The sequence below is a fragment of the Crocodylus siamensis genome, chromosome 1 (genome assembly GCF_052110815.1).
Source record: "Crocodylus siamensis isolate JL-2025a chromosome 1, ASM5211081v1, whole genome shotgun sequence".
NCBI classification, from domain to species: Eukaryota; Metazoa; Chordata; order Crocodylia; family Crocodylidae; genus Crocodylus; species Crocodylus siamensis.
In genome coordinates, this window is record NC_143395.1 from 184422686 (window position 1) to 184566864 (window position 144179).

The window sequence follows — 144179 nt, forward strand, 5'->3', positions numbered from 1 at the left end:
TGAAAGGTTTGTCAATCATCTACCCTGATTGATCACCTAGGGTTACTACTGCAAAATATTTGCAAGCACCACATTTCAGGAGTGAATCACATTTCAGGGATAAAATCAGGGGTGGATCGGAGTGGGGGATGGGGAGGGGAGGTACACTGGTGCATCTGCATGCCTGACTCCTTTGATTCCTGCTTCACCCAAACTTTAAAACCAACTTCATGGGTGCCAAAACAGTATTTCTGTTCAGACAATACTGAGAGGGTCAATTGATTTCATGGCTCATTACCATTTCCTGGATTCCTGCTAATCTCTCTCTAGTACAAAGGTATTAATAACTTGTCTGTTCACTGAACAATCTTGTTGTTCCACCATTCAAACTATCCTTTCCTCTGCAATTTTGCTGTCTCTTCCTGGTAAGATCTCCCCACTATTTCACAGCCCTACAAACTGATTTTAGCTAAAAACCTTAACTCAGGTGTAAAAATGTTTTTTGGTAAAGTATTTAAGACACTTTCAAAACTTGAAGGAAGGTTAGATTTTGTTTTATGAATCTGAACAATACATTTAACTATGATGACTAAATGACTAATAAAAGAATTTCCTTTGACTTTTTGCCTATTTTTGCCTAGTTTGTTGTGCTTTTTAAATCTTTATATATAAAATCTAGCAAATTAATACACATTACACTAGTTACATTTGGTTTTACTTTGATCTTAAACTGAATAATATAGTGCTAACCTCCTACCATATTAGCAAAGCTTCAAGTTTCTTTCACTGGAGAAAAATGTGTTGTTATTTATGTCATTATGTGCCACATTATCAATACCTCCCTTTTCAAAATCCTAAATCCACCCATGGATAAAATGGATCATATCCTAGTGTTTCAGTCTACAAGGTTCCCCAAAAAGGTCAGATCAAAGAGGACAAGAACCAATACTTGCAGATTCTAACACTGGGGATGTCACCAGTTTATGCCCTGAGGGACTTCTGATTCAAGCAAAACTTTGATACAGAGGGTTAAGATTACAGGGCAGGCATTCCCCTCTGCCACAACACCCCTGAGTGGACAAGACAAGGACGACAAGGATCAAGGTCTTTAACAGTATAAGGTCTACTGATATTAAGCAGCCCATGGATCTGTAACTCAGGGTACCCAGAACAATGCTTTTCTAAAAAAGGTATTAACAAACAGCATTATGTTTGTACAGTCTAGTCCTAAATAAGCAGTATTTGCAAGCATGCATTTTTGCTTGGAAGGACTGTAAACAGTTCAAAGATAATACTTTGAATGAACCAGCATCTGTATGCTTAATTTTCTTTCCTCTTGCTTGGCAGCTCTTTTGGAATATATGTAGTTATGGTGATGGAAGGTCAAGTGGGAGAAATGGTGAGGAAAGGGAATCTGATTGTAGCAAAAGTATCCCATATGATTTTCCCATTAGCAAAGTAAAGTTCTTTCTCATAAATCCAACTGAATTTAAAAGGAATGCAATCTAATAGGGTTTACTCCAAAATCCTATTCAGAATAAGGAATGATATCCATCAGAGGTATGCTTGGACACTTCTGCATCCTGCATGGTGGTGGTGGTGGTATATAGGACATCACTCATGGCTGGGCTGGTGGTGGTGGTGGCAGTGACTGGGCCAGCCAGCAGTGCATTGGCTGCTATTTTTATGCTTCTCCCTTCCAATTCAGCAACAGGAGCTGATGTACCTGTTGCCCCTTCTTATCTTTTGCCCCCTCCCCTTAGATACACTACTGACAGCTCTTCTTCAGATTGTTTTATGAGAGACAAGAATTTTATGTGGTATCTTTTACTGGATCAACTGTGTAGCTGAGAGAAATGTTGGACAAACTTTCAGGCATAAAGTGACTTTTCTCAGATTACTTTAAGGATTCTCTAGAAAGTTATTGTTTCTGTATGAAATTCTACATGATTTTGGAATAAATCATCTGATTTTATTTCTGTAGATTTTTCTTGCATGTATTCTTATGATATTCTATACAGGTTTCCTAGGAAACTCATCCTTTCAACACCATCACAAAAAACCACCTATGAGCTTCTCTGAATATGCTTGACCTATACTATACTATACTGAATATGCAAACTGACATATACTATTCTAAGAGCCTTATCAAATGGTGCTGATCTCATGGATAATATAGATGCTCAAAGAACTACCTAAAAGTCAAGTTTGATCAGTTTCTGCTGTACTTGAAAGCCAATTAGTTCAATGCAGTGCCAGATTTAGGCTTAAGCTACTTAAGCTATAGCTTAGGGCCTCACAATATGAGGGGCCTCTAAATAAGAAAAAAAACCTGGACATTTTCATTCTAATATGACCAAAATATACATTTATATGGCTTTACAGTTATTATTCATACCGAGTTCATAAATTTGTGCAGAAATAACAATAATTCATCTTAGAATTTCATGAAAATCCATTTTTGTGGATTTCGTGGATTATTTTTATTGTATGGGGCCTCTTAAAATGGACATAGTTTAGGGCCTCAACATGTCATAATCTGGCACTGGTTCAATGTTAATCAGACAAATACAGATTTACTAGAGCTTGTTGGAGTATGGAAGAAATCAATTTGAGAAAGCATCACAAACATTTTCCTTCCTATTTTTGTCAATATCTAAGAGTCAGAAAGTAATGCCTCCTAATTTTTCTCTCCTAAATTAAGCCATGGGTGTGGCTATGAGTATCCTCCACTACAGAAAGGGTGGGTATCCCCCACGACTGTATGGGTATGGGTACCCCCACTACAGAAAGGATGTAGACAAATTGGAGTGAGTCCAGTGGAAGGCAATGAAAATGGTTAGAAACATGACTAGGACACACGACTGGGGCACATGACTTCTGAGGAGAGGCTGAGGGAACTGGGCTTATTTAGTCTGCAGTAGAGAAGACGGGGGGGAGGGAGGATTTAATAGGGGCCTTCAACTATCTGAAGGGGAGGTTCCAGAGAGGATGCCCTTCCTTGTTTGCTGGTGGAAAAAGACCATTGATGAAAAAGGAGTCTATGGCTGCATACATCCATTCAGGTAATCTGGGAGAATTATCCCAGGTTTGTTCTCCTGCTAGAGAAACTTACCCAGGCATTCAAATGCTGAGGCCCTGAAGAGTGGAGAATTTGCAGTGCTGACACTGTGCAGCTGGAGGGGCCCCTAGACACATTTCAGGGTACTCTGAGGGGTCCCTCAGTCTGCCTGGTGATAGATGGCATCAGTGCAAAGGGCATCCCTGACTGGCTGACCCAGCCTACTCATGGTCAGCCTGTTGTTTCCTGCAGCACAATGTGGGGATTGTGAAGGGGATATTTTTTGCTTCCTGCTGGAGCAGCAGAGTCTACTGAGTAACCCACTGTCTCCTTTGGAGAATGCTGAAGAACTTCTTCTGAGAGAAGCCATGGCATGTACAGATGTTTAGTCTCCCAAAAGAAACTCTCCTGGGTGTTCCCAAGCCATTTTTGTTCTGTAAAAACCATTTTTACCCTGTATGAAAAAGCTTGAACATATGTACACTTGTGGTTTCTTTTGGGAGAGCAGTGAGGAGAATCTGAAAGTCTGTACAAGGCCTATGCCAAAAAATAGTTGTACGTTTAGTGATGATATACACATTTTCTGTGCAAGTTTAATATTTTTTCAATAATAGTTGGTTGAGAAACAAAAATAGGAAGCATTATTTTGTGACTAACTCTTGTATGAATCAAAATTTCAGCAGCAACTTCTAAAATTACCAGTAAAAATAAGTATGTGGGCAAAATATATTGTAGTATTTTCAGTCTCCTACAAGGCCTGCTAAATAACAGGAAGAAACTGAAAGATGTCACCCTGTTAAAAATAATTGATGGCTTTTCTTTGCCATGGGTTTAAAGCCAAATGTCCTTCTGGATTCAAAGTTCTGAAAATGCAGGATGATGTAAGAAAATGTCATTTCTCTGCCAGGAGGACTTGTCAAATGCTAAACAAGAGTGTGCTCCTTGAGTTGAGGCAGATTAAGAAATACAACCTCTCTTGAACTTTGTGGTTCAATGCTCTAACGTGGTGTTACAACATGAAAATAAAAGGCAACATTTAAAAGGGATTCTAATTGTTCTGAGTAGTGGTGAGAAGGGTTCTGTGATGCATTTTAGGCGAGGGTACATAGTTCTGGATCTTCTGCCACTTAGAATGGAAAAAAGAAAGCAAATCTGTTTGATCAGGCCTCTCCCACTCCATATGTATATTGGATTCTACATTAAAGCTTTTAACAGTTACACACACATCAGAGTTGAAGCTATTGTTAGACCATATGATGGATTAAGATCAAGAATGTTAATGTTATCCAAAGGAACACTTTTTAATGTATATTGCAATTGTATAAACAGGGTCACCAGAGCTAAATGGGATGTCAATGACCTATGAAGATCATAAAGTAAACAAAAGATCTTAAAATAAGCATGTAACCTGAACACCTCTGGGATTGTAGCATATCAAAGACATTTGCTTATATAAAGTAAGGGAAAATTACTCACTGGTAATGTTTGCCATAAGTCTACCTCTTTCCTAGTCTGTAAAGAAAATCCATCCTAAGGGACAGTGGTATGTCTCCCCTGCCAGGAAGCAAGGAGACTGAGACCTTGATTCCCAAAGCACTTATATACATGCTTAACTAGTCCCAGTGGCCTGAAAGCGGAAAATCAAAAGACTTACCATTCACAATCAGTAGAAAAGACACCAATGTACACTGATTCCCTAGTCAGAAAGGCATAAAAGTCATGAAGGGACTCGGGCGTCGCAACACCTAACTCTCAAAAACCCCGGCAGCAGGGGAATTCATAACCCCAAATTAGGTAGCCAAGCACGCTGTACTACAAATTGGCAGATAAAACACCGGACAACAGGATTCACAGATACCAATAAGCAAAATAAGGAGCTGTGGAAGCTGTTTGTAAAAAAAAAAAAAAAATGTTCAGGTGAAGAACAGCATGTAAGCACTACTTTTCAAAGGTAGGTATTGAATAAAAGGCCACATAGAGATTTGAAGCTGACTTCACCACCACTGAGGTAAGCCTTCTAACCACAAAAGCTCTGACATTTTTCTCTTTCTCTAGTTCAGTGAATATTAAGTATTTATTCAAAGGAGACTGGCTCCAACAAGAGACACTGAGAGAAACCCACCACAGAAAACTCTGTGCTCCATCAGCTGAGGAGAATTACCGCTAGGTGGACAGAAATCTGGTTGCACAAGGAAACAATAACACATGAACTGATGTCAGGCTGAGTGGACTCCACAAAAAACTGGCCTGGGTCCAGTGTCGTCTACCATTTTTATTAATGATTCTGATGCAGGAATAAAGAATATACTGGTCAAATATGCAGATGAACAAGAAATGGGATGAGCTACAAACACTTTGGTGGCTAGAGTTAAAATGGAAAGATGTACTGGGGCCTATAGGAAATGGTTAACAAGACAACTGGGTGCTGCCCAATCAGGACACAAGCCCTGTCAGTGTTAAAGATAAAAACAAAAGAGATCCAGATAAACCACCAGTGCTGTTTTGTTAGAAGTTAGCCAAATGGAGGCTGGCTAGTAGAAGGGCAAGGCGGACCAAAGGCTGGGAAGGCCATACAGCACTGAAGAGGAGGTTTGCTGCAAGACCCTGCTGCAGTTTGAGGATGGCTCCAGGGAGAGAATGGCTGTAGGCATGATAAGGTCCTTCACAGTTAATAAATTAACCCCAAACAGAGGGGGAATCAGGCTGTGAGGAGACATGAGAGAGGAATGGGAAGTGTCAGAAGGGATCTTGATGTATGGGAGATCTGGGCTATGGACGACAGCACAGAATTCAGCAATGACAAATGTGCAATCAAAAAACCCCTCAAAACTCAAGTGCATGATTACGGAATGGCAACAAATGGCTTAGTAGCAGCACTGCTGAGAAGGATCTGGAGATTATAAAGGGTCATGAATTCAATCTCCATCAGTAGTGTCACACTGTTGTAAAAAAAGGTAAAATGCAACTTGGCATTGCATTAATAAAAACATTGTACGTGAGATGGGAATACCACTCTACCTAGTGCTGTTCTTGATGAAGTCTCAGTTGGAGAATTGTATCCTAGTTTGGACACTGCGTTTTAAGAAAGATATGGAGAAACGGAAGAGGCTCAGCAATGAAGATGTTAAAGGGGTTGGATTGCAAGTGATATATATTGAAGGAACAAGGTAACTTAGGTTGGAGAGAAGTAGGCTCGGTGGGGGGACAAGGCAGCAGTTTTCAAATATTTGGAAGGCTGCCATAAGGGTAATGGAGAGAAAAAGATTGTTCTTCCTTTGCCTGGACATGAGGCAATGCGTTTAAACTGCAGGAAAGTAGATTTAGATTATCTTCTCTCTCTCTCTCTCTTTATCTATCTATCTATCTATCTATCTATCTATCACTAGAAGTCATGAAGGGACTTAGGCATCACAATACCTAACTCTTAAAAAACTTGGCATCAAGGGAATTCATAACCCCAAATTAGATATAGATAGATAGATATATATAGATATATTGATATATAGATCTACAGATCTAGATATATAGCTAGATCTATATATCACTATTGCTATTGATATAGATAGTTCTGGAGGGTAAGACAGTGGAACAAGCTTCCTGGAGCAGTTTTGGACTTTTTTCTTGGAGGGGGCTGGCTTAGGAGAAGCAAAATCTGTGCAGGAGGGTTGATCTAGATGATCTTTGAGGTCACTTTCCAATTCTATGGTTCAAATCCCTGCTCTAAACTGGACAGACTTGGGATTTGAAAAGAAGTTCACTTGCCTCCTAGCTGAATGCCACGACCACAGGGCATTTATATATAATGGCACAGAGCTCTCCCAACATTGTCATCCTCAGTTGCTTGTTGAATGGTTTAATTGTAGTCTGAAAGCACTGACCAGATGCAACTTCAGGCAAGGTATACAAGATAATCTCTTCTGGGACTTAAATATGAGCTATGGGTCTGAGCAGTGTAATAGCTGGACAGTGGGACAAGGGGTGGGTTGTATGGTCATTAACTGATGCTTAAGCCAGTGGGACTTTCAGGCTCCTGCATGTGTGTGTGTGTGTGTGTGCCTGCTTCTGTTTGTGCGTCTGCGTGAATTTGTTTGTGTGTTTGTGTGTCTGTGTGCATCTGCATCTGTGTCTCTGTGCATGCATCTGTGTGTCTGTGTGCAGGTCTATGCAGCTGTATGCATCTGTTTCTCTGTGTGTGCATCTGTGTGCCTGTGTGTGTGTGCCTGTGTGTGTGTACATGTATCTGTTTATTGCAGGGAGAGGGTGTTTGTGTCTGTGTCCATGTGTGAGTGAGGGTACAGTGCATGCCTGTCTGTGTGCAGACCTGTGTGCATGTGTATGTTTGGCCATAGTGGGGAGCAGGGAGAACAGAGGGGCATGTGCCCCCCCCATCCCCAGCCCAGCAGGGTCCACCCACCCTCCCCTTGCCAGCACCAGCAGGGGAAGGGGGCCCTCCCCCACCAAAGCCAATCTTCCATGGGGGGAGGGGGCCTCCAATTTTGTGTTTGCCTGGGGCCCCAGTACACTTTAATCCAACTTTGGGTACCAAGCTGCTACCTTGAAGATCCTTGATGAGATCATGCATGTTCTAGGATGCCAACAGCTCATGCTGGACCAGGTAGCTGCTTTCTGGTCTTCATTCATAGAATATGGACACATGTAACAGTTGAACCATTCCCAAATGCCAGCAGTTAGGAGCTGGTTCATAATTGTCATGGGTCAGAGGTATCCCCAAGCACAGTACCTTAGCGTTCCACATAGAACAGCCACCTTTTAGGTGTTGAAGCGTTGTGGCTTTGACACCATGGGGTGGGAGTTATCTGCCTCATAGTGGACTAGGGTGGAGTGCTTACATTGAACTGAGTTCAATATAAAGTTCAGCAGCCTGCACTTGACCAAACTCTGTAGTGTGTTTGCTGGACTTAGGGTGCCTGGGAAGGGTAGAGGGCTTGGACCAAGGCTCCCTCTGAGGCAGGGATAGGGGCTGGGGCTCGGGGGCTGGTGCTGGGGAACTGCTCTGCTCCCAGCCCCAATGCCATGTGCCTTCTTGCTCCCCAAAGCAAGGCAGAGGTGGATGCTGGGGCTGGGGGCTGGCATGGGCTCCGCCTGCAGCCTGCAGCAGTGGTGGCTGCCCTGCCCATAAGCTGTGCACACTGACTGGGGCCAGGGTCCTCCCACGGGTGAGTGTGGCAGTGTATCTTGCTGTCCCAGGGGGAATGGGTTGGGCTCAGCCCCAGGTGGAGCATAGCAGGGGCAGGTGCAGGGCAGACCAGATGCAATTAATTCAGCCCTTTCCTGTGGGCTGGATTAATTTTCCTGGATTTGTTGGATTTGGCCTGTGGACCGTATTTTGCCCACCCCTGAGATAGGACTTGGGGTTCCCTTCTTTCTTTGTGTGCAGATTCCTATTGACTTCTGTAACAGCTCTTGAAATAATTTTACATGACTGATAGCTTGTCAGTGTGAAATAACTGCAGTTCCCCATAAACACATTACTCTGTAATAGCTTAGCTAACTCTAATTATTATTCTTGCAGCCTGGAGTTCTAGGATATTTTGAGTTCAATGCTTCACCTCCCAATGTGCTCCCCTCGGGTCCCTGGCCAGGAAAGGTTCCTCTCCATCCATCCTAGTCTCCTGGGGTCCATAACCCCAGACAAGGCTGCTCAGGGCAGTCCCAGGGTTTCTGACCCTTACAGGGCTCTATGCAGGGTGCTCCTCAGGCACCTGTCATTTCTAAAGCAGTGCGCGCTGAAAGGGGGAGGCGGTACTGAAGCGGTGTGTTCATGGACCAAAGCAGTGCGCTCACAGAATGCTACACCTTAGAGGGAACATTGGCTTGGACTCATACTTTTGGGAGCCCAGGGGCTGGGGCAGTGTGGGCATCTTAAGGGAACATGGTCAAATAGGGATGCGGACACAGCTGGTTGTTAGAAAGTTAGCTTTATTTAAACAAACAGTATAAGGAAGCTCAATGATAAAAAGTGCCTATAAAAGGGAGGTTGGGGTGGAGAGTGGTAGAGTTATGGCTATATACCAAAGTAGCCAGTTACAGCGGTGGGGGGTGGGGAGGAACAATGTACTGTGGGATGCCTGGTAGACAGACCAGGCATATATCATGAAACACTTTGTTGTCCACATGCAACACTGACACAATTCACACACTTTACAATTTTAACCAGTTTAACCGACTTGTATATCTGCCCATTTTGGCTAGGTACAGATAGTCAAAAAGCCTGAGGCTGAATGGATTCATTCTTTGCAGGTCAGTCTAAGCTGCACAGATTAAATTGAAACAGAAGTGAACAGACATTTACCTTTGATTCAGGGAATGCAGCCACATGCCTGCACTAGCTCAGACCAGAAGCTGGGGGGGGAGGGGCACTAAAGCATGGCTCTCTTCCTGCTGCCCTTGAGATCTCTGGATTTTCAGTCCAGAATTACAGCAGCAGGACTCTTCAGGGTTGTTCGTTACTTCCGCTTCCTGCTTCCAGGTGCCTCTGGGATTTGTAGTTCACAGTCACAGCCAGCAGTAAGTTTGAGTGGGGGAAGGGGTGTTTAACCCCGGGCCCTGGCTCCAGTCCCCAGTCCCCAGTCCCCAGGTGGAATTTGTTGGTGGGGGGGGGCAGTCCCCCTCACAGACTGGGCTGCTTCCCCAGCTGGGCTTGTTCTCCCTCCCTTGTCAGCCAGCCCTCACTGCTCTAGCTAGGGAGCTGAGGGGCAGGGCCAGCCCTACTCTGAAGCAGACAGCACAGCACAGTCTGAGCTCAGCTCAGCTCAGGGCTGGGGGACTGTGATTTAACTTGAACCAAGAAGGGGTCTGGGACAGAAATTTCATAAACTGGTTTGATGCAAATTAGTTAAGTCTGACACTACATTCAACCACATTTATCTTAAACCAGCCATTTTGAAACTGTGCACTGAGCTTTATGTACACTGAGCTTTTCTACTGTTACAGGTTTAAACCAGTTTCTGATCACTTAAATTGGTTTATGTGTAATTTCTGTCTCTAGCCTTCAGGTTTAAACTGCATTTAAAGTCTTGTGGTGTCCATATCCATATATTGTTCAATTTTCAGTGCCCACATATGATGCATACAGGCATTTACAAGACTGAAGGACACTTAGGCAGCTAGGCACTGATCTATCTGCTTATAAGGCCTGTGCGAAGCAGCTAGTATTCACTTCAGATTCGGCTGATTCAGGGGACAGTGATTTGATTCAGTGATTCGAATCACTGTCCCGATTCAATTTGGCTGAATCTTATTCAGAGATTCGGCTGCTGCCGAATCTCAGAATCTCCAAATCAGCCAGGCCCATCCCCAGCCTCTCTCCCAGCCTGGCAATGGCTGCCCCGCCTGCCCCAGCTCCCAGCACTTAAAAAAGAAGCCCTGGTGCTCACCAGGTGCTGCTGGGTGGGGGGCGATCCCTGCTGCCCCCACTGCCCCATGCAGCGTGGGGCAATGTGGGGCAGCAGGTATTGCTCCCCCTGCCCAGCAGCACCCAGTGAGCCCTGGGGTTTGTTTTTTTAAAGTACTGAGCTGGAACTCTTCCAGAGTCTTGGAAAAAATTTGGAGAGCTTTGAATTGATTCGGACATTTACCTTGGTCCCCTGATTCAATTTGGATATGGAGATTCAGCCACTGAATCAGGCCGAATCTCCTCCGAATCAAATCAGCAACCGAAGCTTCGCACAGCCCTACAGCTTATAATGGTTTTGGGGCATCGCTATCTCTGTGTTGGCTTTGAAAGCAGACACTGTTTTTGTTTCTTGAAATCCTTGGTACAATGTCAGCAGAACTCAAATGCAGGCTTAGGGCCTACCTCATCAGTGCTCTGCACCTTGTGTAATCATCACCATTAGAGCAAAGTGGGTGTAAAATGCTACTTTTCTCATTTTTTTTCAGAGTTCATTTTGCAGTGATGAAAAGGCCTACATAAAATATAGAACAATTAAGAATCCTTCATCTCCTGTAACTGTAAACATCCTCCAGACTTTTGGGAGAGCAATGAGTATCAATAACCTCAAGGAAAGTGGCCTTTGTTCTCAGGCTGTCATTACTTCACATGATGGACTAAAGTAAGTAGAGATCCTGATTGTTGCCATATTACCTACATTTTTTTTTCCAGGAGAAAGTTCGCTATTATTTACCCCTGGGAATTTCCATTAAGTTAATGCAAATTGTAATAATTGTTTGCTTGGAAAAGTCCCATAGAGAAATATGGACCTGGAGTTTGGTTAATGAATCAGGAAAGGATCTAAATAGTTACATTGATAGGCCTTTTCTGCCACACTTCTTGTCCGGTGCAAAAAAAAGCTACTTACCATTTTTCTTTGTAAGATGTGATAAGCAATGATGTACAGCAAATAAATTAAAATCACTAGTATGCACAATTATCCCTGCTATTTCAGCAAGCTCTGTGTAACATGCAAACACTCAGATGTTCTCAATTACAGATATTATGATAGTAATCAGCAATTTTAAATCCTTTCAATAGTTGTTAGGAAAATACCTGCCCATAAGATTTTTTTCTGGCAGTGAATAATAGTTATTATTGACTTTGAATTATATTCAGTCTTCATTTTTCATCTATGTTCAACACTTTTGAGGTATCTTTTTGCTATGATTTCATTGCTAAACCTTAGAGTAATTCTAAAGTGGGTATATAGTAAATGACCCATTCATTTTTAATATGAATGTCTTTAGTTTTCCTGGGAAACAAAAATGCATTAAAATACATCTCCTAGTTGTTAAAGCATAATCCCAATATACTTTAAGACATTTTAAATATGGACAACCATATAAGGCCATGATTTACTATGATGCAGTAACCTCATTAGTATGAATAAGAATTAGAATTTAACCCTTTGCATGGCATTCATAGCAGAAGGACCAGACTGCCTACCAGAGTAGTTCCATTGACTTCAGTAACTCTAGTCATAGGAACAAAGAGTGCATGGTCAAGCTGGAAGGGGAAGACTTGCCACATTAGTTTCATGTGTAAAATTGCGGGGATGCACCTGGTGGCTTTACAGAAGTGCCAAAGGGAGAGTTCCACAAAGAGCTAAATATCTACATGTCTTGGGCATCTAAATATAGTCATGCACCTGACTGCTCTTAATTTTTAATGGGTTTAGAGTTCCTAACTCAAGTAGGAATAGGAATTCCTATAAATCTACCAGGTGGCTGTCTTCATTTATAGAGGCCTAAATACCTTTGTAAATCTGGCCCTAGGTGTTTTGTGACCTTTTCTTATAGTTCATTCTGATAAAGCTATCCTATAGGAGGGATAAACCAGCTTAAAAGTAGGGGTATATCTCTGGAGGTGTTCCAAGGGTTAGGAAGTCTTTCAGGAGAGGCAGTAGATTATCCCATACCTTTAGGGCAGGTCTTGGAAAATATCAGATGTTGACCCCTGTCAGACACAGGTCTGATCTTGTGTGTTTAAATAGCCATTGGGGAAAAGTGGATATTTTGTCCCCTGCAGCTGATACATTAGGTAGCTAGGAGGTGTCAAAAGAACCAGCTATGAAAGGAGCTTTCCTGTTATAGACAAATGAGTTCTTTCCCGTCATGAACCCATTCTCTCAGTTACCTGATTTCTTTATGACATCCTTGCAGGCACTTTGACTATGTGACAGACAGTGAAGTCAGAACACTGCAGGAAAAACAAAGCCACCCAAACCAAGTAAAGCACTTGAGAAGAGAGTGATGCATTTTTGTTGCTGTTCAGGAATTGTGCTTCCTTAAAGTGTTATATAAAGTGGTGGAAGGGTAAATCAGTTGGTCTTTATAATAGCCACAGTGGGCTTCTTCAATGGTTACTGCCTTGGCATGTGAAAAAGGTAGAAGGGCAGGGTGCGAGTTATGAAAAGGGAATGCATCCATTAAAAGTCTGTTCATTTATTTTTGTTGTTGTTCTTTTGAGGTGGTGATGGAAAGTACTAAACTTTCTTTTGTAGATGCATAGGAAAGTAGGGCTGGAAAGGGCCTCATTATCAGGTCATCTAGTCCAGCCCCTTGCTCCAGATAAAATTATTTCTGACTAAATCATCCCAGCCAAGTGTCTGTGCAACCTGCTCTTGAAAACTTCCAAGGATGAAGATTCCACAACTTCTCCAGGTAGCCTGTCCCAATACTTGGCCACCCACATAGAAAGTTCCTCCTAATCTCTAGCCAAATTTTTATTTGCTGCAGTTTGAGGCCATTGTACCTAGTCCTGTTCCCTATGGCCACAAAGACCATCTCCATCCTTTCTATAATTTTCCTTTAGGTATTTGAAGACTATTTACAAACCACCCCTCATTCTTCTCTTATCCAAACTAACTCATTCTTTCAGCCGTTCCTCAGGTGCCTAATCATTTTACCTTTCTGTGCTGAACTCTTTCTAATCTGTTCACATCCTTTTTATAGTGTAGAATCCAAAACTGGACTCCAGGTGAGGCCTCACCAATGCCAAATAGAGCAAAAGAATCACTTCTCTTGATTTGCAAGTGACACTCCTGCTAATATAACCAAGTGTGCTGTTGACCCATGTTCAGTTTATGGTCTACTGTAACCCCCAGGTCCATTTTTGTTGTACTGCAACCTACTCATTCCCCAGCCTGTGTTTGTGCATGCAATTATTCTGTGCCAAGTTCAGGACTTAGCACTTGTGGCATCTCATCTGATTGATTGTGAACCATTTTTCCAGTCTATCCACATCATTTAAGGACAATAAGGACAGATTAAGGACAATAAGGACAGATTAAGGACAATAAGAAGTCCGTTTTTAAATACGTAGGGGGTAAAAAGAAGGTCCCGGGTAATGTGGGGCCCTTGCAGGACGCCATGGGAAACTTGTTCATCACACCAGATGGCAAAGCTAACATGTTTAACGATTTCTTTGCTTCTGTCTTCCTAAGTAGGGACCAGAACAGCCACCTCCCTGCTGGACCCCGCTCGGGCCCCGGGGGAGGCACACCTGGGCCACGGGTTAGTGAGGATTTAGTTAGGGAGCTTCTGGAGGAGTTGGACATATTCAAGTCAGCCGGCACGGACGATCTCCACCCTCGAGTTCTAAAGGAACTGGCCGAGGTCATTGCAAGTCCCCTGGCACGGCTTTACGAGCACTCGTGGTGCTCTGGTGAGGTACCGGAGGACTGGAAGAGGGCCAACGTGTCCCCATCTTCAAAAAAGGCAGGAAGAAGGACCCGGGAAACTATAGGCCGGTTAGTCTTACCTCGATCCTAGGCAAGCTGTTTGAGAAAATTATGCTGACACACATCCAGGAGGGGCCAGCTGGGGACTGCATGCTTAGGGGCAACCAACATGGGTTCATCAGTGGCAGGTCCTGTCAGACCAACCTGGTGGCCTTTTATTTCATAGATTTCATAGATTTCATAGACATTAGGGCTGGAAGGGACCTCAGAAGATCATCGAGTCCAGCCCCCTGCCCAAAGGGCAGGAAGTCAGCTGGGGTCATAGGATCCCAGCAAGATAAGCATCCAATTTACTTTTGAAGGTGTTCAGTGTAGGTGCTTGAACCACCTCCGCTGGCAGACTGTTCCAGACCTTGGGGGTTCGGACAGTAAAGAAATTCTTCCTTATGTCCAGCCTGAAACGGTCTTGCAGGAGTTTGTGACCGTTCGATGTAGTCATTCCTTGGGGCGCTCTGGTGAACAAATGTTCCCCCAGATCCTGGTGGTCACCCTTGATAAATTTATAGGTGGCCATCAGATCACCCCTGAGCCTACGCTTTTCCAGGCTAAAGAGTCCCATGTCTCTCAGCCTATCATCGTAAGATCTGTTTTCCTGACCTCTGATCATGCGTGTGGCTCTTCTCTGGAAGACCATGAGGTCCTCGTCTGCCCATTTGCTGAGCTTGTCCAGGTCAGCCTGGATCACCCGCCTGTCCTCTGGCGTGGATGCTTTGCCCCAAAGTTTGGTGTCATTGGCGAACTTGGCCAGTCCACTCCTGACTCCAATGTCCACATCGTTAATGAAGATGTTGAACAGTATGGGTCTCAGGACAGAGCCTTGAGGGACCCCACTGGTCACAGGGCACCACAATGAGTGACTGCCATCAATCACAACCCTCTGGGTCTGACCACGGAGCCAATTTCCCAGCCAGCGGATCGTGGTGGAGCCAAGGCCACAACTGGCCAGTTTGGCCAAGAGGTGATCATGGGATACCAGATCAAAAGCTTTTTTGAAGTCAAAAAGAAGTTATATGACATCAACCTCTTCTCCCTTGTCCAGGTGATAGGTCACCTGGTCACAGAAGGAAATGAGATTGGTCAAACAAGACCTACCTGCAACAAACCCGTGCTGGCTATCCCTTAGAATGTTAGCCTGGGCCAGTCCCTCAAGGATGGCCTCCTTAATAAACTTTTCTAGGATCTTCCCCAGGATAGAAGTCAGGCTAATGGGCCTGTAGTTAGCCGGATCCACTCTCCTCCCTTTTTTGAAGATCGGTACCACATTGGCCTTCTTCCAGTCTTCAGGCACTACACCAGAGTGCCAGGAGTTTTCAAAGATCCATGCCAGATCATTAGATGCAGGGGTAGCAGTGGATATAATCTTCCTAGACTTCCAGAAGGCTTTTGACACTGTCTCTCACCCTGTTCTCATTAAGAAACTGGGGGGCTGTGGTGTAGACACCCACACAGTCAAATGGGTCGCCAACTGGCTGGTGGGCCGCACCCAGAGGGTGGTAGTGGATGGGTCCTTCTCAACCTGGAAGGACGTGGGCAGTGGGGCTCCGCAGGGCTCGGTCCTCGGGCCTGCACTGTTCAACATCTTCATCAGCGATTTGGATGAGGGGGTAAAAAGCACCCTGTTCAAATTTGCTGATGACACTAAGATGTGGGGGGACGTGGGCACACTGGAAGGATGCAACAGGCTACAATCAGACCTAGACAGGTTACAAGGATGGGTGGATGAGAATAGGATGGGTTTCAACACAGACAAGTGCAAGGTGATGCACCTCGGGAGGAACAACCGGCACCATACCTACAGGTTAGGGAACTCCCCTCTTGTTAGCACGGAGGCGGAAAGGGATCTGGGGGTCATCATTGACTCCAAGATGAACATGGGCCGGCAATGTGGGGATGCAGTCAGGAAGGCCAACCGCACCTTGTCATGCATCCACAGATGCATCTCGAGCAGGTCCAAAGAGGTGATCCTCCCCCTCTATGCAGCACTGGTCAGGCCGCAGCTGGAGTATTGCGTCCAGTTCTGGGTGCCACACTTCAAGAGGGATGTTGACAGCATGGAGAGGGTCCAGAGGAGGGCCACTTGTATGATCAGAAGACAACAGGGCAGGCCCTATGAGGAGAAGCTACGGGACCTGAACCTTTTCAGCCTCCAAAAGAGAAGGGTGAGCGGGGGATCTTGTGGCCTGTTATAAACTAGTCAGGGGGGATCAGCAGGCATTGGGGGAGTCACTGTTCCCCTAAGTACTGCCAGGAGTGACCAGGAATAACGGTCACAAGCTGGCAGAGGGTAGGTTTAGGTTAGATATCAAGAGGCGCTACTTCACAGTCAGGGCGGCTAGGGTCTGGAACCAGCTTCCAAGAGAAGTGGTGCAGGCTCCTACCCTGGGGGTGTTTAAGAGGAGGTTAGATGAACATCTTGCTGGGGTCATTTGACCCCAGTACTCTTTCCTGCCATGGCAGGGGGTTGGACTAGATGATCTGCTCAGGTCCCTTCCGACCCTAGAAACTATGAAACTATGAAACTATTCTGGATTCTAGCCCTACATTCCAGGGCATCTGCAACTCCACCCAACTTGGTGTTATCTGCAAATTTGCTGAGCATGCACTCAATCCCATCATCTAAATCATTCATTAAGATGTTGAACAGCACTGGACCTTTGACAGAGCCCTGGCAAACCCCACCTGATATCTCCTCCCAACTAGTCATTGAGTCAGTGATGACTACTCATTGAGCACAATAATACAAGCAGTTATGTGTCCTCCTAACAGTACTTTCATCTAGTATATATGTCATCTAGTATATATTTCCTTAGCTTGTTAGTGAGATGTCGTAGTAGCCAGTATGAAACGCCGTGCTTAAAGTCAAGGTATATCACATTCCCGGCTTTCCTGCCATCTGCAGACCCTGTTACCTTATCATAGAAAGAAATCAGGTTGGTCAGGCATGACTTGCTCTTGGTGAATCTATTCTGGTTGTTCTTGATTACCTTGTTCTCCTATAGGTGCTTCACAATGGATTCCCTGAGAATCTGTTTCATCTCTAAAGAATCAACAATGAAACTCAGACTCTGCCTCGAGATTCCACCATGTGCATCAAAGTGAAGGTCTTCAGGGAGCTGGCTCTTGATTTGAAGGGCAAATTTGTGCCAACTGGAGTGGGTTAGAGTAGCTCCTAGGATGGTCATCCTAAAAGGATAATATGTCACTTCACTGGAGTGCTTTGTGTCCATCCCATCCACCAAGGCTGGGTGTGGGGAGAAGGGCAGGAGTCAGGTACTCTAGTCCTATGTGCTAGCTAAGGGTTCTCCTATGCAGAAGGTGTTCCTAACTGGGCATAACCAGCTGTTTCCTGTCCCCAGTACTCTAATTCTGCAAATGGATCTTCTTGTGCACACTAATGCAACAAGCTGGACTCTTTCCACTACCCACCATAAGCTTATTGGCATTCAGGGAGTCCCTCCCATGAAGCTACACTACTACTTCTAGTTCAGGAACTGGCGTAAGGAACAGGCGTGGTATTTCTTAGCACAGTGCTGCACTAGGTAGGCACATCCATGGACTCTTAAGTCACACAGAGTGCTTTTGAACTTTCTTTCCTGTTGTTTAACAAAAATGAAAATGTAATTAATATCTTCACTGATGTTACTGAAGGGACAGTCAGTTTAGTTAGCATAAAACTGAAAGTGGCTTTCTGAAGGGGAAAGGGTGGTAAGTTTCTCTAGCTGCTTCTCTTGGATCTAACAAGCCCTGTAACAATGTCAGCTTAGGCATTCCCCATCTGCATTGACTGAGCACACCAAAACTATAGTTTTTGAATTGTACCATACTCTACCATTACCACTATGTTTCCGCATGCTGTCATCTACTATAAAAGAAAGGCTGTCAGGGCTAGTCAGTTTTTTTTCCCTTGGCCTATTTTTGAAGCTGAAAGTGCTAGTAGTGTGAATTTTCTCACATAGGTCAAAAGCTGTGACCTATTGGAGGTAAGGCAGCGAGAAAGTGTGCTTGCATGTGGGTATGTTGCATTTTTGTGACTTAGTAGGGTCCTAACCTCTCAATACTTTGCTTTGCTATTTATTTCAGTAGACTTAGGACTGTATCCCAGGTTTGAAATTTGCAGACTACCTAGAACAAGAAACTTAAACCTGAGGAGAATTAGTTCCTCATTCTTCCAAAGTAGATGCTTTGTAATAGGCCCTCAGTATGGCTTTATTGAAGAGAATGGAGCTCTACTAATTCACCTGTTGCATAATACTTTAAAAACAGAGGTCCTGCTTGTTCTGTACAGATAGAAGAATGGGGATGTTTTCTAGCATTCTTGACCAAAAATGTTCCCTGCTGCAACTTTAAGCACAGCATAGTTTGTGCCAGTTGTCTGCTCTGTTCCTCTCAGGGCTTTGTCACATGGGACTCTTAGTATGGGTTCAATTTGTCATAAGTTGTAGCATCTCCACCTGCTTAATGAGGGTCTCTTCTAAACTATCCCCATCTTGTGTATCCTAAGTCTTGGTCTAAATCAGGGTCAGGGTCTGGATGGGGAACAAGTCCATTGAGAAGGCCCATCGTAGTCCTCCCTGGTTGTTTTGGTAGAAGGTAGCGGAGTGGGGACATCATTTTTGTTACTAAACTCGGGTCTCTCTTTAAGTGAGGGTTGCGTTCCAAAAAAAACCTCGCATAAAGCAAATTTGCGTAAAGTGAATCCATTATTACATATAATTAATAGGGATCTGTACCAGCCTCACTCTACTGCCTCCCCAAACCATGACAAATTCAAACAATAATCACACAATACAATAACTGCTGTGCGGAGAGGCTGCAAGCTCTGTGCTGCAAGCAGTGGCATGTGCAAGGGGTGTATTGCCAGGGCAGTGCGGGGCAGGCTAGAGAGGCACCTGGGGGAAGGAATCAGGGCAGCGGGAAATGCTGGCTGCTTGCTGCTCCTGGCTCTGCCCTGTTTCACTTCCCTGGGTGTCTCCGCAGCCTGGCAGGCATGACCCAGTGCAGCAGGGAGCTCGTAGCCTCTCTGCACAGCCCTGCCGTTCCCAGGCGCACTGGGCTGTGCCTGCTGGGCTGGATAAGCACCCGGGGCAGGGAAGCAGGGTGTCAGGGAATGGCGGCTGCCCTGGGGACGTGTCTCCTGTGCCTGCCACTCTTTGAGGGGCACAGCCCTGTGCCACAGGAGATGTGTGGTAAGGGCAGTGGGGTGTGGGGCACCGGGACCAGGCAGGGAGAAGAGCTAAGCTGGGCCCAGGATCAGGGCCAGGGCCCACTGTGCCCATGCATCTGCCCCTTCCCCTTGGAAGTGTGCACAGCAACAGGGAGCCAGCCCTTCTCCAGTGAGCCATCAGAGGCTCCGTCCTGCTCCCTGCTGGGGCCCTGCAGCTGCACACTGCGGCCCCCGGCCTTAAGCACCTCAAGCTGGACAGCAGCTCCAGCCCTGCCCAGCTCCCTCCCTACAGGCACTTCAGTCCCCTTTTTACCCCCAACTTACCTGCCAGAGCTGCCCTCAAGGCTACTTGAGGCCACGTGCATGTACTATACATGCATGTGGTGCCCCCTGTCTCACAGTCTTCCTTCTGCTTCCTCCCAGCTCCCTGAAGGCTGGAACTCTGCCAGCCTGCAGGGAGCTCGTTGACAGCCGACTTTGCATAAGATCAGGTTTTTTTCATACAAAGGGAATTTCTGGTTTAAATAAGGTTGTTGCATATAAGCGAATTCGCACAAAAAGATTTGCATAGAGAGAGACCTGAGTGTACACTGCTTGGAGCCCTCAGGTCTGCCATGCATAATGTGGCAGGGAGTGACAGGACGATCCTCCTTAAGGATCCTGGATAGCTTCTTCCCATAGGAAACCATGGTCCTCATGATGCCTGACATCTTGTTGGCATCCCTGCCTCAAACCTAGTGGGACTTCATGCACTTGATTTTAATATGGATCTGCTGCCAGTCCTTCTGAAAACCCCCAGTCACTATTTGGGATGCAATGTGCTCATAGATTGCCTGGTTCTGTTGGCCGCCCTTTGCAACCTTGGCAGTGGTAACAATAGTTGGCTCTTCAGCTCAGATTACAATGAGGTGTAGGACCTTGTCACAAGTTCAATTCATAGACTTCCTGTAGTGGTTTGAGTAGGAGGGTCTCTGGTTTTGGTATGGTTCACAGAACTAGGTGATTGCTGTTCACACTGGAGTATTCAAGAAAAGGTGAGAGGGCTTGGCAAACCTTGAGGCTTTCAGTGGGTGCTCAAAGTGATGCCATCTGAGGCCTCTGGGACTGATAGGGGTGCTACCTTGGGGTCAGTACCACTCCATGGGTAGTAGAGTTCAGGTGGATGGCCAGAATGGCCTTGGAGCAGGCTTGTGGGAGCTAGGAGCAGTACATCATGGGATGCTGGAGGACTGCAATTGTTCATATTATCTCGGTGGAGCAGGCTGATGGTAGTTCAATATGTTACTTAATGCAATCTGCAGATAGTCCTCTCTCAATAAGTTATAAGCTTGCTATGATACAAGTGCACTTAGTACATGTTTTACTGCTTGAACTTGCAGACATTCACATTTTAAGTGCATTCTGAAATGTACTAAGTGTCCTGTGTGACATGGCCTTCAGACGTGGATGTAGTTCTGCCCAAAGGTTGTAGTAGTTAGGTGTCAAGCTCCATTTTGAAATCTATGGGAGTTAAACACCTAAATACCTTGATGTTCTGGGCCTCACAGCCTATCCAGAGTAGTCCTGTCTTGCTGTTACTGAACAAAAGCATAAAAAAAGCTTATAAATATACATGGAGAACTATTATTAAAAGAAATAACAGGATGAGACCCGTTAAAGTTTCAAGTTAAGTGAAAGTTCATTTTCCACAATTTCCCTTTTCCCTTTAGCTGTGCAGTGTCTTTTTAAAAGGGAAAATCCCTTGCTTGTCATTCTTTCAGACGGTATTAAATGTTCTTGCTGTGAAAAAGAGAGAGTCAGTTTTAGGTGACAGCTCTTGGGCTTTGTAGTTAAAGTCCGATCCTATTTCTTCTTAAGGCAAAGAAAAAAAACCCTGCACACAAAGGAGAAAAGAGAAAAGAAGAGCAAAAGATAAGAAAATGCAGCTTCTGTCTCTGATGCTTACAGCATGGTGGCTTGGAAATCACTGTATAAAACTTATTTCAGTCACTGAATGCTTCAAAGGCTAGAGACCAGATACTTAGCTCACGGAAATCAGCCTTCCTTACTTATACAAATGTATACCCAGGCCATTGTCTTTAGCTTGCTTCGTTGGTCAAAGCAAAGTTGGGTATGGGGTAGGTTTTTCTTTGCTGGGCAGGTGAGACCCTTATTAGACTACTGAGAAGAGCAAGAAAAGATTGGGAGGAGGAGGAGGAAATGAAAGAAATGTGACACGAGGGAGAAAACATTAGCTGGACCCTTAGATTTTTCTTCCCAGTTGTTGTTCAGGGTCCATCTGACACTCTGGAGATGATGAACCATATCCTCTGTTGAGGCAAATCGAAAGAACTCCCTTGACCATAAAATCATCTGTTTTCCTCCCCTCACCCTGTCTGATAAGCATGTCTCTTGGGACAAAATGTGCTCTATGGCAAAAACGTGCTGGTAAATCGCTAGGTCCCAACAGGTAGTGGCACCTAAGGGACCTTCACCCTCCCTGGACACTCCATTGCTGACCTCAGGTTTGCTGTTCTCATGCAGAAAAAGCATAAAAAAACTGTTTAAACAGGAACCCGGGGAACAAGGAATCATCCACAAACTAGACTGTGTTGAGTATGGTTTAAACAGGGACAGCTCTCTCATTACCTGAATTAACTTTTGTGACCTGCTTTGTTCCTATAGGTTTACCACTCATTGGCTTTTCTCTTCTAGCACTATCCTCCTCCTCGCCATCTCTCCCTCTCTCTCTCTCTCTCTCTCTCTCTCCTCTCCCTAGTCTTTTGTATTCTAATTGTTCTCCCCTTCTTATATTCTGCTTTTTGCCCATCCTTTCACAGCATCTAATGTAGTAAAATCAGGTTCATGAAAGCCTGTGCTCTGGGTGTGTCTACATGAGACACTTTACTGCACAGTAGACTAGTCTGCTGCACAGTAAAGTATTGCTGTTTACATGTATGCACCATTTACTGTGCATTAAAATAGTCTACTGCACAGTTAGATACTACCTGCAAGTAAAGGTAGTAGTAACCTAACTGTGCAGTAGATACAGTGTGTAGTCACTGACCAGGAGCAAATTCAAATTTGCTCCTGGTCAGCCCCAACATTGGGGTCACAGGTGCTGCTCAGCATTGCTCAGTTTGCTGGGGGGAGCTGGAAGCTAAGCAGCCCTGGGACTTGGATCTTTCTGCTTATTCATGCAGCCAGGGGGTGGCCAGGAGATGTCCCACTTCTCGGGCAGGTCCCAGCAGCCTGGGGCTGGCTGGGAGCTATATCCTACTTCTGGTTGTCCTCACTGCCATCTGCCCCACCAGTGGGATAGCTCCAGGTCAGCCTGTGGCTGGGGGGGTTTCCTCACTCAGCTGGGGGCTTGCTGCCAGCTGCCCCAATGGCTGATCAGGCCAGGGGGCTGGGAAACAGCTGCCCTGGTGGTAGGACAGCCTCCTACTGCTCCCTAGGGCCCAGGTCTGACCCGGTGCCCCCTGCCAGCCCAGGCCTGGCACTCAAGGGAGCCTAGACCTCCTCTGGCTGACATATGGGAGCAGAACATGGTAGGAGTATTCCTGCCCTGAAGTACTCCTGTTGGGAGAAAATTTGCTCCCAATGGGCACACATGTAGATGCACACACTCTGCTATACAGTAAGCTTTCTGCACTTTAATTGAATGTGTAGATGTGCCCTCTATATATCTATTTTAGCTAGGCTATAAAGGTGCATCTTTACCCTACCATCTGACTGACTTCAAACCAGCATGGCTAACTCTCTCTTTCAGCTAAGTGACCACCACAGTGGTAATGGTACTCATCACCCTTTGTACTCGGAAAGCTTCAAAATGTTCCCAGCAAAACAGCATCAAAAACAGCACAATATACAGACTGCTAATCAATGAAAATGCCTATCTGATACTTTTCTGTAGGGCTACTCCCTCTCACTTCCTAAACACACCATATTGATGCTGCTAAGAAAGTTCTGGGACCTCACAGGTCACTACCTTCCCTTGTTACTTTTCTACCACTTCAAACATGTCTAGGTTGCATTACCTGAAGATTCTGGATAGCTCCTTGCAGTAGGGGACCATGGTCCTTGTGGTGCCTGAGATCTTGTTCATCGCATTGCATTGCATACTGTGACTTTATGCACTTGACTTTAGTATGGATTTGCTGCCAGTCCTGCTGGTACTCCCAAGTACCATCTGGGCAGCAATGTGCTTGTAGTCCGCCTGGCTTTGTTGGCTGCCCTTTGCGCCCTTGGCAGCAGTGATGATGGTTCTCTCCTCAGCCCACATCACGATGAGGTCGAGCACCTTGTCATAAGTCTAATTTACAGCCTTCCTGCAGGGGTCTATGTAGGACATTCTCTGGTTCAGTTTGGTTCACGGGGCTAGGTGATTGCTATTCACACCAGAGCACTCAAGCAAAGGTGACAGGTCTTGAGGCTTTCAATGGGTGCTCAGGGTGATGCCATATGGGGCTGGTTGCATTCGGGGTATTACAATAACTCTGATTTGTGCTTATTTTTGCAAGCAGGTCTTACATCATGCGCTTATGTATTGAGATGACTTTTTGCCACCTTTGACCCAACTTGGATAGTTAAAGATGTGGATGTGCAGTTTTACAAACAGCTTTACAAACAGTGCTTCCTCTATTGAAGCTGTTTGTAAGGCTCAGGAGAGTCCTTTGGGATTGCTGGTGCTGTGTTTGGTACATGCAAGGTGTTATTTAATATAAATAAATAATACATAATGCTAATAAAGAGCTTGCAGCCAGCATCACATAAGGCACTAAGCATTCATTTGTAGCCACCTATGGAAGTCTAATCCCAGCCAAAATAATCTCCTAATCAGTTATAAAAAGTGTAGAAAATCTGTCAGGGGCACAGTGTGGGGTGATGGAGTTGAGAGTTGTGGTTTCTGCCTGAAATACTAAATCTGTTATACATGGAAGCAGGCCAGCACCATGAGGTTCCAATCTGGACCTGACCTTTCTCCAAGCTTTCTCCAGCCTAGGGGGGATTTGGACTTGGAATGCCAATCCAGCCTTATCTCTGCTTGTAAAGAAGGGTTTGTGTGTCAGCGGGTAGTTGTTTTTTTTTTCTTTCTAGGCAACAGCACTTTCCAAAATAACTCTCCTCTCCTGTGGGCCAGAAAGCTACAGCTGCCTTTGTGTCACTGCTAACTTGTCTTCTGGAACTTGTACCATGTTGCACACGGGACACTTCAGACAGGTTTAACTTGGAGGCTCTCTAAAGGAAGTCTCTCGTCTTTAGTTTAAGGAAGGAAGGGAAATTCCAGAGAAAAAAGAACATATTCAAAAGGACTGTCTAGTGAAAATTTATCTTCTTCACAGAAGCTCATAATGCCTATCACCTTATGTTTGCAAAATTGGATATAAAAAAGGCACTTCTTTCCTCCCCTGCTCTGATCAACACCGTATCCTTGGGGGCTACATGCAAAGATGGAACAGAACCATGCTTGATACAGCCAGGATTGAAGTCTTTTAAAGAATCCTTCAGGTTATTATGTTTCCTCATTAAATATTTCATTTTTAATACATTTAAATAACAAAACTTTAGTTGGTTAGAAACATAATGAATGTATTCTTATTGAAGAGGGAAGGTTTAAAAGGTATATTTTGGTTGCCTTAGCTAGAACTCAAATTACTGGCATTTCAGAAAGCATGCAATTCTTGGAGTGAATTATGAAACTGAAGAGGGAATTTTGCTAACATCCCTCTACTTAGCTTGTTATGATGATTGATTGACAAACATTGTTCTTCTCTCAGAGTTGTTCATTGTATGATAGATAGTAATAGAGAATCAGATTTGTACTGCATGTCTATGTCAGCTTTATTTGCTCAAGGGAATACAGACACTATGGGCACGTCTATATATGCATTAATGCACTTTTCCTAATGTACATTAAATTTAGTACCTCCAACATGAGGAGCTAAATTAATGCTCATTAGGCTGCCCTAATGCACAGAAGCACAAGCACATGCTTTCTAGGTGATGCTTAATGCGCAGTAGCCTATTCTACTGAGTATTAGCATACTTTTTATGTGCTGCTTTAATGCACAATAGAATAGACTACTGCACATTAAACCAGATGTATAGACACACTCTGTGTACCATAGTTCATTTTAGTCTTGATCCCCTCTCTACAACGGGGGGCAGTACTTCAGAGTGAAGTGAATCTTCCTAATCTATAGCTCTTCCTTCTGGGTTTTTATACATGGTTGTCTCTATGAACACCTCACAGGCATGGGTACAAGAAGTCAGACATCATGGATTGTTAAAAGGTGAGCACCTAGAATTCAGGCTCTTAGCAGCTGTTTTTTCCCAGGAGGTGCAGATTCAAGCAAAGGGATCAGACTCTTGTCTACCTGAAAAAAAAATTGCCTTCCATCCCAGCAGCATCCTTCCATGTTATTTTTCTTCTCAACGTTCATATGCAAATCGTATGTGCAATGATCTTGCAGAACAAGAGTGGGGAAATGCTTGAAAACTTAAGACAGATTCTTCAAATGGTATTAAGGATTCACCTGTTGTTGTGGTTAGGTGGTAGAATCCTTGTCTGCTTTGAGGGAGACCAGGGTTCAATTTTGAGATGTGCATATAACTACAACAATTAAGGCTCTGGACTTGGTCTGGCCTTTGGATTCTGTTTCAATGGTCTAAAGTGGGGGTGAAAATCCTGGGCAGCCTCCATACTCTTGCCTAGGCATTCCTGCTGATGGTCCTGGTGACCTCTCATGCATACAGAGATAAGGAACAGTGGTTGGCTTCTTATTAAAGGTTTACTGTATATGTCTATCATATACAGTGGTGAAAAACACTGTGGTATGTCTGCGTAGCGCAATACCTTCCAGCATGCTACAGGAACAACTGGAGACAGACTTACAGCATCAGAATCAGTAACAGAAGCTGTTTGGTTTACATAGTCATGGTTTGTGAAAATTGGTTGTAAAGTCATGTGATCATTGGGTTAAGGCTGATACCACAGTACCACTTAAAGCCTCCAAACAACCACATTTTATAAGATGACAGCAAAGATTGCTACTGATGTTTTCAGGATCCTATTCTAGATAAACTTTTGAAAGTGTGTGTTTGGGATGTGGCAGGAGGGAGATCAAAATTATGGGACACTTTACATGATTCTAGGAGGCATCCAGTGTATGTAAAATACTCTCAGTGCTGGGTTGGGCATCACCTAGTAGAGCAATATCAGATACTCTAGTGCCACTTGCTTCCACTGCCTCAAACCATATCAGCCTGAAGCATATAATTTACATAGATAATAGTACAAAAATTTTCCGACTTAGTGCAATTTTTTCCCATGCAGTAGCCTTAGTTGGCTGCTTGTTAGAGCAGTATATCTTAGACTTTTGTAACTATTAAATCACTGTGTTTACTGTCTTTTGGTTTGAAAGTAATGGTCAGAAAATGTAGGGAAGGTGTAATGCTTATTTGACTAAGAAGAAAAGCATACAGCATGTACATAGACCTTCACACAAAATAGAAAGCACAAGGCTTGAAGTGTCTTTATCCTGGGCCAATGTGGTACGTTTGCAGACATCCAGGTTGGAGGTTCTGTTAACTACAGCACCCAAATTTTAGTTCTTGTACCCTAGCAGTTAATTGTTTTGTGGGCAACTTCATGTTTTTAATGCTGCATAAATGTAACCTAATGTCTGTGCTATTTTGCATGATCTGTGTAACAAAGCATGTAGTTGGTATTCCAGAAGGATGGGCTCTTGCAATGTGTCTTTTTGGTTTTCCCTTTCCACTTTCAGCTTTCTGGGTTTTAAACTGACTTCTCAGTAAAAGAGTGGGCTTGTTTTAGAGCGGTACATTTAAACCAGTTTGACTAATTGGTTTAAGCAAGAGATTGGGAATATGGAAATCACGGTTCTCCTCACTGAGGGAAATAGTCTCATTTCTGCTGAAGGCAGATATGCTTACTGAAGCAGTGAACATGACCTACTTGGGGCAAGTCAGTTGTCTGTGTCCATATTTGTACATTTAAATGAAGATTGTAAAACTTTTCAACCAAACAGGGCTGTTTGGCAATTAATTGGTTAGTATTGCAAGATGCTATTAAGTATTTTTCTACCTTTGAAATGGTGACAGATGGTATAGGGATTTGAGAAGAGGTTTTATGTGAATTATATTGACAATTCTACCTTTTCTTCCTCATTTGCAAAGTGATTAGACATGCACAAACATTTGTTTTACCTCAATATGGGGAATGTCCAAATTCTCTAATATTCAGATGTCATCCTGCAAGTGACAGCATATAAGAAGAGAACTACACTAGTGCAGTTTGCTTTTGCTCTACAGCAGGGTGTCAAACATCTGGCCCACATGCAAGATCCAGCTCATGTAGCCTTTTTGCATGGCTCACAGGGATACTGGAGAGGGTTGGACATTTGGGGACGGGCAAGCAGGAGTGGCACCCACTGCTGTATTTTGGGATATGGAGTCATACTGGGGACATGTTTTGTATTAACTGATGTGACAACTGCATCAGTTACTGAACCTCCTTGAGCTTACATAGCGATGTGCGCCCTACAGCTGCTGCTGCTGCTTCCACAATGTCTCACTGCTTCCCCTGCCACTAGAGGTAGGTCTAGATCTGGCCGAGGGCACCAGGCAAGTTTCACACACCTGCTCTATATGGGCCTTTAGTTTGAATTGGGTTTAAATTTCAAGCTGTTGCCAGATAATTTATTACTGTGGGAATAAAGTAATTTTAAGATTTTTTAATTTTACTGAAATGATCTTAGTTATAAGAGTTTATTTGCCTCCAAAATGACTAAATTGAATTTCAGGACTCTAATTTGTAACACAGAGCACACAACAAACGGATCTGGGAAATGTCCCCACACTTGTGAAAATAGAACAAATATAGGTCATTTTCCAAAGGAGATGAAAGAAGCCTATTGTTTTGTGCTGAGAGTCATAGTAGGTTTTTGGAGATTGACCATCAAACTACAAAGGTGAAGAGGAGAAGGAGGATGGAAGTGATGAAAGTTGTCATACCTTAGGAAGAAGAGAGAATGCAGACAGTACAGGGGCTTCCTAAGAAATCTGAATGAGGAGCATCCAAGGTCCTTTCTTCTAGCCACTTCAGTTCCAGGTTTACAAAGTCTTTTGGAAAGCTTTCCTCTTCTCTTTTAGAAAACCTTGCTTTCCTTGACTGTCATGATGATCTCCTCCAGGGGTTAAGTAGACCCAGAAGACGGATAGCAGAGGAAACCCCACGCTACTACTTGACTTCTTTCCCTCATCTAAAGATAAAATACACAGAAGATCTATTTTAAAATAGACCAATCTTATTTACTTTTTTAATCCTCAGAAAGAAGTTAATCCACTGTGCAAACAGCTGGAATAAATCTGAAGGAAGAATTTACAGCCTGATGCTCCACTTATTTTATGCTGATGTAATTCCTTTGACTTCAGTGGAGCTATTCCCGATTTACACTACTGTGAGCAAAGAAACAGGTCTGTATTGTCCAGGTCTAATTCTATCCACTTATTGTATTCTTACGGTATAAATCAATGTTGTGGCCACCTAGCAGCCTTCATCAACATTGCAGAATGGATCTAATTCTATGCTCACAGAGGTGTAAATCAGAAATAATTCCATTAGAATCAACAGATTTACTTTCATATAAAGCTACTGCGAGAAGAGAATTATGCCTTGAGTTTACAGTGGAGGTACAAGTGGATAGTTTCTTACCAATTTATTTTTCTTGTAGTTAATATTCCATCTATACAGTTAATAACAGGACTACTTCCCAGCAGGACAGAATTTATCCAGTGTCTGTCCTGACTTAACCCTAGAAGTCCCCTATCTCTGGGGTAGGCCAGAGCAAAATTTGCCTTGGTGACTGTGAAGTGGTCCCAAGATTCTTCCTTACGATATCCTTTCTCAAGCATACAAGATACCAAATTTTCACTCCAGCACTATTAAGAAGGACTTGTATGACAGCCTGATTGATATTCTGCATGTTTGGTATCTCTACTTTGCGAGTTCTGAATTCAATGCGCTATAAAATAAACTGCCTTATTTGGGGTGTCAGTGGACCACTGCTGTTCCTTAAAAGTTCAACAGTTCTTGACAGTAAAATTGTGAGCCCCAGCAAAGAAAAAAAGCCTTGTATTTGTCATCCTTACAACTTATAAAAATGAAACCCAGATTTTTGGGTTATTTTAGGGCAAGGGGTGATGATGACTGTTTCAATGCACTTAGTGATACATTTAAATCAGTGATTTATGCAGCCTGACATTGACTTTAATTTAGCTCATGTTACAACTAAAGTAATTCAGTCCTTAATGAAGTGTACTCCATATGACATATTGAACATGTGATCTGACAATCATTGCTTTAAAACAGGCCTAGGTTACATTTTCTTTTGTCATTGAAAGTGGGCTGTCAGTTCATAAACTTAAAACAAGGCATGCTGACCTATCATTCTGCTTGAAGTACGGCACTGAAGTCTGTGAGAGACGCACATTAAAATAAACTATTGTAATGGCTTGAAGGGGAAAGGAGGAAAAAAATTATGCCTAGGCTGTATTATATATAAGATACTTCCAGCTTGTTTATATATTCTTAAAGACTATGTGAGTGTCTAAAATGAAGAGGATATTAAAATTTGCAGCTACTCAGCTTAAACTGAGCCTTACGTTTTAAGGGAAGGAATTTATGGCTAGAGTAAACTGGGCCAGATTCTCAGCTAGTAAAAGGCTAGCTAGTTTGGGACCTGGCCTCATGTGAGTTGGTTGAAGGCACAGTTACACTGGCTTCCACGGTAACTTACAGGTTTTTGTTTCAAAGGCACTAGTAGAGTGGTTGGGGAAAATATGCTATTCTTTGTAATGTTTGGGTCAAAAGCTGATCCATAGTGTTTGCCTGCAAAGAAGCTGAAGTTTCAAGGAATTCTGTTGAAACAGCATTATTCAGGAGGGACAAAAATGTCAAAGCTAGATCATCAGACAGGGTTAAGCCAGTCAGATTTGTGCTGGTCCAGTGGTGTGAAAAGGGACAGGGTGAGTGGGAATTCCTCTGGCTACAGAAATCCTCCTGGCATAGCTTTCTTCACATTATCTACTTTCCTTTCTTTATGTAGCTGCCAGTCAAGCAGGAATGTGCTGGCTGTTGGCGAACTTGGGCAAGCATAATGGTAACTAGGCTTTGGTCTTCTATGAGTTATACCATGAAGTTTAACTGGCACCCCCAGTCAGCTCCACAACTGGGGAATATTTAAGGGGTTCAATCTGAACTGCAGTTTCAAAGTCACTTAAGAAGGCAAGCCATTTTAAAGGCTAAAATGTAATAAACAATAAGATTGTTTTTAAAAAGCAATTATTTTTTTCACAATGGATCTCTCCTAGAATGCTTTATATAAATTCAGCTAGAAAAGGAATAGGAGAAAGAAATTAAAAGATACAGTGAAGAGAGAGAGGAAAAAGACACTTTGTTAGATGAAGATGTTATAAAAAATAAAAACGTGTTCTTAAAATAGCTGTGAAGACATAGCAGCTTGGGATTTAGTTTAGACTAGGAACTTGAATTAATCTCTGGGCTCTTCTGTAGGGTTGAACTTGATCTGAGTTTAGACTCTAACAACCTATCTTCACTACTCTTCTAACCCAAGTGAACCACATAGCTTTTTTTTTGCAGTGTTGACATATGTAGCCTCAAATATAAAAAGCATGGTGAGCTCCCCAAACAGAGAGCAACCAGGTTGTTCTGAATGGAAAGGATGAAGAAAATGGCAGCTGCACCACCAACAGGTCTCTTATGATAAGGATACCACAGCAAGACAGTCTGAATTCCAAAAAAAGTTCATGTCTTCCACAGAGAGCATGGTAGGCTCATTCTTTTGCAGGATCTGAGGCAACATCAAATCAAAGATCTATTTGTTGTGAAACTGGAAGGACCTCAGTTCATGTTTAATGTGTGACAGGAATGCATAGCACTAGCAGAGATACCCGTAACTCAGTAGCCTGATCATCTGAGTTGCTGAGCTGCCTCAACACTTGTGGACTTCAGTAGGAATTGAGTTTTAAGGAAACAATTGAAAAATCATCAGGAAACGTGTAAGATGAATTCTTTGGCTGCAACAGAGGACAAAAGAGTCTTCTAAATTGGTTGGATATAAAGAAAATAAAGGGGGGGGCTTGTATAGAAATTCATGTTTATGGGCAATAATGCTGATATCCATTTTATCTTTCTCTTTTTGTATGAACTTAGTAGTTTATATGTGATATCATGCTGTTTTCATTAACAATGCTGAAGAAACTGAGCAGAGTGGGGGGAACCTTTGCTTTGACCTTTTATTCCAACATTATGAGTGACACTGATTTTACTTTCTTTTACAGGAAGCAAAATAATGCATTTTGTATTGCTGCTAAATAGCAGAGGAGTTCAATCACGATGACCGGAAATGTTTGTCCACTTTTAACCAAACAGCTGATTGGTCAAGGGAGGGATGCTTGACTTTAAGGTAACAACATGGTAATTAACTAGAAGCAAAATGCTTTCCAAAAAAATAAAACAGTCCCAGGAATAGACCACATAATAGCTGGTTTTAACTGAGACTGACACTGTACACTTTTGTATTTAATATATTGCACATACAGTCAGTCTGGGAGTTTCAAAGTGTCTGTGGGAGTTAGATGCTTCAATCCCATTGAACTACTCAAAGGCTTCTTTTGAGAATCTTAGCCATATTCTATTTATTATATTTCTAGTAATCAATGGGATATTTTGGGGCAGTCCAAGAAATATTAAACAGGCTGAGTTTGCTCTTTAGCCTGATGTTTATTCAACAGTTCATTTTTCATTGAACACACAGTATTAAAATTACATTTTTTTGTTATAGAGTTGTCAGAATGAAATCTATTTCCAAAAATACACATTTACATCTTCTATGATAATTTCTTTCACTGTATTTAAGGTTATGTCAACATGGCCAAAGTAAAACCCTCGTTCTGAAGATTAGTAATTGTGGCAAACTCTGTTTGGGCTCAAACATGTTGTAAAAAAAAAAAAAAAAAATCTCAGCCCAGAAGAACATTTTTCTAATAAATTGTTTTCAGTTCATTTAGATTTTGTGTTCAAATGAAGTGTATAGAAAATAATGATGTGATTAGCAAATGATATTCAACCAGGGTGCATGGCACCCTGAGGTGCCTTGAGATCCTTTCAAGGTTTATGTGGGATTCCATTCACTTCGTGAGGTGTGCAAACGTGATTCATAAGCTAAACCCAGAGATTTCAAATAGGAATCTATAATGTTAGAATCATTTTGACTTTGGGCCTTTCTGAGTTCTTTGCAAGAAAAGGATTACTTTACTAGTTTGCTGTAGTCAAAGTAAGAATAAAAACTAGGAGCTTCAGGGTTATTGGTTGTAGCCATGTTGGTCTAAGGACATAAGCAGACAAGGTTGTTTGGGTAAATGTGATATCTTTTATTAGACCAACTAAATAATTGGAAAAATTATTCTTTGCAAGCTTCGGGCATAGGACGAGTGTGCTGGTGTTTTGTGTGCTCTTCTGAGTGGAATAGAAGCAAAAATGCAAAATGAAGGTCTATGAAAATGCAAATGCATGGCAGTGAGGATCAGAAGTGATGGGAGACAATATGTGTGGGACAGGTAGGTGGGCAGGGGGGAAAGGAGAGAATATTGACCTGGTGGTAGAATGTAACCTGTAAAATGCAGACAGTTTACCTGGGGTTATTGGATGGCAGGCAGGTTGTAATGTGCCATAAATTCAATGTCTATATTTAGTCCATGATTTTTTGTATCCAGTAGATTTATGAAGTGAACTTTTTAGGTTCATCTACAAAAGGTGTTTCATAAATTCCCTCTGAGGATTAGAACTGAGACACTGGAGAGAGAGTGGTTGTCTTGTGAGAAGTGTGCACCCACAGGGAACTGGATATTTTTGTCTTTGATAGATTTTTGGTGAAGTGGCCAGTGGAAAGAACTTTATTGTAGGAAGTGATATGCAGAATGAACCTGATGGAGAACCTCTGCTGAGTTTCTCTCTGAGGCAAGAGATATGTAAATGTATGTGTGTGTGTGTAATGTGATTATTTCTAATGCATTTGAAAATGGGGATGTGAAGGATAACAAGAATGTCAGCAACAAGAGGATGATCGGGAATTTAACTAAATAGGGCAACCTAGTGACAGAGGATGCAAAAACCTTTATTACCTCAATCTTCACAGGAAAGGTCAGCTTCCAGACTACTGCACCTGGCAGCACAGTTTGGGAAGGAGGTGAGCAGCTAGCAGTGGCAAAAGAACAGCTGAGGGACAATTTAGAAAAGCTGGAAGTGTACAAGCCCATGGACAGGATGCAGCTGAGGGTGCTGAGGGAGTTGGCTAATGTGATCAAAGCTGCTAGTCATCATCTTTGAAAACTCCTGGCAATTGGGAGAGGTCCTGGAAAACTGGAAAAGGGCAAATATAGTGCCCATCTTTAAGAAATGGAAGAAGGAGGATTCAGGGAACTACAGACCGGTCAGCCTCACCTGAGTCCCAGGAAAAATCATGGAGCAGGTCCTCAAGGAATTCATTTCTAAGCACCAGGAGGAGAAGATCATGATTAGGAACAGTCAGCATGGATTCACCATGGATGCCTGACCAACATGATTGCCTTCAGTGATGAGATGACTGGCTCTGTGGATGCAGGGAGACCAGTGGACGTGATATATCTTGACTTTAGCAAGGCTTTTGATATGGTCTCCCATGACATTCTCACTAACAAGCTAAGAAAGTAAGGGTTGGATGAATGGACCCTAAAGTGGATAGAAAGCTGGCTGGATCCTTGGGCTCAGAGGGTAGTAGTCAATGGCTTGATGTCTAGCTGGCAGCTGGTATCAGATGGAGTGCTCCAGGGGTTGGTCCTCGGGCCAGTTCTGTTTAATATCTTCATTAATGATCTGGAAGATGGGTTGGAGTGCACTCGCAACATGTTCATTTATGACAGTAAGCTGGGGGGAGTATTAGATATGCTGGAGTGTAGGGCTAGGATCTCAAAAAATCGGAAGATTGAACCAAAAGGAATATCATGAGTTTCCATAAGGGCAAGTACAAAGTCCTGCACTTAGGATGGAACAATCCTGTGCATTGCTACAGGCTTGGGTGGGACCAACTGGCTAAGCAGCAGCTTTTCAGAAAAGGACCTGGGGTTACAGTGAACAGTAAGCTGAATATGAGTGAACAGTGTACCCTTATTGCAAAGAAGGCTAAGAGCACCCTGGGCTGCATTAGTAGGAGCATTGCCAACAGACCAAGAAAAGTGATTCCTCCCCTCTGCTTGGCACTGGTGAGGCCACATCTGGAGTACTATGTCCAGTTTTGTACCCCCCCATTATAGAAAGGATGTGGACAAATTGGAGAGAGTCCAGAGGAGGACAGTGAAAATGGTTCGGGGGCTGGAGCCCAAGACTTCTGAGGAGGGGCTGAGGGAACTGGGCTTATTTAGTTTGGAGAAGAGAAGACTGAGAGGGGATTTAATTGCAGCCTTCAACTACCTGAAAAGTGGTTTCAGAAAGGATGGATCTTGACTGTTGCAAGTGGTGGCAGGTGAGAGAACAAGGAGCAATGGTCTCAAGTCGTATCAAGGAAAGTTTAGGTTAGATATTAGGAAAAACTTTCTCACTAGGAGAATAGTAAGACACTGGAACAGGTTACCTGGAGAGGTTGTGCAGTCTCCATCCTTGGAGGTTTTCAAGACTGTGGTAGATAAAACCTTGGTTGGGATGATCTAGTTGCTTTGGGCAGGGGGTTGGACTAGATGACCTCCTGAGGTCCCTTCCAAACATAATTTTCTATGATTCTATGAATTTTAACTGTGTCTGTCCTCACAAAAACAGTCCTGCCAGGTGAGCCTCAAACTGAAGGGATAAAAGGATGAAAGAATATTCTTACATAACAGGGACTGAATCTAGAAAGCCAGTAATAGCAATTCTAAAGGCATGATCCTATTCCTGGTAAAACTCCCCACGATGTCAAGTAGAGAGAGAGAAGCCTTTATATTTGTGGTTTGCATAGAAAAAAGACTTTAAAACAATCTAGGGGTTTATGTAGGTGCAGCTGGCCTAACAAAGAAGAAAGTCACTATTCTAATGTAAGAAAATGTTGACCTTTTAAAAGGAGAGAGATCAGTCAAACATAGCCTTAGAGGAGGACTAAGGGGTATAATTTTAAATAATCACTCTTTCCTTGTCTTCCCTTCTAAAGCTAATGGAAATTAAGTCATTGGGCTCTGGAATAGGCAAGTCATCCATAGATACATACTGGTTGCATCTACATAAGATGCTTACTGCGCAGTAGCTCGTTACTACTGGGCAGTAGCATTGGGTAGCACTAACTGTGATGCAATGCTACTTCACAGTAATGACGAGCTATTGTCAGCATCACCAGGAAACCGTGCAGGGAGGCTAATGTGCATTGGCACTGGTTACTGTGCAGTCATTTAGTACTTGGGTATGCAAGTACTAAATGACTGCACAGTAACAACGTGGCCACTGCGAGTCTCATTACAATTACTTCAGACAGACATTCTGAGTCAAGGATTTAGACTAGACCTAATAGTTAATCATCATATACATTTTAATAGGAGTGGAGCCTACATGTAGTGGGAGTGGCACTGGGAAAAGAGGGGTCAGATTCCAAGATGGAGTTGGCCTGGTTTGACACCAGGGGCTCAGGAATCCAAGTTTTTCAAATGAATCTAGGCCCTTGGCAAGTGTAAACAGACATCAACCCTTCCTATCTTTCAGGAGATGATAGAAGCAAAAAAAAAAAAAGTATCCAAGGCTGTTGCTCAATCTACCAGTTACACTGGGTCAGAGGATGTGCATCCATCAACAACACCCTGACACATAACTGAATACTCTTTATGTACATCCATGTGGCAGCAGTATACAACACTCATGAGCACACGCATCCACATACGATCAAAAAACTGGAGCAAATAAGCACATGACTCCAGAAGCTGGAGCTTTATAGAAAACACCACATAGTGTGAGGCCCCAAATTATAATCTTGAGAACTGGCAGCAGTGAACATAAATAAATGATAAAAGAAGGGAAATTAGTTTTCATTAGACTGTTTAAACTCATTTTTCTATTTCATAGCTCAGGAAATTGGGGAAGGAGGAGGAGTTCAAGCAGCAGGCTGTATCTTCTGCCAAAGCCACCTCTGTTCTGCTGAGACTTGCCAGCAGGGAGTCAAATAATATTAATTGGGTTTTGTGATGTAGACTTGCCACATACAGGAACTGGACTGAGGCCACAAACTCATTTCAGTTGCTCCCAAAATATTCACATTGGCCTTTAATTTTGTTTTTAAATAGAGGAGATCATCACTAGACATTCTGAACTGATGCATGTCTAGTGTTTTGAACACTGCACCCAGAGTCTGTGTGATTTAGCATGACAACAGGATTACATTTATACAATTAATTAATGTTTGCTTGACCACTTTTATCCAATTTCTTTCTCTAGCACATAAAAGAGAACCTGACATAAATTTCTCTTTCAAAACAATTGACTTAGCAACTGCTGACCTTCTGTTCTGTCATTCTAAGGATTGATTGGATATTGTTGAATTGTTTCATTCTACAGTAATTAAACATAAAATTAATTATGCTAGTAACCTATTATTTCTTTGAACCAAGGACTAAGTCATTTGTTTTTGCTTGGTTACTCTGAGGGCTCTGACATCAGACAGCAAAACCCTTACCGTTGCAAACAAAGTAAATAGTATAAAGGGAGCAATTTAATAATCAAAATATCTTATAAAGACTTCTAATTTCCGTATGCCCAGCCTATTGCATTAGGTTAGTATAATTTGATCTATAAATCTTTTAAACCTTGTGATTTTGTAATTTAAGCATTTCCTGGATGGCTAATCACGCAAGGAAAGGCAGAAGCAGGATGAACCTCCTCCCCCCCCAAACTAAAAATATACTTTAAAAAATGGGGTATAAAAGAGTGCATTTGTAAAAGACTCAGTGAGCCTAGTATGGACAACTAATTCCAGAGCATGCATGCCACTTAAATAAGCTCATCTGTGTTCAGGCCGGTGCCTACATAGTATTTTCTTTGTTATGGTGAAAGGACTGTTTGCTACAGTTATATTGCTAGTACATGGTACAAAGAGGAACAGCAGAACAACAAGCTGATATAATCAAAATGTATGTGCCGGTGGACTCCAAAACAGTATTTTGTTATTTTCATTAGCACAGGCCATATTAATTTAATTAGCATGATTGAAACATTTCAATCATGGCAGAAGATACCAAGCACTGGCTTTGTCCTCACTCATGAGCTATCCATTATGAAATGCTAGAGCTGACAATGATGTGTGTTACCAGTTGTGATTTTGTAGCTAGGCTTTGACTCTTAGGTCTTGCCCTTTTAATTTGGTGTGACTTTCGATTTGGTGTGACATTCACCACATAGAAGCCAAATGTTCTGACACCACAGTGTGGATGTACTGGAAAAGAAAATGGGTAAAGATGGGAGCTTTATCCACTGTAGGAAAGAAACTGATTAGAACACCTTATTTGGGATCAGCAGAACATCTACTGTACAAACATTCGAAGCCAAGTTGTCATCCTGAACAGAAGTGTCCTGATTGGCAGTGCATTTTCTCTCTGGGTAGAGCACTAAATCTGCTGCTTATGAGTGCTGTCTTCTCCAGAAGTTATTTGACTCATGCTTTTGGCTGGGTAGGGTGTTGGAGTTCTATCTACCTGGGCAGGATGTAGAAAGGAGCTCAGTTTACAGGAAGAAAATTCTCCTATGGTTGAATAATGGACTAAGCAAAAGAAAACCCATCATTTACTGAAGAAGGCCATGTTTCTCTTCAGCATACAAAAATTAATATGAAGCCTATGAGAGGCTTAAAAAAAACTTTATTCATTAATAAAGGCAACCCATAAACCATCAGATTTAACATTTAACATATCCAGTCCTCCCAAATATATACAAAGACAGACATTAAACTTCTATCAGCAGTGATACCAGAATCCAGAACATTGTCCATAGAAATCTTCTGTTCCCTTCCTTTGCTCCAAGTCTCCAGCAGTTCCTCAGTGTTTCCATCAAAGTCAAGCTCTCGTATTTCTTCATCTTTATACAATAATTCACCTCCTCCTTTCGCCTATAATGCTGAATAACACTGAATAACAAATCTTATCTTCTCATCTCTTCTTTCTATTTTTAAATATATTCTAGAAGCTCTTACCTGGCAGGACACCAGCCCTCAGCCATCAGTCAATACATCAGATGTCCATCATCCTTTCAGTGCTGAGGTGAGAAGAAATGGTGGTAGACTTGTTCACTAGTCAGGCAAACAAAAACTTCCCACGATTTTGCAGTTCCTGAAGGCCAGGTACAGACATTACACTTTTACCAGTATAAGTGATCGGAAACCAGTCTGTACCTATAACAGAACAAAAGCTTGGCACGCACAGACTGGTTTAAAAATGGCAGAACCCTAAGATTTGCATCCTCCAACCAAAGGGTGAATGTGTGTTCTGTCGCTACTGATCTAAACTCTGCAGCTTTCAGAAAACTCTGTAACTTAGATCGACTCTGCCTTGGGCTTTTTAAATGTCTGTACCTAGCTGAAAAGAGATGTATCTGGACCAATGTAGTCAGTCACCTCTGTGAAAAGTGGCTATCAGTATGAAGGTGAAACGAATGGGGCTCTTGAACACAGAGACCTTTTGGATTCCATGGACCCAGGATTTGATGTATATCTTCTGCAACATCTTTGTATATTGGGTCAAGAAGTTCTGATGGGTCAGAAACGAGTCCATGGCACAGACTTACCCGGTTTGTTATACACAATGATTTACAAACTAATACAGATACCACTATACAAGTGCTTTCTCCTCAGTCTTTGATCTGTGAGGCAAGTACTACTACAGTCAGATGTGCAGACGTTGAGTTTAATTTGATCTTTTTTACACCAGCATAACTATGTTGGCTTCACTGTGGGTGTGTTTATATGTGCAGGGGACTGTGCAATTGTTACTGTGCAGTCATTTAGTACTTGCTTAAGCATTACCAATATACTTGTGCTGTCATTTAGTACTTGCTTAAGCATTACTGTGCAGTCCCAATTCTACACAGCATTTTCCCATGCTATTGCACAGTAGCAATGAGCTACTGCGTAGTAACTAATTGCTACTGCGCAGCAGCATCAGCATCACAGTTCATGCCCGCTGATGCTGCATTGCCATAGCAATGAGCTATGCAACATAGCTTGTTGCTACAGTGACATAGCATCTTGTGTAGGCACACCCTGAAGGTACCATTCTTCCCATAGACATAAGTGAAGGATAGGCTTAAAAGAATGATATAGGCTTGCTCACCAGTATCTGTGGATTTACTGGATAAAATGGTGCCTTCTCTTTCTCAATTAAGAAAGAAGCTTACTTCGTGTATGCGTTACATAAGACAGGGGATTTTTTTCACATTGGTGAATTAGCAAGTAAATTTTTGGCTAAAAATATTTTAGCAAGCCTGCAACAGTGATTTGAGCCTGTAACTAGCTCATAATTCCTGTGTACATTTTAGTTACTTGTCAGCATAATGTTAAAAAGTTTCTATAAGATCCCATTCCTAAATAATATTATTCAAGACTTTTACCTATGTATATTCCATGTCCATGTGTAGGTAAAGTACTTATCTGCCTCCCCTCAAACCCCATTCTCCCTTTATAATCTTACAGATACTTTTGCTTGCAGTTGTCTTATTGTATAAAATAGCTAAAGACACATTTGCAGTATCTAGTACCTTCTCCACTTTCACCTTTTCCTTGGGGTAAGGCCATCTTGTTCATCCCTCCTCCTTTTCATTGAAAGAGTTCCCATATTATTTAAATTAAGAGATCATCTTCCCAAAATCTTCCCCTTGGATAAAAAGTGGGGAAACTATGTCAAATGTCAGGGATATTAGGAGTGGAGTAGAACCCAAACTCTATGTCTTGGACTCACTTCTAGTTTCCATTTAAACTTTCCAATTCTTGTTTTCCTGTGGGTGACTTCTCATGCAAGCAATATTTTGGGATTGCTAGCCTTTGTTCAAGTGAAGCTGCCAACAATAGGCCTATTTTCTCAAAGTGTCATGTAAGCGAGGTCCTTCCACGTGGGCAAATTAGAAAAAAGCCTAGTGGAGAGCAACAAAAAGGTTTAAAGGTCCAGAAAATATGACTTACAAGTTGGAAGAACTAGGATCATTTAGTCCAGAGAAGAAACGACTTGCTTTCAAGCAAATTTTCTTACTCTCTGTCCTAGTAAAGTCCCTCGCTCCACACCATGCCTTGCAAATTTCCCATGGACTTAAATGGGGCCACTATGTCGCCCTTTCAAGCTGTTCTGGTTAATGGGGTTTGCACAGTGGAACTAGCATCACTGTTCCAAATTGAGGAATGTTGCTGTGGAGATTACAGAGCATGAGATATCAGATCAAGGCAATGATACATGAAGACTTTGATTTCATAGGTCTCTACTACATAAGAAATGTGAAGAGAAGTGGAACTAAGAAAACATGAACTAAACCAGTAGCAGTATTCAGAGGGTTGTAAGAGAATCGGATCCTCTTTACCCTGCGTTCCTAAATTTTACAGCATGAATTTTTCATTGATTTGATTGATTCATACCATATCAAAAACATCCACCATGCCTCTCTGCTGACTGTTGACTAAAAATAGTTCAAGAATAGCTAAAATTGTGGTAGGTAATTGAAATAAGAATGCTATGAAAATACATTGTGAGGTGGTGAGCTGAAGTCATTGAAGAGCAAGCAGACATTTTGATAACTTTTCTTGCAGATCCAGTGCCCACAGCCATTTGTGAATTAGAGCTAGAAAACCTGGAATATGTGGAGATCTTGTTTCTACATGGAAATGATACATGCAAATATATAATATTTTGAAACCATCTGGTTTTCATCCTTACTTATAGGAGTTTCAGGTTATAACATAACAATCCTTTTCAGACAAGTGATTTTGTATTAGATATTTGGGTTTAATATTGCCTTGTAGATATGGATTGCTTAGTTATGCTAGTAGAAATATGTATTACTGCTTACACAGCACTGTTGTCCTTTTAGCCCTACAGCTGAAGCATAAAATCAACGATAATGCAAGTAGCTGATTAATGCCTACTTATATATCTTATGATTTAAAAGTTCACCTTGCATTCCATCTACCATGGCCCATGGTCAAGGTCCTGAAAAAGTACACAAGTCAATTCTCGCTTCATACTTGGTTTCCTATTTAGAATGGAACAGATAAGGAAGAAAAATGGTTTGGATAGATTTGGTCTGAGAACAAAGCACCTGGAGTTCCCCTCTGATAATAGCCTGTTGAAGAACAAGTTAGCTCAAAACCAAACATCTATGTTAATGGTGCTCTATGCCGGACAAAAAGAGACCTCAGTGTTACCATGTGGTGTTGGTGTTTTCAGATTAAGATGGGGGATTAAGGAATTTTACTCAGCAATTTGAGATGCTTTGTTAGGAATGGAGGAGATTTGAGCTGCTTTGTTCTCAAACCACATGTTAGTAAAAAAGCAAACAGGCACTTAATCCTGACAGACAGCAGAACTTGACATCAATTTGTCCCTTGGGAGGTGACCAGGAGTTCTCTTTGACTGGCTAAAATTGTTGTTCCTTGTGTTTTTGGAGTCTAATACCAATGTTTTAACCAAAACAGCACTGTGCAACCGTATGCACTAATTCACAACTACTAGTAACTGATCAGCAGCTTTATACTCCCAAACACGGTTTAGTGTTTAAAAAACACATAGAAAGGTGCCAAAGTGTTCACTAAATAGAGTTAAAAATATGTTCTAATTTAAGGTCATGCTTTCAGTCTCAAAAGGGACCATGCCAAAGAAAAGAACAAAAGTTGATAATTTTCCTGTTTGGGATGTTGGATGGTTTCCTGTAACAATAAAAATATAGCAGCCGACATATAGACAGCTGAGTATATACATGATTGGATACTACCCTCTGACACAAACATTAATGTCTTATGTAGATCTCTGAGGTTCTTTTAAACATCTAGTTACATTTTAAGGTCATGTCCTCAAAGGTCATTGATGTAAGTGTATTTGTAGAAAAGAAACAAACAGCTCATTGAATCTGGTTTCCTATTTTAACATACATCAGTTAAATTAAATATGCAACGTTATAATGTCTGGCAACAAACCGAGGTTCTGATGTATAAAATTTGACTTTTCCCCTCTGTGTTTATGTCATAGCTAATACACAAAGATAAAGTGCATGTACTATGCTCTGCATATTTACTGAACTTTGGCAAGTCACTAAGAACCAGTGTTCAAGTCAAATTAGAACCACCCAATTTATAAAAAACCATTCTAAACTAATTTTATTATATTTGAAAGATACTCTATGTTTATATGCAGTCAAACAATAGCTCATGCCTTCCAGCAGGTAAAAATATTTACACCACCTTTATTATCTTTCCTTTTTGCCATCCTTGCAAACGTGAAGAGAAAAAGTTGCAACTATACATTGTGCATTACTTAAATAGGATAAACCTATACAAACAAGAATGACAAGGTACCATTTTTCTTTTCTTGGCAGACTTTGATTAGCTTAGCTTTTTTAAGGGACCTACTCAAGGAAGTATGATTAATCTTCTAATTTGCTTATACTTCATTTGCAACACATGTATAATTGCTATGTGCATGATTCTGAATTCACTCCTGTTGATATCACTGAGAAGTTTGCATGTACCAGGAAAATAAGACAGGGCCCTTTTATTTGTTTAAGCTAAACATTTATTTTCTGAAAGGGAAAAATGGCATTCATTAATGATTATTCCAGTGTAGCTACCGGATGAGTGTAACTCTTTTGGCTCGGGAAACAGATTTCTGTTCCAGTGTTCTAATGAACAATAGTAGGCAAAATGATTTCAAGAGTTAAGAAAAATACCTTGGCCCTTGTCCTTTAAAAAATTACACATGTTAAATTTAAATAGTAAGTAATTACAAGGATAATTATTGATTTCACTGTTTATATCTTGTAAATATCTGAAATCTGGTGGTTATATGGTAGGTTTTGCATAAGGGAATAAAAGTTTATTCATTCCCATGAAAAGAGTAACAGAAGCCTATAAACAACTTTGGAGCACCTTCTAATTCTGTAATTCCATGTTTCTATGGAGGTTTACTGAATATAAAGAGATCAAATAAGGGGTGAACTGAAATCAGAAACACAGTATTCATTCATTCAACTCTGCTATAGTAGAGCAAATTCAGGGTGACTCAAGGGACACAATGTCTTGTAAAACATATGTACTTAATATAAGGGTCATAAAACTTATTAAATTAAAAGCTAGGTTAAAAATAGGACGAAAATTTATGCTGCTGTCTAAGATAGCAATAATTTCCCTTTGGCCTTTCCCTTTTCAACTAATATGGGTTCTGGTTTACAAAAAATAGTCAACTTGTAAAATCTTCTTTCTTCAAGACTAATTGCAAATAACTGTGCACTAGGTGAACTGACTGACTAATAATACAGCATGATGTAGAATAAAGGATCCTAACAGCTGGAAGGATATGTTACATCACAGTTGACCCCGTGCACAAAAAACTTGTAGACATTAATTTTACGTTTGTGAAGTATGGAATGCAATGGACAATCGAATGAAATAGAAGACTTACACCTGGATTAGCAAGAGCAAGAGAGAAGTCCCCTTCACTTCTTCTGATGGACTATCAATGCCCCAGACCAAATTCTGGCCTAGATTCTTTTCTTCAGCTGAGTTATAGTTGGACTAGCACTCCCCAAGCCTCAGGCTACAGTAGGAGTCAATATGATACCTTTCACAATTTAGAGAAGACCTTGAGCAACTCTGAGATGTATTCAGCACCTTTCAGTCCCAACAGGCCATTCCAACAGCTGTGTGTAGGAGGAGGACAGTGGGAGTCCAGTCAGGTCGCCTTTTCCTCAGCAACACCTCTATATCATTTCAGATACAAGGTGTCTTGTAGATCTAGCATAAGTAACTCACCTGGAGATTCCCTCTACAAAGGGAGATTTTTCAGAAAGCTGTGTAAGTCAGCTCGGTGGCAGGGAGAAGCAGAGAATATGTCCCTTTGTTCATATTTGTAATGACAGAAATTAAGCATAGCTCCACTGAAATCATAGGAGTTTTGAAGTCAGTGGAATTATCATGACTTTATGCTGACGTAAATGAGAGAAAAATTTAACTTCTTGATCAATCAGATCCAGGCAACCAGCTATATACCTCAAAATTGTGATTTACAAAACCTCTCCCAAACTCTGAACAGCTAAAAATTGGCAATCTATCCTTGATTCATGCCATTGTCAAGACCACTTAACATTGAGATCCCTTCTAAATACTACCTGTATGTTCCATTGAATAAACTAAGTATGGGTGTGTAATGCCCGTATGTCTTGGCATTTAACAGTTTTTTGCATCTTTTCACATTTAAAGAACATTATTGGATTTGTGTGTGTGCACGTGCTTACTTATAAAAGTTCTCAGAAATATTTATAAAGCAGCAGACCTGAAGAAGTGAACTTGATACCCAAAAGCTTGTCCACCTGCTCTCCCAACTATACAGTTGGTCTAATAAAAGCTACCACAAAAAATCGTTGCCCCTCAGGAACTTCATAATTAGTTTGGTCTCAGATTGACTACTGTTTATCTTGCTGACTAGTGTTCTCCCATTTCTTTCCTTGTGAAACTACCATCTGCATAAACCTGTTATCTTCTGTTTTGTATTTAGCTGCAGCCTCTCTGTGGCAACCACGAGCTCTTTGTTATTATGTTCGGGACTTGGGTCATAACTGGGGCTTCCCAGTCATGACTACATAAAATAGATACTATAAAAAATGTTAGATTTTTCGATTTATAGATATTATTTGTAGATACTAGAAAAATGTTCATTTTTGCACAAATGTTTCTAGGCTCAGTTCTTCTGTCTTTGCCTGAATGAAGTAACATTCACTCACCAAAATAGACCCATTAAGAAGCTGATCAACTTGGCTCCATCTAATTTAGAGTTATTTCTGTCACGCCAGGTACACACATTGCATTTGTTTGTTCTGGAACAGAAAAGTTCCAGCACTGGAGTGTACACACATTGTCCCTCCAATCATGGTTTAGCAAGTATCTGAATACATTGCCGCTTTTGTGCCATTAATTCAGCAATGCAATCCTGAGACAACCCTTCAGACACACTTCATAATGTCCCGGGACAGAGTGTTAGCACTTCTTATCCCGTAAACCTTTTAGGATTGTCCCAGGACAATGGACATGGATATCTAAATGATAACACTTTTTCCCAGGATAAAATGTTTTTCCCTAGGACAAATGTGATGCCTGCTTGTAACCCCACGGTTTATGAAAATCCTAAAGTGTGCAGTGGGATTACTTTGATCCATATTTTCTGAACCTGTCGTACATGTACCCCTGGGGGTACGCAAGACATAGGCAGGGGCTATGCAGGTACTCCAACCCTCTCTCTTTCTCGCCCTCTTTTCCTCTCAAAACTATGGCAAAAAATGTGGTGCACTGCACATTGCACAGTGCTTTAAATTCTCCAGTAATAATTTGGTTCAGCCAATAAATAAATTCCCCAGTAATAATGTGCTTCAGCCCTCCTAGGTTTGGGCAACATCACCTCTAGCCCAGGTATATACACCATACCCCTGGTGTAAAAGGTGGCAACCCTATCCACACCAGATCACGGCCTTATATACAGAGCCCTTCTTCCAACATCGGAAGAATTCTAGGAAAGAATTCCTTCTTGCTTGGAGGTTTGGGTGATCATTTGCTACCCTCCACCTCAATCTGGGCTGCTTAGTATTCCTAAGGCTGTCATGGGGATTGAAGATAAAAGGAGTCCTTTCACCTACTATTAGGATCATGGACATCTGGGGCACAGGAGATAAGCAAGATCATGGTTAGGCTAACAAAGTAGGGAAGATGAAGATGGAGATGGAGATGGAATTCTGGAGACAAGAAGACACCCAAAACAAACCTTCCCCTTCCCTGCCCTCCTCAACACACTCACTTAAAAAAATGTGTGTTTTGTTTCCATTCAAGGGAAGAACTTGGGGGGAAGATTAATGACTCTAAGTTAGAAACCAGGTAAATTAGCCTGTGCAATCCCATTGCTTGACTGCTACTGGTACGCAACTTAGTTAATTTACAGATAGCTCCAATAACTCTTCATTGCACTATCATGGCAGTGTAGATATACACTTCCTTCCAGTTCATCCTTGGGGTTGTTTCACCTCATGATGGTAGCAGGGGGTCCAGCACCCTCAACTTAGTGAATGGCTGGGGATTTAGAAAGCATGGAGGCCCAAGGACATCTTCAGGGTGCTAACTCCACATGTCCTGAGATCCTTCTGGAGGAGTAAGGTTTCCTGGACTTCTCATAGTGGCTTCTTTCTTATGATAGGGTGTAGATATTGCCTCAGCCTGTCATTTGCCAAGGGACCACCAAAAGTTGGAGGACAATTCTCCTCTGAGGCAGTGGACCTCCTAGTAGGGCACACCCCTCCCCATCAAGAGGGCTGCCCTCGGGGCACACTGCTGCCTGGCAGGGTGGTTCCTTATAAGCTGTTGCTGAACCTCTACAAAAATCAACCAGTGACTGCTTCTCATGGGCAGTTCTTGGATTTTGAAAAGGGGGTTGTGAGTGGTGTGATGCATCATCACATAACACAACACCTTTTCCCTAGTTAAAAAAGAAACAAGAAGCTTTACTAATATGTTATGATCCCGGGACTATATTCTTGTGTTTAAGATCCAAACAAAAACAAATACCCCAGCCCCTAACATTTATGAATCTATGAAACTATAACTATAAGTTGGCGGGGAGGGAAGGGGCCAACTACCAGGTCCAGGGTGGGGCGGGCACCTGGGGCTGGGGGATTACAGCTGTTACCTCCCAGCCTAGCCCCTCACTGCCCTTTATACACTGCCCCTGCCACCTCAAATACCTGCTGGCTCCCCCTGCTATTCCACACATCCCCCATGCTCAGCCCTAATAAAAACCCCAGCAGACTCCAGAATCCCCATCACATCCCACTGAGATCAATTCTTCCCCCTCATTGCTCCTATTAACCTATATTTACCTTGCACAGACTCATCCCTATTATGACTCACACCCTTCTCACACCCTATTGAGCCCTCCCCTGCCCCTCTGAGCGGCCAAACCTCATTGTAGCCCCTCACAACCCTGGGCTCCCCTCATCCACAATCCCTTATGCTTCCAACTCCTTATACCCCATCTCACCCCCATGGGCCCCACCACCCATCTCCTCAAGCCCCACCACCACCATATTGCCCCAGCCCTGCCTCACCCATACCTCTCTACCCCACAGGCCCATCTCCTCAAAAGTCCCTTGGTGCCCATGAACCCTCATAGCTCTTCCCCTCAGAATACCTCTCAAACAGTTTTCCCAAACACGAGGCATTTGGGGGTATGGCTATATCTATCCCCCTTCCCACAGCATGCCCCATAGATGGCCTCCACTGCCCTTCACCCTTGATGTGCAGAATAAACAGGTGGGGACCAGGGAAGACTCATTTCATTCACCTGAAGCACCTCTACCCTCTGGGTCCACTCATGCCTGGCTTTATGCTGCAGTGGTTCAACATCTGACAGCCTCCATCATCTCTTGCAATGAGGAACCCAGGAAAGGATCACTCCAGTACGTCTTTACTTCACTTTTGCAACTCCCTCTAACCATTGTACTGCACTACATAGCTCTGCTTGCCTTTACCCATCCTTGTCTCTCATTTGTTATAGGTTTGAATTTAATAGGAATAAAGCCACCCTGTACAGGTTCCTAGGTAGTGGCACACCTTCATTGGACATGCTCGGGGAGGTAAAGAGAGAAACGTTATCAGGACTAGATAACAGATAACTGTAGTAGATATTGTTGATTGGTGATTAGTGGAAGATTAAGGGTTGTTAGCACCTATGAAGTAAAGAGATTAGCAAGAATAAAGTTGAGAATAACGAGCCATGCAGTCATTCATCTGCTGCTCCACCTGTATAGATATGTGGTTGTCCCTGACAGGCAGTTTATTATAACTTTTGAGTAGGGCAAGAATCATAGAGAGACAAGACTGTAACACCCTCTGCCCTGGATCTACCCCTCCTGCTGTTGAGGAAGCTCACAAAGCTGAAAGGTCAGCAAATTTTGGGGGATACTGCTGTACCTTAGCTTCTAACATCTTATAGAGGGCAGGGAGGATGAGAGAAGGTGGATGTTATATGCATTTCTGTATAAAAGGAGGTAAAGGAGGGGAGAGGTAGAGCTCTCTCCATCTGTCCCTGCTCATGGGAACTCACTGGGTTTTTATCTTCTTCATTCACAGAGATGGATGGCATGAGATAACAGCCCAAAAGTATTTCCCAGAAAGTAACAAAGCACTCAGAAAGAAGACTTGCTGTGCCAAACAATTACACATCTGTACAGCACAGCTCTGATCTGAAACGTGACCGTGTGTAAAAACAGACCCTTCTTGCTCGGCAAGTCTGCTCCTTTTATATGTGCTGAGTCCTATCAGCTTATCCAAGTGAAGCAGCAAGGTCTGGGTACTTAGCAAGTGTAAATCAGTGTAGCTCAATTTACTTCTGCTGAAGATCTGGCCCTGAGCTTTTACTATTTATTATTTTATTTCAGCCTTGCTGAACCAACACAGCTCTTGGAGAATGAAATGGATTTTTTGTTTTTGGCTCACACAACATCAGCAGAATGATTAACTAAATTCTAGTTTCAGGGCCAGCTGTATAACAGCATTGTCATCATATAGTATCCTCTATTACCCCTTTGAAATGCCACTGCAGGAAATAGGTTTGCACAGGTGTAACTGGGGGCATAATTTGTGGATAGTGGAGTTAACACAGGTGTTACTGAGGGAAGCATTTCTCCTGCAGACTTTGCTATGGGTTATGATACGATATTCTGAAAGAACCCAGCTTGATTTTCAGATGCCAGGCTGAGTGTGCAGTTAGAACTTGTGAAACGGAGCAAATTCACTCTGGATATAGTCACAAAACAGATATTCCCTACAGTGATGCTTTGCACAAAGTCACTTTTCAGGAAGTCCTTTAGGTTGGTAGGAGCATGGTCAATTTTTCTACTGTAACACACTCAGCATTTGTAATACTGGTACAACCCCACTCCAGTGGCATGGACACTGGGGTAGGCAGCTGAAAGCCTAGAGCTCGAGAGGTCAAGGTCATAGCAGAAGTGCTCATGGTGCGGCCATGTCAAATTCAAACGAATTTGTGAATGCTGCTAAATACCTTGTCACAAGGATATGAGAAAGGAAGCAATGCTGGTATAGTTGATGTCTTTTGGTAAAAACCTGTCAGTGCACTGGTGCTATGTCACTGTCGGTATTATTAGGGAATGTCTGAATACATGGTAGGAGAAATGCTGGTCAGAAGGTGTTGCTCTTACCTGCTGTCACTGCAAATAAGCATTGACTGTAGTAAAACTATATGATGTAGGAATACTGTACCACAGGGCAATTCATTTCCCTCTTTCAAATGAGTGCAACACTAGAAATGATTCATTAAGTAGATGATACGGAGCTGGAATTAAGTACCAAATTTTCATCATCCACTATATTCCACATTTTTTAAAGGGAGTCACTGATTTTTTTGCTCGCTGTATTTGGTACCCAGGTTAAGACACATTAGATCTGAGATTTCAGAGACAGTGTGCACTGTCAACTTCAGCTGAAGAGAAGAGTTGTTCCAGGTGCTTAGCTCTGCTGGGAATCAAGTGTGTGTGTGAAACTGGTTATGGCCCCATTTTGAAAATGTGGGCCTTCGTGGTTACTTATGGATGGGGTTAGATTTAAATCAAAACCATTTGGGACATGTGAAAGGTCACTAATTAATTATTTCTTTTAAAAAATTAAACTGGCAGCCTTTATGAAATTTAAGCACATTGTTCATGGTGTAATTATGGATGAAATATTAAAGAAGTGGACTAATTACACACAATGCATTTGAGCCCAATTAAAGCAGCATCTGCAGAGAACATAGGGGTATTCTCTTTCACTAATAAGAAGTACTTTCTTAACAACAGAGAATAAAATAGCTAAATTGGATATGCAGTTGAGATTATAAATATCCTATTAGCATATAAAATGAGGATTAACCTTATTTAATCACTGCATGCTTGATCATCAAAAGTCATGTTTCACCTCCATAATGTAGCTGTATCTGTTCTGAAAAAAGTGCATATTAATAAATTTAGCTAACTAGATGTTCCTTTCATCTAGTCAACTGAGCTGGCCACCCCCAGTCACTTAGCTAAATAAAAATTCTATCACCCATTTTATGTGTGGTTTAAGCTAATTTCCAGGCAAGACATCACAGGGGTTGAAAAGATGCTCCAGGCATCGTGATGTTCCAGGCCTGGTCGGTCTCAGTGAGCACTGGCCCATGTAGGCTGGCTGGACTCATTTAGTTTCTGTGGGACCTTGGGGAGATGTTGTATCTCAGGCAGGGCACAAGGAAATGTGTCTACTGCAATTCTATCAGAGCTGTCATGTGCATCCTGCCTGGCACACAAATATGGTGCACTGATGGCTCATATCCTTTAAAAGCACATAGTTTCATCACTGCTGTCAATAGGCAATACCACTTTTGCTCAAAAAGTAAGTGGCTTGCACTTGTGACAGGCTCCTCTTCCCTCAATTTTACACACTTAGGGAAGAGGTTGGGAACAATCTAGCCCCTAGTAAGCATCTGTCAAAATAAACCAGATTTATTCTCTATCACTTGCCTGACAGCAGGCCTGACATTTCTGTGATTATAAATGAAATAAATGTAGACATTAAAGGAATTTACTCCAATGGAGAGAGTGCCTGTACCTCTGTATTATACTAAATCCTACTTGAGCTCAACAGGCCTTGTGCAGGTATGAATTTTGCCCAAGGTACAATTCTGCTCTTAAATCTGGGAGAAAGTTGCAGTGAAGATCCATGTTAATTTAATCTCAATGACTTTTGCATCAAGTTGGCTTGGTTTAGCCACTTTTTCCAACTGCCAACCTTGCAAAGTCCATTTGGAATTTGAAAGAATTTGGATTCTCTCCTCCTTTTACATGACAGAGACTTCAGAGGCCTGACTCTGGCCCAAAATCTTTTTTTCTTAAATATTAAATGAATTTAGTCTGCAGCAAAGAAAGAGCGCTTTTTGCTTTGGTCTTTAAGATTTTTTTTTTTAAAACATTTTGGTAGGCAGGGTAGAGCTAGCAAAGCATATTAAGGAATGATTCCTACAGAACAACATATGCTTATTCATCAGATTTGGGTACCTGTTTCTTAACATAGTTAGATAGAAATATCTGTGTGTATGTATGTATGTATGTGTTTAGCTAGCTAGCTAGTGGAGAAATAATTAGAACCGGGAGAATGCTGCAAACATGTTTCCATAAAACATTTGTACACTTAGATACAAACTAAAATCAGAATGAGCCTACTTGGGCCCCTGTTGTGTTCCCTTTCCATGAACATCCATGTAAGTTTTACCAACACAAAATCTAATGTTTGATTATTTGCAGACGCGGAATTTAAAATGTGCTTATTCAGGTATTCTCACTGGAAGTGCTTGTGTAATGACTACCCCCATGGGGCATGAACTTGGGACCCCTAGTACTAAAAGCATGAGTCAAACAGTTGATAGCTGCAATAGACTTCTGTCTTCTTGGAGTCAGTGGCTAGATTGGGACACCTAACATGGAGGACAGTGGGTTACATTGGCACCATTTAGGCTGTGAGGGAACAGAAACCATACCATATGACTTATTTGACCAATGACTAATAGTTCAAGCAAGGTCCAGTCCAATTCCCATTTAAGTCACTGGAAAGTTGGACTGCACAGCTAGGTGAACTTTACCCTCTCTAGAAATAAAGTGTGAGTGTCCTGAGTAGATTTTTAAGTCCTACATTAGCACTGTTTTGAGTCTTATGTGAACCTTTGGCCTAGAGATGAATGCCATCCCTAGCAAACAGTCAGAGAGCTAGTCACAAATGAGCCATAACATTGAAAGTTGGCAGAAATGTCTTCCGATCAACTTTTAAAATGACAAAAATAGTTTTATGTTCATAGATGTTCTACAAACAGGAAAAAAAATGGCTATGTTAGGTAGGGAAAGCTCTTCTCTGTGAATTGTTCACTCGGGGCCAAATTTGAGAAGTGCGTAGATGGTCCTGGTGCTGTGTACAAGTGTGATTTCCACACTCATGGATAGAAATGCCGGTAGACCTCATTTAAGAGCTAGCAGTGACATAGCAATTTACAATAAGAAGTAACAAGACACTGTGGGCAAGACGCACAGTTGCCAAGTCTTGTGAAATTTACCATTTTCCTTTTAGCTACAGTTCCTGGACTGAAGTGTTTGTGAGAATTTCAGTCGCCTGCCTTTCCCTTCCTTTCCCTTCTGGCATTACAAAAGAGTTTGAAAGCATGCTATAATTTCACCCTTAGGCTTAGGAGCTATATTTACTTATTTATTAGTTTAGAAACTTCTCCTGATTGTGTTAAGCCACTCAGGCATGATTTAATTTCTTGATGGCTGATTCATGGGTTTTGAATGCTTGGGCTTGGCAATATGGCTGATCAACAGCATTTACCTTTGCACACACCTACTGGAGTCTGAGGGAGATTAAACAAGTTCTCTAGGCTCAGGCCCAAAGCTAGATTTGTTGTGATAAAGGCCAAATAAATCCTTCTCCCCTCCTTTTTTTGGTTTAGAGCTTGCTTAAAGATTTAATAGACTTTTATCCTTTACTCTGAAGAAAAGCTTATACTGACAGAAGCATAAACATACATTTAAACATGGACAATTACAGCTATTAGAGATGTAGGTCCTTAGTTGGGCACTTTTCAAAAATACCAGTTACAGGAACTCCTTTTTGTGGCTTATGATAGATACCTCCTTATTTGTGGCCTGCTTGCCACTTTCCCCCTCCTTTAGTTTTGGTCCTTAGAAATCACATTCGCTAAAACCTTTAGAGAAACCCCAAAGGCAAATTGAAAGTGACTGGGAATAAAATAGACTTTGCCACTTGGAGGGATTTGAGGTGTTGTACTGTCAGAGAGGTCTGTGGGTAAAGTGACTGAATCCAGAAACATATGGAGAACGGAAAGGGGCTGTGGGTGATCACATCAAAAACGTGAAATAAAGTCAGCTGCCCACATCAGAAATGTAAGTCCAGGGACACTGGTTTAAAGAAACTAAGGAAAATATAAAGGAGGATGTCAAACAGCTCTCTAATCTTCAAAGATAGGCCTAAAGCAGGGGATTGTTCTTTCAGATTGGATTTTTAAAATCACTTTCCTTTCATTTCAATTTGGTTCAATCTTGAAATCACCATCATAGATATAAGCATAGAAAATTTGCTTACGGGATTCCAGCCTCAGTTTACCTGAGTAAACCCTCATCCCAGTGTCGTGGCTTTGAGTTTGTTCCCGTGCAACTGGAATGAGAGCCTTTCCCATAGTTTCCTTCCTACCCTTGAGCACAATGTGTGCAGCACACTCCATGTTAATGATAGCTCTTCTTGTTTTGTTAAGTGGTCCAAAAAGTTAAAACCAAACAATGTCCAACTGAAAGAGCCTGCTTCTCACCAGTTGTTAATTCACAGCAAAGGGATTAGAAAAATAAAATGATGAATGCCACAGGATGTTGGGTTTAATTCTGGCCTCTCAACAATGGCAGCATCCCATGAAACAGAATTCACAAGAGCTCAGTTCCTCCTCAGGCATCAAATTGAAGTGGCCGGATACGCAAAAGTACTCAGCACCCAACAGCTCACAGTGAAAAACTTACTTCCTTACTTTCTTTGGACTAAAACGCTGAGAACAACTGAAGCTGTTAGGTGCTGAGCTCTCTGGATAATCAGACACTTTATTCAGCCTCTGCCCTAAATAAGAGTTGAACTGTTTTTGAAAATTAGACCCCAGTGACCGGTGCAGGTCACTTTTTGAAAACCTGCTTAATAATTTTTCAGCATTAGCTTACATAGCAATTTAGCCTCACCTCGGAATTGTTACATTATGGGTAAATGGTCTAGATGTGACATGGGATCATTTTAACTTCAGAAAGACAGGAGACAATTCTCTTGGAATAAAAAAGGTCTTTATTGACAAGATCAAAGGAACATGAAGAGGAGAACTGACTTTCAGTGAAACAAGAGCAGTGAACATCTTTCTATGTCCTTATTGTAATTCATTGCTTGTTTTCAAGACCCATAATACAATTCTTCCATAACAGGAAGAGGACTTTGTTAAATTGTAAATGAGTATTACTTCAAGCACTCTGTGGAAATATGTTCTCCCCCTATGGCCCATACATTATTGCTGCTTAGTTATGGTTGCTCACATTTCCTGGAACTATCGCACAAGACTTAATTCTCCTCACACAACATCACTTTAAAATTGTGAAGCTCTCTTAATCAACCTTTGTATCAGCCACAAATTTGCAGTATGACCTAATTTGAAAAATGTCTCAAAGTGCTGACTCAAACTGTTAGTGAATAAAGGCCAGTCATTACCATTATGACACTAATGTGATGCAAAATAAAATTGAGTTGCATCAGCTGAACATTAGTTTGCAAAAATATTAGTGATGGAAGCCATTTTCTATTCATATTTTATTTATACTTATGAGATTTATACTTTTTTGGTCTGAAGCAGCTCTGCAACAAAAATCCTGAGTGGAGGCAGGAAGAAACATTTTAATCATGAAAAATCTCAGTCAGAAATATACATCTAAGCTGCATCACTTGCACCTTACAATATCCTCTCATTTATAAAGTGGAAGACAGGCATGTAGTTTGAGAACTTTTAGTAAAATATTTACATAGTAACATATTACAATTCTCACAGTAATGTGTCATTTTATTTTGCATCTTTAGGTTACATTCCAAGTGTTTTCTTCTTTCATCTCTAATTGGAATAGGACTGATGCTAACTTCATTTGCTGTATATATAACTATTTTCAACTTACCAAAAATTATTCCATTATAAAAAATAGTGAATTTTGTGGAAAAAAAAGTTTAAGGGTCTTTTTAAGAGGAAAGGGGAAATTCATCCTAAATTCTCAGAAAAGTTGGGTGTATTATTCAGCCTCCTTTAGCTGAGATTTTATACGTCTTTAACTTTTTTCACCCATTTGCTTAGCTTTGTGGAATTTTTTTTTTAGGCATTATAACCGGACTCTATGCTTATGGCATGAACACTATAGTTGGTTTGTCAAATATCGGCTGATAATTAGCACTCAGACTGGTTTGTTTTAGACTCGGAGGTCTAGGGATAGAACAATTCAGCAATAACCATTTGCTTTTGTGGCTTTTTAATCTTGAAATGCCAATAATAAAAATTGTCTAACGTGTACTGATAATATATCCATGACTTCATACTGAAGCAGTTCAAAACCAGACGCACACAGCTAGGAAGACAGGCCATTAATTTAAAATTTAGAGGACCAATAAGTTTTTGATAGCAATGGGTTACTGTGCTAATGATTATTTAACTTGCTGCATGTTGGGTTAAGTATGTATGGCTATGTAAAGTGTAGTGCTTTATCGAAGTGCTACAGTGTGATTATAGCTACTGAAATGTTATAGTCAAGCCAGGAAAAAGCAGCAAGATTATAAAGCCCAGTTACTATAATATAGCACAATTCATTCAGTTGTGAAAATAAAACTACTACAGTGCTGAGAAATTTTGCTACTGTGGTATAAAAATCACTGGCTCAGTCTGTTATTTTAGCTTGTGTTTGTAGTGGTAGGCACAGAGAAGTGTGCCTTGTTGATATTTTACTTTTCTTTTATTGAGATGTATGTTTTAATAGTAAGATGCTTTTGTTTAAAAAATATTTTTAAAAATCTGCACATTTAATTTAATAAAGCCAATAATCATTTTTCAGGATTAATGCCGTTGGTTTAAGGTCAACAAAAGACAAGGCAATAGAAGCAAAAAGGTAAGAGTGGCAATGAGTGGTTGATGTTTGTAAATTATTTTCAGGCTTTCTTTTTTTTTTTTTTTTTTACACTTTTTAATTCTTGCAGTACCATATGATTTTTAAAAAATATAATCTGGGATTGCATCCCCATTTCAAGTTGTAAGTAGTTTATGCGGTGTGTTCCTAAAATACAATGCATGCAAACTGCCATTCATTAATACTTTGTGTCCTTGATCCATCCTGGAAGGATGTTGGTTAGAATTCTCTAAACCATTTAATTGTTGCTTTATCATCCGTCCCCAACAGGTAGTGGCTTAGGCTTGCTGAAATTCTGAAAAAAAATACAAAATATAATCAATATATGAAAATAAATTAAAAAAAAAAAGAGGCAAAAACATGCAATGAAAATTTATGACCTTAACATTCCTTCAGGGTCAAGCAATTTATCAAATTCTCTCACTTTCTGGTTTCAATTACACAGCTATTGTGGAAGGAACTTATTTTAGCAGGTTCATTTGCCTCAGTAGGGAATACAGGACTTTGGCCTAATGCTTCACCTTTAGTGCAGGCCATTTGAGCCTTAGAACAAATACCAATCATCACTCTTTGGAAAAAAAAATCTGCATTGGAGTGGCCTATTGGAATGGGGTTTCTGTCAAGGTAAACGGTTGTCGGCAATGACTGTGGTAGAGTGGCGATAAATCCCATTTTATTGCTGAAAAATTCCAGCTTCTCTCCATGCCTGACAGCTCCCCACATTCTCGTACCCATTTGGGCAATTTCTGCACTATGTCCATCTGGTTCTTATTACCTCTCAACCTGCCAGTGTCTGATCCAGAAAAAGTGCAGGTCAAAAACAGGGGAAAGAAACCAAGGTGATGGACAAAACAGAAATAGAGTGATTGAGAGACCTAACCCTCTCCCCCTTCTCCCTCCCTCTCCCACCCAAAAAAAGTACAACAGCCATAACAAAAGTGCTAGGGAGGTTTCTAGCATAACCAGAAGGTTGCCGGAAACTCGCTTAAACATAGAATTAAATGGTAGCAATAAACACAAGGTTTTAGTAGCCTAAATGGAACACAGTCTTTGATATCTATCCAGGACATTAATGACACCTGCCTAAATAACACTGGGTTGGGGGTGGGGAAAATTGGTTTCAGGTCCCTTAATTAACTAGTACTCGTGGTACTAGTTCTCAATGTCCCCAGGGCTAGCAGTGGATTTTCAGGAGATTAAATTAACAGTCCAGGATTCACCTGAAGATGGAAGTCATTGCATAAGGTCAGCTGGATGCAAATAAAATTTTGAAAAAAATCTAAAATATTGATGATTTTAAAGGGGGAAAAAAAAAATTCAGACACAAGCTTTGCATTGCTAACTTAAACCTTTTGCATATTTTAGTTTTCCACATAGCTTGAATCTATAAATAGAAACATTTGGCCATTTTCATAATTAAAAATAACAGCTGAGCTATTATTGGGAAATTAGCTATGGCTTTCCATTCCCCTGTCCTCATCCCAGTCAAATAAAACAGCTTCCCTATGAATTATGTGATATTTTGTAAAGGGTCCATAAATGCCATTGGAAAAATTGTCCTGATCCATGATGTCAAAAATCCTTTTTAAAAGCATTTGGTCCTTTATTTACAAAGTATATTTAAATTAATATTAATCCTGGTACTATATGCGGAGCATATACCCAGTACTCTGAGCATGTGCTTTCCTGAATATAAAAATGCAAGAAAATTAAAGTATAAATCTATAGTAGTTCCCACTAATACCAAGGATCTGAGTTAACCACCAAGAGCAAGGAAATCCAGAGTGAGGGTTACAAATCTGTCTTTAATGCATCCCTTTGGTCCTTGGTGTTACAAGTGTCTCCAAACACCCAGACGTGGTTCTCTCACATGAGCTAGAATTCATAGGTAGGTATAATGGGCTCAGTTACTCTCTTGTGGCCAGGGATTGGGTGTTATATTACTAAATATTCCCACACAAATGGTAGGAACTTGGAACCAGTTGGCTTCCAGAAGTTAACGATGAGCTTCAACATTAAAACAGCTTCAAGAGCCTGAGAATATATTTATTAAAGAATGAGACTCATGACAAGTAAATGAACATGTTTGAAGTGACAGCACATAAGTTTTCTGGTATAGAAGCAAGGCTGCTAGTGTTACTTGCAGTACAAAATGGATCAGAAACAAAGCTGGAAAGTCAACCTTTTATTTCAGAACAAGCCCTTTAATCATTACATATTCTTGAAAAATACAAAATCTAGTTGACCATTAATGCTTAATATCATGTTAGTTACTGGGGCATCTAGTAAAAAAAATAATTTTCATTTTATAAGTTACATTCTTGGAAGGAAAAAAGCTTCAGGACTGTTTGGGGCTGTTAGTAATTATATCAGAGAAACTTGAATGCTTAAACTGAAATGAATATTTGTTTGCATTTGTAATGCAGTAAGGAATTAGTTGATGACTGCTCACTAAAATATGTTTCCCACTGGTCCAAGTCGTACTTTGTACTGAGAAAAATTAATGTCTAATCATATGAAAATGTTACAAGATGGTTTAAGACACATAAGGAAAAAAGTATTTGGCATGCATTTTTCTTCCCAAACAATATTTTGTATTTTTATCTTGTATATATATTTAAAACACAGAGCTCCATAATAGGAAAGACCAAACTTCAACAATAAAAATATTTCAGCATCAAAATGGTTAATAGTATTATAGCTTCAAAAGAGCCTATTGGCTAACCTTAAAGGATGCCCTGCAATTGTTAAACTCATCAGATGAAACTACCTTTCTCAGCTAGCCCTTACATTTGTCTGGCTAACAGTAAAAATACTACAATAAATCGGTAACATATGTTGCCAGACAAGAATAAGTGATATAAATAAAGAGTCAAGAGACATAGCCCCTCAAGAACAATGTGAAAGATTTAAACTTTCAATGTATTAATTAATCGATTAACATGTTAGAAGTAACTGGAGAGTGTTATTCTGTTGTTTGTTAATATCATTCCTTATTTTTCTCTTCTTCTCTTCAGATTGCATTTTAAATCAAAATGTTCTCCGTGACTGCCTGCTTTGCAGCATTAGGGTAAGTCCCATTTTTCCACACCTTAAAAAATATGCCTGAGAAGTCTCTGCCAGAAAGACATTTTGTTGATTTTATGTTTTATGAAATAAACACAATGTTATTGAAAAGAGAACCTTTTTTTTCAAGTGGATGAGTATGTGAAATTGTGCATTTGCAACAAAGCTGCCATCAAGAAAACCAACTCTACTATGGAAATGACAAGTCTCACAACTCATAATAAATTATTATCAGCAGCATTTAAAATATAGAAAACAAAATCTGCTTTGAAAATAGAATGCTTTTTTTATTTTGCTTTTTTATTGAGACATCTTTTGAAAAATGACATAATATAAATAGTTTTACAAAGCAACAATATAATCAATCTCTAAACTAGAATATAAATCAAGGATTTCATTAACTGCTGGTAGCCAGTTTAAATTGTAGTCTTGTATGTAATGTCTATCTATCTATGTATGTCCAAGTTATATTAAAAACCTTTAAATGGCTTTGTAATATCAGCTACATCTAGCTATTATAATAATTAATGATACTGTTTTATAAATCAATATATGTATTCTTGATAAATTCATATCCAGTTAATGGTGTAATTTAAATAAAAAATTAATGCAATAAAGGACATACAGGAATAGGCAGGAAATCTTTAAAGGTTAAGAGGCAAATTTGTCTAAATTCTTTTTTTTGGTACCTGTTTTTGAAAAAGTGCACACTCAAATTCAACTGATATCATCCTTGATCCTATCATCACAATAATCCCATTATTTTTTACTTATCTATATTCATTATGTTTTTTCAGTGCAGTGCAAGAACGGATCTTTCATTTAAAATAAGTAGTTTTATCATAATTTCCGATTTTTCTGCAAAACTAACATCAGATTCACAGTCAGCAATCCCAAGATGTGACCAGAAAAAAAATGGTAAATGCTGTCTGTCTTAATATTTTCTCCATTAACTACTCATTCCTTAATTGTGTTACTACATGGTTATTTTACTTCTACAGTGCAGTGCCAATAAAAAGGAAAACATAGTTCCAAGCATAAATGTATTTACAGTACTGTGTAAACCTTGAAGAATGTTTTAAAGTAATAAAAATCTGTTCCTTATCTCTTGTTTTAAATACAGCTAATCCAGTTTGTTCAGAAAGCACATGCAAAAGTGAATTAAAAAACAAAACAAAAGAAAGGGCAACTGGAAACTGCTTTTTTATTTCTAGATTGCATGTGGATGTGAAAATGTATCTCAGTTTCTTTTGTTTTCTTTTATAATCTGTAACTGCAAAATACATCTTAAATAATAACACAGGATTAACTGGCAATTTATTAATTGTTCCTAACATCAATTATAATCTTACATGTTTAAAACAAAGCCCCTCAGCCTGTTTATATGTTGAATGTTTTATGAAGAATACCTTTTGAAATTATGCAAAACACTAAGCTTTGCTATCCACACTGACATGGTGCAGAAATGTCATTTTAATCCATTGCGATTTTTTTTGACATTTTTCTTAACATTGCTCTGCCTTATTTAGAACAGCAACAGTGATCTGTGCAGTTTCTTTTGACACTGATGGGTATTTAAAAATGTTACATGGAAGATAAAAAAAAAATAAATTGCTGCCAGTCACTTGAGCAATTCAGCTACACAAGCAACTGCTATTTGCTAAAAGTTTACATTTCAAATTAGCTTGTATTTAAAGATGGGAGAAACAAGAGAGTACAATTATTATTGCATGTTAAACTGTACTGGAATATTGTAAAATATGCATTTAAAAATGTATTTTGTTTTCAGATGGAACCAGAAGCAAGAGATACATACCCATTCCTAGGAGGCTTAATTTAAACTTTATAGGAAAAACATAAACAGCAAGGTTCACGTAACACACTGAAATATGTTACACATTTTAAATATCTTCATTTTAAAATGCGTGTTATTTTTTCTCTTGGGATCACTTACATGACTCTCCCTAGACAAAGCAGGGACATGTTACATTCTTAAAAATTATCTGCAATAGAGATCACATTCCTAGGCATGTTTGAGTCTTTTTATTACTAAGGATAACCTCTTAATGGCATCACGATTTTCTACTTGTTAAGTGGACATCTTCAGAATATTTAACCACAAACAAAGCAACTTCATTTGGAGGAAAAATGGTTTGGCATGATGAGAAACATAAGTTTTTATCTACTGCCACACTAGCATATCAATTATTCAAGCCCTACTAAATTTAGTTGTCTGCTTTTAAAACATTGTTTGCACTTGCTTCATGGAAAGATCAAAGTATCTGATAATTTTGCTAAATTATTTGTTTTCACAGTATAGCTATGAAGGAAACATTTTATTTGTCTGTGTTATGTTCACATTTGAGTCAAATTCAGCAGATTTATTCCATGCATACAATATTCCTCAACAGTGATTCGAACTGACTTCTTATTAGAACATGCATCAATGTAAATAAATGTATGACTCAGCTATGTAGAATATGCTATCATCTGCAGATATTTATGTAGACAAAACCACATTGTTACAGCCAATAAAATTATGCAATAGTGACTTGTTTGGAGGTTTTGCTGATCAGATAATGACTAGCTAAAGGACTGAAGGGCCTAGGGCAGAACTGAAGGTGCTTAATGCTCTAGCTGGTCATTACCTGACTGGTAAAGTCCAATAAGGAAGTAATTATTGCTGCTATAAAATGATATGTGAAAGATCTAGTGCTAATGATTTTTTGTATTTGGTAGGACATGAAGGTTTCAGCATGAAACTATATTCTTAACATTTTTACAGTGTTTTTAACAAATGAACACTTCCCTGGGTTGATCTGATGACTGTGCTGTAAAGGTGAAAAAACCTGCATTTCTCAGTCACGGCAGGATTTCATTGGCAGAAAGGTACTGTCAGGTATGGACTTCCTCTCTGCGCATCCAAATCATATGTTTTGTTCTCTAAAAGCTACAAACTCCAACAAACATCGCTGTCTCTTCATTTCCTCTGAAACCTTGTTATCACTAATCCTGTCTGGTTGAAAACAAATTTCACTTATTTTATTAGACACTGAAGTTCATTCTCTAAAGGAAACAGGTAAAGTCATTCAGATTCTGTTGTAATATGCCATAGCACACAAGTGTAGAGCTCCATGGCTAACCTAGAGAGGCAGAGGTATCTGCTCTACTATTTAATGTGAACATTGTCTATTTTTTGAGCATCTGACTTTTTAAAATCATTTTGCACTCAAGTGAAATGTGAGGACAAGACAGAAGAACAATGTCAAGACAAATCAGCCATTTTTTCTTTATCCTGGCTCAGGTCAATGCAACTGTTGAGCAACTACCGACTGCAGGTATAATTTTTAAAACAGGTTAGAATAATAGAAAGTAAACTGCCTAAGCCTTAGATTACTTTCCCCCCCCCCATGTAAAGAACATAGATACCCAGGGTGGTATGAAATGTCTTCCAATTTTACTACTCTTGCATAAAGCCAGGCAATTTGAGGGGGGGAAAACCCCCCAAACAAACAAAGGATGTTTAAGCGATTTCATTTATTTTGATAATCCTCCTCCTGCACCAGTGCATTTTGCTGTCTTTGTCAAAGTGAATGACAACAATTTGGCCAACTCTCTCTGAGCTGCACTCAACAGTGACAGGCAAATTATCAGAGGCCCTGCACTCCTTATTATCAGAGGAGAAGTCATCAGGAGGACGCGTGGAGGATCCCTCTCCCCTGTCACTATTTGTCAGTGGGACAAGGGCCACTGCTATGGGTAGCTGACAGGTAATTTCAACAATAACAATTACTCCTATTACTGGTGTCATAAACAATTCGCCCCAGGCATGACAATAGCAAAGCTTTATAATTCAATGCCATATAAATAAATGCCAGCAGGTAACAAGTAATTTAGCTCCAATCAAGCCTTGGCCCCGGCATTAATATTGTTATTGCAAGAAAATGGAAAATTGAAAAAATTCAATATGTTAATGAATTAAGGGAGGTTCAAAGGCTAAGCAAGGGAGGAGGGAATTGAGGAAAAAAGGAGTTAAAAATCATTATTTTAGATTTGGCACAATACTTGTGTTTGGACAACATTCTACTGACTTTTTTTTTTAATATAAAGGGGTAAAATGCAGTCTTGATATTTTGTGTTTCAGGCAAGTTGAAAGTGTGAATGGGAACCTTATTTCCATTCTCTGCAACTCACTGCCTACACCAAAATAGTAAAAATAATTAGCTGCATTATTTTTTTCAATAAATGAAACATGTTTGAAACGCTAATACATTTAGGTAAGAGAAAAAAAGTTTCATCTACCCATCATGCTAGTTTAAGTTCCTTTTGCTTTTGGGTTCATGTTTTTCGCAAGCTCAGCTGAATTTATTCTTATTTATTAGGGATGAGAATAATAAAACCCTTCTTCTCCCTCAACATTCCTGCATTAGGTGGTATTGGCCATAGCACTTAGAATTCTTCCACAAAAATCAGAAACAGAAAATGCGAGCAAACAAAAAAGAAAAAAAAAATGAGGAGTGGGGGGTAGGGGCATGGGGGAGAGTCCAGTATCCCTAAGTACAACTTCTTGATCAGCCCAATTTGCAATTTTACTATTTGTCCAGCAAGACAATGTGCCATCAGTCTGACAGCAGTAAAAGAATTTGAAAATCTCTAATTAGAAGAGCTGCAGAGCAATTAACGCATGTCAAATTTCACTTCATCAAGTGCCACTCTAATTTTCCCACTAAAAATTAATGGACTTTTTTTGTATGTGTGTGTCCCCTCAAGGCAATGTTGATTCAAATCTGCTCAAGATGCAGTGTTGCACAGCTAAGCATCTTCTTGATTACAATCCGCCACACTTCTAACTGCTTTCATTCTCACTGCCACAGATACTTTGTCAACAGTCAAATTACGCCATGCTGATAACAATGCATAATGGTGTTCCTCAAAGGAGACTCCTGTCATGGAACAGCGTTTCATAAAAATGTACCGTTTACTTTTCCAGGAAATATATCTGTCTGAAAATGAAGTTTTTTGTGTTTTCAGCATTGGGTGTAATGTACTTTTTTCTCTCTCTCCTAAACTATAATTTATTTATTTTTTGAGATTACATGAAAATACTGCAGCGAGCTGTTTGAAGAGCTATACAGAATGGAAAATATTTAGTCAGTGTTTGTGCAGGCTTTGCTTAACCACTTTGCTCCAAGACATTTGAAGAGCAATATCCTCCTACAAATGCCAGTGATTTTTTTTTTTTTAAAGAACCCTTTGGGTAAAATTTTGAAGTCTTCGCATAAGCAACGCTCCTTCTGACGTCAATGGGAATTTTGCCTGAGTAAGGACTGCAGCTTTGCTCCAATGGCTATAAACATGCTGGACATTTCTCTTTTAATGGACTGTATTTAGATTCCTAGAAGAGTTTGTTTAACAGGCACAGTTGCCAGAATCCTCAAAACATCACAAGACACATAAGATAAATTACCTTTTTGTCAGAAAAGGGTATGTGTCAGGAAAGAGAGTTGGTTCATTTGTACAGTTTTTTTTAATCCCCTCATTTCCCTCCTGGTTTTGAAGATCAGTATTCTTGAGTCATTGGAACAGAAGTGTGAAAGGGAATGGAAAAATATTTACAGTGATTAAAAGTTAAATTTCTGAGGAATGAAGTCCTTCAGAAATGTTTCAGATTTTCATTTGCAGAATTAAAATATAGCTCCCTCCCCATAAGCTTTAAAAAATTGGTGTGCATAGTCCCTTAAGTTGTTTGATTTATCACTATTAATGCAGACTAGTGCCTCAATCACTTTTCTTTAAAAACAGATACGCAATTTGTTACAAGAATACTTTCTATTATTTTTAACTGTCTTTTCAGACTAACTTCATGGGACCAAGTTCTTGCTGAATGGAGTTCTGCCAGCAGAGAACATAGGTCATATATTACCTGGTATATCATACATATCTTCTCTTTCCCCTTCTATTTTGACCTTACCGAAGTTAAGTATTTTCTTTATAATATGGCTGTTTGGTCAAAAACCTCTCTTGCATATTTAAAAATTAAAAATGTGGGAGTTTGCATTACCAACGTCTAAGTTTTCCTTTGTGGCTGTCTCATCCAATTATCAAAAAGGTACAGCAATTCCTTTAAAAACACGGGTAGAACATACATAAACCCACTGTTGAAACATTCACAACTTGCAAAAAAGCCCTATAGATGTTCCCCAATCAAGTTTACATACATTGTCTTCCTAAATATTATACTGCAAGCTTTAAGAATTATAAGGCTGCTTATAGATAAAACACATTCCAGGTAGTGGGTATCAAAGACCCTTCCAGAGATCTAGAATGATCTTGTCATTAAAATAATAAGCAGGACTGTAAATTTAAAAAAAGAGAGAAAAAGAAAAATGTGATTATATAACACATCCTGCAGTAATCAATTTTACCTCCGATATCATCCTTTTGTTTTCAAAATGCTAAATAAACAATACATAATGCATCCCTCATCAGCCAAAACCATGAGGGCTCTGTGCTCAAATAACAGGAAACATATTCAATTTTCCTAACAGAAGACAGTTCATTAAGCTGTGCCACATCAAATAAAACTTTAATTTCTCCAGCATCAGAGTCGCAATGAAAGCAATTGAGGAAGATGAGCCATATGGTACTTCTATCAGCAAACACATATTGCTCATTCCCCCAAAGTTTTCTAATTCTGCTCCCCAGACCTGTGTAATATAGATAATGTGCTCTGAGAGCAGCAACCATGAGCTATCTGGTGTACACTTCTAATACTGTATTTAATGGGAAATAATGAATCATAAAAGCCTGCAGAAGACGGCTTTTGCTAACCTAAATCTCAGCTGTAATTTCATTGTTCTGTGCCTAAGATGCTGTTTGCCCTTTCCAAACAACAGCAGTTGAGCATAATTATGCGGCTTCAAACCTGGGCTGGAGGAAAAACCTTCATATTATAACCAAGTTTCTGTTAACTCTTCAAATTCTGAACTTGATGTGACTCTAATACCAAACTGAGAACTTTGGGTGATGCTTTAAAGGTCGTATAAAAAAGTATATAGAAAACCATTCCAGTGGATAACCATGTAAATTAAACTTATGACTCCTAAATCTGGCCCTAAAAGCAACAAGGGATGTCAATGAAAAATTAGGAAATCTGCTTGATGTGGAGATATCTGACATTCATCTACTGTAGTATGTAAAAGTGCCATAACCATATAACACACTAAATAATTTTTTTTAGGTATGTCTTTTTTTTGTTGTTGCCAGACACAAAAGTTCAGGTTTGATCTTTGAATAAATGCCTGAAGTAAATTGTCTAAGTTTAATAATATTCTTGCTTTTCTTATGATCTATTTAACTCCATTATAAAGATAAGGTTAGCAGTTTAATAGCACTGGTGTAATATTTGCCCATGTGTTTGCTTCACCTACATGTTAGTAAACCTGGGTGTGGGTGAAGGAGTCAGTTTTTTTAAAGGCTGTCTGTAGGCAAGTCTATATACATTAATATTTATACACCTCAAACGAATTAAGTTTACAAAAAAATAACTTGGCTTAATAATGCTTGGAGAATTTCTTAACCTCATTTGAAGTAATTTCTTTTCCCCCTCCCCATCCAAAATAAAATAAAAAATACAAGACTAATTTCAAACATTGTCTAGATACACCATTTATACATATTGAAAACATATTTTAGTGGCTGTGTTTGTTTTGGCACTATATGAACCAAAAACAATTAAATTAAAAAGAGAGACTTTTAAAAGTTAGAGATTGCCTTTTAAAAGCTTATTAAAATCAGCATGTTAGATGTCTGTCTTTGAATTAGCTTTACAGACTTGATTGCCTTCATTAAAGCTGACTGTTTGGGTGCTGCTTCATGAATGTTCAAGAGTCTGCTTTTTTTTAACTCCCCCCACAACGCTGATTCTTACTACTTGTCAACTTGTACATTCTCCTCTCGATAGCATTTTAAAGAACATGTGGTTTTCGGAAGAAGCATTCACCTCTATGTGAAACGGTACAACAAAAACCCTGTCATTAATGCAACGAAACGACCAACAGGTAAAATAATAACTGCAAAAAACATCTAAAGGAAAAAAGAGAGAGAGAGAGAGAGAAAACCTCAAAACAAACACACGCACACACTGATTATATCTCATGAATGCCTTAAAAACAAATGTTTAAACAGTTTTTTTGAAACAGTGCAGAAAACCTCTGCATGCTCCGATGGGTTACAATAACAATGGTCTATTGCAATGTAAAACAAGCTGGAGGATAAAAAGGTGCTTTTTGTTACCATTTTATCAAAGCTGTTCATCTTCTAGCTGCAGGCAGCATTTTGCTGGAATTGCAGATATTTCTCTGTCCAGGCTCCTTTGTTTGTGCATCTCATTTGCATATATTTATCTCCAGCTGAGGGTGCTTTCAGCTCATTAAGGCCTCCCCTCACATTATTTCATAAGCCAGCTGCTAGGAGGGATTTCACCTGTGGTGACTGAGAAAAGAGGGGTGAAAAACCAAATTCTTCATAAAAAGGAAATCTTCTGACTCTCTTCCCCTATAAATGGGCACCATTTGTGTTAAACAGCCTCTTGTCATGATAGATGTCTCCAGGGGTCAGGGGTTAAAGTTGATTTGAAGGTCAGCAGTAAAACAACAGACAAACCAGACGCCAAACTGGTTCCTTAGCTGTCGGTGGGAGCAGTGGTACAACCAGGTCTTGAACCTTTTTCAACCTCTAATAAAACAGGGGAAGAATCTGAAGTGGATCAACCAGGCCCCTGAGGAAGCCACACAGAAAAACACAAATAATATCAATATCAAGCAGCAACAGGAAACAATGGGCTAGCTCTCAGTGCTACATGCATGCTTCTATTGTTTCAAGAGCTAGGGAATTAATTCCACTTATTTATTTAAGGCGTGTCAACTCACTGCCTAAACCTGTTTCAGTGTCAAGATGAATAAAACTTTTATGGCTCATAAAATAGAGCCATTCATCTCAATGTTCTTTGTGGTGCCTTTTTTTTTTCTGGCCGACTGAGTTAGGCCTCTGATCAAAATGGTTACATCCGAAAATGCTGTTGCTATGAACTGTACCATATTAGAAAAGAAAATTATTTGATTGGCAAATGGAGCTCAGCAGAAACAATAAAGAAAAGCATTTTCTCAGCAGTGTAATAGCCCCCCCCTCCCCCCCCAAATTCTCATGGATGCTCTTTACTCAACTGAATCCACTGTCAGCAATGCCTTCATTCAAGAAAATAGAAATTTTTATTCTAACTCTAAAAAAAGCGGGGGGGGAGGGAAGAAACAATAAGGAATAATGCCCTGCTAAGATATTGCTTTAACATTAGATTATCTTCTTAGCCTATTTCAGGCTAAGATCTTATATTTCTTTATATCTACATATATATGATACAATATGCCTTCATGTTGTACTAACCAACTAGTCATCTACTTATGTTTCCCAAGTTTGTAGTTCTCACTTTCTATTAATGATAATAATGCCACATTTTCAATGTCATTTCCATAGTCTAACCTATGGTATTGACTCATGTAGTTGAAGGCTAAATAAACATTCTACCCAAATTTGTAGTATTGCAATCACAATCTAGTTGCAGTTTTGGTATTACTTCAACTTGCCCCTTACAAATGATTTTTTAGTAATACAGGCTAGTGAAATTATATCAAACAGCAAAGCCTGAACTAATTTCCGTGCCTCACTACTAGGGGCAAAAGTTTATTTAGAATTAAAGCAGAAGGAAAAAAATCCTCAACCTCTAAAATTAAAAAATAAATAAATAAAATCCCCAAACAGAAAACCTACTATGAAAGTGTGCCATCTCCATAGTTCTGGACTGACAGGTAACAACATACAATGAAGTGTATTTTTATCAGAAAAAAAAAATCCCATTAATTATAGTTCATGACTACTTTAAACCAAATGTTCAAATACTAGCTGGAAATGATGCATAAAATCTCAGCATGTTCTGATAGGTTATAGAGTCAATGGTTTATTGCAATGTAAAACAAACTGCAGAAAGAGAAGGTGGTTTTGTTTACCATTTTCATCAAAGCTGTTCATCATCTTGATATACTTATGCTATGTTGTGACCTCCATGTATGTTGCATTTCATTTACTTATTTATTTTCCAGAGGTTTTTGCCACATTTGTTGCTTTGAATGTCAGAGATGTCAAGTAACTCCCAGGGATCTTTGTACTACGTCCCATCTGAACTGAATCTCTATCTATAAACTAGGCGGTAGACACAAACTCAGAAATATTTATCATAAAGTAATGTTTTAAAAACCTATTCTGAGGCAATTAGTAGCTGCATAAACATAGACATCTACCTCCTCTAAATGCAATTCGTTTTTTAAAAGATTCTTCTGTTTAAACCAAAGAAAGCAGAGTTCTGATGGAGATGCGTTTGTGTTATGCAATTTGTTTAAAACCTTATTTCATTTTGCCCTAGAACTTTTTTTAAAATCTTCTTTAAAACTTGCAGTTTCTTTTCTTGATATCCAATATTGAAAACACCCAGAATCCAAAGTAGATATACACAACTTCAAAATCTTTAGCCATGTTTCTCATTTTTCTCTTTCTTTAATCTAATCACTAATTCCTTCACTTGGCCAAATAGTTAAAAATGTTAAGTGCTAGCAATGCCTCCTACCTCCCCCTCATATCTGTCTCTGTTTATGGAACAGGCCCTGGTTTCCTCCTTCTCTTGTTCAGCTCCAGGTCCTCAGGTCAGGAGACTGTAAATACACACAGCACTGCCCCAACCCATAAATCTGAGCAAAGGGCAGGCTTATATATTCAGATAAGCAATGTGGAAAAAAAAATAAAAGAAAAGAAAAAGAGAACAAACAGACTCTGTGGTGAAGCAGGCACTTTCCTAGAAACAAAAATTAAATGCCAACAAACCTTTAGAATAACCTCTTTGGGAGGGAGGCTGGGGAATGGGGGTGAAATCTCTAGTCACCTCTTAATATTTGCCACTAAAAATGAACCTGGAATGTTCACTCACTTTTTTTTTCATTGTTTATATACAAATCATTACAAAATGCATGTTATTGCCTTTGAGGAAACAAAATTTAATAAGTGGTTTCTATTGCTTTATAACACGCTTTTCTCTCTTCAAGACCTTGTTCAGTCGTGTTTTCTTTTTCCTTGCCATTTCATTCCCAGGACCTCAGAAGCTTTCAAGGGAACTGTCCCCCTGTTATTGCTTCTCAGTTCCAAGGTCTTAGAATAAATAACATTGTTATTACTCACCTCACCAATTTTCAGGAAGAATTATTGCTGCAGCAAATGCGAACAGCACTAATATTTGCAAAGTGATAAATGGATTGTTACATACCTTTCGGTCTGTGTGGCCTCTAGTTATCCTAAGACCATCCTTTCTTTGGGAGGCCTCTGAACTGAGCAGGATTGAGACACTTTGTGTGCCTTGTACAAGGTTTCCCCCTTCCCTCCCTCCCCACCAGATGAGTAGTAACCTTTAATGCTGAGACTAGAGGAAGATACAGCAAGAGCCACAACAAGCCCAAAGAAACCACCCAGTTAATGAAGACACTTTCTGACATCCTCCTGTCCCATTTACACGCTGATTCAGCCAGTTTTGCTTGAGCAAGGCAAACTGGACTGACTGACAGCTTGCCTATTCCACAAAGAAATGCAGAAACACATAGGACTTCACTCTGCTGCCTCTGACCTTTCCCCACTGCACTCACAGGAATCTCTCTGCCTCTCTTTGTTATCTGGTGTAAGCGGACCCTGGTGTTAGAGAGCTTTCCTTTTTCACTTTTGTTCAGGTGAGTTGTAACATATTACAGATGTAACAGTGATAGAAGCCATTACACTCCAAGGCCTTCCCTTCTTGAGTTGAAAAAGAAGTGAAACCTCCAGTTAGTTGACAGACCTCTACAGAAAACCATGCCAAAGGAGGATAATTATTTTCAAGTCCATTCCACCCCCTTCCTGACTTTCCCCAGTGACCTAAAACAAATCTAAATCAAATGTTTGTGGTGTTGGTGGATAGTAGGATTAAAGGTTTTCACTAACATGTTAGCTAAAAAGGAGTTTTCTCTTTGCTTGTGACATTGAATTCTTAGTGAACTCTCTTCCCAAAAACTGAAATAGGGATTTGAAGTGGCAGCAAAGGCTTTGTCTGCCTTTCTATTATAAGACTGCATTTTAATAGATCTTATACTATTACATTTCCTAAAAGAATCTCAGTCCAAGATTTCTTTATTTCAACAAGGGTTAATTTTTTTAAAGGCAATTTTGTATAGCTTAAATTTATCATGTCGACTCCTCCTTTTTTATTTAAAACAAATGTCTAAATCAGATTAATTACATAACGTGAGTCATGGTGAAAAATGCCCTAAACCGTGCAGTAATTTAAAACAAAACATTTTACTTCAGATCCACATCAGAGGCTCTGTAATAAGCAATTTAAAACATTCTAAATGTCTACTATTAATATGCTGGGGTCATTAATGAACTTGTTCTGTTGCCTGCAGACATTTGCAGAAGTTGATAAACAGCTAAATCTTATGACATTTCCTGATGATGGACTAAGTCTAGATTCCACCTTTTTAAAAGTCCTTAACAGTGGTTGGTGTTGTTTCTTTCAGATCAGGCATACAGGGGCCACTTTGGGAATGATCCTTGTCTTTTCTTATGGATTTGGGAATCAGCTGTTTCTGAGGCATTCTTCCTCTTCCCAGGATCTGTGCATTCTCTCCTGTGAGGCCAGAGATTCCTGGCAGGAGGGGAAGCTAATGCAAACCAGGTCTGCATTCACTGTAAGGCGAGATCCTTTCTCCCTATGCCAGCCAAAGACAAGGGTTTGATGGGATCCAAAAGATGGGTTAAGAGTTCCCAGAGATCTCTGCAGAGGGTTTTGGCTGCAGAACCTTTGCCTATAGGTATCTCTGCTGGAGGTATCACACAACTTAACTCAGTGGTTCTCAACTTTTTTAGACTCAAGGTGTCCCTTGGAAAATGCCAGTTTTTAGTTTTCACTTGTTTTTTGACTACAGAAAACTAATAGAGCAACTGTATTGCAAAGACTGCAATGGGTCAGAATGTTTTTAACATTATGAATTCCAACTGGAAATCTCCACGTTTATCTTGTCACAGTGGTAATATCGCAATGCACCCTGAGGCACTCTTGAAAAGATCTCAAGGTACTCCAAGGTGCAATGGCACCCTGCCTGAGAATCACTGACTTAACTGATGGTAACGGAACTGCCGGGCGAATAGTGCTTGGACCCTTTGGTAAGCAGTTTCCATTGGATGTGTTCTCTCATGCCTAGGGCCAAATTTTCAATGGCTTTAAAAAGGTCAGCTCAAACAGCCAACCAGGTTAATATGGTTAAGACATGCCAGTTTCTCCAGCCAATAGCACACAAGGAAGTTATGAAGGTAGTGTCACATATATGCATCTTTGACTACCCAGCCTGAATGACCTACCTATTTACAATTGGCTCAATGAGGGGTTAAGGGGATACATTTTCAACATCAGTCCAAAGCAGGGCTTAAACATATGCCTCGAGAACTGTAGCAAGGTGCTTCAACCACTCTTCTGGGACAGCCCAGTAAGTGGTTGTGTTTACAAATATCAGTGAAATAGCCTGGGGCATGGCTTTATGAATCCATTATGATATACAGTACTGTGAGGTTTCCCAGATCCATCTCCATGGATACTTGTGAACACATAAGCAATTAAAATTAAAGTTGGGGCGGGGGGATTGGCAAAGGAGAGAAAGAAGAAAGAAGAAAATAGGCAATGCCAGCTGAAATGTGCAGTGAGGTGGAGAACTCTTGAAAAGGGTGGGAACAAGAAAATGTTCTAACTGCTTGCAGCAACCTAGGAGAAAGAAGACTTTCTGACCAAAGACTATGATGCATGGTGGGCCTGGGCTACAAAGCCTACCTGAGAACAGACTGGAACAAGTCCTTGAGGTAGACTGGAACAAGTTCTTAGAGAATTCTTAAAATGAGGACAATGTTGCAATGGATGGGGAGTCCTCTATTAGTGCATGCATATTGCCTACTAACAGGATTCTGCCTATGATAGAAGCTGGGAAGCTGATGAGAAGGGAGTTGCTACAATCAAGGTGAGAAGAGATGAAGGCATGGGTGAGGATTTCAATAGATTGGAGTCAAGGCACTGGCATAGATTGGCAAGGTGGCAAGGGGCAAGTCTGTGCATAAAAAAGACAAAGAACATGGAAGATACTTAGTTTGTAAGGTTTTCCAAGCAAGCACTGTGTAAACTATATACTGCTTTCTGTGAGGCAACCAAATGCTTAAAAATGAGCAACAGAATAAGCTGGGAGAAGAAGGAACTTTGTGAATGAATAATCACACCAAGGTTATGGGGACAAATAGAGGAGACAATATTGTGAGTGGAAATGTTTCTCTTAGCCAAAATCTTATGTCTTTCTTACCTTCTGCCTTCAGATGAAAGTGGTTGAAATAAAGAACACATGGACCTAGATAGACAGGGAATTAGGATTCTTTGAAAGGGCAAGTTACATTTAGTTGGGTATGATTAGCATAAAAAGGCCTACTTTAAATCATGCAGGTAATCCAATTATTTACTATGAAATCTAGCCATAATTCTCTCATTTCTGCATAAACATTATACATACATGAACACAATTGGTCAAAAAAAAGTTAAACTGGATTAATGTAATCCATCAGTAGGTTTAGGGCTGCAAAATTCCCCAGACAATGACGCAAACCAGGTGACACTTTGAATAATGTAGGCCTCCAGATATCCCAACCTCTCTCCAAACCTTGGTAAAATTTATTGACACTCTTTTTAACTCTAGAAACTGAGCTGGAAATGTCTTGAGAACATATTTTCTTGTAAGATTTCTGCTGCTTCCTGGCTTGTAAGACAGTTTGGAAATACGGTTGGTTGGAATAGTATTTCTTGCAGTATTTAGCTAAAGTTGGGAGGTTTACAAACCCAGCTAAAATTAGGGAATATATAGGTAAATGAAAAATCATAATAATAATAACACACTCTACCCATATATTTATATGCGTATATGTAAACAACAGGCTTTGCACAATCAGGTCTTAATTTTTTTTTGTCAGAACCTCAGAAAAAAATATCAGAGAAGTTCTTATTTTATCCAGACCAGTTCATAAATCCTAAGTCGTAAATCCACATGATATCCCAGACTGCTGGATTTTGCATTTGGAGCTCTGAAAGACTGATAGCTGAAAGATTTATAAAAGCTGAGGTAGCCATACTGCTCCCTATTGGCTACACATCTGAAGAGTTTCATGTATGTTGTTTATTCCAGTTATTCCTATGTATGGGATATATTGTATTCATGAAATGAGCTCCTTAGTTTCAAATAAGAATAGTGTAAACCGGTGTGCACAGAGCTAACATTTTTGATCAGGCTGCCATCCCCCCCTCCAATTTACAAAATAAACCCAGGCATCAGATGTCTAAACTCATATGCTCTCTTAAGAAGCATAATCATTTAGTTTGGAGTTGGCTGTAAGCCGTACAAATATATCCTGCAGATTATTTTCTTAGTTCTACAGACACTGCATACTTGGAATCAAAAGGCAGGCACATTAGAAGAAGAGTTTTCTATTTAATGAGTTGACTTAAATCAAACATATGTGGGGCTAATTTTGGATAAGGAACTATGGCAGAAGGGCTGTATATTGGCCAACAGTAGGCAGGCGGTCTCTCAGTTGAACTCCCCAAATACAAAGCTTTTATGAGTATATCAGTGAACTTCATGGGACGGTTTGTCAAATCAGACAGAAAAAAGACATACATGCCCTTGTAAAACAAACTCCTGTGAGCCCTGTTAGAACTTTTTTTATCTTACTTTCAGGGAGATACAAAAAAGCAGGAGCACAGTCTCCAAAGGCCTCCTCTTTAGTTCTTCATTGTCCATCTAACTGGGCTATAACCTCTGGATGGTCAAAGAAAAGAAGGAAAAGAAAATATTTTCCTTTATTCTTCAAATCCCAGTACCAGAAATAAGTCTCCTACACAACTGGTGCTGATTCTGCATTATTATATACCTTATCCAGGTTCACTAGATGAATGTGAATGGGTCAAGTGTCTCCTCCTGTGCTAAAAAACTAACCAGGGTTGTGGGTGGTAGAAAGTTTTGTGAGTTTCTGCTCAAGAAGTTCCCAATAGTGGGTAACGTCTAGATTCTTGGACCTTGAAGGACCTAGTTTTCTATGCCTCTCGGATTCCTTCAACACTGTGTTTCTGGAAGTCCCTTAGTGTCTGGTGGCTGTTTCTTTAGAAGACCTTCCTCAAAAAGATTTCTTGGTGTGGAAAAGTTAGAGTGAATGTGTACAGCCCATCCATTTCCGTATAGCAAGCCTTCCCTATGCATTCTCTGCTTGGAAAGTGCTGCAGAGTCAGGGGACTTTTTACATGCCTATCTGGGAGAGATGATCTGACCCAATGTTAGATTTTACTATTCTAAATGAGTCGGTCATCTTCATGGTTTCTGAAAAGAAACCTCTTCTCTTTTTAATCCATCTGTCATAAAGTTTTCCTGATTCGTTTCTCTAATTAAAAATGCTATACAAGAGCTATAACTTAGCAAGAAATGAAAGGTCAATAAATGAAGAAAGCTTAATTTGTAAGTAATATGACTATTTAATGAATCATCTCATTTTTAGAAAAGAAATTAATCTAAATGCAGAAGACATAGACATTTGGAGTATGTGCAAACTGGATATTTAAATTTTAATGAGCACCCACTGAAGAAACAGGGTGAAAACATAGCAGATAGCAAAAAACATTTTTGAGAAATTCTTTAGGCCAAGTGTTTTTTACCTTGAAAATAGTTATCCATATCATTTCAAAACATCTATGCTGAGGATCAATGAAGTAGGAATACCACTGTTAAGAATGCTGACTATAACTAGGTGCATTCTACGAAAATGGTCTGTGAGTATGTATGTGCATTATTGAAGTATTCATTTCAACATGTTTTGCATTTACTTTCCACAGATACTAAAGAGTAAGTTTTACTGGACTTGATTTTCAAAGAAAACAAATTTAGAAATAGCATATGTAGATGCTTTTTAAAACCAAGTGTTAGATATGTACACATGAGTATTTACAGCAGAAATGCTTACACACCCAGCTAATCCCTGAACAGTACCATCTAACTGAGATAAGTAGGGAAAACAGCTCAAGTAGCAATTTGTAAAATCATAGACTGGCATTTGTAAGGCTATCAGGGATCACAAGATAGCACCAAGGCAGGATCAAACATAGGTAGACCATTCTTGGCAGATGTTTGTTTAATGTGCTCTTAAAATAGTTCAATAAAAATATATTCTATAACTTTACTACATCTCCTGTTCCAGTTTTTCACCAGCCTAAGAACTAAAAAAGTTTCTTCTAATAGCCTACCTAAATCTAATTTGCTGTAAATTGAGCTGATTTCTTCTTGTCTTTCCCCCTTCTGAAGAACAATTAATCACTTTCTATTTTATAACAAACTTTTATATACTATTGGAAGACTGGTTTCATGTTCACTATCAGGCTTCCTTTGCTTAAACTAAACAAGCACAACTGCATAAACCTTTCCTAATCTGTCATAAGGAAAATCTCTTTCATTTGTTGTTTTCCTCTGGACTTTCTACTTTGTCTATAACTTTGGTGACTGAATCTTGTCACAGTATTCCAATGGAGGGCTTACCAATGCTAAGTGGATTAGAACAGTTACCTCCCAAGTCTTATACATAACACTCCCATTGTTGACTCATGTAGTGGTCCATTTACCTCCCCTCCCCCAGATATTTTTCTGCCATGTTGCTGCTTAGCTAGGTAATCCCTTTTTATATACGTAGAATTTACTTTAGTGTAGCACTTCGCAATTGTCTTTTTTGAATTCCATCTCCCCCAAAAATTTGTCAAGATTCTATCTTCTTCTATCCCAGGAAAAATCCTGGAAAAAGTCATTAAGGAGTCTATGTGCAATAGGCTTGCAGAAGGTAGGATTCTGAATGACAGCCAGCATGGCTTTGCCACAGGCAGGTCTTGTCTTACCAATCTCATTTCCTTCTATAACCACGTAACTCACTACCTGGATAAGAGAGAGGAGGTTTACCTTAACTTCCCAAAGGCCTTTGATCTGGTATCCCATGATGTTCTCCCAGGGAAATTGGAGGAATGGGGGCATAACTGTGTGACAGATGGGTAGGGAACTGGCTGCAGGGTAGGCCAGAGAGTTCTAATGTATGGATCTGTGTCATCCTGGCTAGAAGTGGCCAGTGGTGTCCCTCAGGGGTCAGTGCTTGGTCCAGTGCTGTTCAACATCTTTGTCAATGATTTGGATGTGGGGGTGAAGAGCTCACTGGCCAAGTTTGTGGATGACACCAAGTTATAGGGGAGCATGGTCACACTTAAAGATAGCCTGCAGATACAGGTGGACCTAGACAAGCTAGCAAGTTGGGCAGATTGGAACTCGAAGTTCAACACTGTGAAGTGTAAAGTGCTCTACCTGGGGATGAACATTCCCCAGCATACCTACAGGCTCAGCAATACCAAACTGACCAGCACCATGACTGCAAGGGACCTAGGAGCAATAATAAACCACAGTATGAATACGATCTGTCATTGTGACACTCTAGCCAGCAAGGCAAATAATACTCTGGCATCCATCAATTGATGCATCTCAAGCAAAACCAAGGAAGTTATTCTTCCCCTTTCCTCAGCATTGGTGAGACTGCAGCTGGAGTACTGAAGTCCATTTCTGGGCACTACAGTTCAACAAGGACTTGGTAACGCTTTAGAGAATCCAGAGAAGACCCACCTGTATGATCAAAGACTTGCATGGCAAGCCATATGAGGAAAGGCTGAGGGACCTGGGACTCTTCAGCCTGAAAAAGAGAAGGCTGAGAGGGGACTTGGTAGCAGCTTACCACTGCATCAGGGGAATGCATCAGTGGCTCAGTGAACAATTGTACCAAGAATAATGGCCACAAACACCTGGAAGACTGTTTCAGGCTTAACACTAGGAAAAAACTTCTTTACAGTTGGTGTGTCCAGACTGTGAAATAGTCTCCCTCCAGAGGTGGTACAATCACCTACCCTGGAAATCTTCAAGAGGAGACTGGATGGTCACCTTGCTGGGGTCACCTGACCCCAGTTGTCTTTCCTGCCTAATGCAGGGGGGCTGGACCCAATGATCTTGCAAAGTCCTTTCCAGCCCTTACAGTCTATGAATCTATGAAAAGATTGCTTTGAAATCTGAGCTTTTCCTCTCAAGCATTTGCAACCCCTTCGAACTTGGTGTCATCAGAAGATCTTGTAAATGTATACTTTATTCCATCATCTGTCATTAATAAAAATATTAACTACAAGCAGGTATAGGACAGACCCTTAGAAGATGATTTGGATAACTTGGATGACCCTTAGAAGATGACTTGGGTGACTTGGATGTAGGAGTAAAGTGTACTCTGTCCAAGTTTGTGGATAATACTAAGTTGTAGCATGAAGTGAAGACACCAGAGGGTAGGGAATGATTGCAGGTGGACCTGGAAATGTGGGCAGAACACAATAGGATGCAGTTCAACAAGGACAAATGCACCTAGGGTGTAAAAATATCCAACACATGTACTGGCTTGGGAATGACCCTCTTAGCAGCCCAGAAGCCAAAAGAGATCTCGGAGTCATAGTGGACTCCAAGATGAACATGAGTCATCAATATGGTGAAATCATCAGCAAAGCTAACTGCACATTATCATGCATTAGCAGATGCACAACAAATAGAACCAGGGAGGTGATACTTCCCCTCTATGTGGCATTGGTCAGACCACAGTTGGAGTACTGTGTCCAGTTTTGCGCACCGTATTTTAAGAAGGATGCTGATAGACTAGAGAGGGTCCAGTGGAGGGCCACTCATATGGCTAAGGGTTTGCAGGCCAGGCCCTATGAGGAAAGACTAAGGGTTCTGGATGTCTTTAGCCTCCGTAAGAAAAGGCTGAGAGGTGATCTTGTGGCCACCTACAAATTCATTGCGGGGGGCGGGAGACAGCAAGGAATCAGAGATGCTCTGTTCACCAGGGCACCTCTTGAGGCAACAAGGAACAATGGTCACAAACTGACAGAGCAGCTTTAGGCTGGACATCAGGAAAAACCTCTTCATGGTAAGGGTGGCCAGACTTTGGAATGGGCTTCCAAGGGAGGTTGTTCTCTCTCGTACCTTGGGGGTCTGTAAGAGAAGGTTGGATAAGCATCTGGCTGGGATCATCTGACCTCAGCACTCTTTCCTGCCTGGGGCAGGGGGTTGGACTTGATCTGTTGAGATCCCTTCTGACCCTAGCATCTATGTATCTATCAATCTATGAATCTATAAGATCCTACTTGATATGTTCTCCCAGTTTGACAAGGAAACGTTAATCCCACATTTGCCTGAATCTAAGATGACCCTGAAAGTAAAATAACCTCCGCAGCCCATAATTAGATTTTATACATGGAAAGTTTATAAATTTGTTATACTTTTCCATGTATAGAATCTAATTATTGGAAAATCATCTTAAATACCTCCCCCCCACCACTGCAGCAGGGACAGCAGTGGTAGGGGGCAGGCACTGGCAGTTAGGCAGTGGGGTAGGCAGTAGAGGGAAAGTGCTGTGGACATGGTAGGGGCAGCTGGTAGGGAGAAGGTGGTGGGAGGGGCAGGCAGCTTGATCCCTGCTGCTTGTCCCCCACTCCACTTACTCCAGTCTTGTGCCTGCCCCGCTGAAGCATCAGGCTCCTGCCTTCCCTGTCTCATCTCCCCTGCTTCTCCCTGTCTGCCCTCCCTGCAGTCTTGGGCCCTGTCCCCCTTCCCTCATTTCCCCCCCTGCAGCATCTGCCCCTCTCACTAGGGCCCAGCAACAGCGGGAGTGGTGGCAGTGACATGATTCTTGGGGTGTAGGGATGCAGCCTGGTCAGACATAATGCCTGGCAGCATTGGGGCTGGGGGAAGCTGTGGCGACAGTGCAGATTGTGCCCCCACTGTCAGCACTTATGTGCTGCCTATGGCAGAAGTGTCGGGGGGAGGCTACAAGTGGCAGAAGCAGCATGGAGGGAAGGTGGGAGGGGGCCCAAGACTGTAGTGGGGGGAGAGAGAGAGAGAGAGAGAGAGAGAGGCAGGGGGTGCAGAGGCAGTGGGAGGAGGAATGCAGCAGCTGTCACTGTGGCCTCAATCCCAGACCAGGGCCAGAGTCGGAGCAGCTGCCTGCCTCCCTCCTCCCCCAACCTCAAACTCAGTTTCAAGATGAAGGTCTTTTCCCTTATGTTAAATGGGGAAAATACCTTGTCTTGGAACTGAGTAAATGTAGTAATTACTCTCTGAGAACAATTTTTCAACTAGTCTTTCACATATCTGATGGTGACTACATCTGGCCCATACTTTTTCAGCTTGAGTATGAGCACGTTATGTAGGACATTATCAATGCCTTAATGAAGTCAAGATATATCACAACTACTGCTTTCCTCTTAGCCAGTAGCCAGTTACCCTGTCAAAAGAGCAAATGAGATTGGTTTGCCATGATCTGTTCTTGATAAGTCCATGTTAGCTGTTTTTTAATTTGTTAGCTATTTTCTAGGTACTTGCAAATTGAATGTTTAATCATGTGTTTCAGAATCTTTCTGGGAAACAAATTTAGGCTGATTGGACTATAATTTTCCAGGTCTTCATCTCCTCCATCTCCCCTCACTTCCCATTTTGTTAAACACAGGCAATATGTTTGCCCTTTTCTCAGTCCTTTAGAACCTCCCTTGTTCTCCATGTGTTTCTGAAGCTAATTGCTAATGGTTCAGATTGCTTCTGCTAGTTCCTTAAACACTCTGTGGAGGCTTTTATCAGGCTCTGCCACCTTAGACTCATGCAACTGATCTAGATAATATGTGACCTGTCCTTTCCATGCATCTTCCATGCATACTCCTATCTCTTTGATAGAATTAATTTAATTAAGTTTATTGTGAAGACTGAAGAAAAGAAGACTTGGAATACTTGAACGTTCCCTGTGTTATCTGTTATTTGCCTTTCTTTCTCACTATGCAATGGACTGTTAGTTTGTTTTCCTTTTTATTTCCAATATTTTTATTAAACATTTTCTTGTTGCCCATGTTCCTTGCTACATGAAACTCATTCTGTGCCCTATTTTCTTTGATTTTATTCCCCACTGCCTGTGCTATTACTTTATACACATCTTGAGTTTTATGTCCTAGTTACCACTTTTTGTATACCACATTTTGATTTTTAGGTCATTGAAGAGCTCCTGATGCCACCATAATGCTTTCTTCCCCTCATATTATGATAGTTTTCTATTTTGTCTTTACTTATCAGCTCTTCTGCCCTCCTTTATCCCCCAAGTTATATTCCCAGGTGATTTTATCTATTATTTCCCTCAGTTTTTTGAAGTCTGCTTTTCTGAAGTCCATAATACTTGTTCTGCTGTTTTCACATCTTCTTTTCTTTAGATTACTGCACTATATCATTTCTTGATCACTTCCTCTCACATTTTCTTCCACCTTTAGATTCTAAATGCATCCCCTCCTACTAGCCAGAACAAAATGGAAAGGAGCTGCTTTTGTACCAGTTTCCTCCATCTGCTGAAACAAGTTGTCCTTAATATATTCAAAGAGCTGAATGGTCTGGCTATGTCCTGCCATATTGCTTTTTAACAGATGATCTGGGCACTCGAAGTTCCCCATTGCCCCCAGCTTCCAGTGCTTGGTGTACTTCTAACAGTTGTTTAAAAAAAACTTTGTCCATCAGCACTTCTTGATCAGAGGATTCATAGTAGACCCCCCCCATGACTCTGGCCATATCCTTTCTCCCTATTATTTTTACCCAGAGACATTCAACAAACATGCCCCTTTTCATAGTTTCCTAGTTTCATATTTAGTAGGGTCAGAAGGGACCTGAGCAGATCAAGTCCAACTGCCTGCCATGGCAGGAAAGAGTACTGGGGTCAAATGACCCCAGCAAGGTGATTGTCTAGCCTTGTCTTAAAGACCCCCAGGGTAGGAGCCGGCACCACTTCTCTTGGAAGTTGGTTCCAGATCCTAGCCGCCCTGACAGTGAAGTAGCACCTCCTGATGTCTAATCTGAATTTACCCTCTGCCAGCTTGTGACTGTTATTTCTAGTCACTCCTGGAAGCGCTTGGGGGGACAAGGACTCCCCCAGTGCCTGCTGCTCCCCTCTGACTAGTTTGTAACAGGCCACTAGATCTCCCCTCAGCCTTCTCTTGTGGAGGCTGAACAGGTTCAGGTCCCGTAGCCTCTCCTTGTAGGGCCTGCCCTGCTGCCCCCTAATCATGCGAGTGGCCCTCCTCTGGACCCTCTCCATGTTGTCCACATCCCTCTTGAAGTGCGATGCCCAGAACTGGATGCAGTACTCCAGCTGCGGCCTGACCAGTGCTGCAGAGAGGGGGAGGATCACCTCCTTGGACCTGCTTGAGATGCATCTGTGGATGCATGACAAGGTGCAGTTGGCCCTCCTGACTGTATCCCCACACTGCCGGCCCATGTTCATCTTGGCATCAGTGATGACTCCAAGATCCCTTTCTGCCTCTGCACTGATGAGAAGGGAGTTCCCCAACCTGTAGGTATGCTGCTGGTCCTTCCTCTCCAGGTGCAGCACCTTGCACTTGTCAGTGTTGAAACCCATCCTCTTCTCGTCCGCCCACCCTTGTAACCTGTCTAGGTCCAATTGTAGCCTATTCCTTCCTTCTAGCATGCCCACATCCGCCCCACATCTTAGTGTCATCAGCAAATTTGAACAGGGTGCTATTTACCCCTTCGTCCAAGTCACTGATGAAGATGTTGAACAGTGCGGGCCTGAGGACCCCTGGGGGACCCCACTGCCCACATCCCTCCAGGTCGAAAATGACCCATCCACTACCACTCTCTGGGTGCAGCCCTCCAGCCAGCTGGTGACCCATTTGACTCTGTAGGTGTTGACATGACAGTCCCCCAGTTTTTTAATGAGAATGGGGTGAGAGACAGTGTTGAAAGCCTTCCGAATGTCTAGAAAGACTATGTCCACTGCTACCCCTGCATCTAAGGATTTCGTGACCTGGTTGTAGAAGGCCACCAGGTTGGTCTGACAGTACCTGCCTCTAATGAACCTGTGTTGGTTGCCCCTAAGCATAATCTCCCCTGCTGGCCCTTCGTGGACATGGGCCAGAATAATTCTCTCAAAAAGCTTTCCCAAGATCAAGGTAAGACTAACTGCCCTATAGTTTCCTGGATCCTCCTTCCTCCCTTTTTTGAAGACGGGAACCACATTGGCCCTCTTCCAGTCCTCTCGCACCACACCAGAGCACCACGAGTGCTCGTAAAGCCAGGCCAAGGGTCCCGCAATGACCTCACGCAATTCCCTCAGCACTCTGGGGTGGAGATCGTCCAGACCAGCTGATTTAAATACATCCAGTCCCTCCAGAAGTTACCTGACTAGATCCTCACTGACCCTTGGCTTAGGTGCGCCTCACCTGGGGCCTGAGGGGGACCCAGTGTGGGGGCTGATCCGGTCCCTGCTCAGGAAAATGGAGGTAAAGAAGTCATTAAATGGCTTTGTCATCTGGTGTGCCAATCAAATTTCCTAACGTGTCTTGCAGGGGCCCCACGTTACCAGGTACCTTCTTTGTGTCCCCTATGTATTTAAAAAAGGACTTCTTGTTGTCCTTGATCCAGGTAGCTAGTCCCAGTTTCATCTCAGCCTTGGGCTTCCTGACTGCCCCCCTGCATCCCTGAGCAACTGCAGTATAGTCCTCCCTGGTGATGGCCCCTCCCTTCCATTGGGTGTACGCCTCCCTTTTAGTGAGAAGACATTCCCAGATGCTTTTGGTGAGCTATGGGGGCTTTTGCACCCTCCTGCTGCCTTTGATCCGTGTTGGGATTACCTCCCTTTGGGTTTGGAGGATCGTCTCCTTAAGGAGCGACCACTCTCCTTGGACACTTGGCTCTCCTCCCTTCTGGGACCTCAGTGCTTCCCTGACTATTCTCCTTAGCTTATTGAAGTCTGCCCTCCTGAAATCTAGGGCTGATGCCTTGCTGCAGGGCTTTGCCACCTTGCGCTGGTTGGTGAATTCCAGCAGGTGATGATCACTGTCACCCAGGTGGTCAAGGACCCGCTCACCAGGTCGTCACCTGTGGCCAGCACCAGGTCCAACAAGGCATCTCCCCTGGTGGGGCTGTGCACCTCCTGGGTTAGATGGAGGTCCTGCATTTGGGCTAGGAACCTACATGAGCAGTCAGACCTGGCTGACTGCTCTTCCCAGCAGATGTCTGGAAAGTTCAGGTCACCCATGACGACCACGTCCTTTGACCTAACTACCTCCATGAGCTGACTTAAGAATTCCTGGTCTAGCTCTTCCCCTTGGTTGGGTGGTCTGTAGTAGACCACCACCATTAAGTCTCTTTCCCCTCGATTGCCTTGTATTCTAACCCAGAGACTTCCGTTTGCCCCTCCTCTGACTCTGTGCTACCTGCTGAGGATGTGTATTCCTCCTTAATGTAGAGCGCCACACCCCCACCTTTCCTTCCTGTCCTGTCCCTCCTGTACATCCTATTGTCCTTGATATTCACTGCCCAGGCATGCTTTGGGTCCCACCGTGTTTCTGTGAGTCCTACTATGTCTGGGTTGGTGTCAGCTAGCAGGAGGGTAAATTCCTCTTGCTTGTTTCCCATACTACAAGCGTTTGTGTAGAGGCATTTGAGGCCTTGTGAGGATGTGTGCATTGGCCCCCTAATCTCAGTATTGCCCTGGCCCCTGTTGCTTACTTGCGTATGTGTTCCGCTCGTCAGTCTATATTGGGCTGTACTTATGGGTGCTATTTCATTTAGCAGTCCAAGGCTTCCTCCACCCTCATCTTCCCCTTCCCCCGATGAGCCTAGTTTAAAGCCCACCAGAGGAGATCTGCCAACCTAGAAGAGAACACATGCTTACCTTGAGGAGAAAGGTGGATCCCATCCCATCCGAGCATGTCTCTTGTCGTGATGTGTCAGTCGTTGTCAAGGAAGCCAAAGCCTGCCTCAAGACACCGTTCCTGAAGCCGCCAGTTGGTCTCTGTGATGCATGTCTCATGCCGTCTTCCACATCTGCTCACTGGTAGGACAGAAGAGAATACCACCTGTGCACCTATCTCCTTCAGCATGCCCCAGTAGTCCACCATCAGGTGATCAGGGCTTCTCCTGGTCACATCATTAGTACCCACATGGATTAGGACCATAGGAATTGGTAGGCTGGATTGTGGCCTGGATCATCCCCCTCACGTCCTGAATCTTTGCTCCGGGTAGGCAGTAGACCTAGCGTGTCGAGGGGTCCTGGCGACAGATGGGGCCCTCTGTACCTCTCAGGACGGCGTCGCCTATGATGATCACTCAATGCTTTCTCCTCCAGGACTACTTAGCTCCTTCAGCCTGTTCGGAGCATGGAGAGTGTGGAGTTGCCTCCTCTCCAGTTGCCTCCTCTCCTTCTTTCTCCTCCAGTGTTGCTAGGGCCTTGTACCTGTTCTCCAGCTGGACTGGAGGAACTGGTACTGTTGTGTTGTGAGCAGCCCTGGTTCTGGAGGTAACCATCTGCCACTCTGCAGTGGAAGGCACCTCCCAAGGTGCTTCTTCCTTGGGTGTGTGGCCCTGCAAGGAAAGGAAATAACCATCAATTTCATCCTCCACCTCCCTGATTCCCCTCAGCATGCTAACCTCTTCCTGGAGCTGCCTCATCCATGCCTCCAGGGCCCTAAGGCAGGTGCCTGCAGAACAGATGTGGGGGTCCCCAATCCCTGCCCCCTTGGGCCTTGCTGGGCAACCCCCACTGGCTAGAGGGTGGGGGGATGCCAGCTCCCCCATGGGTGGAGGCCTCAGACAAGTCGTGGGTAGGCTGCGCCCCCCGGCCAGGGGCCCTGGCAGCACTCCGTGTTGACACCATCATAGGAGTTGCTGTTTATTTATAGCTTAGTGCAGTGCCTTCGCCCTGCCCTAGCAGGCGTCTCCCTCCTGGCCCTTCCTGCTTGCCCGCCGACGTGAACACTGGCATGAATGCCGGTGTGCTCTGTTTGCGCGCTCTGTTTGTGCACTTTGTTTGTGCAGTGCGGCTCAGGAGTGCGGCTCCCTACTGGCTCAGCTAAGAGGGATCCGGGGGGCTTCTCCTCTGGATCCAGCTCAGCTGTATCCAGTCCCTCTGCCCACTTACCTTAGGGGGATCAGCTGATGCTGCCTCCACTGTTGGCTCCGCTGCTGCTGCATCTGCCTCTGCCTCGAGTCAGGTAAGGGGGCACATGTGCATGCGGGACACGTGTGCCTGAATCCCTCCTCTCCTTCCTGCTCCTGGTTCCCGAGTGCTCTCTTTATGGGCTTTAAAGCAAGTATACACATTCCTGATATACAGTGCCAACATCTCTTCCCTTTTTCCCTCTGCCTGCCCATCCTAAATGAGTTACACTCTTTTGTGTCAGGATTCTAGTCCCACACTGTGTTCCACCAAGTTTCTGTTATGTCATACCTTTGGTTGTAGACTAAGCTCTCCAGCTTTCCCTATTTCTTTTCCCATTTCTTGGCATTTATAAATAGGTATGTCCAATGTTCTGAACTTTAGATATCTATCATTCTCATTCCTGTCTTCCTTGTGGCCATTTTTCACTCCCTGGTGACATGCCAGTGCTAAAACTATATTATAATCAACATTGTCATCCTTGTTCTCATCACCATCATCATGATGGTGGTTATCATCCTCCTCTTGTGGATCCTCCTCAATAGGTTAGACAGTGTCCAAAGATGCCCTTTCTAGTCAGATGGGCTCCACCACTTCCCACTTCATAGAATACTATCCTATGGTTGAGGAAACCATATCCCTGACGGCACCATTTTCAAAGCCATGCATTCATCTCCAGAATCCACCCATTTGTCTCTGCCTGAGCCTTTACTTTTCACTGTGACTACTGACAAGAGGACTACCAAGGCTCCCAACTCCTGCACCTGTGTTCCCAGAGACTTGGAGTCACTTGTGAACTGATTTGGGTCATGCCTGGAAGTATCATTGGCATCTGCATGGGGAATTAGTCAGAATGGTGGCAACTTTTCCATGATAGTTCAGTTTTTGACCTTGGGCAGATAACGCACTTCCCAAGATGATGGGTCATATTGGCAGATGCATGTCTCTCTTAAAAGGGAATCACAGAACATCCCTACCTCCCCTGCCTGCCATTTTCCATAATGCTTTGTCTCCTTCTTTTGTCTCCTCTTCCTAGGACCTTTCCAGCTTTAGGGTCATTTGGGCATAGGGGGGAGGGAGGGCAAGGAAGGGTAATGGGTCCTCCACAGTCACTGGGGACTGAATCTTTTCTCTAAGTCCCAGGGTTACACAATGGTTCTTAAATTCCATCTGCAGCAGGTCTGGATGGTTGAGGATTGGCATACTGCCTGAAGTGTGAGGTGGTCAACTGCCTGTAGGGCAGATGATGGCTCTTTTTTATGGGGAAGCTGCAGTTATTTCAAGATGAAATCTTGAAAATTTGCAGGAAACTGTTCATGATCTGTTCATAGAGTAACAAATCTGTGCAAATCACAATCTAGTCATAGATATTCTTTGAGCAGAAACAATTTATAGTCATTACTGCAGGAACAGTGATCACTGTAATCCTGTCCTTATAGAGCTGGGGTGTGAACCTGTTTCAGCTGAAGTCCCTGAAAATAGTACCCTTGGGTTCAGTGGGAGCAAGATTGGTCTGGAAGTATTGTAAATAATGCTATTAATTTCTGCTATCTGCTTTACTTTTCCAAGCACAAATACGTTTAAGTGCAATTTTCCAATAGGGTTTTTAAGGACATTCAACTAAACTGTTAATGAAAACCATCACTTTGAAATTCTTGCACATATCCCAAGCTGACGGCAGTTTTGCATATCTGGATGTCTGCTCTATTCATCTATATTTCTTTGTACCATTACTGTCTCTGAAATGCATATGGCCTGGTTTAATATGGTTTTCATGTTGAATTCAGGATACGGGAAAGATCATTCTTAATTATATTATTTATTGAAGCACAATATATTTATATGTACTTTCTGCTACAGCAGCAGTGAGCTATTTTCCAAGGTCATTATCTGGGTGCTGTAGATATACAGATGATTAAATGGGAATCTGATGTAAGATTGGTTCCGTGAAACCTTTAGCATTTTCCAGACTTATTTCCATTACCTGGTTTGCCAGAGTGTCTCTACAAACCTTTTTCTGGTGTGAGTCCGTTAAAGTTGACTGAGTTACTCTCGTTTGAACCTAATGCAACTGCTTGGACAATTAGATCCCTTTTTGCAAATCTCTTTAAAGTCTCCCCTGAAATAACTATAGTGGACTTTGAGCAACTTTAGTAGATTCAGAATATGCTGAAGCTGATAGGGCAGGGCTAGGTTGACACAATACTTTCTGGGCTATGCAGGGGAGCAAAGGGGACTTAACAGCTTCTCTGTTTTGCCCTGCTCCAGCTGTAGAGAGGAAGTGGGGAAGGAAGAACTCATCATATGCTCATCCGCCAAGATTCTGGAGGAGGGGTAGTGAGGGTAATTGAATGGGAGGATCTTTTCCCCCCATACACAATTACCAATGTAGCTGCCGTTGTGCATAAGATGGACTCAACTACATCCTGAAAAGGATAAAATAACTTACTACCTTTTGACTCCAGAGTGTAAGAAGGGAGCAAGAATCACATGGCTGTTATTTGTTCTCTGGTCTGCTTTTGGCTGCACACTTCACACGGACTTTGACTTGGGAAACTACAGAGTTATGATTACTATGGGTGCATGGAAGTGTTCAAATGAACCAGTGGAAGTGTAACAGTTTAGTTGGAAACCCTACTGGTAGAGCACTGTATAAGCATTACAGGGCCTGACTGGGTGCTCTGCCAGTGACATCTGGCCAGGGGGGTCCCAGTGCATGCATCCCAGCATGGTGGTAGGCTCCCTTGTCTACTGAGAGATAGCTGACAGCAGCTGAGGACACAGGCCAAGGCTGACTAGCAGGCCACCCCAGAGAACCACATCTCCTCTCCTCATAATACCCTCTCCTTCCCTCCCAGCTGTCAGGGAGCAAGGCCCAGGGGGCATGTCCATGGGGGCCATAGATTAGGGGTGGTCTGGTCTCATCTGTGTCTGTATCTAAAGGGACAGGGAGCTGTGGGAATGATGGGGTCAGAAGTGGGTCAGACCATGTCTGGGGGTAGTGTTGGCAGGTCAGGGGCCCAGTGGTGGTGGGTGAGATTCTCCTGTCTGCTCCAGTTTGTGCAGGGGCAGGCATTGTTAGCTGCATAGCCCTGCCTAGGAGGCCTTGAAGAATAGGGCTGTGTGAAGCTTCGGTCCCTGATTCGATTCAGTGGAGATTTGGTCCGATTTGGTGTCTGAATCTCTGAATCTGAATCGAATCAGAGGACCCGTTAATCTCTCTGAATCTAATCAGAACCCTCTGAATCAATTCAGAGAGGTTTAGAAAGATCCGGTGATTTGGACATAGACACAGCTTTAAATATTTTTTCTACATACCTCTAGGTAGCAGGCGGTTTGTGAATGCTGTGATGCTGGGGCGCATGGAGAATCCCACAGAAGAGCAGGGGGCTCCCCAGCATGCTCAGCAGCAGATCCAGAAGTGGACAAAAAGCACTTCTGGCCCACTTCTGGGTCTGCCATAGAGCACACGGGGGGGCCCCTGCAACCCCCAACTCAGTGACTGGTGCCTCTTGGGTCTCGGGGGAGGTACCTGGGGTCCCCCTCTAGCTGATTGCTGAGCCAGGGGGACACAGAGGAGTTCCCAACACATTCCCTAACAGACTCAGAAGTGGAGTAGAAGGACTTCTGGGTTCACTACTGAGTACGTGGAGGGCCCCCTGCACTCCTGTGGGATGCTCCATCTGCCCCAGCATTGCAGCATCCACAAGCCGTGCTGGTACCTTGAGGTATGTAGAAAAAATATTTAAAGCTAGGTCTATGTCCAAATCGCTGATTCTCCAAATCAGAATCGAATCTTCAGATTCAGATTTGGCTGAATTGAATCGGGGACCGTGATCCGAATCAATGAATGGAATCACAGTCCCTGATTCAGGCCCAATCTGAATCCAAATCAAATAGGGCCTGCTTTGCACACCCCTAATGTAGAGGGCCCTTGAAGCTGATGTGAGAGGTGTTTGCTCTGTTGGAGCAGTCTGGCTAAGTCATAGACTGTCCGGCCAAAGCAATGCACACTGGGATGCCAGAAGATAGTACAGAAGCTTCTATTGGAGAAGTAAGTGTACAAGTATTTGCTTCTTTGGTAGAAACTCAATCAGATGTAATTTCTACCTTATTTGAAGTGGTAGAAGTTTCTAATAGACCCAGCATAATTGGTCTGGTACAAACTGTTTGACCACTTGTACACTTACTACAAGTTCACCAGTAGAAACTTAATGCTTGTATGCAGTGTTACTCATTGTGTACCACCCAACTGAATTGCAGCAAAAAATAGAAAATAAATCCCTGTATAGCTATTGCAGTAAGTCTAGCACTTAGACAATCCTAGGTATGTGAGCCAAAAATAAACATGAATTTCCTACCTGTTCTACAGAAGGGAATATTTTTATCCTTTTAGAATTAATGCAATGGAATGTAATTAATACTTTTAGATTATGGCATTTTTAAATGATAAAGCATCTTAATCTATTAGTTCTACATTGTGATGGATAAGCATACATAAAATGGATCCAAACAGATTACAATTTTAGGTCTTCTGTTACCACCAAAGTCAATGGAAATACTTCCACTTACTAACCTGGGAGCTAGGAGGCTTAGGATTTTGAAGGATTGTTCAGTAAATAAGACACTATGGATTGTTTTGATTGTTTATGGAAAGTTCATTTTATGTTCATCCCAACTCTTTTGTCACCCACTCTTAGTCTCTAAAATTTCTATACATTTCTATATATTCAGATTATAAAACATATGCTTATTGTTCTACTGATCTAGTTACTTACAGTGCCACCATCAGTCACCTCCTTTGAGGAAGGTGATATTATTCACCATTTTACAGCCAGGGAACTCAGGCACATGGGGCATCTATACACATGCTCCAGGGTGGAGGGGCAGACACTTTAATGATGTGCACAGAAGTGCTGCATGCATGTTTTACAGTGCTCAAATTTAGAGCACTTTTATAGCACTATAAAGTTACAGTCTTAAACATGACAAAAGTGCAGTGTTTGGTTGGGGGGCTTCTAAGCCTCCCTGCACTTTCCAGGGTAGGAGACAGGGGGCACTCCACAGCCTCCTGGGGTTTCTCCACTGGTCAGAAATTTGACCAGTGTACAGAAATTATTTAAAGCATTGCAGATTGCTAAAGTGCTGTAAAATATAGAGCTTCAAATTTAATGCCACATTTAATGAGGGTTAATGTAAAGCATTGTACCCATTTTTAAAGTGCTGTAAAGCCATGCGTTTCTGTTAAGTCACAGCAATAAAGCACTTTAAATGGCAAAAAAATCAACTTCTGTATAAACCTATTAAAGTGCCCACAGTGTCATGAGTATTCAGCATCCTGTTTTTCAAAATGGCATCTGTGGTGATTGAACTAAAGCTCATTCGATGAGTGTTAGTTCAAGCACCCCTGCTGCCATTTTGAAATGTGGGGAAGCTGAATAGACATGACACAGAGGGTGCTGGACCATGTTAATTAACATGCTCCAGCAGACTCGATTAATCGAGTCCACTCTGACACCTGCTAATTAGCACACATTGGAGCAGATGGCCAGCACGTGTGTAGGTATGATGTATTAGGCAACTTGCCCTGGGTCAAACACAATGTCTGACTGGAAATAGAACTCGGGTGTCCTGAGCCCTCTATTAAAAGACGTAGCTCAGCTTTGGCTGAAGTTAGTGGTAAAATTCCCATTGACTGCAATGGGAGTGGTTAGACTGCTGCTAAATGCTTTTGAAAATACCATCTCAATGGGTTTTATAGTCTCTTTTATAGTTACAGTCTTGGCATGAGAGCAGGAGTGGATGATTGGTGGGGAAGGCAAGCCAATAGAAATGTTCATATCACAAAGGATATTACAGTCAAGTATTAAGATATTGCCTTCCCTTTTAGAAACAGAAGCTGATTTAGGGTGAACCCTCCCCTGCCCCCCCCCTCCCCGATTCAGACCCAAAGCAAACCTAAATATTTCCAGGTTTGCTCACCCTGTCCTTCTCATTGTATACTGAAGCTGTTCTACTCTGAGCATGTTTCAAAGCATTCTGTAACCTTCTGTGCCAAAATAAATGTTACTTTACCATCAAGTAGGCAGAAGAATGAAGGAAGTAAGACATGTGAGTGAGAAGAAAAGAGTCCAAACAGGAAAACCCTTTTCTTCTAATTTTAAAGTTTTGCATGATCAAGGCTATTCTGTTCATTCTGATGTAATCAATTTGTAGATACCCAAGTACAGATTCAGCTATGGAAAGCACTCTCTCTTTGATTCCAACAAAATCCTTTATAATTCTCTTTAAATGTTCCAGAGCTTTTGAAAAGATTGTTATCAATGCCAACCAAATGCTTTAGATCTTTTTCTTTTGCCTGTCTTTAAATACTTTCTTTATTTTTAAGCAGCACTGTTACCACTGTATGTAGAAACAGTATCTAAAAAGAGATCTGGTTTTCTTTATCCTTTATACCTTATCGGGTGAGACGTTTTAACCTTTTTTTTTATTTACTTAATTGCTTTAATATGATATTTTAACCCTTACAGTACAGTGTTTCTTCTCTCTAACTTACAGCTTGTAGTAGTACCCATGCCATCCGGATCAGGCATTTGTTATACCAGGTGCTGTATATATAGGTAAGAAGGAGCAGCTCTTCCACCAGAGCTTTAATTTGTTAGCACTAGCTTGTTATGACAGGTGGGCTGAATGTGAGTTTGTGAGGTAAAATCAGCACAACAGTAGCTCCTCTAACTTTCCCAGAAACCAAGGCTTTTGCAGACTCTTGTCTCTGGAAGTTTGTAGGTTGAAAATCAAAAAAATATTCTCTTTGTTTGCTATATTGTTCTCTGCATGCCAGTTGTTTGTACTGAGGGTATGTGCAGACATTAAACTTCAATCGACTTAGCTGGGGTTAGACCAATCTAAATGCCAAACTGTACATACATTCAGGGAGAGTAGATCAGACAAAAAATAGCCAGCCCAATCTAACTTAGCTCACCTGAGGGCTAGGGACAGACATTACACATAAACCAGTTTAAGTGATCAGAAACTGGTTTAAACCTGTAACAGAACAAATGTTCAGTGCACATAAAACATTTTGAGATTGGCTGAAACCAATTTGAGATAAACCTGGTTTCATGTAGTATCAGACTTAAATCATTTGGGTCCAACCGGTTTATGCAATGTCTGTCCCAGACCCCTGGATGTTTTAAGTTAAACCAGACTCCCCCAGGATCCTGGCATGCTGTCTGGGCTGGGCAGGGATTTGCTCCACAGCAGGCTGGCCCCTCCCCTCTGCTCCCTGGCTGCAGCTCCAGAAGAGACTACAGGCACAGCAACGTCTACCTGGCTTCCCCCTACCCTACTCCCCTGCCCCCCTCACTGCTCACTGCTTAAGCAGGAATCCTCTCCTCCCTCCCATCTCCCACAGCACAGACCCAAGCCTCATGGATCCTAGGCAGGTAGTATGTCTCAGCACGGTATAAGGGAAAGGAAGGCTGCTTTTGTGTCCCCCTTGGCTTCTAGCCTGGGCCAATGCAGGCATGTGCCTGAATTTTCTCAGTCCAGAGGGAATGTCTGTCCAGTTACAAACCTAGCCAGGTTAGACTAACCTGCAAAATTTGAATCAATTCAGGCTCAGACTTTTTGAATGTCCTAGCCAAGGAGGTGCACTATGTAGATCAAATGAACCTCAGTCCAATCTAACAGAACATGTTCAGAAAACAGCCTCAGGGCTGGGAAAGCAAAGCCACTCACCTCAGCCCCAGGGCTGCACTTTTCCTACCTCTCCCAACCATGACTGGGCTATTTCTAGCCCTCTACTCCCCTCGCTTCTGGAACGAGAACCCCATCATGGGCCCACTCCCCCTCCATGGACCCACCAGCTCCTGAAATCTCACCCTGTGGACCTACTAGATCCTCACAATCCTGCCTGCCACTGCACCTTCCCCAACTCATTTAGATTGAGTTCCTGGCATGGTTTCTGGCACTGATGAACATCTGCATAAGTGGGGACCCAATCTATGATCATGCAGCTTAATGTAAGCCACGTAATCATAGACTGGGTCCTGGAAATGTCTGCACATGCCCTGAGTGGCATATTCCGGTATAATTTTAAATAATTTCATTGCAGTGGTATTATTACTGAAAATAATGAAAAAATGAGTTGCAATAGAGAAAACTTGGGTTCCTTTTGCTCCCTCTCTAATCTATCAGCTTTTATGGGGTTCAATCTTTTCTCAGTTACAATTTTGAATCATACTTGGTCCAATAAAACATACCACCCCCAAAAATCCTTGTCTCTCTTTAATAAAAGCAGGGATTCTTACCTAATGACATGACTCTAGGATCCAAGTCCATAAGAAAAACACTACACAGCATGAGACTCAGAATACCACCACAGGACCTGACAAGAGGTCAGTTTTAAAGGCATCATATAATGAGGCACCTCATATTGTGGTTACCTATAATGATTACAGTAAAACACATCTAAATATTGGAATTTATGTCTGGTCATTTTATTTTGTGCTTTGTGTGCCTTCACCAGCTTTTATTACAAACCACTTTCTTTTTTATTTAAAAAAAACCAGGATTAAATGAACTGTACTTGGCACAAGACCTGAAAAGTAAAGGTGGCTCTAATCCACTTTAATTCCTTGAGACTCCCTTTGTATGCTGGGACAATTTCATCCCCCTACAGTAAGACAGAACAACTTCAGGACTGTTCTAGCCAACATATACAATGATGCCAGAGGTCCATTGTAGAAGCCAGGGACTGCTGGACTGTAGGTCTGGCCACTTGTTACTCCTTGACATAGGTCAGGGGCTGTGAGGATATGTACCACTAGATTTGGTAAGCTGCTGCTTTGTTCAATTCACTTCAAATCTTCTTTTCAGAGCAGCACTGTGATGTGCCTCCCTGGCTGCCTTGCAAAAAAGCAGGATGGCTTTGAAAACTACCATGCAATTAACACCCATCCTTCTCTGCCCACACTCCTTTGCATGGCTCAGTTGAGTAAACATGAGCTTTTGCTCTTGATCTTTTGTTTTTTCAGAAAGGTTTGTACAGATGTGCTTTGGGTTCCAAGGGTTGGTGTCAAGTTTAAAAATGAAAACCCTTCCAAGCTTCCTTCCCAATGGGATAATTTTTGCGGCTAATATCCCTTCATGCACTATCTATTATGCCATTATTAAAACACAGCTTGCCGACAACTTCGGAAGAAATATGCTCCCCACACTACAACACTTCCTTCACCATGCTTAATAGGAGGAATCAGACATTCTTACTTAGGGCTGCTTCTTTTTCCCCTCCTCCATATATAAACTTTCCCTTTAGAATGAAAAATGTACATTTGTGTTTCATCAGACCATAAAACCTTGTTTGAAAACTTTTCAGCCTTTTCCAAGTTTAGCTGCCTTGAAAAAAATTCGAACAGTATTGCCATCTGCTTCAATATCACATGGTTTAGTGCAAGCTACTCTAGCATTCCCATCCTCATTTCCTGATGATACCCCACACTGGAGTTTCTATAATAACAGCAACATTGCATCAATGCATTAATTAAATTATGTTCCTCTGTTGCAACTTCTTCAAGTCTACATTTGGCTGCCTCTCTTCATTTGTTCTTCCTGGCTTTTTTTTACTCAGCTATGTTCCGAGCACAGCTAATTAAAAAGGCTCCCTTTTTTAAAAAAAATAGAAAATCACATCTCTCACATGAAGTATTTCAAGGAAACAAAACTTGAAAGTTTTGAAAGTTTGAAAGTTTCATTTTGATTAATTTTTGAAAACCAAAACATTTTTGTTCCCTCTGATGGTGGACCTTGCCTCTCTGTATCCTTTTATAATCTCCCAAAGAGCTGTAAGTACCCCGACTTTCCCGCCTGCCACGTCTTAGATGTTATTATAATATGTTCTGCTTTATGATGTCACTTGACGGGAAGGTTGTTATATATATCTATTTGTTGTTTTATTTTGCTCTTTGGGTGTCTCTATTAGGAATCTTGGTATTATAGAGGAAAACTTCACTCTATTATTCCCACACACTCGCCGATATATATATTCACAATCAGATGCAGATTAACATTAGTCTTTATCTTTATTCTTTATAACACTATACAAACTTTCATTATCTTTAAACGGCAGTGTCCTTTTTTCTCTTTTTTTAATAACAATTATATCAACTTTGTAATTCTATCTACATACTGTTCTTATTTAACCTTTATCAGTTTGTTTGGACTGAACTTGGTGTTAGTAAACAAAGTCCCTTTAACTCTTGTTTGTCCATTTATTTCCTTTTTTTCTTTCTTTTTTAGAGCAGGCTTTTCTCTTCAAGCCTTGTTATTTCTATCTCTTTACTTTTGCTATCCTGAGTGTGTACCTTTCATCTGGTGGGTGCCTGAAGCCTTGAATCCTTGTGGTCAGCACTCAGTTGTTTTCACTAAGCTTGTGGGAGTGAGTCAATTCACTGTTCTTTTTTTGTTTGTTTGTTTACTTTTCAGCATGGCTGCCAGCCGCATCTCCGGTGCCTCTTTAGGGATCTGCCCCTCTTTCTCAGAGCTCCGCTCTCTCCAGCGGTGAGAAAAATCCTGAGGTAAGTGTCTTATCTCCTGGAGATTATCTTTTTCCCTCACTTTCTCCTTCAGACGCTCTTTTTTCCCTCCCTTTCTGAGACTCCCTTCTCCTTTTTTTTCTTTTCCCGGAGCTTCTATCCTAATATGGTAATAGGTCCGGAAGCGGTATTCTCTGGCTCTTTTTGCTGCATTGCTGTTTACTCTTTCACATTCCCCCTCTCACAGTTTTTCTTTTTTTTTTTTACCACTGAATACAATGAATGGAAAGAAATTCATATTTTAGAGGATGTTTCCCTAAAGTTTCCTTTAATTCTGTCAGCTTTCTAGTAACTCTCTAATTTGGGAAAGCATACAAAGTTTGCAAAATGGAAAATATATATAAAATTAAAAAAAAATTAATAGAAAAAAGACTGTTGGGAACTTTTTTCAGTTGAGGTGGATTACCTGTAGTTTTCTTTCTTGTACTTAAACTATAGATAGTAAGTTTAAAACTAAGAAAAGAAAGTGCTTTTTCATACAATGTGCAATTAAAGTGTGGAACTCCTTGCCACAAGATGTTATGGAAGCTGACAGTTTAGCCAGACTGAAAAAGGTATTGGACACAATTTTTGGAGGAAAGGTACATCAGTAGCTATTGAGCATGGGAGTTAGGGGTACATCTTCTTATTCATAGGGCTCCTATACACATGCACAGAGCTTCCTTTGACATGCTGGGAATCCAGTGTGTCAGAACAGACTCAATTAATTGATCAATCAAGTCTGCTGGAGCACGGAAATTGATGCACCCCAGTAGCCTTCTGCGTCACATATATCAGCATCCCAGTGCATCTCTGGCCTGAAAAAAAGGTGGTGGAATGCTTTGAAATAAAACACATTCAATGAGCTTTAGTTCAAAGCACCCTGCCACCATTTTTTCAGTGTGGGGACACTGATACACATGACATGTGGGCAATTTTAATTAGCATGGCTTGCTAATTAAAGCTCCCAGTGCCATGTCCCATAACATATGTAAAAATGCACAGAAGGTTCTAGGCCCTCAATGCTGGATGCTGCAAGTTAGAGAGGAATGGTGGAAAAGACCTTGGTTATACCCAGTTCACTCTCCCTTTCAGCATCCACTCTCTGCCACTGTGTGGGCAAGATGGAGCTATGGTGTGACCCAGCCCATCAGTCTACCTTGAAAGTTGATTTGTTGCACATCACTAGCTGTGGTTTGGGCCAGGAAGAGTACGTAAGCAAGTAGGAACGTGACTCTGTAATCCTAGTGATGAAAGTACTTTGAAAGAGCTGAAGAGGTTGGGGGAATACTGTGTTCCAGTCTATACTCCCAGACCTACTTATACACTTTGCATTAGAACAGTGGTGCCCACACTTTTTGCTCAGCAGGCTATGAAGCAGATGGGGAGGGAGAGGGTGGGAGCATTTTGTTCTTATGTCTGACTTTTCCACTATTTCTAGAGTCCAGTTTGGTACTATAATACTCTGGATCACTTTTCTCAAGCCTTCCTTTTTAGTTTTGGTGTTCTTATAACTGTTATCATCACTACCACTACCGTCATCATCATCATCATCTTATTATTATTAGAATCAATGCCCATGGATGCCAGTCAAACTCAAGACACTGATTTGTGCCAAGATCTAATCAAACATAATCTTTACCCTGAAGAGCATATAATCTAAGGTCCTGACTGAAACTGAGAATTGTGTGAATGCTGGCAAAATGGCCTAGAAAGCCTGGTGGTGGATTTATACATTGATAAATTAAGTGTTAACTATTCCCATCTGCCCTAAGCTTTGCAACTCATTTGTTACAGGTGTTATAACAGAGGTGCGTTTAGAAGATGGATTTAAAGAGGAGAGTCTTTATGTATCAGGAAAGTATTTCCAGTTGCCCTGGGCAGTTTGGAAGAAGGCATGGAGACAAGAGAGAGTTGGTTTTAAAATGTTTCCCTCTCTCTTACAATTAGAAAGTACCAACAGTAACATAGTTTTTATCAAAATGTTCCGTGGAAGCACTATGCTTCTTGCTAAAAACCTGACACCTGAAATATTTTTGGTTGAAAACCAAAATGTTTTCAGTTTTCAGGTTTTCATTATATAAAGATACTTTCTGTAAAGACTTTCATTTAGCTGAGAATTCTCAATTCAAAAACAGTTTAGAGGGATTTTTTTGGCCCAGAAACTGTTAAACTCACAGAAGAGATTGGCATCATTGAGGAAGAAAGAGTTGGGTGATGTCACAAGAGACAAGGTGACTCTAGGGTCAAAACTCTGCTTTTTTTCCCCCTCTACTTTTTCTTTACTTCATTTAATCATAACATGTCCTCAATGGCAATACATGTATATTTAAGAGTACATTACCCTATCAACCTTGAAAAACAGCTTAGGTTTGCTCTCCATTCTTTTCTCTTTTTTTTTATCTCTTCTGTTGGTACCTTGTGTGAACATTACTCAGTGGCTATAGAGAATGGTCCAATTCTTACAGAGAATCAGCTCCTTTCTGGATCTACAATACCTGACCTCCTCTTTGACACAGTGATGAAATCAGTTTAAGGACTGCACAATACCCATTCTCTTCAGTATCTTAAATTCAGTACTGAAAACACAGGAAAGTTTATAGCTTGGAAGTATGAATTGTTTATGTCAATAGACAATGAACCAAGAAAAGATGGGAGTGATTTTTGACTGTGGGCAGCAACCTGATTGCCAAACGACCACAATGCTCAGTGCCAAAGGCTGGTTATTCTTATAACCACACCATCAATAATAAAAGGTAAAACAGCCGGGCTGCAAAGGAGAATTGTACCATTCTGGTACAGACAGAACGTGCAGTCCTCATGTGGGTGGAATGCATTGAAGTCAAGACTAAACTTCTGTGGATTTCTACCTCAGTATTGCCAGTAAAACAAGTTCAACAAGTTTGTATTATTAGCGACTGACTGGACCACCAAGACAAATGGAGTGCCTGCTCTGCTTTCGCTTAGCATCCTTGCTCACTCACATCCAAGGCAGTTTTACTTGAACAACTTTGTGGAGCAAGGCCTTCTGTTTTTAAAGTTCTGTGTACTCTACGGGTGGAAGTAAGTATTGGCCACCATGTAGATTCCAGCAAATTTTGGAGGTGTGGAAAGAATCACAGGATTGGGCCCAGTGCCAATGATAGTAATTGGATTTCCTGATGCTGCTGCAGAGAGGAAATTAAGTTCACAATTCTTCTTTCAAGAAAGCAGACTCATGGAGACAGTCCCTCAACTGGTGGAAGTTGGCATGGCGCTATTGGCTTCAATGAAGGTAGCTGATTTACCCCAGATGAGGATCCTTACATCTAGTCATCAGGAATAGGGAAGAGGCTAAAAGCCAAAAAACATTGTTTAAATGCAAATGGGACAGAGTCTGACTTTACTCTCAGTAGACTGGTTCTGTTTAAGGTGGTTGAACAGATTTATCAATTTAGATGTGTGATACTTACGTCTAACTTCTTTATTTTGTAATATAACTGTAACTATATCTATAATTAAGTATAGATATTCAATCTTAAACATTATTATACTGTATACTATAGCACATAGTATAATATGGTATAAATTATACTATACTATTAACATACTAAATATAGTATATTATACTGTGTTTTATATATTTAATAGATAGTATACAATACTATCATCTGCTCATAGAATAAAACATTTCGACAGACATCTCACAATATGAAGCTAATTTTTCAAAAGATATTAAAAAAACTAGCCCTTCAAAAGACCTAATTTAAGTTGCTAGGGAGGTTATGGAGGGCACAGGAATGGTAAAGCTATTGGTGTCTGTACACCAGATGAATTCTAAGTTCCCCAAGACAGAAAGGTAATCCAACCAGCATTTAGTTTTGCTAGAGTGGACCATTGTGCTCCCTGTTCAGCAGGGTTCCCAGGGAGTACAGTAGCAGATCTCACTGTGGGGCAGGGGCTTCTGAATGGTCCTTGTGGTCCCCACAGCAGGAGGAGTACTTAATACTTCACAAACTATTTTTATAATTTTGAAATGGCCAGAAATTCTGCGCAAATCCTGCCTCTTCCCGCAGCTTTTTTTCACCTGCTTTCTTGTAGTTTGTGCTGACATGCAAATGCCATATGTTATGCCTCCTTCTCCGTTTTTTATTGTTTCATTTTGTGGTTGGGAGGAGGGAAGAAGGGAGAGTTGGCAGAATTATCACTATGCTCTGCAAAACCTTCTATTGAAATCCACATTTACCATAGTGACATTTACTAGTTATGGCAGAGCTGATCAACTGCAGACATTCCTGCTGCTGTGCTAGGACTGCAAGCTGCTCTTTGTTCCATCAGATGTTTCACTGTTTAGACCAATGGGAACTTTTGGAGCATACTCCTCTTTGTCTTTTATTGCAACAGGTCATCCTGCCACCCTGCTAACTCATAATATATTGTTCTGTACTTGAACTTGTCTGATCACAAATTCCAAACACAGCACTTACAAGGAACAAATATGGTTTCTGTTTTCAAAACCTTTAGAAAGAAGATTCCTGTGGTTGGACTACATCCTTATGTTTATATACTATCCTGCTGTTTGCTTGTATACTACTAACAATGGATACATGTATTTCCTCTACTGAAAATACACACACATGCACACACATGCGTGCACACACATGCATACACACACATGCATATATATGTAATCATACATCTACAAACACACATACTTACGTACATGTATAGTGTGTGTGTATCTATGTATGTGTGTTTGTATATATATATTTAGGGTCTTCTTTAATTTTGATTTATTAGGCCTAATAAAAATTACAGTATGTGCACATGCGCATATGCATGTGTGTATAATTTGGATTTATTAGTCCAAAGATAAATATTACTCTGGTTTTTTTCCCAACCCATGGCAAAAGGGATTTTTATAGAGCTTAAGAAGCCCAAGACATAAAGCTATTATTCACTGCATAACTGCTTCAATCATTTCTTTACCAACAATGGTGAAAAGATGTGATTTTTACAGGCAAACAGGAAGAAAAAGCCTGAACACACCCTGGGAACATGTTTAAGAAGTTGATTTATGTTTCATGCTGAGCCTTACACCTGCAGTTCAAGCAAAACTCAACTTTGCCGCCCCACAGAGTCTAGTTTATTAGGTATCAAGGAGTCACAAGAAGCCGTGTAATTAAAACTGTAATTAACTGGAAAGGGAAAGTGCCACCTGAGTTTTGAGAGGCTGTCAATTTTATTTCCATTACAGCTCTCCTTCTGGTTCTTTTCTCTCTGTATGTGTGTGTTTTATGGGCTTGATAAGAAAACAACTTTAAGGGGGTTTTTTTCTTTTTAATGTCCAACACCCACTCTGAGTGCCCTTACTAAGTGGAAAAGTAAAGTCATCTAGTTGCTTATTAACTCTTAAGTGTGTGTATGTCATATACAAGTATCTGTAGTTATGTTTGGCAACAGGTGTAAAGCATGTAAGGTGTAAGGGGGTCCCCTTTTCCCAGAAAATCCTTGGTACTCTTGCTGGGTCAACTGAGTTCAAGACCTATTTTAACAAAATGTAACTAGTACATTCTAAAAATGGTGTCCACCATGCTTCATGAAAATAGGTCTTGGATTTGCTTGACCCTGGCCAACCCAGAGGGAGAGCAGAGTGCAATACCATTTGGGGAACCATGTTGAATACTTCTTCCCAAATGCAGGATAATGCTCTAAAGATGAGCTGAACAGAGCTTGAGACCATAAATTTTATTGGTGTGGGTATAATAGGGATACTCATAGCAAGATGAATCATGAATGAGAGAACTGTTTCTCAACAGGATGACCCCTTGTCAACCAGAAGAATGAAAACAGACAAAAGAAAATAGGCCAGATTCTCTCTGGGTGCAAATCAGTGCAGGTCCATCTGCATCAATGAAGCTATGCTAGTTTATGCCCAGGGACAGTCTTGCTCACTGTCACAGTTGGTGAGCCAAAGTGTCAAGAACCTTATTATGTGATAATGCAGAAGATATTACTGTTGAGTGTATTTTTCTGCTGCCCAAGTCTTCAGTCCATTTCTCATTTGAACTTCAAGGGATTTTTATTTCTATTCAAGGGTATCATGGAATATATTAACACCAGAGTGAAGAGTGTTAAGGACTTTAAACAAATGTATTAAAACCAGTTTAAAAAAGTTTAGGTAGTGGAGTTCTAATTTGTGGAGGAAAAAACAGAAACAAAAAACCACCTACATTTCTTATCCAGTCTTAAAATTCAGGGCAGACTTTCTGTAAGCACAATTCTCTCTCTTCCTGAGGCCTTCCTCCACAGCCAAGTCCTCTGAGTGTTATAAAGAGGTCTTGTAATAAAGAGACAAGTATCTAATACTGTTTAAAGGAACCAGGGACTGAGGTACTATAGCTTTACATCAGAAAGAAGGCCAGAGCAGAGTTAAAGAGCAATAATAAAGAGGGCAAGAGTAAAGGAACAGCAGAACAGGTTCTATTTTAAAATCATTTAGAATAGACTTAAAAACCTTGAAACATTTGAGTCAAAGTATTTATTTTGGAATGGTACATGAAAGAGGGATTGACATTCTTCTTTGTTCAATTGAACAGGTGACAAAAAGTATCAATTAAAATACCAACCTTGAGAAAGGAAGTTATTATCATAAAAGCAATTTTCCTGTGGTGTACTTCAGTTATGTCTGGTGTTTAATCTTAATCATTTGCAGTTTTTCCTCCTCTGAAATAGACCCCATATTGTAAAGTCAGGTCTAAGGAATCTTCCAGATTAGAAGACAAATTTGTATCAGTGTATAATTTTGGGAAGTGAGATGGAGGTACCTGCAGCAGATGACACACAGGGCTCAGTTTCTTATTCAGCTACAAGTCAGCAGGGGCACTCCCTGACCATCTGTGTTCTATAAATTACAGTAACACCGGAACATGCTGCTTGTAAATCACAAATGAACAGGCTTTACCTTGTGACACACTACATGAACCCTGTTGGATATTCCAATAAACTCTCATAAACCATCTGATATAAACTCTGGATTATGTTTCTTGGGGGTTGGAAAACCTGGACTTTTCTTTACTTGCATGAACTTATGTGTAAATTGAAGATGTGCCCTGGATTGCAGATTATCAGGCATTCTTAGTGTAGTATTCTTATATTGCAATGGTGAAGTATTGCCATAAAAGCAACTTTAAGAAGTTATTTTATCTTTCTGAGGAGAACTTGCTACTGGCCACTGTTTGGAGGGGGATAATGAACTAAAAGGACCATTGGTTTAACCCATCTTGGTAGTCACAGGTGTGTCTACATGTGCATTTTAATGTGCAGTAACATATTCTCCTGCGCACTAAAGCATCATATCAAAAACAGTGTAATAAGTGAATGTGAAGTAGAATTAGTCTACTGCACATTAAACATCACTAAAAAGGCATTTGCTTTTGCTACTCCGCATTAGGGCAGCCTAATGAACCTTTATCTAGTACCTCATATTAGCAATATTAAACTTAATGCTCAGTAGCAAAAGTGCAGTAATGAACATGTAGATGCGCCCACAATGGACCAGATTCTCAAAAGTGTACTCATCCTGGATAGTACTTTTTACTGTTTCAGTCGGATCACTTGTTGCTATTACTTGTTAGCTGCTACTCACTCTAAATTAGTGTCTCAGAAGTTGGCCCTCTTCCTAAAATGATTTTATCCCTTCTTTTTCCGTACTGTAAGTGAATCAAGGAGCATTAGTGAAGCCCTAAAATAAATCCAGACTTCCTCTCTGTCATGCTAGTAAGTTCAAGACCATCCCATCCCATCTGTCAAAGGAATTGTCATTCTTCTCTACCTTTGTCTATGTGCAAATGGACATCCCCATTCTCCCCTTTCTGTAGTGTCCAACAATAATAAGACACAATAGTGCTATTTCTGAGTCTTAATAAGATTCAGGAAGCATTCATGTGGATGATTAAATCAGTGGAAAGAAGTAAGCTAAGTCAAGTTTTGGCATTTCATGGATGTGTGCATGAGGAACATGGACCCAAAATTCCAGAGTCTAGTTCACCTGTCTGATGCACAAGTAGACTTTGGTGTGATTCTTTCCCACAATGCTGAAGTTCCTGCAAACCCATTAATGCACCTACTTTTGTAACAGCTTCCATTGTACCTTACAACTGAGTAATAAAAAAGCAGTGAGAAGGAGGACCTGCTTACCTTTTACGTTAACAGTTTTACAGGGGCTCAAGCAGTTTGGAACAGTATCTGACTTTAACACACTGAACACATGTACTGTAAACCCAGATTGCAAAGATAGTATAACTAAAACAAGACTTCAAAAGTATCATGAGCACTAGTTCTGTTGGCATGTATGCTTCAGTACTAAAATAACAAGTACTTTTAGAACATGCTCAATTGTATATATAATATTTAGGATCTTTTAAACACATAATGCCATTCTTTAAGTAATATGTCCCAGTCTGAAGTTTCAGGGATTTATTGATATTGGCAAAAATATTTGCTCATAACTTTGGGAAGTTCATGACATACCTTGCATCACAAGGGATTTAATTCATTTTTCCTTTTTTTTCCAGACACCATCAATAAATTCATTCAGAGCTCTTAATCTACTGAGCTAGAATGTAGTTAAAAGGCTGTTGGAAATTCTCAACACAATGTTCTAAGAAGGCAAAAATATGAAGAAAGAGGCCCGTTGTATTATTTGTTTTGTTCTCTTCCATATGCATCTAAATAAATGTAATAGAGTCCAAAGGGATTTCTTTTTAGGTCTGCAGTGGAAAGCAAAAGCTGAACATACATGCACAAACAAACCTGTAACAGATTTACCAGTTCTTCAGAAAAATGTGGCAAACCAAGCTGCTGCCTAATTTTAAAGCAAGCTACTGGTGCTGGAAACATCCTGTGTCACTAAAATACTTGGAGAGTTAAGATCTGAGAAGGAGTGTTCTTAGCTTAAGACACTGCTCTGCTAGTAACCAGCCTGCATAAATGCCATTGACGGTTCCACGTTCCTTGTCTCTGTGTGAATCCAGAATCAATATTCTACACTGCATAATTAAAAGTTTATTTGTTATCTGTTAGCCCTGCAAATTCTCCCTGGTATCAACTCATTAAGGTGGGCTCTATCCTTTTTCAGCAATAATACAGATCCTTCAGACCCATTTTATGACTCTAGTTACTCCTATGGAACTGCAGTGTGTACAGATTATGCCCCCAATGATTATGTTGTGTACCCTTTGGTAGGCTTTTCAAATGTGTTCAACTGTGTCCTCGCTGCTCTGTTTGCACTAGAGTGTGTCTAGTACTAAATGTTTTTCTAAAAGTCCTGTCTTTCAGCTTCAGTGGGTTTGTGGTGATGTAAATGCTTGAAAACTAGTAAGCTTTTCTGTTGATGATATACCAGGAGGGAAAAAGGTCTGGGTTCTTGTTTTTCAGCTGTGTTGGTTCTGTGGCTAGTAAAATATATATTGGGCCACTAATTTGGACAGATATGGCTTAGAATAGGTCTGTGGAGCAAAAAGTTAGTGTTTTTACTTAATCGTGTTTCAAAATACGTCTAACTCCCAATACAAAAGGCATCAGGAGCTAAAATGCAAAAGAGATCTTCTAAGTAAAAACAAGCATTTTCCAACGTTGGGGCAAATATTTAACTGTTTCTTGCAGTGGTAGGGTTCTAGATCAAGGGAAAGCATTGGTTTCTGTAGGCAAAGGGAACAAGGGAAAAGGCCTGTGTGCCTTAAAACCAATCTCTTTTTACATAGAAAAAAGGAATATATTATATCTTGCTACTCCTGTATTTTCCTAGCAAAGGATTTGGTTTGGAACTGGAGGAAACATTTGTCTTTCCACTTTCAGAAGCCAGTCCAACTCAAACTAGCTTCCCAAGATGATGGCTAACATAATCTAGGGCAGAGAGAAACACTTTTGCCCATAACATCAAACCAGTAACAAGGTGAAAAACAAAATCCATTATTGACGCTTTTGCTTTCGGCTGAATTATTACATTTCCACTGCCCATAACTTTGGCTTTGTTTCTTCTGTTCATATTTTTCCACATCACAACCATTGTACTATTACCCAGGAACACACTTGCCTCAGTTCCTGCTCTGCTCAAATTTACCTTTGTGCATTTCTGACCTTTGCTTCTGATTACTACATTTCTTTTTCCAGCACTTCTCTAAGTCCCAACTGTAGACTCTAACATGTAGATAATGCCATTGTACCTTTTCTCATTAGTTTTTAACATTATCCCTACAACATCCTTGCCCATCTTTCTAAATACCTCTGGTGGCTTTCCAGCTATTACAAGATTCAATTAAAAATGAATCACCATGGTCCAGTTTCATATCCACTAAATCAGCAGAGCTCCCTTGACCTCAGTGGATGCTAGACAGTTCATAATAGTTGGATGTCTTCCCCCTTACTTTCTACTGGCTGCACTGAATCACTCAGTAGAAAGTCTAAGTGAGGCTCCAGCAGTATATAATCTTGGTCTGATGTTCTGCACTGGGGTGAATACCATAACTAAGTAAAGGCATGAAGTAACTATACCTTGTTTTATTTAATATTTTAAATGTCAAGTGTAACTTAGGTTATTCATGCCACTTCAGGAAACCCCACTGAGAGAAAAAAACTGGAAGCCTAAAAAATTCAAAGACTTACAAATATCCTTAACTTTGTGCACTTTGACTAATCCCATTGAAATCAGACTACCTACATGGAAATAAGTGAGATTACTCATGGTACATAAAATTAAGTATGCGCATAGGTCTTATATGATACGGGCACTACATTTTAAATTAGATACGTGTTTGTTTAATACGGTGGTTCAGTTCAGCTCAATGATCTGACTTATTTGCATTGGCAAGTTAGTGGAGACCCTCCACCATGGCAACAAGAAGTATTCAGTTACCTCTGTATTGTAGTAGTTCCTCAATCAGTATACATACACAGATATGCACACATATCAATACGGAAGATAGTGTGTAAAAGAAGACATACAGATTTCAAAAGTGGCCAGTGAGTTTAAGTGTTTTAAATTTTATGGATCCTAATATCAACTTTAAAGGGGCTTGAACTTCATGGACTGTTTTTTCATGCCCGTACACACACACACATGCACACGCATACACACACACACACGAAGAGTGGTCAGTACTTTCCACAAAAAGGTCTGCATACTTTTTTAGTTGACTTATGCAAAAGCTGTTCTAAAACAAGGAGAAAAAAGAGGAGTGAGTTATACGAGTGCCGGTGACATATAGCTTAGATGTAAAATATTTAAGTCAAACAAAATAGCATCCGAAATAGAGATGCAATCACATTTTCTTGGATGTGGGCTTTGAATTACATCTCTATCCTACAAACCTAGACTATGAAATGTGCTTCATTTTTCCCCTCTTAGTGATTCTTTCTTTCCTCCAACATTATCATGAACATGGTGTGTTATTCTAAATCAACTCTCAAACTCCCAGAAGCTAGGAGTTTCATTACATTCACAGATCTGTCCCCAAATATTGAAAGAACAAAATAGTCAACATCACCATTTTTCATGGTTATTCTTAAATTCCTTAAAGCATACCCTCTAAAAACAAGTGTAGAGAAAAAGCATTGGAGGAAGGCGATATCTTGTGATTGTTCTGATCCTCTTCTCTTTAAATCAGTGTAGTTCTCCTGGGGTGGCTGAAGCTATGCCACTTTATACCAGTTGAGGTTCCCACCTAATGACTGGTGTTGGTATGGTATAAAAGAGTGTGGGTCTGTTTATGGCATGACTCTTAGTGATAGAAGGACAGCCATGTACAACATAGCATACACCATAAAAATCAAGTTAAGTCTCAAAACGTGCTAAGAAGAGCATTTTATTGACTCAGCAGTGGGAGACAATGTGTAAAAAATAACAGTGCTTCTCTTTTTTATGTTTTTTTCTTTATTTCTTTGTCAAATAACATAGCACAAGGAGAAGGTAGCTGCCTTACCTCCCAAAGAGGAAAAGAATACCTGAAGGGAGAGGGAACTTACACACCAGCTAAATGAAAAAGGGCACTTTTCCCCTCAGAGAGACGAAGAAGAAATTGCACATCAGAAATGTAAGTGTTCTCCACTGACCTGTGACTCCTGTCTAGTTGTAGTGAATGTGAGCGACTGAAATACACATCTGTCTTTCTTATTGCGAGAGGTAAGAGAGTTGCCGACTGCCCTGAAGGGAAGTGTACAGTTGTGCCTGATGCTGAAAAGCAGGAGAGTGCAGTGTGATAAGGAGAGGTTATTGTGAACCTGCGGTGGGCTGTGATTCTTCCTGTGAATGAGGATTTTGACAGAGAGAAAAAAGGTACAGAAAACTGTCAAACGAAACTTCGTAGGTCTAGGTTCATCTCTCCTGGGAAATCAGAAAGGGATGGAAGAAAGGCTTCTCACCTTCCTCCAACTCTTTTTCTCTATGCTTGTTTCTGGTGAATGACATATTTTAAGGAATTTAAAAATAATTGTGAAAAATAAGGATGACACTGACTGTTTTGCTCTTTCAGCATTTGGGGCCAGATCTGCAAGTGTATTGAGGCTCCTAGCTCCTGGGTATTTGTTGAGGTGGGCTCCTGTGCCCTTGCCTTCAGGATTCTTTTTTGTGGTGTACAATAATCTGAAGAAATGCAGTATTAATTTCAATACCTGGGAAATTCAAGCACTGATTGTCTCCAGTGGTGCTGGGGATTGATCATTTTGAGTAAACTTGCCCAACTATGGAGGCGGATAGATGAGAGACAAAGTGAAAGATTGTGACCTAACATCAGCAGGATCTACTCCTTCTATTTGCCATATCTGCAGTCAAACATGAAGATCTCAGATTGGTTGTTTCAGTCATGTATGGATTCATGATGACTCTCATTTTTACTGGAAGACTTTCATCCTTATACCAAAGGACTGGTATTCATGTATAACAATCATGACATGCAATTGGAATCCAAGGTGCCTTATGGAAACCTTGCAGAATATAAAAAAAAAACCCTATTGTTTTCCTCCTTTCTTCTCTACTTTGTGTTAACATGACCTGTACTGTCAACAGTGAAGAGAAACTTGATGTCTTTCTGGGGGGGGATAAACCCTCAACCAGACAGAAATTAAACCCCAAAAGCTAGTGAAGGATAGGCTGTTGATACCATGTAATGGAAAGAAAACCTATTTCTGATAAAAACTTCAAACACAGATTTTTTATAAATGCTATTTCTACTTTAACTTTCTCTTCAGAGGAGATATGCTACTTCATAAGTAGTGTAGCTACTGATGTTACATAATGAAAGACAATTGGTGTCAAATCAACCTAAAAATACTATAAAAATGGAAGAGAAATATTTCTTTTTGTCTTTATTTTGGAATCTATCAGTCTTTACATGTATGTGTATTGTATTGTGGTGTATGTGTATGTGTGTGTGGGTGAAACAAAGAAAATGTATATGATACATTATATATACAATCCATTGTCATATGGATTTTGATATCTACTCCATAAATTCTTTTATTTCTGCAGCCGCTTGATCCATATAATAATCTACATTAATTTTGTATACCTGACAATCTCTCCTGTACTCTGCAGACTAAACCATTTTCACCATGGCTACTTCTCACGTTCCTAAAACCTTAAGTAACCTTCATACAGATTCCATTTAAAAGAAGGAACTTCTTCCCCATCCAACTTTGACTTGTTTCCTTTCAAGCATGGTAGGAACAAACATTAGGTAAATAGAGGGACCAATATCCAGATCCAGCTAGATTTATTCTTGTACAAGAGAAAGCTTAATGGTAGGAACCTGAGTTAAAATAATTTCAGTGGTACAAGGAGATGCCTTCTTCACTTGTGCAATGTACAACTTGTTTTTGCCACTAGTCCTATATAGAGCTGTCTTCTCCATGGCCACACATGCCTGAGAAATATATACCCTCCATACCTTGTTCACAGGAGCTTGATCCTTCCAGAAAGGGATAACAGGAAATAGTGTTGGCTAAGGGTTCAGGGAAAAACATTTTTAGGTTCTCCTAGTAGCACAAGAGCTGAGGCTAAGGCCTGAGGAAATGCACGTGTGTTCAGAAGAGATACATCTAGTTGCCTAATGGGAGAGGAATAAAATTGCCAGCTTCTAGGATAAAGAGCTTGAGCTAGGATATCTAACTGCCATGAACTGAGGAAAGTATACAGGAGTGAAGGCTTTGATTGCACAAAACACTGACTCATGTATTTTGAAACTACATTTGTGATACTGGCAAAACACATCACTAGAAGTCAACAAAAATTATAGATATTAAGGAAGTCTGAAGAAAGTTTGGCTACCATTTCCTATGTGGGAATAAAGTATTCAAGGCATTCAGATAGATATTCAAGGGTAAAAATCTGTCCCATTTGCTATTAAGAGTTGAATTAGTATGGTCACGTTGGAAATATATATATTGCTGAAGCCAGAATAAATATAAATCATGTTTGTCTTTTGTGCTACTGTATCTGTTATTAAAAAGTCTGTGACACAAATGTTAAAAAGATTTACTTTTCTGTGGGACACTTAAATGTGCTTACTTGTCTGGGCCGAAATGCCTGTGGCTCTGGGCAAAGTTATATCTTTTTGTGCAATTTAGGTGGATGCATGTTTGCAGTTCTTCACCATACGTTGCATATTTTCCACATGGCTGCTTTACCAAAAATCATCTCATATTATGTATGTCCTTGATGTTCAGTGAAAAAAGTGTGCTTGTGCAAAAAAAGGAGAATAATACACAACATTATTGCTGTGTGGTAGAAAGCCAACTCAACATTTTTAACCTTGGGTGTTTAAAATGAGGCATATGAAAGGACCTGATTTCCCAGTGCATTTCACTACTTTCTGCTCCTGCTGGCTTTGGTAGTATTCAACACCTTTAATTTAAATAAAGACACATTTGCCTAATTGTGACTGTTAAACTTAGGAAAAATGTTGGCTATGCGTCTCAATTTTTATTTCTTTTCTCACTTTCTCTCTCTCACATGTACATACCCACACACAACATTAGCAAAGAAAAATGAAGATGTTTAGGTGCAACATTCACTTTTGGTTAGGTTGCTTTGTAAATACAGCATTGAGAAAGTAAGCTTCGGAAAGAATGTTATAGACATAGACATACACAAGATATCCCTACCATCGCTTTTGGTCTGACTCCACATCACTCAAAGTATATATCACCCAGCTTGTGCAGAATGGTATGAGGCCTGAGGGAAAAGCAGCTAAAGTGTAACAAGCTATTAGTAAACTGCATGGCTTTCAACCTAGTACAACAGGATAGAATAAATATGGATTAGTGCTAAAGTCGAAGTTTTTATTATGTGAGGTTCTCTGTGTGCAAGACGGGGGCGGGGGAGGGTCCGAGGGGGCAGAGAGTTTCTGAGATAAAGAAAGTACTAACCCAAAAACATATTTTTGTCAAGCCCCTTTAATCTTATGCTCAGCTCATTTTTAAGCCTGTGCATTATAATTGTTAACAATATAATCACCTTATAAACTTCTGGAGTGACTAAAGGCATGTCTATGCTTTTGGCAAATCATATATGGTAGTTGTTTTAGCAACAGTGATATTTAAAGCAGACACACTATTTGCAAGGCTTTGAGACATAAATGATTCCTTTCTATATGGGCTATCAACATTCCAGAAGTCTCACTATGCAGCTGCTAGTGGTAAGAAGGCACTTATCCACTGGACAGCACACATATGGCCATGCATAGAACAATAGGAACTTGCTATTTCTATTGTTCTACTCATGACCATATGTGTGCATTAGAAACAGCAATAAAATATGACACTGCTTTTTGAAAATTTCATATTGCTCTGATATGATAAAAGTTATTTATTCCCCTAGCTATCTGTAGGAGGTGGTTAGTGGGAACTCCCTTGTGCCAGTGTTTAGGGAATGTCATTACTGGCAACTATTAAAAGGCAGTAGACACGGGGCTTAGTTCTGCTCCCCTTAAGTTCTATGTGACAACTCTCTTCCATGGAGGTAGAATTGGGTCCATACAGTTGGGCAGTCAGGTTTCTAGTCTATAATCTTGATGGGAGGGTCTGATCCAATGTCCACAGATGCTACAGGAAAAATTCCTATTGAGGTTGGTGAGCTTTGGATTTCACACATATTCCCAGACTGTTACAACTTATTATGGAGGCAAGGTCATTAAGATTTCAATTGTTACGATTTCAAAGGTGACTTATTTGTAAAGTAATACTTGGTCATTTAAACACCCTTGTGTGCTGTTGATATAGAAATTGGCTTGCTTTTAGGGCTGTGTGAAACAGCACCATTTCCTTTTGACTTGTTTCACCATTTCAAAGGGACGCGTTTCATTTTGAGTTTCATTTAATCTTGAAGCACTGTTCTGTTTCGTTTCATCGAAACTGTTTTGCTGTTTCAACGTGTTTTGACATTTTGCCCGTAGGCTACAATGCGGAATAACAAAAATGCCTATAACTTGACATTTCTTGCCTAATTCAAATGAAAACAGCAGGGAGGCTAGCCCCTCCTGAGGCCACAAAACCCATCAAATTTCAAGAAGATAGGTGCAGGGGTTTCTGGGAAACTGCATCCCAAGGTGCCGACAAGCAAAGCTCAGGGCGTGTGACTTTGTGTGTATGTTAAGGTGCAGTGGAGTGAAAACTGTGGGGATGGTAGCCCCTGCTGAGACCATGAAGCCCGCCAAGTTTCACAGGGGTTTCTGGTAAACTGCACCTCAAATTGTTCAGAGCAAAACTTATGTCACTTGTAAGTGTGAAGGCACAGAGAAAGCTCAGTTCAAACAATGCTTTTTACGCTGTTTTTCCATCCCTCCCCAGAGTACTGGGATTGGAAGGGACCTCCAGGAAGGGTCACAGTCACTGGTCAGCTACATAGTCAGTATCAGCAGTCCTTCCCCCTTCTTTCCCTTCCCTCTCCTTAATTTCTGTTTCACTGCAGGCAAGCCCAGCTTCAGCTTTGAAACTCAAAACCTTTTGAAACATTTGAAACATTTCATCTGCCCTCGTTTCATTTCAAAGCTGTTTCAAAGCCCTTTGCTTTGTTTTGATTTTGCTGTTTCGAGCTCAAAATGAGTTGAAACAGCATTGAAACGAAACACCTGGCAAAATTTCGCAGTGCCCTACTTGCTTTAACCGTGCTAACCCAAAGGGTAGGTGTCTTAAGTAAATTTTTGTCTTTTTGAAGTCACAAGCTATTAGCAGCAGCTTGTCAGACATTAGGGCACAGAATACTCAATTTGGGGCTTTCTTTAATAAGGGTTTCAGAAGTCCTACCTTACAGAGATAATGAGAACTGGGAGGAATCAAGGATATTGCATACTATTAAGGTCTTTGGGGCAGCATCACCTGTTTTTTCTATGTCTAGCACCACAGGGTGTGCTTATTGCATATTCTTATATTGTATATCTCCATGCTATGCACATAAGAATAAATAATAATAAAATAGAGAGGGTTTTGATAAATATGCAGCATGTCCTCAGGGGTAATGCTTGTCATGTACTAGAAGGATTGCAAAGCTGCTGTCTTTTCCAGGAAGACATTATTTCCAGCCAGTAAATGTGAAATTCTTGAGTATTATTTCACTGCATATCAACATGGTGTAACATTCATATTTATTGCATGACATTGACTCATTCCACAGTAAATAAAGCTTGGGGACAGAGTGTGAGATCATGCTATTGTAGAGGTGATCACCATATAAAAGGGACATCCCCATGCCTAATAATATTAATTAAAATCACACTTATGCCTTAAAATCTTTTCTCCCCACCCTCATTACAATCCATAGCTAAAATGGCTAGAACTGAAAAAAAAGATTAAAGGGGGGAAATGGCTTAGCCAGATTATCAGCTGGTGTAAATCAGCATAATTCTATGGACTCCAACTGCACTCAGCCACCTTGAATTTGTGGGGAACCTGGACTGAGCACTTAAATACGTAAAGGCAATTTTTAGCTTTTGATATTTTTTCTTGTTTAAAATTTGAATTTTTTTTTGACAATTTGTAGATTTCCATACAGGGCAAAATATTACCATTTAGCTTATTGCTTGTTGAAAAAAGAACAGAAGTATGCCATGAGTATAATACAATTTACAAATCAAATCTAATACAATTTACAAATTCCTAATCAGAAAAAATTTCAGTAACTTTCACAACACAGTGGTATAATTTATATGCATATCTTTCACCTGTGGCAAGAAAAGAGCTTTCCATTCAAATTCTTTTCTTTTTTACTTTGTAGCAATGAAGGCAAAGCATTCAAGACAAACTTTCAAAATGTTTTGCATTCTTGAAATATTTCCAAACTGGATTTTCCACTGAGAATTCTTCCACTTTTTTTCAAATAGCCATTGCCAATTTGCCTAGCATTCTGCAAGCTGTATGTTACATTCCATTACACTTAATTTATTTGTTTAATTGAATCATTTATACATTACTTAAGAAGGGACCTGGTACCATTAGCTTATATCCATTATACTGACATTGTCATTTGCTTATTCATTCTGCCATCTCAGTTTGAGGATAAAATCTACTTACTCTCCACATACTCCAAAACACCCTACCCACATTTTTTTTTGTTTCTACGCTAATCAGCTTACAAATGTTGCTTCATCCATCTCACAGTTTGATAACTAAATTTAGAATGGTTCTCTCTTGGCTACTTGTTTTTTTGATAAAACAGATTTCCCAAAAAGCACAAAAAGCACATTTCATTCAGTTTCCTTTCAGTTGTAGTCCTCTGAAATAAACTTCTTACTCACCAAAATATCACTTTCATACAACTCATTAGAAACAAGTTTATATACTGGGAGTAACCCTAACATACCTGCTGGCTCTTCAACTTCAAATATTACCATGTATTTCCAGGACTTCCCATTCTGCTCACATTACAGACAAAAGGAGCTTTGCCATACACTGAATAAGGCCAGAATGAGACCATATGTTTCATGTTAAACAAGCCTCATCTTCCTATTGTTAATCCTTATCTCCAAAGTAAAGTATTTTTGCAGAAAGCATATTCCCATAGTAGCCTTCTGTTTCCAATGGCCAGCTGGATGCCAGTTTGTTATTTGCACAGCAGTAGGCTACTTTCATGTATTTCTCTTCCATTCCAAGAACGCCATTTGTACATTGTCCAACTTGGAAATGTTAATCTGACACCATTGGTCATGGGCCTTTTAACTTGACGTGGCAAACAGCCAACTATCTGCCAGGCGACTATTTACACTGGAATGTTTCTGAGCCCAGAAATAAACTATTTATTCACTATAATCGTCAACAACATTCCTATAATTTCTATGACACACATGTACGAAGGTACAGCCTTCTACACAGAGCTGCTGGCTTTCCCATAACCTGTGTAAGTAGCTCCTCAGGGAGATGCTGCTTGTCTTGAGCCAGGATGAATGGATCTCTTTCCCCTTCGATACATGCACATAACTTACATTTACATTCATAGGAATTACGCATGCATGCTGAAGGAAGACAATAGGCATCCAAGCTAGGATGGTTGTTGGGCAGCAGGCTGATACCCCTCTCCTCAGAGCCAGTACTGTACCCTGAAGTAATACAACCAACATGACTGCGGAGCAAAGAATCCAGTTTCTCTGGCACTGTCTGCATGACCAAGAGCCATGCATTTGGGATGCTTTCTTGTAAGAAGTGTACATTGTATGCTTATGAATGCAGCTTTTTGGAAAATAGCATGGAGTGATTCCTAGGGGATTTTGCTAAGGAGATTGCTATTACTTCCAGCAATACAATTTATGCTTCCTGAAAGAATATTATACTTTGGGCTCTTTTCAATACAAGAAAAAAAAAGTTATGCTGGGTTCTGTGATTTGGTTTAAAGAATGTTATGCAGTGGGGAGAGTGTTTCATGTTCAACTCTGTTAAAATAAAACATTTCCTTTTTCTATATTCCTGCAGTGACCTGCAGATGGGAGAGGCAAAAGTACAACTTTGAGAGCTCCACATGTAAAATTCAGAAATTGAGAGCCTTTCCTTTTCTTGCCCAGTTTGCTCTCTGCATTAGGCTCTGCTCCATCAGCTACTGGACTGGTAATCCCTCCCTTACTCTGTTCAATAAAAAGTAAAACACTGGAGCCAAAAGAAAATTGGCAGCAGAGAAATATTTCCATCTGTGTTTAGAAGATTTCATTAGACCATACTGAATGGATAGCTGTCTAGCCTTTGTGGTTTATGGGCCCTTTGCCTTTTACCTGTATTCTTGTTTAAAGACTCCCCCAACTGAAAAGGGAAGGATAGTAAACCTGTGAGGAAGAGGTGGTGAGCTTAAAAATGCTAAAGCAACACTCTAGGAACCCACAGATAGAAGCAAGAGAAGGTCAGGCTTCAGGAAGCTTTATAGGAACCACCTACTTGATTTTTCAAAAGGAGGGACTCACAACATCCACCATCAGGCCCTCATAGTACTCTTTCTACTACTTTCCTCCTTTTTCAACACCCTCCTTCCTTCCTGGCTATCACCACGAACCTCTGGCACTTTTACCATGCTCTGGAGGTTGGGAGACAGCATTTTAATTAGAGTAGCTCCAAGAGCCACTCTAATTAAAGCATCACAACATCTCATGTATATCAGTGTTCCTGCATTTCAAAATAGCTGTGGGGGTACTTGAACTAAAACTCATTAGATAAGCTTTAGATGTGCTGTGGGGGTGGGGAGGATGCTTTAATTACAGTAGCTCCAAGAGCCACTCTAATTAAAATGCCCATAGCATCTTGTGTATCAGTGTCCCCATGCTTCAAAATGGCAGCAGAGGTGCTTTAACCAAAGCTTGTTGAACGAGCTTTAGTTAAAGCATCCCCACCACCATTTTGAAGTGCAGGGACACTGATACATGAGACGCAGGAGACTGCTGGAGTGTTGTAATTATCATGCTCCAGTAGACTCAATACTGAAAAATGCAACGTACTCCACCTCAGGAAAAAAAACCCGCAGCACACTTATAGGCTCGGCAGTGCTACGCTTGCTAGCACCACAGCTGAAAGAGACTCGGGGGTCATGACTGACCACAAGATGAACACGAGCCACCAATGTGATGTCACAGCTGGTAAAGTAAACAAAACCCTGGCTTGCATCCACAGATGCTTCTCAAGTAAATCCCAGGATGTCATCCTCCCACAGCTGGAGTACTGCACCCAATTCTGGGCTCCATAATTCAAGAAAGATGTCTAGACACTTCAGAGAATCCAGAGGAGAGCCACATGCATGATCAGAGGGCAAGAGAATAGGCCTTATGGGGAGAGGCTGAGAGCCATGAGACTCTTCAGCCTGGAAAAGTTCAGGCTCAAGGGTGACCTGGTGGCCGCCTATAAGTACATAAGGGGTGTGCATCAGGATCTGGGGGAACAAGGTCTGTTAACAAGGACCAACAGTCATAAACTCCTCCAAGACCATTTAAAGCTGGACATAAGGAAAAACTTCTTTACTGTCCGAGCCCCTAAGTCCTGGAATAGACTCCCTCCAGAAGCGGGTGCATGCACCTACTCTGGACTCATTCAAGAAATGTTTGGATGCTTATCTTGCTGGGATCGTTTGACCCTAGCTGACTTCTTGCCCCTGGGGCAGGGGGCTGGACGTGATGATCTTCAAGGTCCTTTCCAGCCCTAATGTCTATGAAATCTATGAAATTAAATTTTCTTTCTCTGCAAAATAACTCACACATTTGACTCTAGTTAGAGAATTAATATGGAAAACAGGACTAGAAGGAACTTTTTGCTTTTTGCAGCAACTTTCATAGATTTCATAGATTTTTAGGGTCAGAAGGGACCCCAGTAGATCATTGAGTCCGACCCCCTGCCCTGGATGGGAAAGAGCACTGGGGTCAGATGACCCCAGCCAGGTGCTTCTCCAGTCTCCTCTTAAAGACCTCTAGGGTAGGGAAGAGCACCACTTCCCTTCAGAGCTCATTCCAGATTCTGGTAACCCTTATCATGAAGAACTTCTTCCTGATGTCCAATTTAAATCTGCTTTTTGTCAGTTTGTGGCCATTGTTTCTAGTTACCCCTGTTCCTTGCTGCCTGCCTGCCCCCCCACTGCTGAATTTGTAGATGGCCACAAGACCACCTCTGAGCCTTCTCTTGCAGAGGCTGAAGAGATCCAGGTCCCTCAATCTCTCCTTATAGGGCCTTACCTGCAGGCCCCTAACCATATGAGTTGTCCTTCACTGGACCTTCTCAAGGTTATCCATATCCACATCCTTCTTGAAGTGTGGTGCCCTAAACTAGATACAGTACTCCAGCTGTGGCCTTACCAATGCCACATAGAAGGGAAGTATCACTTCCTTAGACCTGTTCATGATGTACCTGCTCATGATATAGTATACTTAGCTTTACTAATCACTTCATCACACTGATGACTCATATTCATCTTGGAGTCAGCTATGACTCTGAGATCCCTTTCTGCTGCTGTGCTACTTAGAAGGTCATCTCCCAATCTGTATGTGTGTTGGTGATTCTTTCTCCCTAGGTGCAGCACTTTGCACTTAAGTTTGTTAAACTGCATCCTATTCTGTTCTGCCCATTTTTCCAATCTTTGCAAATCTGTTTAAATCATTTCCCTGCCCACCTGTGTGTTTACTTTGTCCCATAATTTGGTGTTGTCCATAAATTTAGACAGAGTGCTCTTCACGTCCCCATCCAAGTCACTGATGAAGATATTGAACAGCATTGGTCTGAGGACCGAACCTTGGGGGAACCCACTGCCCACATCTTTCCAGGTTAATACCAACCCATCACTTTCTGGGTTTGACCCCTAAGCCAATTTTCCACCCACCTGACCATGTAATCATCTACACCGTAGTTGCTCAGTTTGTCTATGAAAATATAATGAGATACAGTATCGAAGGCTTTCTTATAATCCAAGTAGATGATATCTACCTCAATTCCTGCATCTAAGCATTTTGTGATCTGGTTGTAAAAAGAATCAAGGTTAGTAAGGCATGAATCCATGCTGGTTGCCCTTCAGCATTATTTTTCCTGCTAGACTCCCACAATCGTGTTCTTTAATAATTTTTGCAAAGATTTTCCCAAGGATAAAGGTGAGACTAAGTGGCCTATACCTACCCGGATCCTACTTCCTCCCTTTCTTGAAAATAGGGACCACATTGGCCCATTTCCAGTCCTCTGGGACCTGTCCTGAGCATCACAAGTGCTCAAAAAGTCTTGTCAGTGGTTCTTCTCTGACACTGGCTAATTCCCTCAGCACCCTTGGATGAAGATTGTCTGGGCCTGCTGAGTTAAATACATCCAGCTCCTCGAAGTGTCCCTGGTCAGTGCTAACTGTTGGTGGGCTTGTTTTGAGCCGTTGGTGGGCTGGTTAGCACTGACTTTCTTACAATCCTTTTTATAAACTGACCAAGCTCCAAATTAAAACTTGTTTCTTCATTTTACAGCTTTAAACTCATGGAATATACAACCATTGTTTGCTCCAACTCTATCTTGGGACCTTCCAGTATGTTTTTTACTCATTTCTTCAAAAAATAGTATCAAGATTTCTAAAAAACTTTTGAGCTCTGCACTGTATTTTCTTCTGCCTTATCTTCACTGCTGCATTTGGATCATACACTCCTTGAAATCCAGTTTACCCTTTTCTCTCATGACTGAGTCCTGTTTCTTCTGCTCACTCTCTCAGTTAAGATGGCCTAAAACTCTGTATTGTTAGAAAGTATTTTCTGTCTATAACTTTGTCAGACTTGGATTGCTTGAGCTGAAATTTGGCATCTTTTGCTTGTGCCTCAGGCTGAACTTTTGGGGGAAATTCCAGTAAAAAAAATTTAGCTGTTCCCAACAATGAGGGAAAAAAAGATTTGTTTGATAATATTTCTTCCCCCTAAGTCTTTCTTTGAGAAGTTTTAACACCTTCATTGTCTGGAGCAAGTATTAGAAGTATAGAAGGAAAACAGTCCCATGAAAATGTATCTAAGTTTGGTCCTATAATATGTCTTTGAAATTTTCCCTTTGCATATGTTCAGGAGAGCCTATTGCAGGTTAGTTACTAAAGTTGCAGAACATTTCATTTGCTCAGATCATGCTCCAGTCCCACAGAACTTCCTACATGCCAGCTGCACTGAGCCTCATACACGCTAGGCATAGAAAGGAGCTCTAGATAGGAGAAGACAGCATCCTCTTCTCCATTTTTCAGGGGTGGGGAGAGGGAATATCCACTAGCCCCAGAACAAAGGGAAGACTACAGATATGTGAACAAGAGATACAAGCTGTTATGATGCAACTGTGATAATAGTGACTCCTTTAGTTCAGGTGCTGAAGGTCTAGGTTGTGAATCTAAAGGGTCTGTCACGGAGTCACAGAGGTGCTCCGTGATTGAGAGGGTGATTGGCAGAGCTGCCAATCACCCAGGCAGCTCAGGTGCCTGGTTGCTAGGACAACCAGGTGGTCACATGACCGGAAGGGGGCAGGGCCAGAGCCTGAGACAGTTCCCTTCTGGCTGCCGCAGGAGCAGGAGCTCTGCGGCTGAGCTGAGTGGCCTGAGTTAGTGCTTGCAGCTTTACCACACTAACCGGCTACAATGATGCAGGGAACAAGATCGCCCTGACTGGAGGTAGGATGGAAAGCCCTGGTGGGGCTTGGAGTTGTTAGGCGTGTGGAGCCTCGGTATTTTTGTTATAGCCAGATGGCTTGAGTGTTACGTTGCAGTTTACACCGGAGGACCGGGTGAGGCTGTAGGGGAGCGAGGAGGCCTCAAGGGGAGCTTCCCCAACAGCTTGGGGGTTCCCAGTGCCCAGTTGAGGCACAGTGCCAGGGGCACTAGTGTCGGTGCTGCTGGGCATTATAGTGCGCCAGGGAGGCGCGGTGTGCGGGGTTACAGACCCCAGCCCATAAGGGCGGTGTTTAGCCCCGGAGCGGGGCAGCGACAGAGCGCAAGAGGCGCGGAGTCAGCCCTAGAGAGGGCAAGGCCCCGGAGCGGGGCAAAGACAGGGCGCGTGGCGTGTTGGCCCCAGAGTGGGAAGCCCACAGGGGCGAAGCGCAGGGAGCGCGGTAGAGGCCCCTGGGGGGGGCGAGGCCCCAGAGAGGGGCCAAATAGCCAGGCCTAGCTAGCCACCCAAGGGCGCCGAGACTAGGGCGGTGATAGCGCCGGCCCAAGGGCGCCGAGACTAGGGTGGCGATAGAGCTAAGGCTGGCGCAGTGAAAGCAACCGAGCTAGCCACCCGAGGGCGCCGAGACTAGGACGGCGATAGAGCCGGCCCGAGGGCACCGAGACTAAGGCGGTGATAGAGCTCAGGCTAGAACCCGGCCCGAGGGCGCTGAGACTAGGGCGGCGGGAGTGAGCCGGCCCGAGGGCGCCGAGACTAGGGCGGCGGGAGTGAGCCGGCCCGAGGGCGCCGAGACTAGGGCGGCGGGAGTGAGCCGGCCCGAGGGCGCCGAGACTAGGGCGGCGGGAGTGAGCCGGCCCGAGGGCGCCGAGACTAGGGCGGCGGGAGTGAGCCGGCCCGAGGGCGCCGAGACTAGGGCGGCGGGAGTGAGCCGGCCCGAGGGCGCCGAGACTAGGGCGGCGGGAGTGAGCCGGCCCGAGGGCGCCGAGACTAGGGCGGCGGGAGTGAGCCGGCCCGAGGGCGCCGAGACTAGGGCGGCGGGAGTGAGCCGGCCCGAGGGCGCCGAGACTAGGGTGGCGGGAGTGAGCCGGCCCGAGGGCGCCGAGGCTAGGGCGGCGGTAGAGCCGGCCCGAGGGCGCCATGACTAGGGCGGCGGTAGAGCCGGCCCGAGGGCGCCAAGACTAGGGCGGCGATAGAGCTGAGATCCGGGCAGAGGGAGCGTGCCGGCCCAAGGGCGCCGAGGCTAGGGCGGCGAGAGAGTGCCGGCCCAAGGGCACCGAGGCTAGCGCGGCGAGAGCGCTCCAGACTTAAGACAGAGCCGGCGATTAGCCAGGCGCCGGCTAGGACCCGGCCCAGGGGGCGCCGGTAGTGAGCGGCGCTGGCGAGCCGACCCAGGAGGCGCCAGCAAGTAGCTGGGCGCCAGCGTGACAGGCCCAGGGCGCGGGGAACGGGCGAGAGATTGGGGCCCGACCCAAGGAGGCGCCAGGTGGGCGAAGAGCCCCGGTGCCCGAGAGCGAGAACAAGGGCACCCGAGGGGCGAGGGACCATACAAGCGTCCCCCGGAACAGCTGCGAGGCTTGGGGCGTGCTGAGGGGGAGGCTTGGAGGCACGCATTGCCCTTAAGGCAGGACGCTTATCAAATACCCGTCTGGAATAGGGACGAACAACTAGACTGTCCATTAGGTAAACTGGCAGCCTCCACATTATATATTTTACCATCAAAGTCGTGGCGGGAGAGGTTCTGAGGGTGCTACATCACCCTAACGTGACGGTAGGCGGCGCTAGGGAGCTCACGGCCGCCCCTAGTCGCCGCCCCCTCACAGGGTCCAACCCCTTAGAAATCACACATTTCTGGGGGGCAATATTTAAATGTTCAGTTTAATGTAAAATAAAAAATTGGAAAATTATATCCACAGAAAATAAAACTGAGTTAAAAATGTTAAGATTGCAAAATTAAAATTTAGCAAATTTAAGTATTAAGGTTTCCAGCAACATTAATTTTCCCCTTTTGCATTTGTATTATGATCCAGTTTTTAATTACATCATCATGTACTGCTGCTTCTATAGAACCATTGCTTTATTCAAGATACAGGACAGCCAGTGAATGATGCAAAATGGGTGCAAAAAGAAATACGATGTTCTCATTGTTTAAGCATTGAATTAGGATCCCTGATGACTCGGTTACTTCTGATGTTGGGCAAAACTATGACAATGCATAAGCAGTAGCAGCCTTAACCCAGGCTTTTTTAAACTTTTGAGTGCTTGACTTTGTCACCATAATTTTCCTTTTTCCATATGTAATATATATATTACATTATATATTAATATGGGCCATATATCTATCTATTTATCTAGAACTAGATAGATAGATATATGGCCCACATTAATATATATTGTAATATATATTACATCTAGATCTAGATAGATAGGTAGATAGATATAAATGGGTGTATGTTATATGCAGAAATATGATAAAGATGTGTTACCTACCTTGTATATGGTTTTACTTGCATTTTTGAGAAGGTAAACAAGATATTTTGATGTCTTGAAACATGTTCTATGTTATCAGAGGGCAAATCAAATAAACAGACCTGACACAAAATAATGTTATAATAATCAGCTACTACAACTTGTTTTAAGCTGCTGTAACTTGAAACTCTTAAGAGAAAGTTGAAGTAACTCAGATTTGAACTCCTGGCTGCAAAATAAAATCATTCCCTTTGCTTTGGGATTTTCATACAGCTAATCCTATCTGGAGCAATTTCTGAGCTAGCTAAACCAGCAAAGAATTTTTCCAAAATGCTTAAGGAAATTTGACAAATTTAAACTGTTCTCAAGTACTACAAATGCAGCCAATCAATAAGTGCCTTTAGATAGGAAACTGAAGCAGACAGATTTGAAGTCTGAGGGAGAGCATTTGGACTGTAAGGAAGGAAGAAAATCAAGTGCTTTTGGAAGAAAACTGGTTACCAGGGGAAAACTGTGAGTGTCTGCAGAAGGATAATGGGCTTGAGAAGAGTGATTGGGAGACTGGGAAATAACATCAGGTTTCCAGAGAAAAAAGTTGAGTGGTTGAAGAAAGACACTGGGAGTTTAAAAGAGAGGCTGAGAAGCCTGGGGCTAATTTTTTGCTGGTTTATTTTCTCCCTGTTTGTTTATTTGCTACAAGTCAGATTTTGGAGCAATTAGCAAAATATCATGCAAATATTCCCTGTGTGACTGCACATGAATAACTTTAATTTTGCTGAACATTTGTCTCATTGCTACAAACTACATCTGCTGTTTGCATTAACTTAATCTGCTAAAATATTGTGAAGTAAATTATGGATTTTATAAGATATTTATGAAACAACTTCCTATTTGTATATTAAACATCTTTGACTACCGTACACTGCTTTTTTGGCTCATGTGTCCCATCCCCAGAAGTATCTATGTCCTGTTTCAATTACACACTGATTGCAAGCAACTGGGCTGTATACCATCTTGTGGAAGAGATCCAACTGACTAAGAATGGTTCAGTGTACACTCATAATAGGCCAAGGGAATAGTACTGTATCTGCCAACAGCCTATGACAAAAATAACAACAGTAGGTTACGCATTTGCATAAATTGACATTTATTTGCATAAGTGCTGGCATAAAACATTAGAAACATGTGCTTTTCCATTCTAAAGTTATCTTGTAATAAACAACAGTATAGGGAAATAAGAATGCATTTATGGACACTTACAGTATTTGCTAGATGCTGTGTAATTAAGCAAATTAAAAATATTTTTAAATATCTATTCCCTATTTCCAATATTGTTCGTCCTTTCCTTGCACACAAGTAAAGCATAAAAGATGGGATAGGGAGAGAAGTATTTATTAGGATTACCCCAATCTCACCTGTCTTAAAGTAATGCCCAGTATTTCCAAATGAAATGCAGAAAACCAGACATTTAAAATTTTTCTATAGGGAGGCTTATAGAACAAGATCTTGAATTGATGTACGCTGGGAAGCGTAAGACAGCAGAAATATACTGAAGCAATGTGGGAACCTATACGTATCTTGACAATGAAATTAAAGAATTTAGGTGAATCAATAACTTACATGTTTTTGAAACTCAGAGTCCCATTTTTTTATTCCACCCCAAAAGTACTGGATTCCTGATCTGAGATGAAAACCTGAAGTTTTCTCAGGTGTAAACAAAAGTTCTCATACCAAATTTCCAACTTGAAAAGAATGAAATGAGAAAAAGAGATAGGGAGAAATGGAAGTTTTTTAACAGAATCACAGTATCTGAATTTATACCATCTAAAGAGTAAGAGAGGTTGTAGAAACAGAATATTTGAATTCAGTTTATATATTAACACACAATTCTCTCTTCAGTTATATAATACATCTACATACAATGATTTCAACATAAAAATCCAGTACAATACTCAGATTCCTCTTTAGTTTATAGGAAAAATAGACTTGACAAGTCTTAGTTAGGAGTTATTAGTTTAATGGATCCTTTCCATATTTGCTGTTGAATTAGCGGAATTCAGATACTGTACCCAAGATAATATGAAAGTCACAGCTTGTCCATAGAACATGTGTTGCTTCTATACATAGTAGTTTCATATTTAAGAAAAAATTCAATAATATGCTCCCTCTTTAAATACGTTGACAAATGTGAACATAGTTATTTAGTATTGTATTGCACTGATTATAAGGTATGCTCTCCACTGCAAGATAGAGAGTATCTGTCATCTGGAGAGGTAGAAGTCTGTGGGTATATGGCCATGTTAAATTTCTGTTGGGAAACATGCCCTTTTGCTGGCACATGCATTGAAGTGGTTTGTGGTAGAAAAAAACCCAGTGATTCTACTGTTACCTCTTTCAAATGACAACTTCATAGAATCATAGAAAATGAGGGTTGGAAGGGACCTCAGGAGCTCATCTAGTCCAACCCCTGCTCAAAGTAGGACCATCCCCAGCTAGATTATTCCAACCAGGGCTTTGTCAAGCCAGGCCTTAAAAACCTCCAAAGATGGATATTCCACCACCTGTCTAGGTAACCCATTCCAGTGCTTCAGCACCCTGAGAGTGAGGTTTTCTACATCCATGTGTAAGGCCTGGTCAGTTTAAAATAGTACAGTGGGAGACAGGACACCCAGTATCCCACAGTCCTCCAATCTTCCTCTCCCCCTCCAAGAGCTGCAAGAGCTGGAGCTCTGGCAGTGGCATTACTGGAATTTAGAGGGATGGGGAGAGCAGTTCTTCCTGCGGGGGGCGGAGGGGGAAGGGTAGGAGAAGGCTGGAAGGTGGGGGCAATCCTTGGTACCTGTTGCTTTTCAGCAGCTGCTAGATGACCATTAACAGCCTGACCTGCATCTTAGCAGGGGAGAAGGTAGAATATTAATTAACAAGGTGGGGGGATGGAGGTGAACAAGGACCAAAAGAGCAGACTCCTGGCTGCATGAATGTCGCGTGCCCCTGGCAGCTGGCGGGGCACGGCTGCATTGGCAGCGGCAGTGGTGGGAACCCAGCAGTGGTAAGCATGGCACTGTCGGCAGTGGGGGAGGGGGGTGGCGAGTGCTGACCAGGGGTCAGCGACCACCCACAGGCACCACTGGCAGAGTCAGCAGCAGCCAGCGGCGATTGTGGACCACCTGCAGACACCACTGACAGTGTCAGTGGCAAAGTGGTGAGCAGTGACTGCCTGCAGGCACCACCAATACTGTTGGCAGTGCCTTTTTGCAGGGGGTGCACTGCCATGCTTAAGGAGTGCACGTGCACCCACATGCACCCCCTACACATCGCCTCTGCCTAGTTGGAAAGCTTGCTTTTATAGTGACATTGTAGCCTCTGGGCAGGGGATTGGAAAGCTTGTGTACCCCCTTCTCACCACATTTTTTCCGGAGCAGCAATTTTCCTAGAAATGTGCAGTGCTGCAGTTGAGTACCTGTCCATAGTTTAAGAAAGGGATATGACCTATCTACTCTGGCATTGTAATGGATTAAGTAATCCTGCCATGCAGTGTAGTGACAACTGTGAAGTTGAAGGCAGCTACAGACTTACTACAATTTTCACAGCATATCAGGCTATCCTGTAAACAGGAATAATTTCTCTTCAGAAATGACATTTCTATATAATAATTCTGATCACGCATATTTCAAAAGAATTCCCCTGCTGTTTTATCAGACTGGACTAATGCCAATTCTCTTCCCTCCAGCCCCAATTTATTCAGTCGCCTTTTCTTCTTTTCCAGAGGCCTTTATTCCTGAATGGCATGAGAACAGCTTAAGGCAGAAAAGTATCTACTTTTATATAGGACTTGATGTCTCCATCTTCATCCAGGCAAGGCCTGGTGAGTGTTCTGCCTGAATGTGGTGGGGGAGGTCTTGGCACAGATCATACTTTTTAAGAAGGACAAAACATTTTCCAAGTTCACAGAGCTTGCGCCTATCTGCTAATAGTCTTTGGTTAGGTCTTTCTCTATGATAAACTCATCCTTCTGCTCAGCTGAAGAAAGGGGCAACGTGGAACGGCAAGTGGTAATTGTGGGCATTACTGGAGTAGGCCAAAGGATTCACACTGGTTTGAAGACCTAGCCCACTTAATCTTTAACAGTCCAATTTCAGCATATAGTATAAGAACATTGGATTTGTCTTTATACATTCTGTGGCAAATGTAGTTACATTTTGTTTACTTAATATTTCTCAGGCATGTCCATAAATAAAAAACAGAACACATTCTTGCTCAAACACACAAAACCCTAAGTGCGTTTGTGGCTAAAAATGTAACCTGATGTGAAAACAACATCCACTACTGATGCTTGGCTGTTCTATTTTAGTTGCAGGGTTATTAATGAATTTGTAAGCACAAAGAAAAAATTCTCAACACATGATTCTCAGACTTGGGCAAACAACTAGGGAGGAGTATAAGAATACTTGGGCATGCAAGGATGAAACCAGAAAGGCCAAAGCAGAATTGGAGTTGCAGCTAACAAGGGATTTTAAGGGTGACAAGAAGGGTTTCTACAAGTATGTCAGCAGCAAGAAGAAAATGAGAGAAACTGTGGGTTCCTTACTGAATGGGGGAGGCAACATAGTGACAGATGAGGTGGAAAAGGCTGAAATACTTAATGCCTTTTTCATCTTAGTCTTCCCAGGCAAGGCCAGCTCCCAGACTCCTGTCTCTGGCAACACAGTTTGGGGAGAAAGTGAGCAGCCAACAGTGGCAAAAGAACAGGTTAGGGACTATTTAGAAAAGCTGAATTTGTATAAGTCCATGGGGCCAGACACAATGCACTCACGGGTGCTAAGCTAGTTGGCCAATGTGATTGTAGAGTCACTGGCCATTATCTTTGAAAACTCATGGTGATTGGGAGAGGTCCTGGATGATTGGAAAAGGGTAAATATAGTGCCTATCTTTAAGAAAGAGAAGAAGGAGGATCTGGGGAACTACAGACTGGTCAGCCTCAACTCAGATCCTGGAAAAATCATGGACAGGTCCTCAAGGAATCCATTTCTAAGCACTTGGGGAAAAAAAAGGTAATCACTTAGGAACAGTCAGCATAGCTTCACCAAGGGCAAGTCATGCGTGGCCAGCCTGATTGCTTCCTATGAAATGACCTGCTGTGCAGATGTGGGGAGAGCAGTGGATATGATATACGTTGACTTTATTAAGGCTTTTGATATGGGCTCCCAAAACATTCTTGCAAGCAAGCTAAGGAAGTATGGCTTGGATAAATGGACTGTAAAATGGATAGAAAACTGGCTGGATTGCTGGGCTGCGCATTTACTGCACAGCAACTGAAATTACTGCGTGGTATGGGCATGCATCTACACATGCATGCCTGTACTGCACAGTAAATATGGTGACTTATGCCAACTTGAATGTAAATTTGATACCTGAATCATGAAGATATCAAATTTACACCCAATTAGTTACTTTGCAGTAGCGCACATGTAGATGCCTTACTAAGTAGTAACACCGTGTATGTGAACTGACTTGGGACTAACGTTAATGCACTTTAATGCCTGCACATGTAGATGCCAGCTTATTCCTGCTATCTGTGCAGTAACTTACCACACAGTAAATTTAAGCTAGCATAAATGCATGTTTGGCCACACCCAAAGGATAATAATCAGTGGCTTGATGCCTAGTTGGCAGCCGATATCCAGTGAGTGCCCCAGAGATTGGTCCCGGGACTAGTTTTGTTCAGTATCTTCATCAGTGACCTGGAATAGGTGATGGAGGGCACCCTCAGCAAGTTTACAGATGACACCATGCTGAGGGGAGCAGTAGATAAAATGCTGGAGGGTAGGGCTAGGATTCAGAGAGACCTCAACAAATTGGAGGATTGGACCAAAAGAATTCTCATGAAGTTCAAAAAGAAGTTTCAAGCCCTGTACTTAGGACAGAACAGTTCCCTGCACCAGTAGAGGCTGAGTACTGACCAGCTAAGCAGGAGATCTGCAGAAAAGGACCTGGGGGTAACTGTGGACAGTGAGCTGAATATGACCCAAACAGCATGCCACTGGTGCAAAGAAGGCTAAAGGCATACTGGACTGCATTAGAAGGAGTGTTGACAGCAGATAGATGGAGGGAAGTGATTCTTCCCCTCTATTCAGCACTGGTGAGGGCACATCTGGAGTACTGTGTTCAGTTTTGGGCCCCCACTATAGAAAAGATGTGGACAAATTGGAGAGAGTTCAGCAGAGGGCAATGAAAATGCTTAGGGGGCTGAAGCACATAACTTATGAGGAGAGGCTGAGGGAATTAGGCTTATTTATTTTGGAGAAGAGAAGAATGAAAGGGGATTAAATAGCAGTGTTTGACTACCTGAAGTGTGGTTTCAAAGAGGACAGTGCTAGACTGTTTTCAGTGGCGGCAGATGACAGAACAAGGATAGTCTCAAGTTGCAGCAAGGAAAGTTTAAGTTATAGTTTAGGAAATCTCTCTCATGAGGAGAATAGTATAGCAGTGGAACAAGTTACCCAGAGAAGTTGTGGAATCTCCATCCTTGGAAGTTTTTAAGACCCAGCTAGACAAGGCCTTGGCTGGGTCTAGTTGAGGATGGTCCTGCTTTGAGCAGGGGGTTGAACTAGATGACTTTCTGAAGTCTCTTCCAGCCCTAACTTCTATGAGTGCTCACACATCATAGCATAGCTATGTTTACACATGCATTAATGTGCCTTTTCTAAAGCATATTAAATTTAGTACCTCTGGGCAGTTTTACATATGCTCTGCAGGCAGGGAGGGGCTCTGAGAGCTGCTTTAATTGAAGCACCTTCATATCTCATGTATCAGCATCCTTGCACTTAAAATGGTGGTGGGGGCACTTGAACTAAAGCTCATTTGACAAGTTTTAATTCAAGCACCCCCACTGCCATTTTTAAGCAAGAGGATGCTGATACGCAAGATGTAGGGGTCTGCTGGAGCACAGCAATTGCCACGGTCTGGCAAACTCAATTAATTGAGTCTGGTACAATTCGCTGGAATTCCAGTGTGTCAGAGCAGCACCCGTGCTTGTGTGTAGGTGCCTCTAATGTGAGATACTAAATTAATGTGCATTAGGCTGCGTTAATACACAGTAGGGCATTTGCATGTATTGTAGTGATTCTGAATGCACAGTAGACTATTTTACTGTGCATTACTGTAACGTCACTTTTTTTATGTGACAATTTAATACTCAGTAAAATAGTCTACTGTGCATTAAAGCATACATGTAGACATGTTCATGAAGTACAGAAATATACATTTTGCTTTTTTGGCCAGCAGAGTTCTACAACCCAAGTTCTCCATTAAATTATGTGTGTTGGGAGTGCTGAAGGATGTAATTTGCATACAATATCGCTTTGGTAGGAATACGTGTTTTTATTTTTTATTTGTTTTGTTTTTTCAAAACAAGGATTAGGAAAATTAGTTGGTTACATAGTGATTACGCTAGGCTGTAGTTGAAGGGGAACAAAGGAAGGTGCCTGCTTTTGTATCAAGGGCAATGATCCTTGCCCTATACAAGAAAAGTATTTTTATTTGTCCTCCCAACACAGTGTTATAAGGGCTTTGCATTTAGTCTAAAACCAAACAACCAGATTTTTGGCAATCCCCCACAGTTAAGGATGATTGTCTTCCATAATTATCTTATCTGTGGGTCCAAAGATGGCTGAGGAGGCCAATCCAGACCCTGTTGCAACTCACATATGTGTTCCTGTGTGGAGTGGATGGCTCTGGATTCTTGATTTGGTCCACAACATGCTGTTTCTGGCACTCCCACTTTGAAATCTTATGATGATAACAGAAGATAGAAAAGTACAGAGATCCTTGCAGCAGACTTCCTCCATTTGGGGTGGCCCTGGGTGATAGTTATGAGTTATGTCAGTGCTGCATTTTTTTAAGTTGGCCTTGAGGACATCCTTGAAGTGCTTTCTCTGGCCTCCTTTTGAGCATATACCTTGACTAAACTGGGAGAAAAAAAACTTGCTTTGGGAATCTGGAGTCAGACATCCAGGCTAGGGACAGAAATTGCACATAAAGTGGTGTAAGTGATTGGAGACTGGCTCAGATATGTAACACAACGGAAGTTCAGTGCGCATAAACTGCTTTTAAAATGGCCAAGACTAGTTTAAGATAAACATGGATGGATTTACTATTAGACTTATTAAATTGCTGTCCCAGATCCCTTCCAGATTCAGGTTAACTCACAGTCCCCCAACACCCCAGGGTGCTTTGCAACTGTCCTGCAAACCCCACTTTGCAGGGTGGGCGGGCTAACCTTGGCCCAAGCTGTCTGCTCCAGCTGCATAAAGAGGTGTGCACTAATGCCCTCCAGCTTCTGGCCTGGGCCACTACAGGCATGTGACTGCATTTCTGGAATCAAAAGTGAATGTCTCTTCACTTGCTTATTGGTTCCATCTATGCAGCTTAGACTATCCTGCAAAGATGGAATCAATTCAGCCACAGGCTTTATGGCTGTCTGTACTTAGCCCCAGATAATGTGATTGTCCCACTGAAATGAATGTTAGATGATCATTGCCTCAATGCTCATGGTGTTTGCTTGTGAGAGGATGTTAATGTTGGTGTATCTATCTTCCCACTGGATTCAAAGGATCTTTTGCAGGCAGCATTGATGGTACTGCTGCAATGACTTGAGGTGTCTGCTATACATTGTCCACATCTCAGCTCCACACAGTAAGGTGGGGAATCACAACTGCTTGATAAACCATGAGCTTGGTTTTGGATCTTATGTCACGATCTTTGAACTTCCATTTCCTCTGGTGTCTGAAGGCTGCACTTGTACAATCAAAACTGTTGCTGACAAGAGTGTTCTCAACTCCATCCTACAACACCCAGCCAGAGACAATCTTGAAATTTCCCCCAACCCTGGACAAGGTGAGGAAAGCCATTAAGCAGATGAGGAAGGACAAGGCATCTGGAGCTGATGGACTCCCTGCTGAAATCTTCAAACAGCAGGGAGAAGAGCTCATATCACAGCTGTATTCTGTCATTTTAAAGATTAGGAATGATGAGGAAATCCCAGATGGCCCTAGGGATGCCTGCAGCTTAATGTTTTTATGAAGACTGAAGCAGAGTAGCTGTTGAGTAGCTCCACCTTCTTTGCATCTTCATTTAGAAGTTCCTACTGGCTTGTTAACAGAGGACACACAGCTCATCTGGTCCTTCTTTTCTGGACAACATACTTATATAACCTCTTCTTGTTGTCCTTAACCTCCTTTGCCAGGTGCACCTTGGTTTTTATCTTTGCCTTCCTGATTTTGTCTCTGCAGGTTCTTGCTATTTCCCAGTATGCTTCCTTACTGACCTTACCATTCTTCCATTGCCTGCTTGTATGTTTTTCTTTTGCATTTGAGACATCTTAAAAGTTCCTTGTGCAGCCATATTGCCTTTGCCATTTGTCTTGCACTTCCATCATGTTGGGACAGTTTCTTGTTGGGCTTCTAATACTGTGCACCCCTTAAAAGCTCCCAGCTCTCCCAGGCACTTTTATCCTTCAATCTATTGTCCCATGACACCATGCCTTTAGCTTCTTGAGTCAGATCAAATCCACCTTTTTTAAATCTAGCGACCTAATTTTGCTGACCTCATGCTTCCTCTGTCTCAGGATCTGGAATTCTATTGTATCCTCATTGCTTCCTCTCAAGTTATCCATAACCTTCATATCCTCCACAAATGCTTCCTTGTTGGTCAGGACAAGATCCAAAATAGATTATTCCCTTGGTATCCTCATATGATACAGAAGAAAGCACATGAGAATTGTTTTATAGCTAAAATTATTAAGTAAGAATGTGCTTCTCCTTCAAATGTTCAGAAAAGCTGCAGTCCCATGTCCAAAATTGTCTTAGGCATTTGAAATCCTATTAATTTTACAATGACACATAGAGTACCATTTTCAAAATCTTCTAATTGATTCTAAATTACTTAGGCATTTTTGAAAAATTTACACTAGCTGAACATTAATGATTATGTTGTTTCTCACAATTTTGAGACCTTTACCTCAAAATTCACTTAGCATTATATACAGATAAACATGTATATGAGTATATATACTTGCACATGTGCATAATATATAAATATTTATTGATATATGTTATATACATATTGCTTTTAATAAGAGGGATAGTACATCTAATTACAATCATATACACAATATCTCTGTTGCAGGGTTGAGTGCAGGAGAGTGAATCATGAAACCATAGTTTAATGTAAGGGATACATTGGGTCTCCTGATATATAGGAAGAAGTGGCACAACAACTCACCATTGTTAGTCCCCAGCAAGTATAAATAAAACTATTCTCACCTTTAAACATTATGAACTATATTCATTAAAATTCTACATTTCATTGATGTGGCTTTTCTCACAGACATTACTCACAAGCCTGTTTTTCTTTTGCTCTTCGATAAAGCACTCTTCACTTATGTGTAAACTAACTCCACAAAACACTCTTGGGGTGAAGGGCACATAAAGCACAGAAGGAGCAGAAACAGCTGAAAAGATAAGTCATGCCTATTCTAGGTTAAAAATATGCATATCTTTTTAAAAGAAGGGGGCTAGATGAGGTAGATATAAAGTATGTCTTGGTGGGGTCTTTTTTTTTGCATGACTATAAAACATGTTTTATTATTCAGTGTAAAGCAGTACTTGTCATAACAGACCTTGCATCAAATTGTCTACCATATATAGAGAAATACTTCAAGAATACTAATAAATGTAAAGTGAATTTTCATACCTTTCCCCTCAGAGAAGTATTGCAAAAAATTGATTTTATTAAACACTACAATTTCCCTAAATTTCAGGAGCCATCTTTGCTTCAAATACACCAATGTCTATATCAGCTTCTAGTACTGACCCTATGCATTTTTTGTGTTTTGAGTAGTTAGGTTTTTGCAGATGGTATATTTAGGGCCTGGTTCTGGTACCCTAGTGAAATGGCCAGATTTATGGCTGGCCCCCACTCATGGAGAATGGAACTCCCTGACATTCCCTATTAGTACATGATGCGCCAGGAGACACACTTCTTTTCCACCTAGAGGAGCTGGCTCATACAGGAAAATGGAAGAATACAGTAGGAACATGCAGTGCCTGTGAGTCATTATTGTGCCCTGAATCATAATATTTAAGTTTTCAATATGTTGCAGGAGAAAATAATCTATTTTTGATCATAGCTAATGGTGAACTCTTTTGTAAACCTGGTCCTCAAAACTTATGGACGTACATTTTAGGAACCAGTCTGAGGTCAAGAATGTATTTGTCTTTTTTTCCCTAATCAACCAATGGTGACTTCTTCTGATGTAAGCATTCATCTTGCATTTCCTGGTGGAGTTTCTTGTCATTCAGTACCTCATTGGGGGTATTTTGATGGATGAAGCCTTTTTTGGGTTGTGGTGGTAACATCCAAAAGATGTCCTGGAACCCAGCTTGACAAGTCCTTTTGTAGATCAATCCACAATCAAAGAGACTGTGACTTTATCACATGTAGGGCTTTATGAATTTTGTTTAGAGAAGTGTTACTAGTAGAAATCATCAATATCACAATAAAGACTGAGAGCATGAGAGCATACATAGGCTCCACAAACCAAAATTGTGGTATATAAGAAGAAACCAGATTTGTAACTAATTCTCTCAGAAATTTACAATCCAATGTAGTTTCTTTATAGGTGAGGCCAGCTTTCCAAAGTAGGAAAAGGTAGTTATTTTGAATCATTATCATTAAACTATACCATGGGCCTAATTCTTGCTGCATGCTCACTGGAAATTTAATGATTGACTTCAGGAATAGGTCCAGTACCAAGTGGTTGTTCTTAGCCTTTTTAGATTTAAGGCAACCTTATCAGACTTGAGGCACCCCTCCATAACTTCTATTTCAAAAACTGATTTATTAATTACAGAACTTACCTCCTTACAGAGGGGACAAGCACTAAAGGTGGGGAAGCAGCTAGGTAGAGAGAACCTGAGCCTGCCCTTATCTATTTATATCCCACCTGAAGCCTGCCTTTATCTGCTTATTTCTTCACATCTTGCTTATCTCCTTGGACTCTCTGTGGCACCCTCCAAGGGATCTCACAGCACCCTGGTTAAAAATGACTGAAATATCAAAATAGGTTGTTTTCTTTTGCATATCAATGGTGTTAACTCTGTATTCTTTTCAAATATTACTTTTAAATGGGCTACTATATTATAGAGAGAATTATCTGTCCTCAAAAACATTCTGACAAGAATGATTCACAAAACATTGGCTAGTACAAAATTGGCTATGCTCCCAAATTTGAAACAATGCAAATAAAGCGGAAGATCATTCTCTAAATATCGCCGATAACTTATGAGAAAAGTTACAGAACAATATTTATCCCCTGGCTTTGTAATTTACACTGACAACCTCCAACTGTTCCTTTTACTTTTTTTCCCTTCAATTCCCTTCCACTCAAGGTGCCATATCACAGTCAGTGGGCATATCTAAACATGCTATTAATGTGGCTGAATAAACTCCAGTGCAGTTTGTGCACCTGAAACCGCAGCATGTTGAGCTGGGTTGGAGTAGCCCTGACTGACAGGAGCCTAGAGCTAGGGTGGGCAAAATACGGCCCATGGGCTGAATCTGGCCCACCAGGCACTTTCATTTGGCCCGTGGGAACCTACCAATGAATTGTACCCCTTCCAGCCCAAGAGGGTGGGAGGAAGGCACCCACGTATACACCCGCCCAACATACCCCATTGCACCTCACTCTGACCCTACTGGTTGGAAAGGCCCAGCCCAGCCATCAGCAGCTTCTGGGGGGAAGGGGGGGCTGCCGCTGCCACTGCTGCAGCCACCCTGGGGGGAACTGCTTGGCTTCCCCAGCATTCTGCCTGCTCTGGGCAGCTGGTAGGGAAGCAACAGGGGCTGGATGGCATTGAACTGCAGCTGGGTAGGGGCAGGGAGTGTGGGGCTGGGGCTGGCAGCAGCACAGAGACTGTGCCCAGCGGGGGCAGCAGAAACATGAAGCTCGGCTAGGCAGGGTGTGGGTGTGAGGGAGGGTGGGAGGGCGTAGGGATCCCTCACACAGTCTCCCACATGGTGTGCAGCCCCTGCTGCCAGCAACAGGTGAAGGCGCTCAGGGCACTCATGCCCCATACAGGTGCTAGTGTCTGACAGCACACGGCTCCAACCAGCGCTAAGCATGAGGGAGAGGAGTGCAGCCTGCCCGGTCTGCTTCTATTGTAGGGGCTTTGCATGGTGCGCCTCACACGGCACTGAGAGGAGCCCTGTGCTAGAGCTGGCAAACTTTTCTGCTCCCTGTTGCGCGGGTCCCAGGACTCCATTGGAAGTGGAGGGGAGCCCCTGGCCCCTTTTATCCATGGAGTCCTGGGACTTGTGCAGCAGTCGCAGGGAAGACAGCTGGCTTCAGTGCGGGGCTTCTCTCAGTGCTGCTCAAGTGTGGGAACTGCAGGTGCACTGCATGGAGCCCCCACAATAGAGGTAGGCCACTCAGGCTGCATTCCTCATCCCCATGTGTAGCATTGGCTGGAGCTGAGCACTGTTGGGTGCCAGCACCTGTGTACGGCACAAGTGCTCTGTGCACGCCTGCCTGCTGCTGCTGCCAGCATTGGGGGCTGCATGCCTTGTGGGGAGAAGTGAGGGAAGTCCCTACACCCCCCCATCATCCCTCACACCCCACAATCCTCACATACCCACAGCCTGCCCCCAGAACTCACCCACATATACTTAGTCCCAACATAGTCTCTACTTCCCAGACACAGCCACACCCCTTCACAACCCCCACTCATACACCCCCACACCCTACCATACACTCACACAACCCCACACTCCACCATATGCATGCACCCCTCCATCCACACCCCTCAGACCCCACCATACACCCCCTGACCCCCAACCATCCCCCCACACATTATACAAGAGTAAATCTTTATTTTTTAGATAGTATGCAATCCCTTCTATATACAGTATGGAAACACAAATCATAACACATTCTTTTTTTAGTTAAAATTAAAATATGTTATAGTAGGTGTTTTAGTGTATGATTTGGTTTTTTTCTAGTTCCAAGATGGCAACCCTCCCCTCCCAGGAGGAGTATTTCTGGGAGTCAAGGGGAGGGACTTCTGGTAGCAATGGTCAGGGCTTAGAAGGTGGGACTTCTGGTCCCAATATGGAGATGGGAAATGGGGCAAATGTCAAGAGGTGGGGCTACCCACACGGCCCTCAACAGCTCACCAAAACTGATGAGCAGCCCTCTGGTCAAAATAATTTCCCATCCATGGCCTAGGGGGTCAGTCTGCCAGCCTAGGGGTCCTCTGGCACCGCTCAATGTGCTGTGGAGGGGCTAGCTGGCTGGGGCATGAGGGTGTTCAAGTGCAGGGCTAGCCAGCAGAAGCCAGCCCCGTCAGCATCTACATTTGCTTTGGTGCAGAGTAAAAAACTCTGCTGCAGAATAGTACTTGTGTTTACAAGTACTAAACTATGGCAGTGTTTATTAGTATACTGTGGCATAATAGGGGCTCATGTGGAGGTGCTGAGACTTTCCTGGGGAGCTAGTTAGGCAGTTCCACAGTAAATATTTGGTGTAGACGTGCCCAGCATTTTCCTGGCTAAAGCAACTTGCAATTCTTTCCTAGGTCCATCATTATTAGAAATGGAAAGAAAGGTTTCTATAGTGCAATGAGGTGCCCTTTCCTTAAGATCTAAATATTTTTCCTCTATCTTACTGTTGCTACACTTGAGAGAAATACATTGGGGACCAGAAGACCAAGTCAGTGAAGGAAACTATACTTGGGTCAAAAGTCCTGTCATAACAAATTCATTTGAATATTCTTGTGCCTATTTAATCAGTTTTCAGTTTTATCCAAGGAATATAGTGAAACATCACATCTTTTTAATGAATTCACACACAGACTACCACTGGACCTAGCCAGGTAAAGCTCTCTAGGAGGTGAATCCTAGCATTTTTTCTCCAATATTGTGCCCTTATGAATAGAATGAATGGTCTATGAATGGGTCCTTGGACTGCATTCAGAAGAGATTATATAGAAATTACACATATTTCAACACATGGAGAAGGTACAAAGGTTGATTAATAATAAAGCTAAATATTCCAACACACAGGGCCATATCTTCAGCTGGTAAAAGATGGAATGGCTCCACTAAACTCCGTTCTTGAAAAATTTGAATGAAACCAAGGCAGGTTTTGATTAGTGCCCAGCTGGTGAGAAATACAGATGAAAATAGGCTTAAACTGAAAAGTGATTCTGTAAAATTGCCTTATGCAATTTCATTTCAATTGTCAGTGACTCCAGGTCAAATGTACTTAGTTTCAGGGAAAGAGAGTCTGTGTTTTCCTTGTAAACTCTACCTCAGTTTTGAGGGATGTCAGCTCCATAAATTTACCATGCCAGCAATAGACGCTCTCAAACATGCCATGCTTCTCTGCATGTGCTACCAACCACACTTGAAGCCATGCAGCCAAATTCAAGGAACACTTTAGCTGAGCCAATTAGCCTGACTATAAATTCATCCACCCTCAGTCCTAGGAAAACATGGTTATATTCCTTCCACTTCAGGAGGTGGCATGCCTGGAGCAGTCCACTTCTGCTGCCTAGCATAGTAAGTCTTTCATTGTTCACATGCCTTGAGAGCCAAGTTATTTGAGTTTCCTTTTCAAAGGTAAAAGGTTTCTTCAGGCCAGATTAGACCTTACCTTAAATTATGCCTTAGGTTACATTTTTACAGCCCCACCATCTTGTGGTTAGTACCTCAGTGATAGTGGGAGGACTCCATTGTCATAAATTATAGAAATAGAAATTAAGGGCTGGAAGGGACCTCAGAAGATAACTGAGTCTAATACCCCCTGCTCTGGCAGAAATACTGCTGAGATTAAATAATCCCAGCAGGGTGTCTGTCCAGTCTCCTCCTGAAGACTTCCAAGCATGGGCAACTGGTGCCTCCTGAGTCTGGGAGAGCACCAGATCACCGATCTGGAGGGGGGTCCCCCAGCCACTGATCACCAACTGGGGGGCCCCCCAGTGGCTGATCGCTGAGCCAGCAGTGAAATCGGAAGTGCACTTCCACTGGCACTTCTGGTTTCATGGCTGGCACTTCCAGGGGGTGCATGTGTACCTACATGCACCTGCTATGCATTGCCAATGCTTTCAAGGTAGGGGACTGGCCCACCTCCCTGGGAAGTCTATTCCAGATTCTCGTCACCCTTACCATAAAGAAGTTCTTCCTTACACCCAACCTGAAATCATCCTCTAACAGTTTATGGCCATTGTTTCTGGTCCTTCCCTGGGGTCCCCTAGTGAACAATTTTTCTCCCAGCTCCTCATATTCATAGAATCATAGAAGTCAGGTTGAAAGGGACCTTGTAGATCTTCAAGTCCGACCCCCTGCCTGGGCAGGAGAAAAAAACTGGGTTCAAATGATCCCAGCTAGGTAGGCATCAAGCCTCCTTGTACAGACCCCTAGGGTAGGATCCAGCACTACTTCCCTTGGAAGTTGGTTCCAGATCCTAGCTGCCCTACCTGTGAAGTAGTTCTTACGGATGTCTAATCTAAACCTACTCTCCAACAACTTGTGGCCGTTATTCCTTGTTATCCCAGGGGATGCTAGGGGAAACAAGGTCTCTCCCAAACCCTTCTGGTCCCCCCGGTGAGTTTATAGACAGTCACCAGGTCCCCCCTCAGCCTTCTTTTGTGAAGGGTGAGCAGGTTCAGGTCCTGCAGTCTCTCATTGTAGGGTCTGCCCTGTTGTCCTTGGATCATGTGGGTGGTCCTCCTCTGGACCCTCTCCATGTTGTCCACATTCCTCCTGAAGTGGGGCACAGAGAACTGGACACAGTACTCCAGCTGTGCCCTGACCAGTGTTGCATAGAGGGGGAGGATCACCTCCTTGGCCCTGCTAGAGATGCACCTGTGGATGCACGACAAGGTCCGGTTAGCCCTGCCAACCGTGACCTCACATTGTCGGCCCATGTACATCTTGGAGTCAATAATGACTCCAAGATCCCTTTCTGCCTCTGTGCTCTCAAGAAGGGAGTTTCCCATCTTCTAAGTGTGCTGCTGGTTACTACTGCCCAAGTGCAGTAGTAACCAACAATTCACCCCTTACATACTTACAGATGGCCACCAAGTGCCCCCTCATTCTTCTCTTCCCTGGGCTGAGCAGTCCCAGATCCCTTAGTCATTCCTCACAAAATTTGCCCTCCAGGTCCTTAATCATTCTTGTGGCTCTTCTCTGGACCCTTTCAAGATTTTCCACATCTTTTTTGAAGTGTGGCACCCAGAACTGGGCATAGTATTCCAGCTGGGGTCTCACCAACACCAAGTAGAGAGGAAATATCACTTCCTTAGCCTGCTCAGGACACATCAGCTAATGCATCCCAGTATGCTATTAGCTCTGTTGACTACAGTGGTGCACTGGTGGCTTATGTTCATCCTGTGATCAACCATAACCTCAAAGATCCTTTTCAACCATTGTGCTGGCCAGCACATTTCCTCCTAACCTATGACTTAATCTGATGGGTACTAGATAAATATTTTTGTTGAGGAAGACACAGTACAGCCCAGATGACTCTTCCATGAATCTGTAACTAGCAGAACAATGCAAAGCTTTGGGTGCTGATTCAATTCAGAAGAGATTCAGCCCGATTCAGTGGCTGAATCTCTGAATCTGAATCAAATCAGGGGACCAATTAAAAGTTCTGAATCAATTCAAAGCTCTCTGAATTAATTAGGAAAAGATTCAGAGAACTTTGGCAATTTGGGCAGTCCCCACTGACTGCAGCAGGGAGTTGGACCTGGACTCCATGCAGGTAAGTAGGGGGCAGGGGAGGGGAGGCTGGAGGAGGGGACCATGGGGGGAACCCTGCCAGGCCATCTCCTGCCTGCTCTCCCAGTCCCCCCGAATGCCTCTGACCCCCGCCTGGTCTCCCAGCCCCCACCATGGCTGCCCCACCCAGCCCTAGTTCCTGGTTGTTTAAAAAAAGGCTCCCATTCACTGGTTACTGCTGGAGGGGGGGCAATCCCCACTGCCCCTCACTCCTCCACACTCTGCCATGAGCCCCCTGACCTCCGCCCACTCCCCCAGCCCCCACCCCCAAGGCTGCCTTGCCTAGCACAACTCCCAATCCTTTAAAAAAACAATAAAACCCCTAGACTCACTGGCTGCTGCAGTGGCTGATGGCAGAACCCATCCACGTGGCGTGGGGCAACAGGGGGCAGAGGGGATTGCCCCCTCACCTGGCAGGAGTCAGTGAGTGGGGACTTTTTTTTCCAAAGAGCCAGAAGTTGGGGCCAGGTGGGGCTGGGAGAGCAGGCAGGGGTTGGAGCCTGTGTGATTTGGAGATTCAGCTGATTTGGCAGCAGCCGAATCTCTGGATCAGATTCAGCTGAATCAATTTGGGACAGTGATTTGAGTCACCGAATCCAATTACTACCCCCCAAATTGGCCAAATCCGAAGTGAATACTAGCCACTTTGCACAGGCCTAGTAAGTAGTCTAGGACTGGCAAGAGTGAAGAGCAATAAAAAACTCATGTCCCAAATGTGAGCAGAATTTGAATATATCCAGGCAGACAATCAGCTGAGTAAGAAAGCCATTTTTATATAGTTGCTTTTAGAGTGCAACTGTCCCATTAAGTCAGTTTTTGAAGAGCTGAAATATGGCAGCCACTCCATTTTTATAACACCTGGACTATAAAGTAGATATAGGTAGAGCAATGGAATTCAAATAGAAGTGAGATTAATTGCACAAACAAGTCACATAAACAAACAAACAAAGCCACTAAAATTCCAAGGGATAATCTTCATTAGTTTTGAGATAGATAAGAGTTTCTCCATCTTCTTTCTGAATGCTGACAACCAGCAGAAGGTTTTCTAACTTCTTCAATATTTTCAGCATGTGCTGCTATAGTTTCCCTATGCCCCCAGGGAATTTTGGAAATATTAAGGAGTGATGAATCTTCCAGAAAGAAAGGTGGCAGTGTTATACTTAGGCCAGGAAGCTACACAGCTAATAGAAGAATACTTGAAGATTACTTTAAAAATTCTGATTCTGTACCAGACTTTGGAGAATAGGTATCAATTATGAATCACATGATTTCTATGACACATTTTTCCTGGTTATGCTCATCTACTTAGATAAGGTATCATTTTTCATCCACAAAATATGTTGCACATGCAATAAATAATATGCATTGTACCATAATAAATATACAATATATATTATATGTGCATTATAGTGGTCCTGGTAGACTTACAGCAGAGCATTCTGGTTGAATTGTTATTTTCATTATAAAACCTAGGTTCAGCAGCAGCACAATTTCAAATGGCCTTGATATACCATCTGCCCACATGCAAATAGCTTTCACACAATTGTTTTTAAGGAATAGATGTGAACAGCTATGTACAGGTGTGAAAAGGAAGACAGAGGGCTCATGGGCTCTTCTGTTTCAGCACTGTCAGTTCTTACAGTTTGACTTTGTTTCTAGTTGCATTATATTTGGTGTGTTTAGTAAAGTCCCAGCTCCTGGAGTCATGTAAGAATCATCATTTTGTTTAAATCAATCAATCAATCAATCAATCAAGTTTCTAGCTGTGCTGCCTGCAGGAAGAAAAGCTTGCATAGAGCAAATAATAGTAATAAGCCTCCCACACATACAGATCTCAAATTGTATGGTTTTGAAATGCTTCATGATTTTTAAACCAATTTCATGATTTTTTGAACACCAAGGTTTGGCATTATTGCTACTTATAGTGGTGTATAGGT

At 41.6% G+C, this 144179-nt stretch overlaps 2 long non-coding RNA genes across 3 annotated transcripts; one reads left to right on the forward strand and one right to left on the reverse strand.

Moving 5' to 3' along the window:
* Positions 1–54617: 54617 nt before the first annotated feature.
* LOC149873762 (uncharacterized) lies at positions 54618–71000 on the reverse strand. 2 transcript variants are annotated; one of them, XR_016442880.1, is made up of 3 exons: positions 70906–71000; positions 67836–68033; positions 54618–56769 (listed from the first exon to the last, which is right to left on the reverse strand). It is a non-coding gene; the product is annotated as an uncharacterized LOC149873762 (long non-coding RNA). The 2 variants fall into 2 exon arrangements; XR_016442878.1 differs by lacking the exon at positions 70906–71000 and adding an exon at positions 69602–69620 and having other exon boundaries at positions 67836–68319.
* Positions 67154–109378, forward strand: LOC149873763 (uncharacterized). The gene is made up of 3 exons (XR_016442885.1): positions 67154–67600; positions 97266–97357; positions 109290–109378. It is a non-coding gene; the product is annotated as an uncharacterized LOC149873763 (long non-coding RNA).
* Positions 109379–144179: the final 34801 nt, after the last annotated feature.